At 41.3% G+C, this 144,179-nt stretch overlaps 1 protein-coding gene across 4 annotated transcripts; it reads right to left on the reverse strand.

Annotated features, from left to right (window-relative positions):
- Positions 1 to 13,432: 13,432 nt before the first annotated feature.
- On the reverse strand, positions 13,433 to 113,440 carry HDX (highly divergent homeobox). Of its 4 annotated transcripts, none has more exons than XM_043974278.1 (10): positions 113,074 to 113,439; positions 85,296 to 85,442; positions 79,191 to 80,303; positions 68,448 to 68,501; positions 51,769 to 51,915; positions 44,547 to 44,754; positions 34,666 to 34,745; positions 28,277 to 28,360; positions 18,491 to 18,613; positions 13,433 to 13,948 (listed from the first exon to the last, which is right to left on the reverse strand). In XM_043974278.1, the coding sequence occupies exons 2-10, from the start codon at positions 85,440 to 85,442 to the stop codon at positions 13,823 to 13,825; spliced, it is 2,082 nt and encodes a 693-aa protein (XP_043830213.1). In that variant the 5' UTR covers positions 113,074 to 113,439; the 3' UTR covers positions 13,433 to 13,822. The 4 variants fall into 4 exon arrangements, with proteins under 4 accessions (XP_043830213.1, XP_043830214.1, XP_043830215.1 ...); XM_043974279.1 differs by lacking the exon at positions 113,074 to 113,439 and adding an exon at positions 112,459 to 112,516; XM_043974280.1 differs by lacking the exon at positions 68,448 to 68,501 and having other exon boundaries at positions 113,074 to 113,440.
- Between the last annotated feature and the right edge of the window lie 30,739 nt (positions 113,441 to 144,179).

Consider the following 144,179-nt stretch of genomic DNA (forward strand, 5'->3'; position numbering starts at 1 on the left):
TTATTGTTATTGTTTAAGGTTTGCCAATCCTTTTACCCAGAAGATCTCAGGGCCCTTAGGATCTACCCCACAGCTTTCTAGGAGGAAACCTTGGCAAATCAGAAATATTATAGAGACTTCAGGTTTTGTTTCCTTATTGCAAATGTAGCTTTTTTTTAAACCCCAGAAGGCCTTATCCCAGCTTCCACTTTCACTTGCAAGTTAGGCTCCTAGAACAAGACAATATCTCAGAAATATCCCTGAGGGGTTAGGGGTGTCTTCTTCTTTTTCTTCTTCTTTTTTTTGTTTTTGTTTTTGTTTTTTAAGTGAAGCAATTGGGGTTAAGTGACTTACCCAGGGTCACACAGCTAGTAAGTGTCAAGGGTCTGAGGCTGGATTTGAACTCAGGTCCTCCTGAATCCAGGGCCGGTGCTCTATCCACTGTACCACCTAGCTGCCCCTAGGGATGTCTTCTTAATGCTATCAGCTTGAGCCCCCATTCTAATGTGTTCTTCCCAGATTCAGTATAGCCAAGAGACAATGCATAAATCACTCCTTCTGGCTACCTTTTTTATCTATTACTACACTGGTCAAGCAGGTACCTTGGGACTTCACCATCAGTGGACCTGTACTGACTTGATCTTTTGAACCTTCCAAGCTCAGAGAGTAGCAGCCTACTTTGTTCTATATCCAACACTTCTTCACCTAGGAAGGAAAAAAATAGACACAACAGGGACAGGAGTGACAGTGTTCCCAGGGCTTCATGGGGACCTGGGTACTAGCTTGCTCTCTCCCCACCCAGAAGCTTACAGCAATCTTTGCTTCCTCACTTGAACACAGCCAGGCAGAAAAGAGGGTTGAGTTCCCCCTTTGGAATCTTTTCTATTCACATAAGGTACTTCCAAAACCAGGCTCACCAAATATGCACGTTCCCAGGACTGAGGCAGTTTAAAATTCTACCTTTTTCATGATGGTTTTCACTGGGCATGGGAGGGCCCAGTTTATACCTAGCTTCTCCCAGCCTTGTTGAAAGTCCCAGTATGATTTGAAACTCAATCCAGACATTTCATGAGTTAGAAGGAGCCATATTTAATGCTCCTTATAAAGGACAGGCTTAGATTTGAAATGAATTCAAGAAGTAGAAGGCTTATTTCCTCAGTGATTTGGAGCACTTAATGGGGAGAAATTGATCCCCCTTGAGAGGCTCCTGAACAAGAGAACAGTGGCCCATTTTCATGGGATGAGAAGGAACTGACGTGAAATTTACATATTAGTGACAGCTTGTCTCCAATACACATCTTGGGCTACATGAACAGAAGCTAGTGTCCAGACAGAGAGAGGCATCAGACACACTGTACTCTCCTCTGACCTCGTCACACCTCATCTTGAGTGCTGTGTTTACCTCTGGGTGGGCCATTGACAGGCTAGAGGATGGTGATCAGAAGAAAGACAAGTCTAGACCTCAAAGGTCTCTTCCAATTTGGAGATTCTGATTCTACATCAAAATTGGTTTTTCTCCCCAAATAAATTGGAAGGTCTTTGAAGTGATTTTTTTTGTATAATTCTGTATCCCCTAAAGGGACTTATAGTACTAGCTTCATAACAGACCATCGAGATATACCTGTTTCCTGATGCAACCTGATCTAATCCAACAAGTATTTAGAAGGAACTTGCTCTGTGAAAGGCACTGTGCTAGGTGTTGGAGATACAAATCAGTTCTTCCTGTCAAGGTGCTCACATCAATCATACTGGGGAGACCCAGCCCATAAACAGTTAAATATATGCATCATTTTAGGAGGAGGAAGGTGAAGAAAGGCTTCCTTAGGAGATGGTATAGTAATTGAGCCTTGAAGGAAGGTATGAATTCCAAGAGGCAGGGATGAGAAGGGAGTGCATTCCAGACTGTGCATAGGCATGGAATGGAGGCACTGAGTTTGGGAGAGAGCAGAGCAGTCCCAGAAATTGTTTCCTATCATCTCTGCATGGTGGACAAAGGGGAGGCTGAGGCCAGTGCCAATGTACTCTCCCTGAAATATTTCAGCATACGTCCAATTCAACCAAGTTAGCATTTCATAAGCAATTGCTTCATGCAAAGTCGGGGCCTGGGCAGGAATGAGGCTAGGATTTCTACCAGAGAAAAGGCAAAAAAGAGGATATTCTGAGCCTCTTCCTTGGCTAGTAGCTTTAGTGCATCTCTACTTTCATAGTGTTTGGGTGCTAGGGTCTTCTAAGCCCCCACAGTCCGGTTCATTTTGACCTCACAGCTCTCATTTGTTCCTTCAACCACCAATTCCTCCATTCCCTGTGGAACCACTGTTGTTTTTTCCAATTGAGCTGGTTTTTTGCATTGCTTAAACATAACATAAAATAATCACAAACATCAAATATTAATACAGAAATGAAATCTTTATTTCATTTCTCTTACCAGTGTTATGGAGTTAGGAAAGTAGCCCTGAGTTCAGTAGACTGGTTTAGCAAAGATAAATAAATCATCCTTCCCTCTGATCCAACTGGCTAGCAGATATGTGTAAATGAAGGATTTCCCAGAGTACCCAGGATTAACCAAGGAAAACATCACAGAATAGCAAGGCTGCATAAAAGAATGGACAGGAAGTTACATAAAAAGAGTCTGCAATTTCAAAATGAATTTGGAAAGAGTGCAGAATTTCAAGTCAGAGGTCCTGAGGCTAAGTCTGGCCTCTTCTATTTCCTAACTGTGTGACCTTGGGCAAGTCACTTAACCTCTGCAGGCCTCAGTTTTCTCATTTGCAAAATGAGGGGCTCAGACTCGACTACCTCTGAGGCCATTTCCAGTCTCTAAGCCTGTAATGTACAGCATAAATACAATGAGTTTAGGCCAAAGGGTACCTTTGCTCTCCCAGAACCGATGCTGCTGGCTAGATTTGCCTGGATTGGGAAACAGAGGCACGCCAATGGTTTTCTGCAGACAATCTATGTTCATGAAATAGTTCAGACAGAGACCAACATTTTCCATAAAAGTAGTGGAAGCGTTTTACAGAGAGAGTTATAAAAACGAATGGAGTTCACTTCCAGGTTGGTCACCAGGTATTTTTTTTTTGGCCATAGTAACTCATAAAGATGGTATTCTAAAGTGTGGAGGGGCTGTGACCAGCATCTATGAAGTAGCACCCCCCCCCCCCCCCCGCCATGATCAAATGGGATAATATTTGTAAAAAGCACTTAGTATAGTGCCTGGAACATAGCAGGAGAAGTAGAAATGCTTATTCCCTCCCTCTCTCCCCTCCTCTATGAGGAAATGGGTTTTTAAGGTGTCAAAGTATATTCCTCACGGACTAGCACAGGAAGATAGGCAGTTGTATTGAGAAGGGATTCTTTCTTCCAGAGAAGCTAAGAAGCTCGATTTGCCACGTGTGGTGGACATGGAGCCCATGAGAGGACCAATGGGGAGAAGGCTGATTTGTTGCTCACAGAACGTGATGTGCCGTGGTACTATGCAAAATAGTAAATCAAGGTTCACATCTTGGCCATTCTACTTACTGGTGGGGGTCAACACAGGAAAGGCCCTTTTTCTCTTAGAATCTCAGTATCCTCATGTGTAAAATGGGGTTATCAGTTCCCCTCTTCCTACCTGTCAGGGTTTGATCTCTCCCCCTTTTTCAAGAAAAATCCCATGACTTTAGTGTACATGTCATCACTAACTGTGGGAATCAGCTGCTTATACCAATTCATATTAAGGAATGATGACTTATTGTACCCCCTTATGCCCCATCTTTAAGCCTTCTGAGGATATTTCTCTTTTAAATCTGAGTAACCCAAGGAAGTAGATCTTTCATAGTTGAGTTGGGGACAGATGGTGGGAAGCACACTGGATTTGGCATCAGCTTGAATTTGTGTGACCCTGGGCAAATCATTTCTTGGAAGTTGTCCTGTGGAAGGGCGATCTGCCTTGTTGGGCTCAGCCCTAGAGGTGGAATCAGGAGCAGTTGGTGGAAGTTGTAAAGAGGCAAAATGGGGCTCAATGTCAGGACACAGATCCTAACCATTAGTGTTATTGAGAAGTGGAATGGGCAGCCTCTGGAGGTTTTGGTTCCCCATAATTGAAGGGCTTCCAACAAAGAATGGATGACTTCCTGTTTAGCAAACTGCAGTGGGGATTCTTTTTTAGGTATGGGTTGGACCAGGTTACCACGGAAGATCTCTTTCACCTCCAAAATTCTGCGATTCTACTATACTTCTTGGTACCTCAATTTCCTCATCTATTAAGCCATGTGGACCCAGGCTTAGCTATTGCTACAGTGTCTAAAGCAAATGATCAAAGCTTTAGAGCAAAAAGAGACACTGCAGGCCACTTGGCCCCATGGCCCATATTTTACAGGAGAGGGAACTGAGGCCTAAGAAAGTCAAGTAACTAAGTGGCAGAGTGAGAATTTGAACCCAAATCTTTTGACTCCATATCCAATACTCTTTTCTCTTTTACCACAATGTCCTCTGATAGTGTGATATCATAAGCCTCCCTGAAGACCCAAATTATTATCAAGGAATGATAGAGGTAGTGGGAAAATCAGAGTTCCAAGAGATTCTGTGGATTTGAGATCAGTTAGATGAAACCTTACAGATTATGTAGTGTAACCACATTTTCTAGAGTAGGGTGCTAAATGATAAAGGAATCAATAGGCATTTATTAAGCACCTACTATGTTCTAGGCACTATGGTAAGTGCTGGGAATATAAAGAAAAGTAAAAGACAATCCATGCCCTTAGGGGATCTCACAGTCTAATGGGAGAGAAAACATTAAAACAACTGTGTCTAAACAAGATATATACAGGATAAGCTGGAGGTAATCAGAGGGAAGGCACTGGTATTAAGGCTTCTTACAGGTGGGATTTTAGCTGATACTTGAAGGAAGCCAGGAGATGGAGAAGAGGAAAGAGGGAAGGAAGGAAGGAAGAGGAGGGAGGGAGAAAGGAGGGAGGGAAGTAGGGAGGAAGGAAGGAAGAAAGGAAGAGAATGAGGAAGGAAGGAAGGAGGGAAGTAGGGAGGAAGGAAGGAAGAAGGGAAGAGAAGGAAGGAAGAAAAGAAGGAGGGAGGGAGGGAGGATGGAAGGAAGAAAGGATAAGGAGGGAGGGAGGAAGGAGGGAAGGAGGTAGGATGGAAGGAAGAAAGGAAGAGGAGGAAGGAAGGAAGGAGGGAGGGAGGAAGGAAAGAAGGAAGGAGGGAGGGAGGGAGGAAGGAAAGAAGGAAGGAAGGAAGGAAGGAAGGAAGGAAGGAAGGAAGGAAGGAAGGAAGGAAGGAAGGAAGGAAGGAAAGAAAGAAAGAAACATGCACTTACTAAGTGCCAGCTAAGAGCCAGGAATTGTGCTGAGTGTTTTACAAAAATTGTCTCATTTGATCCTCACAACAACCCTGCTCTTATTATGCCCACTTTAAAGTTGAAGAACTGAAGCTAGATGGCACAGTGAATTGAGTGCTTGGCATGGAGTCGTGAGGACTCATTTTCCTGAGTTCAAATATGGCCTCAAACACTTACTAGCTGTGTGACCCTGAGCAAATCACTTGACCCTGTTTACCTCAGCCTCATCTGTAAAATGAGCTGGAGAAGGAATGGCAAACCACTCCAGGATCTTTGCTGAGAAAACCCCAAATGGGGTCACAAAGAGTTGGACACAACTGAAAAATTCCTGAATCCCCCTGAAAGTTTAGGAAACGGAGGCTGAGAGAGGTGAAGTTACTTGCCCAAGATCACATTGCTAATGTCTGAAACCACACTTGAACACAGGTCTTCCTAACTCCTAGCCCAACTCTCTCTACGTGTAATCTGTCTCTAAGGAGGGAGAGCATGGGGAGCAGGTAGGGAAAAGGTGTGGATTTGGGAGATGAAGTATCATGTGTCACTGGATCATAGAGTACATGGAGGAGAGGTGTAAGAAGACTGTAAAGGTAGCAAGGCGCCAGCTTATGAAGCACTTTGAACGCCAGAGGATTTTCTATTTGATCCTGGAGTTAACGGGGAGCCATTGGCGTTTGCTCTGAGTGGAAGATAGCCTGGAAAGGAGTTCTTAAAAGGTCTTGCTACACATAATATTACATTATTTAAATGATATCGGGTGGATCCAACAATTACATAATATCGTGGTGAACTTTGGGCAGGGTATGGACAAGAGTCACACTGGCTGGGCCAGCAAGGACAGGCTGCTGTCTTCAGAACTGAAAGGAACACTTCAATCTATGAGATGACCGATTCATTTGAATATCTCAGTAAAATGAAAGCTCGGTATCCACGATTCTTTCATAGAATTCAATATTAATACAATTTACAAAACTTGTAAGAGCCAGATCTTCCAAACCAGAGTTCTTCCTGGGCCTAGCTAGTCTGGCTAAGTTCAGAGAGGCTCTTCCCAGGGTTGGCAACTGTCATCACTATGACTTTCTGATTCATCATTGACAGGGTGAGAGAAACCTGGGCTGGTACCCTTGGAGTCAAGAGACCCTGGGTCTTAACTAAGATATTGAGTGACCATGGGTAAGTTGTTGAATCTTGCTATAGTCTAGACAATGCTCTGGGACTATATATTAAACAGTTACTGGTTTGCCTCCTGGATGGAGTTTCTACACTAAGGGTCTCCTACATTGAACAGGTCTGGCCCAACCCCCTCCCTTGTCAAAACATTAATCTATTCATATTCAGAGGGATTATGATTTACGTTTATGGAAGAAGCACTTGAACCCACAAGCTCATGGATCTTTGAGGAATAAACTACTTCTGCCTCTTAGACTTTCAGACTTCCTTTAAGACTCTGCTCAAGTACCATCTTCTGTAGACCTGTTCCCAATTCCCCCACTGATGGAACCTTTCCTTCCAAAGTCTTTGTGTATCTACTTTGTAAGTATCTTGTACTTATATCATGTAAAAATTATCTCCTCCATTAGGATGTAAGCTGTCTGAGGGAAGGGTCTGATTTTCCCTCTTATCCCCAGCACTCAGCACAGTGCCTGACACACAGTAAGACAGCTAAGAAGTGTTTGTTGATTGATTCTCATGGTTCACCTAGGCATGTGACCAACACGGAATGTAGCTCTAAGCATGAAACAAAAGTGTCATGGACTTCCAAGCCACATTATTCTGAACCCTTCATGTAAACCAATAGCCACACACCTTTATGGGAAAACAAAACAAAACAAAGCAAATCCCAAATATTTCTTTAATGTAAGATTTATTCCTGAATTTTCTAGTGTAAGAGTAATAGCTTCCTCAGCAAAGATATCAATTGGCAACATCTTGGATACGTGGCAAGACCTGTCTTTTTCTCAAGTGGAAACACATGAAATGAGCTAAAATGCCTTTGGTGTCCAAGGAAGTAACTTATGTGATACCTGGAAAACATATTGTAGAATTCCATTTTGTGAGCACAATTCACTCCCAAACTTGAAATCTAAGTCAACTTGCTCTGCTACCCCTTGCTTTGAAAACATTTTCCCTGGTTTGCCACCTTAAGCCAAAATGTCTTCAGGTGTATGAGAAAAAGAAGCATGGCATTTCAGAGGTGGAAAGGAGATTTAAGATTACTGGGTCCAAATACTTACACATGAGGAAACTGGCAGTACAGAAGGGAACCTGTGCACACACATTTCTGCTTCTTGTAATATTCTTGACAACCTATCAGCTAAGAAGGGAAAATGTCTGTCTCAGTTTCCTTAACTCTAAGATGGGGATAATAGTACCGCCGCCACCCACCCCGTTGTTGTGAGGATCAAATGAGATAGTATCTGTAAAAGCACTGAGCACACTGCTTGGCACATAGTAGGTGCTTATTCAATGCTTGTTCCCTTCCCCCATTTTTAATTGCCATGAAGTTTTGACAGGGAAGGGATGTGTTTCCTCTGAAATGAAAGGGCACACAACTGGCGGCAGAAGGAGGCAGGAGGATTGGGGTGCTTGGAGAAGGACAACAAACAGTGTTTGAGAAAAACACTTGTCTTTGTTCCCACTGCTGCATTGCACATGGTAGATTTCCTATTTGCATATTCTATCTCGAACAAGAGTCTGTTGTCTGTTAGGGAATATTCCTTTTATTTCCTTGGTACTGGAACAGTTCTCTGCTCAAGTCTATTAAGAGCAACACACACATCTCTGTTTGGAAGTCAACCAAGTCGCAAATCGAATGTTCTGTTTTCCACTTCTCCCCCCCACTCTCAATCCATCACCAGCCCCTGCCTTATTTCCCTTTTTATGAGCGACTTATTTGAGGAGGAATTAAGCTACTGAGAAAGAAAATAAAACTTGCATGAAACACAAAAGCTTAGAAAATGAGCAAAGGAAGAAATAGATGTGTATTTGTTGGAAATCATTTATTGCCTATAAAAGTTTAAATAAAAACCCTTGAAAAGTTCACATTACAGTCGGATGTGGCTTTAAGTGGTAGTGTTTCAGAGGTAGTAAGCATGACCTGGGATGCAGAATTGCAAGAGGAATCATTAACTCAACAAGTTAATGCTAACGAGAACCTTCATATGGCGAAGAAGTTTTGAAATATAGCCTTTGAGAAATCTGCTCTTAAATTTGGTATATTTCAGACAAAGGGATGTTGGCTGTTGGCATGGAAGTTAGTAGGGGCTTTCATTCTAGCATCCCATGGAATTGCCCTGGGATGTGGCTAGTACAGTGCTATCTGCCAAGGATGATACCAATTGCACAATTGTGTCTTGTGACCCTTGCTTTGGGCATTCTGTAATTCATCTGGAGTGTGGGAATGAATATTTGGGTGACAGCACCACAAGGTGGCATCAATAGATCCAAACCTACCAGACCTGTAGCTACAAGACACATTATTGCACAGCCTTAGGATCTAAATAACAATCTGATCTGGCAGAAAAAGAGATTCCCATAAGTCAACTGTCCCAGCACTGACAGGTTAGTGCTCTGAGCATTTTCCCTAAATGTGATCATAGGGCATCCAGCTGGAAAGAGGAAGAGACAACTCAATGGAAGTGGGATGAATCCCAAAGACCCACAAGGCCAAGCTAGGTACAGGAGACTTTAAAATACAGTGCGCCCCCCCCCAGTCCCCACCCCCACAGACATACACATCCTGCTCTGCTACTTTCCATCCAAGTCTCTACTATGACTCCTGAGTATGAGGGGTCCTTAGAATCATACTGCTCAGCTGCCTTGGAGAGTCCTAACAGAAAAGCATACAGAATGGGTAGAGTGAAGTCTCATTGGACCCCTACCAACCTTTCTCCATTGATTTCCACCATTACCACCAAAATGGTTCTGCTAAGGAGAGCTGAGCCTACCAGCAGCCATCTCTAGCTGTCTGGGTCCATTGATTTCGTGCCTTTCTCCCTGTGTACAGTCATTTCCCTGATCCTCACATTCTCATGGCTGTTCAATGGGGACTTGACTGAAATGATGGGGGCACCCATGAGGGCCCTAAGCTCACGGCAGAAATCAAAGTGTAGAAGCACCTCTCATGTTGGCCTTGGTCTTTCCGAGAAGCAGCAGTGATCCTTTCTCTAAGAGTTGGCTGACACGGGGCAGCTAAATGGTACAGTGGAGTCAGGAGGACCTGAGTTCAAATCCAGCCTCAGATACTTCCTAGCTGTGTGACTCTGGGCAAGTCACCTAACCCTGATTGCCTCAAAAAAAAAGTTGACTTGCAGTAAGAAAAGTGATGGGCTAGGAATCCAGAGTCCTGGTTCTAATCCTCATCCTACCACTAACTCACTGTAGGATGCTGGGCAAGTCATTTTCCCTTCTCTGGGTCTCAATTTCCTCCTCAAAAAATGAGGGTCAGACAAAGTCCCCTCCACCTCTCAAATCTGAGGCGCAATGATAACACAGCACCAGTAAAACAGTGACGACATATTACAGAAGAAAAAGTATCCTTTTGAGGAGTGAAATTTGAAGTAAGAAGACTCCCTACACCATTTTAAGCCATGACTTTTTCCTTGCTCTGACTAAACTCAGTCACATCAGTCACAGCATGTTAGAGGTCATCTAGTCCATCCTTGCACTTTACAGATGAGGAGACTGATGTGACTATTGGCACACAGCTCCAAGCTTGGGCCTCCCAGCCTTCTACTGAAATGCCTCCTGGGATCCCATCCTTTTTGGCCTCATAGTTTATGAATAGAATGCTTCACCTTGGCATCCTCTTCCAATTCCAGTGTGCAGAATTACAATCTGCCAACCCTAACCCTTCTTCCTGCCCAGAAACAGCAGTCTAGTGTTGCTGTTTCCGGCTATAGACAGACCATGTCCCAATTTAGAAGCATCTTAATTCCACCGGTGGTGAGTGAAGTCGTTCTGAATGGTGCAAATCCCAGCGCACCAGTGCACTGCACCTTCAGGAGACAGAGAGAATTTATGTAGGCTCCGCTGTGACTGAACATAAATACAGACTGGGCCAATCCCCCCAAAACTGGACCCTACACTTCCACCTGGGAATCACTCCCAGCCCAGGAGACTCCTTAATACTTCATCTCTTCTATTCCAAATGAAATAATTTTTGTGAACGCCACTGAAACAGTTACCAAGAAAGAATTCTTGGCAGTTTTGGGGAATTAGGATGCAAGCACAGAGCATGGGGTCTCGCAAAGAGCAAATGCTCAATAAATATCTGTTGACTGATTGATTATTTAGCCTAGAGAAGCAGAGTCTGAGGAGTGACAATTATGGTCCGAGCATGCAAAAGGTTATTATAGAAAACATAATCAGCCAGTCTTCATTTACAGTGAGAATTAAACAAGAAGAAAAGGGCTTAAGTTAAAATAAGATGTAAGGAAAATTCTTCATTTCACAGGTTGCTGTGGTCAAAGGATTTGTCACCGGCTGGCCAGCCTACTGGTGGTGGGTTTTTATGTGCTTTGGTAGTTGGTCCTTATACAGTATACACACTTTGTCACTGGGCCTGAACTGAAAGCTTTACCACTGTCAGAGTCTTGAATAAGCCAGAGTTACTTCCACACTGGCCTCCTGGAAACACAGGACTGAAAAAGTGGTGGGCCAGTTAGATAATGAGATTAAGGGACAGCAAAAAGCCTGGGGGCTACTGGGATGCCATAAAATGTTCACAGAGCTTGAGGATGGGTTCCAGATCACTGACTGGGCAGGTCCTCTACAGAGGATTTATGGGAGGATATGGACAAGCACAGAATGAGAAACCTAGATGGGCAGCCATGGACACCATTAGAGGGAGACCCAGATGAATGGGTTCATGGATTCATTCACTTATTTTTGTTTGTTTTTTTGTGGGGCACCAAGGGTTAAGTGACTTGCCCAGGGTCACACAGCTAGTAAGTGTCAAGTATCTGAGGCTGGATTTGAACTCAGGTCCTCCTGAATCCAGGGCTGGTGCTTTATCCACTGTGCCACCTAGCTGCCCCGATTCATTCACTTTTACTGAAGGTAAACTCACTGACTGTAAAAGGGATGAGCCCTTAGACACACTGGATGATTTGGGATCTCCTTTCTTAGAGATATCATATGAAACTCCTTACATTTGCTTTATATCATGGGGGCTGTGGCCCACACAGAAATAAATGTGAAATGACCAAGTTTATCCTAATATGTGAGATTTTGTGGCCTCACTCATATTCATGTCTTTTGTTGGAATTTGGATTGTGGGGAGGGAAGGGGGCACAGGGAGGGCCTAATTCTGTGTGTACATGTGTGGTACACACATGTACACACACCCCCCTCCTCAAATAAAGTTTTCCTCTGCTGTCTCCTCATGATGTGGACATGAGCCTCATTTCTTGAAGGCTTTGTCAATGGGGTGCATTCCTTGGTAGGTCCTAACAACCTGGGAAGGCTGCAGGTAGGAGTCCCAGCATCATCTGAGAACCCAAATTTGGAGACAGTTGTTACTGGGTTGGCCACAGGTTGATGAATTTGTTTGCCATACAAGTCTTAAAGACTGCCTACAAAGTAGTGGGGGAGTTGTAAGGATAATGCTGGTGACAGTGTGTGTGTACATATACACATATACATGTATATGCATATACATGTGTACATGCCCATGGAAAATCACCCAACCTCTATGTGCCTCAGACTACTTCTTAGAACTAATTTAAGTCCTAGATGGATTATGATGTGTATCAGTGGAGAAATTTCCCATGAAGGGAATTATCTACATGGACACAGACCCTTCATGAATTTACCCATGCATGTATATACATGTTTATGGGCATTTGGGGATTGATTGAATTTTATAACTTCTGAAGAGTCAGAAGGAGATATCTGTTGAATTTTTTTTTGCAGGGCAATGAGGGTTAAGTGACTTGCCCAGGGTCACACAGCTAGTAAGTGTTAAGTGTCTGAGGCCGGATTTGAACTCAGGTCCTCCTGAATCCAGGGCCGGTGCTTTATCCACTGCGCCACCTAGCTGCCCCAATATCTGTTGAATTTTAAGGGGTCAAACCCGGTTTTGATGAAAACATGCATGAATACTTGTAGTATTTAAATTTTGAAATGACCAAGGTACACTGATCCTTCCTGTATTTAACCATGCAACTCAATTCCACACTGCCAAGTCACAAAGCACTGTGTGCTTGGGGACAAGTTGGCATTTACCTGTATCAGGTCTAGGTAATGCCATCTGGTGCTCAGGAAGCCAAGTCTTTTCGACAGTGAGTTGCCATCTGGTGCCTGCTAGTAGAACAATTGGGTAACATGCCCAACTGGCCTGAATGCTCAGTAAGTGGCATCCAGGAAATTCCAAGGCTCCTGATTAACAAGAGTGGGGCAGCTTTGGGAGGGTGGCAGGCATCCTTGGCTGATGGCACTGTACAGATTCTACATGGAGAGTGTGTGGACTCTCAGAGGAACTGGATACGACAATTGCAGTAGCAATTGTAGTACCTTGACTTTTCCTGTTTCATGGAGCATAATGAATTGAAACACACTGTGAAGGCAGTGATGAGGGAGGGATATTCCTGCAACACTTCATCTAGCCCAATTCCCCAAATTCACCAGTACAGTGTGAATCCTACTGATACTTGCCATTCGCAGGGATCAAGAATTCCCATTAAGAGTCTAATCTTTTACAACAGTTATGCTTTTGTTTCTGGACATTTAATGATTTCTTGGACTTTAAGTTACTGAATTACTCTTCCACAGTGTTCCCTCTGTCCCACCACAGGCATTTTGGTAGGAGGATGGAAGAATAGCAACAATTTACATGACATAATTACATGCTAGTAAGCACTTCTCTAGTTCAATCTCTGACTTAAATGAAATTTTCACAGGGGTCCAAGAATAATTCCACACACTCATCCAGGCTCAAACTGGTTTTTCATGTCCATGTTCAATTCTAAACCTGCTTTCCTGAGTAGAAGTGTGTGTGGATTACAAGGAGAGGACAGGAGAGAAGAGAGATGGAGGGAGGGAAGGAGGCCACAAAAATCAGGCTAGCCAAGCTTGATCGTCTTGACAAGTAGTGTTGAAATACCTTTATTTTTTTTTTTTTTGCATTCTTGGTTCCCTGCTCAAAGCTACTGTTCAAAATAAGACTCTTCTACAAAACAAAAGAAAAACCAAATCTCTCCAAAATTAGACATTTACGTATTTCATGGCTGTACTGCTAAAAATTAAATAAAGCTTTCCCCATAGAGCTTCCTCGGTTTACAAAACCCCCCCAAACCCCAAACACTAAGCTTTTCAATCCCATATTTCTTTTCACTCTAAATTGCAGCCATTCTATCATGTCCATCCTTCACAGAATCTGTCTGCTTCCCTCAATTTGTTTTTCCAACTGAAGGGTATCAGGCAACAAAATGCAGTTATCTTGAAATGCACACCTGTTAAGCAGCCCAAAGACTGCGGCCTAGATTGCCCCCCATCCCCCACCCCCTCCCCGAATCACAAACTGTCAGAGGCATTTTTCTCTGATAAAGAAGACAAACTGAATGAGGTATCATCAGGCTCTGGTGAGGCGTGATGGAAATCCAGCTCTTCTAATTCAGGAGGTAAATCTGACAGCAGGGCCTGGGTCAGAAAAAAAAAAAATCAATTTTTTTTGGATTAGTATATGGACAGATTCTCGTAGGTTTATGTTAAAAGTTGCAAGCGTCTCATTTTGATTTATTCCTAGGGATTTAGAGAAAGAATCCTCTGTCTGCATGGTTCTTTGGTGAGAATATAACAAATTCCTTATCTGAAAGGGAAATTTTCATCAACAATTTAATAATTATAAAGCAGGAGACACTGAGGAGCATGGATTATGCAGGAGAGGTACTCTGGACAAAGGGGAAATCAGGAGGGAAGATGAGTATCCATTCTCAAACAAGTACTTTGGACAGCTTTAGGCATCTCCAGTTTGTCACGACTAGTGCAGCAGGGTCTGATAATCACCATTAAAGAGTCTGAAAATTGTGGGCCTTATTAAACTCTGCCGGTACCAGTTATGCTCTCCATCACTGAGACAATTTCCATTTCATTGCAAACTATTTTGCATGTTGGTGTGAAAATAAGTGCCATCAGCGGATGACTACTCCAAAATGGACTAGGACAGGTATCCTCTCCTTAAGCATTGGCCCAATCCACAGGTGACCCAGCAACCTCCCGAGACATAGCCACACTGGTGAATCCAGATGGCTAAATGATCCATCTATACCGATGTGTGGCAAATGGGCTGCCTGGGCAGACCACCAGGGACTCACCTCTGCCATTGGCCAATTGCTTTGGCAGGATGAGCAGAACTAGTGTCTGCCCACTCCAAACAAATGGTCTTTATTTGGCTGGCTTCTACATGGCCATCTTGCTATTAGGGCTCAGAAATCAAGGCACCATTTGGCCACTCCCTCAACTGAAAACAACACAATGTAGTAGATTGAAGCAATTTTCAGTCCTTAGTTGGGGTCTTGGGTACAAACTAGGGAATGTGGACAAATTAAATAAAGGACAAGTGTGAAGAAGACACAAGATCTTCTGCTGAAATAAGGCAGGGTGCATCGCCTTCTCTGAAAAGGTAAAGTGCATTTTTGCCTGCCCTGCCGAAGGTTAGAAACACACTCCTTGGACATGCTGTGTAACAGAGGGCTAGCCGAGTTACTTTAAGACCTGTGTGGAAATGAGGCTTTCGTTACTGAAGCAGAGCTGCCATTTATTTTGCTCAGTTTAAAAGTCTGAACTTCTGGCTGAAATGGAGATTATTGATACAGAAAGGTCATCTCCAAAGTGCTATGCGGCTTCTCAGATGCCGTATCCCAGTAACGGGATGCAGAAGCTTTCATCTCCGGCATGTTGGTTAACCTCTAACCAAGGTCAGATACAAGGAAGTCATTACTGGCACAGGCTAGACAGAATCTGTGCAAAATAAACGATTGGACTTAGTTCAATTTGTAATTGCCAAGCATCCTCATTAAAGAAGGCAAACCACTGCAACAGACACTAACAAGACCTTTGATTAGGATTTTCGGGAGATATAGCAGGGGCCAAAGGACGTGAGACAACTGCATTATCAAATCTAGGAGTAATCATTTCAAGTCTGGGAAGAGGATTATGTATTTGTTCAACACTGAATTACCCATGGCTGACTAATGTCGATGTCTTGGGAAGTATGAAGACTTGAGTCTCAGAGACAGCATCTCTCTATATTTATGTATGTATGGGTATGGCTATGGGTATGGGTATAGAAAACAAAGAAAACGGAGTGCTGAGGCATAAAGTTGACCAAGAAGTGGTGATTTTCAATGTCTTACTATGACCTTGGCTTTTAATATTAACACCCTGAACACATCTTTGGACAACTGTAACAGCCTGTATTGCAGAGCAAAGAAAGTAAACAGTTGACTTTATTGACTACTGGTCCGCCTTCAATTGCTGTAGGTCTTGGGAGCAGAGACAAGTTGAGTCTGACCAAGCTAGTACGATACCAGTCTCTGTAATGTTAATCTGAGGACAACACAGGTGTGGATGGGGACTGAGGCACGAGGGGATGGCATACTTTGTGATAGCTCTTTACCCTCACTGTAAAGGTGCAGGAATCAAAGTTCAGGGAAGAATGCTGATTGGCCAAGATCTCTCTCTCTCTCTCTCTCTCTCTCTCACACACACACACACACACACACACACACACACACACACACACACACACACACACACACACACACACACACAATGTAAGTTTCCTTGATGTCTTTTGTTTTTCACACAATACACATGTCCTACTATCCATGCCCTCGCCCCCCATGAATTAAGCAAAACAAGGTCACACAGCTGCTGGTGTCTGAGGGAGTATGCAACATTCAGTGCCCATAGGCCCAGACCCCTTTATGAAGAATACAGAAAGAAGTTTCGTCATCTGTAACCAGTTTTTCTCTTTTCTTTTTAGATAAGTTGTAGTGGTGCTTTTTGTTTTTACACCTCACAGTCCTTTCAAAATATCTTTTCCCTCCCCACCAGGAACTGAACCATCCCTTGCAATGAAGAAAACTGGCTAAGTAAAAACAAGCAGTACTGTGGTTGTGGCTGACAATATCTGTAACAGCCTTGGCAATAGGATGGTGCTCATTGTCATACCTGTGGATTTAAAACCTAGGTAACCGGCAATCTCCCCTACACCAAGGGTCCTCCAACTTTTTCGGTCCCTAAACACACCGCTGCAGCAAAAGATTCTGTGGATCACCTATACTTCCTGTTTCTCTTTGTCATGGCAAAGATAAGCAAAACAAGCCATCAGGATTAATAGGAAAGTGATACTGCCTTCATTACACACTAACAAGATTATATTATTAAATGTCAAATTTATCATTCCTTCCAGTAACAAAACTATAGTTATGTCACAATAGGAATGCTAACAAGAGATCAGCCCTTAGGTTGCTGAAGACCATGAAAGACCCCGATTTAAGAACCCGCTACTAGCCACACACTAGCCACCAAAAGATGTAATTGTTCAGGATTCAGGTACTGCTATCATAGTTATGTAGCACTGCCACATTTCTATACCTCCAGCTCCCCTACCAGTGGAGAAGAAAAAAGGGAGAAGGTCCAACTCATTCAATTCATTCTGCTATTGTTGGTAATAAGAATAATAAAAACAATAACAACAATAATAAGTTCACACTGATATGGTATTTTATGGTTTGTAAAACACTTCCATGGACTGGATCCTCACAAAACAGGTATTATTACTCTGTCCACCTTACATAAGAGGAAACTAAGGCACTGAGAAGGTAGGTCACTTACCCAGAGTCACAAAGCTAGTGCCCGACTGAGGCCTAAGCAGTCATTGCAGCACCAAATCTGGGCCACACAAGAATTTTTACTAGCTTCCTTTTTTTCCTTTTTAAACTAAAAAGGAATTTATATGTTCTTCATGGATTTCAAATGCCACTGGTAATTCCAAATTGACTGCCTAATTGAATTCACAGTACTACAGTCTTGGAGTCCAGGATCGCATTCCAAAGGTCAGTCCTAGGATTGGGTCAGATTTTGTTCTTTATAATTATTCAAAATGTATAATGCCTCTGGGTCCACATTCTAAAGCACCACAATTAGCCCTCAGAACCTCTACTTTAGATTTCTGAGAACGAAGGCATTGCAGAATCCCACATCCATGCAATTAAGAACAATGCACTTGAACCAAGTTGGCAGTGGCTATTAAAGCTTGATTGAACTGAGGCCACAGGCAAGTGGAGAAGTGGATGAAGACTGGTTTGAGTCTCATGAGTGAGTTAACTCTTTGGCCTGAAACTTCATAGTTGAGGTTTCCTCTAGAATACAGAGAGAGGAATTTATGAGAGGCGTGGACTGTTAAGACTTCAACAGCTATGGAATCTCCTCCATAGTATAAGAGGGAGGAACACTGGGTCTGAAGTCAGAGAACTGGGTTTGAAGCTTCACTCTGCCCCATACTAGCCATGTGACCTTCCCTTTTCTGAGCCTTGATTTCCTCAAGTGTAAAATGTAGGGGTTGGAGTAGATGGCATCTAAGGGATGTTCTCAACTCTAGGTCTCTGATCATCTGATTCTCTAGTTTCCTGGGATGGGCTAAGTATTGCAAAGGATGAGCTCTTTCAGCCATAGGATTCTGTATACCTTGGAGGACATTCCCTGAGACATGATTCTCTGCTCCTTGAGCTGCTAGCGTATGTTCTATGTTCAATCCCAGATTAGCAACACAAAATATGGTAACAGCGAACTTGATTTCTGGAGTGGCCAATGCTCCCACTTACTGCATCTTAGGAAGTGCCCCAGCCAAGGCTAACATCGTTCTTAAGAACATTCTGGGTGGGCTGCCCTTGGCCCTATATCACTTTGTTTTTAAGGATGTCCCCGTGATTCTCTACCCAAAAGGCAAGGATACAAATTGACCAAGTGCACTGGTCTGTCATCTTATATTTCCACTAACAGATTGCACCCAAAGCCTGAAGATGGAGCAAAGAAAATTATATTCCTGGTGTGGGAGGGGAGGGGGGTGCAGGAAGGAAGGGGGAAAATCACAGCATAATAGAACTAGAAAACTAGTAGGGTGCCCCACTTCTCATTCGGATACATGGCAGCCTCCCAGTCTCCTCTTTGACTTACCTGCTGTTGTTCTTTATCATCAGCTTTCATGGCTAATATCAAGCTTCTCACAAATGCCTGCAGTTTAAAGTACTTTTGTTTCTGAATCTCCAGCTCATTTTCCATGAATCTGACTTCTTCATTCTGCAGGCCAAGATAGAAACAGCCCCAACAACATTAGCATATGTGAAAGGTGGAAATTCTAAAAATCTATCAAAGCAAAAGGACAAGGGAGAAAACCTAGTTTTAACAGGGGAGAATATAATGAAGCGAGCTAAATTATTCCAGTGCTCAAAGGTTGGCCTTTAATAGAATCACCATAGAAAACATCCCTCAGGGTAAAGATGATCAAGTCTGAGTTTGCAAGGTCAAAAATCCTGTCACAAGTGAAATCGGTAAGAGAGGAGGAAAAAAACCCGAACAAAACAAGAAACAGTTTCATTCTTGGAAAATCCCCCAAAGCCTAATCAGCACTTAGATTAGGATTAACAACAGACAGACCGGTATTAAGCAAGAGCAAGGAGGCAGGGGAGAATCTTATCACCTCCTTAATAAAAGTTAGGTGCTGGGAGAAGCTAAATGTTACCTTCTCACAAGGTGGCCTGAAAAGCATTATGGAGATTGTGAGCACTAGTTTAGGGGCTTGTGCACAAGCTTGATGCCTGGATCTTCTCATACAATGAACTGGGGACCCAGCTTCTCCTAAGTACTCATAGCAGTGGGGTAGAATGTGGCCAAAGCTCTCACTGGGAATCAGGAGGCCTCCATTCTAGACTTTGCCTGTGTGATCCTGAGCAAGGCACTTCTTTGGAGCTTCAAATTTTCTCAGCTGTATAATGGGTTCCACACTTTCCCTAGTGGTAGAGTAGAGGACCTTAGTTTTAATCCTGGTTCAACCACATAATCTGTGTGATCTTGGCCAAACCTCTTAATTCAACAAGCATTTATTGATCAAACCCTTCCTATGTACCAGTCAATGAGAATACAAAGACAAAAAGGAAACATTTGACCTTTCTTATTTGTTAAAGAAGGGTGTTAGCCTAGATGGCATCCCAAGGCCATTTCTAACTTTTTGTTTCACATAGCTTTTGAGATAAAATTAAATAATGGACATGAAAGTGTGACATGAAAATTGGTGTTTATTACTCTCCAGTTAAACTGCATCAGGGATACACACTTGGCTTAGGCAACTCAGGCCAAACCACTAGAGAAAGTGAGAACTGGAAGGGGCCTTAGAAATCATCTCTGTCAGCCCTCTCAATATATAGAGGAAGGCTTAGAATGTGATATTTTAGAGGGCAAGGGAGCTAGGATTACAACCAAGAATAACCTACCCAGCAAAACTGTGTATAATTCTTCAGGTTTTAAAAAATGGATATTTAATGAAATAGAGGACTCACAAAGCATTCCTGATGAAAAGACCAGAGCCAAATAGAAAATTTGACTTTTAGATAGAAGACTCAAGAGGAGTATATAAAGGTAAACATGAAAGAGAAATAATAAGGCATTCTATAAGTTTAAATTGTTTATATTCTTACATGGGAAGATGATACTTATAACTCCTAAGAACTTTGTCATTATTAAGGCAAATTAGAAGGAGTATACATAGACAAAGGGCACAGGAATGAGTTGACTTTGAAGTGATGATTTCAAAAAATAAAAGTGATGAGAAACATGCATGGGGAGAAGGGTGAAGTATACTGGGGTAAATTGTGTCATATAAAGGAGGTGTGAAAGGAAGAGTTTTTACAGTGGCTGAGGAAGATGGAGGGGGAGCAACACTTGAACCTTATTCTCATTGGAATTGGCTCAGAGGGAATTATGTACATACTCAGTTGGATATAGAAATCTATCCTGCCCTTCAGGGAAGCAGGAGATAAGAGAAGGGAGGAATGATAAAAGGAAGGGTGGATGGGGGAAGCAGTGGTCATTTTTGAGGAGGGAGAGAGTGAAAGGAGACTGAGAGAAAGGAAAACACTAGAAAAAATAGGAGGAAGAGAAATAAACAGTAATCATAACTGAATGTGAATGGGATGAGCTCATCCATAAGACAGAAGTGGATAGCAGAGTGGATTTAAAAACCAGAACATGACAATATGTTGTTTACAAGAAACATACATGAAGCAGAGAGACACACAGAGTAAAGGTAAGGGGCTAGAGCAGATTTCTATTATGCTTCAGCTGAAGTAAAAAAAAAAAGTAGAGGTAACAATCATGATCTCAGATAAAGCAAAAACGAAAATAGATATAATTAAAAGAGATAAACAAGGAAGCTACATTTTGCTAAAAGGTACCATAGTCAGTGAAGTAATATCAATATTAAACATATATGTATCAAATGGCATAGCATGCAAATTCTTAAAGGAAAAGTTAAATGAGTTACAGGAGGAAATAAGACAATAGAACTATATTAGTGAGGGACTTCAACTTTCCCTTCTTAGAACTAGATAAATCTAACCATAAAATAAGTAAGAAAGAAATTAAGGACATGAATAGAATTTTATAAGAATTAGATAGTGATAGACTTCTGGAGAAAGCCAAATGGGAATAGAAAGTAATATACCTTTTTCTCAGCAGTACATGCCACCTACACAAAAACTGACCATGTATGGGCATAAAAAACTCAGAACCCAGTGTAGACATTTCAAAATATTAAATGCAAACTTTTCAGATCATAATGCAATACAATTATATTCAATAAAGAGCTGTGGAAACAGATTATAAATTAATTAGAAACTAAATAACCTAATCCTAAAGAATGAGTAAGAAAACAAATCATAGAAACAATAATTTCATTAAAAAGAATGAAAACAATGAGACAACATACCAAAATTTATGGGATGCAGCCAAAGCAGTACTTAGGGGAAATTTATAACTCTAAACACTTACATCAATAAAATAGAGAAAGAGCAGATCAATGAATTGGGCATGACACTAAAAAAACGAAAAACAAAAAACAACAACAACGACAAAACTAGAAAAAGAACAAATTAAAAATCCCCAATTAAACACCAAGTTGGAAATCCTGTAAAACAAAGATGGAGATTAATAAAATTAAAAGAAAACCATTTAACTAATAAATAAAACTAAAAATTGGTTTTGGGGGAAAATATAAAATAGGTAAACTATTGGTTAATTTGATTTTTTTAAAAAAGAAGTAAACCAAATTATCAATATCAAAAATGAAAAGGGTGAATTCACTACCATTGAAGAGAAAATTAAAGCTATTTTGCCCAAGTATATTTCAATAAATCTAATAATCTAAGTGAAATGAATGAATATTTATAAAAATATAAATTGCCCAGATTAACAGAAGAGGAAATATAATACCTAGATAACTATTTCAGAAAAAGAAATTGAACAAGCTATTAATGAACTGCCTAAGAAAAAATCCCCAGGGCCAGATGGGTTCATAAGTGAATTCTACCCAACATTTAAAGAACAATGAATTCCAATACTGTATAAACTATTTGGGAAAACAGGCAAAGAAGGAGTCCTATCACATTCCTTTTAAAACACAAATATGGTGCTGATACCTAAACCAGGAAGAGCAAAAACAGAAGAAGAAAACTATAGACCAATTTCCCTAATGAATATTGATGTAAAAATGTTAAATAAGACACTAGCAAAGAGATTATAGCAATACATAACAGAGATCATGCACTATGACCAGCTAGGATTTATACTAGGAATGCAGTGCTAGTTCAATATTAGGAAATCTATCAGCTTAACTGACCATATCAATAACAAAAACAACAAAAACCAAATGACTGTCTCAACCGATGCAGAAAAAGCTTTTGACTAAATATAGCACTCATTCCTATTAAAACACTTGAAAGCATAGAAATAAATAGAGCTTTCTTTAAAATGAGAAGCACTGTCTAAAACCATTAGCAAGCATTATCTCTAATGGGGACAAGCCAGAAGCCTTCCCAATAAGATCAGAGGTGAAGCAGTGTTGCCCATCATCACCATTATTATTCAGTATTATACTAGTAAGAGAAGAAAAATAAATTGAAGGAATTAGAACAGGCAGTAAAGAAACAAAACTATTACTCTTTGCAGATGATATGTTGGTATACTTTAAGAATCCTAGAGTATCTACTAAAAAACTAGTTGAAAAATAAACAACTTCAGCAAGGGTGCAGGATATAAAATAAGCCCACATAAACTATCAGCTTATTACAAAGTCCAGCAGCAATAGATAAAAAGAGAAATTCCATTTAAAATAATGATAGACAATATAAAATAAAAAAGGGGGTCTACTTGTCAAGACGAACCTAGGAACTATATGAACACAATTACAAAACATTTTGTACACAAATCAAGTCAGATCTAAATAACTGGAGAAATATTAATTGCTCATGGGTAGCCAATATAATAAAAATAACAATTCTACCTAAATTAATTGACTTATTTAATGCCATACCAATTAAAGTATCAAAAAATTATTTTATAGAGCTAGAAAAAAAATGACAAAATTCATCTGGAAGAACAAAAAGTCAAAAACATCAAAGGAATCAATGAAGAAAATGTGAACGAAGGTGGCCTAGCAGTACCAGATCTCAAACTGTATTACAAAGTGGTAATCATCAAAAAAATTTGGCACTGGCTAAACCCCCCCCCCCCAACTGGGCAGCTAGGTGGCGCAGTGGATAGAGCACTGGCCTTGGAGTCAGGAGTACCTGAGTTCAAATCTGGCCTCAGACACTTAACACTTACTAGCTGTGTGACCCTGGGCAAGTCATTTAACCCCAACTGCCTCACTAAAAATAAAAAAAACAAAAAACCCCAAACAACCAAAAAAAGAGAATGGTAGATCAGTGGAATAGATTAGGGTTCCAAACCACAGTAGCAAATGACCATAGTAACCTACTGTTTGACAGACCCAAAGATCCAAGCTTTTGGGGCAAGAACTCACTATTTGACAAAAATTTCTGGGAAAGTTTAAAAACAGCTTGACAAAAACTAGGTATAGACCAACATTTCACTGTATACCAAGATAAGGTCAAAACGGGTACATGATTTAGACATAAAGGGTGATACCATAAGCAACTTAGAGGAGCATGGAATATTTTACCAGTGAGATATATGAATAAGAGAAGAATTTATGACCAAACAAGAGATAGAGAACATTATGGAATATAAAATGGACAATTTTGATTCCAGTAAATTAAAAAGGTTTTGCACAAACAAAACCAGTGTAGCCAAGATTAGAAAAAAAAGCAGAAAACCAGGGAAAAGTTTTAGAGTAAGTTTCTCCAATAAAGGTCTAATTTCTCAAATATATAGAGAATTGAATCAAATTTATAAGAATACAAGTCATTCCCCAATTGAGAAATGGTCAAAGGATATGAACAGGCAGTTTTCAGTAGAAGAAATCAAAGCTATTTATAGACATATAAAAATATGTTCTGGGGCAGTTAGGTGGCGCAGTGGATAGAGCACCGGCCCTGGAGTCAGGAGGACCTGAGTTCTAATCCGGCCTCAGACACTTAACACTTACTATCTGTGTGACCCTGGGCAAGTCACTTAACCCCAATTGCCTCACTAAAAAAAAAAGTTCTAAAACACCACTGCTTAGAGAATTGCAAATTAAAACAACTCTGAGGTTCTGCTTTATGCCTATCAGATTGGCTAATATGACAGAAAAGGAATATGAAAAATGTTGAAGGGGTTGTGGAAAAACTGGGACACTAATGCACTGTTTGTAGAGTTGTGAACTGATCCAACCATTCTGGAGAGCAATCTGAAACTATTCCCAAAAGACTATAAAATTGTACATACTCTTTGACCCAGGTCAATATTGACTAGGTCAATATCCCAAAGAGATAAAAAACAAAAATGAAAAGGACTTCTATGTGCAAAAATATTTTATAGAACAAATCAAAGCATACTTTTAAACTTTATTTTATTTTTGTTTTTTGGTCTGTTTTCTTTCACAACATGACTAATATGTTTTGCATGATTACACATGTATGATCTATATCAAATTGCTTACCTTCTTGGGGGAAGGAGGAAAGGGGAGAATTTGGAACTAAAAATTTAAAAAAGGAATGCTAATCATTTTTACATGGAATTGGAAAAATAAATAAAAGATCATTTAAAAAATATAGTGTTTATTAAGAGCTGTATAAAATCATGCTAACGATCGAGAATTCCTTGGCATTTTGGCTCTCTTCAATGAGGTGGCCAAGGGAAAATCACATCTAATGCCTGACACAATTTACCAGACAGCCTCTGGGATCTGCATTTGCAGACAGCTTGATCAGAAATAAATCATCTGTACCAACAGAGTTCCTTATCAAGAGTTGTTTTGTATTGACAAGCAGGGTTGCTACAAGCTTGGCTATAAAATTGCATATGTCCTGCTTCTAGCAGGCTAGCCTCATTTGAGGCCTCTAGCCATTATTAGTAGTAGTTGTCAAGGCAGCAGTATTTGTAAAGTGCTAGCCAGGAAGACTTTTTTCTATAAAGCATCATTATCTCCCATTTGGTCCTCATGCAGTCCTTTCCTAGCTGCACTCACGATCCATTAGAGATCACTTTTCAAAAATTAATTCATGCTCACAAAGGTCACAGAGTTATCTTTGCAGATTCAGGTCCCTTATTTTTCAGACAAATTCTAAGGAGTCATGTAGTGTTTAGAAAACAGAAACAGCTTTGGAATCATCTTCCAGGCCCAGGCTGCTCTTTGCAAATATACTGATCATTTTCTAGATTATTTGTAATTTGTTATGTGTAGCCCAAGTAATTTCCGGAGAGGAGGGGCCTGAGGGAGGCACTGAAACAATAGCACTGACTACTGAGTTGCCCGAACCACAATGAGCTCATTTGTCTTGCTGTTAAATCCACTCAATTAGAAATTCTCATCCAACAGGATGACCTATAGGAAGCATCTGAGGATCCTTGCAGATCAGGCGAGGCAGCCAGTGGCAGAGTGGATAGATTGCTGGGCCTGAAGTCAGGAAGACTGAAGTTCCAATCAGCCTCGGACACTTACTAGCTGTGTGACCCTGGACAAGTCACTTAAATGTGTGTCTGCCTCAGTTTTTTCAACTATAAAATGGGAATAAAAACAGCATCTACCTCCCCAGGGATGTTGTGAGGATCAAATGGAGATAATATTTGGAAAGTACTTAAGCACAGTGCCTGGCACAGAGTAGGCACTTCTAAATGCTTGTTCCCTTCTTTCCTTCATTGCTGACTCCATCATTGAACCTACTTACAGCTGCCAAAGTTGAGGTAGTTTTTCTGACCCAAACAATTGGGTACTCAGGGCCTTTGCCCACCACCCTGCATCACACAAGGACTTGGTCTTAGCTTGGCACTCCTTCACAATATGAGTTTCCAAAGCTATGACCCAGTCGGAAGCTTCCAAATGTCTAAACTCAGTATCGATGGGTAGCAATGAGAGAATACACAAAGAAGGTATTCTTTCCATTTGTAACATGGAATCACAAGAATAACATGTAGATTCAACTCAGTGCTTAGGGGAAAAAAACCCTTCCAACCACTCTGAGTAATTTATAATTAGCACCAAACAGAAAAGCTGAATTGATTTAATAGAGACTAGTGCTTGCATCATAGTACTGCAGGGGTTGGGGGCGGGGGGAGGATCCTTCCCAAGATGACACTCTACTACATAAATCAACATTAAACTAAAAAAAAATTACTTGTCTAGAGGCGCCAAATAACTCTGTGTGTGTGGGCGTTTGCACACACAGTGTAATAATTTCTTTTAAGCAGGGTAAAGGTAAAATACACATTATGATCCAATACAAATTAGGCTGTCAAAAACAAAAACAGGCATTGCAATTTGATTTTCAATGCGGCCTTCCTTGGGAAGCAGGGCAGCAAGGTGCCTAAATGAATGGAATTGGCAAACACGCCAATACCAGTTCTGCAATTCTCTGGCTACACTACATGTACTGGTGTTTGTGAGTTCCAACAAAGTCGTTCATGGGGTTATGGGGGAGGAGGGGAGGACTCAAAAGCCCCTCCTCCCCCAAGCAACAGTGAAACAGCTCGTTGTTCCCAGCAGCACCTGCTACAATGAAAAGGGCCAGGATACTAAATGCCCTTTACAGCCTGGCACAAAAGCTAATTGGCATAACTGGACTATACAACCTCCTCTGGGCCAGACCTTCAAACTTCCTCAAGCAGCTCAGAAGCCTCAGGGAAAGGAGCCTTAGGAACTGAGCTTACTTACTAAATAAGTCCTGGGCCTACTTCCATCTGCATTACTGGGGAACCACTTGAAAGCTGGACAATGTGGCCCTCTGACCTGGAGTCAGAGATTGTGCAGCTACAGAGGACCTTCGATAGTCTCTATTCCAATCCCCTTCCACAGACAGGGGAACTGAGGCTAAGAGAGGAGACTTGTCCAAGTCATTAATAGACTGCCAATGTCTATTAATGACAGATCTAGGGCTGACTCCTGATCCAGTCTACCAGTCCACCTCTGTCAAGTGGTGGCTTGTGGGGCTGTCAGCTTCTACCTAGGGCTGCTGGAACAAACTATATGATGTCCAGGGTTCTACATAGTGGAGGTCCTTGCTCGATGTTTCTTGATTCACTGAATGACATGTAAAACGGATTAGAACGTGCTCCTGTCTCCCAGAAGAGCTCACTGGAATAATTCCTAGTGGGAAAGACAGCTTTAGATAATCACATGATCAGAGTGTCCTCCCTGACCTCCTTTGCAAAGATTTCTTAAAAGACAGTTTCCTTCTGTATTTGTGTTCTGCAGTATTTTAAAACCTGATGTGTTAGGAACATTTGGAAAACAGAATCTGGCCAATGAAAAAACTAGCAAAACTGAAAAGATTTTGTAGAAAATGACAGCTGCTGTCTTTTCCAATTAAATGCTACTCTCAGTTAACATCTCATGATTTCCCAGCTCTGCTTCAAACACGAAAGGTGCTCAAAGGAAAGAACTCTGGGGCATCAAAAGACAGCCACAGAAGGCTGCAAAGTTCTCCCTGGGTTGAGGATTCCAATTCACCAAGGGAGGGCACAAACACCTATGCAGCCAACATCTGGACATAAAGACTGATCGCTTATGTCAAAATTTAATAAAAACAAACAAAGTTATGTATGGCATCCTGTCACAACAAGCCATTCAGTCCAGTGACAAGTGACATTAAGAAAAGGTCACCTCTATTCATATTCATTCTGTAGTCTCCTTAGCCATTAAAAATGCTCTGAAGATTCTTTTTTAAATGTCCATAGAACAGGTAAATTATCATATAAAGAAAATAATTTACTCTTTAGAACAAATCCTATTCCAAGACAAAATTATGAAATGCTTTTTGCTACCCCAAAAGGCAGTGAAACAAAAATATCACGGCTTGAGTGGTTCCTGCAGGACCCCCATTTGGAAAAGATCCATTTTGATACCAACAGATATGATGATTAAAAAGAAAAAAAAAAGTTTGGCACCATGAGTCCCTCCCCCTGCCCCTCACCAGCAGTTCATGACCACTGGTCTCACCAAAGTCTATTTTCCTGGTTCCCTAATTGGTACTGACATGGGTTGAGGGAGTTGATGAGATACCTTGGGGCAGTGAACTTCCCAGGCCTGGGACCAACATGTGCCATTAATGCCTTGGCGTTATGGACATGCTTAGTTGTTTATAGGTTGCCCCCTCACCCCCACTGGGAGATGAGTTCCTTCAAGACAGGGACCATATTTTGTTTTGTCTTATATCCCCAGGGGAGTTGGAAATGCAGAATTCAAAATTATTTTTACTGAGACCAAATGATAGCAATAAAATTAAGATAAAAACCCCAAATTACTTCTACCTTATAATCCAAGAGAGAACTCATCTGCTCCACTTCTGAATTACTTATCATGTCACTTTCTTCATCATCAATTATTTCTATTTTCTGCAATATAAGTAGAAAAATGCTAATAAATGCATAAGGTTATTGCTATTGTACACGCCCCTCCCCAGTGCAAGCACATACAATTGATTTTTGATTATTTGTGTGGGGATGAGCCACTCTCGATAAGCTCTGAATTACAGGCTGGCCTCTTTGCACTATGATGGACCATTTCCTTGTACCTTTCATGGATATGTGCCAAAGACAGGAAATCTTAAGATTAAGAGAATCAACATGAAGAGAATCATAGAATGTCCAGGTTAGTGGGACCCTCGTGGTCATCCAGTTCAATTGTCCATCCAATGCAGTGACTCCTCTGGAGCTTCTTTTCCAGCAGGTTCTGCTTGAACACTTTGAGTGCCAAGAAGCTCTCTACTTTGGGCCTCCATTTGGAAGTCTATTAACATAGGGAGGCTGGCCAAATGATCTCTCAGGTCCCTGCTAGCTCTATCATATTCTGATCCTACAGTTGCCATCTTCCAAGGCAAGCCATTCATTTTTGGACAGCTCTTGCTGTTACAACACTCTTCATAACACTGTGTCAAAATCTCTCTCCCTCTAACTTGTGCTTTAAAACAGCAACGATAACAAGTCCAAGCCAGCCAGAGGACACTCCAAAGCCAAATATACAGGATGGTTATTATCTGTTATTTTCGACGATTCAGGCCACTGCTTCTTTCCATTAGGCTAGATAATTGAGAGCTGACTGTACAATTGAAAGGGGCTTTTAGGATACAATGCTGAAAAAATGCCTGATAATTTGTTTCCTTCAGTGGCCAATAACCACCAAACAAAGAGAGGAATAAAAACTAGAAAATACCACGCTCTGGCATTAAGATATTTGAACCAAAGCACTGCACGCACAGTAACGCACTTGATAAATATTTGTTGAATGATCAAATGGGCCTCTTGCCAGAAATCCAAACCGCTGACAAAAACCTCTAGCCAAAGAGGCAAGTTTGCTAAGAACCAACATTTCTGGCTTTGGGTTAAACCAAAAAGATGAATCCTACAGAAATTCAGAGCTGGATCTCTCTCCCTTCAGCAGATGAAAAACAAGTCAACCAACCCAACAGCCTCCAATTCTCTCGACCCAAACAGAGGACCAAATTAAAGCAAAGCCAGGTCTGGTCACTAGGCAGCCTTTAAAAAAGAGTACATTAACAGCAATATGTCATAGGCAGAAGCCGAGATGAGGCTTCCCACCCAGCAATATATATGGTGATGAAAAGTCATAGGCAAAGTTCGAAAGATCATATTTGATATATTGCCTATGAGGATACAATACTATTATGGGGCTTGTGACCTGAAGGCTTCGGAGTCAATAGGATGGCTGCAGTGAAATTGCTTTCTACTGCTGCCTGGAGATGAATGGAATGTTTTGTTTTCTGTTCTAATCACAATAAACTTGGAGCTTAATCACGGAGGCTCTCATTGGACTTTGGAGCTGGCCCTTTTTGTTCCCATCTGGATTGGGCTCTGGGAAAAGCAATTGGGAAATTTTACTGTTGCCTAACCTGTAGGGAGTAGGCATGGGCCACCCTAGAGATTTCAGCCCACAAATAGACATTCTAAGCCCGGGTAATTTGTCATCCATAAATAATTGGGGGCACTAAAAGGGTACGGGCAGAGGCGAGCAACCTTTGAAAGTTTGGAGTTTGGTCTTTGAAAATCAATTGTTCTTGAAAAATTAGGTGCCTAAGTGACTGTGAGTCATCCCATGCCATGACTTCATTCATTATCTTCAAATGTCTGCTGCAGAGGAGACAGAGTGAAGAGAGAGGCAGGCTACAGAACAAGCATTTCTTTAAGGGGGAAGAGTTTTCTATCTGTACAGCCTCAGATTGGCATCTTGCAATGTAACGGAAATCTATAGCATGGCTCTGCTGTTTATGCTGGGGGGAGATTACCCGGTGGAGTTTAAGAATGTTATTAACACAATTCATAACAGGGGAAAATCATTACTACCTACCTGAGGAAAAAAATGAGACTTTCCCTAGAACAAAGCAAAAACATCTTCCCTTTTGTTGCCCCATTACGGATTGGTGGATGCAGTGTGCAAGTGGAAAACAGCTAGTGCTAGCCCCCACCGGCATCGACACCAGTGAAATCCAATCTGCAACTCTACTCCTTGTCTAGAAATTGGAGTGTGGTAAGTGTGGAAGTCATAATAAAAATATTAACGAGGTTGTCCTTTGCATAATGCTTTCCCTTCAGTTTACAAAATGCTCCAACACGCTTCCTCAGTCAATCCACATCATCTTATAAGATGAACAGGGCAAGAATTTCTGGTCCTCATTTTCTGGGGGAGAAAATGGAAGCTCAAAGATGACAGATTTAGAATCATAAAGGACTCCAGACATCAACGGATCCCAACCCTTTCATTTTGAAGATGAAGAAACTAATGGCTGAAGAAGTCAGGTGGACTGCCCAAGTTCACACAGCTAGGAAATGGCCAAGGAGGGATTTGTACCCAGATTCTGACTCCACTGTCCAATGCTGCTTCCCTAATAGAAACTGAATGATGTGCTCAAGGTGAGCCAGCTAGTAATGGCAGTCAGAATGCAAATGAAGATCTCTGACTCTAATCCAGTGTTTGTTCATCTTAGGAAGGGGGAATAACATAGATACTACACTCTGCCTCATGGGCTATCACAGAATCCCAAGATGTGAGAACTGGAATGCGCCCATACTCCAAATGGGCCCATACTATGCTTCACTGCCATGAGGTCACTCCCTTCCACCAGGGGCAGGTCACTCGACTTAGCATTTGCAGCATGTTTACAAATATTATCTTCTTTTGTCCTCACGAGAACCCTGGGAGCTAGGTGCTGTTGTTATTCCCATTTGACAGTTGAGAAACTGAGGCAGTCAGAGGTTCAGTGACTTGAGCAGGGCTATACAAGCTAGTAAGTATCTGAGGCACAACTGAACTCCAGGCTTCTGACTCTAGGCCTAGCGTACTCTCCATTGCACCCACCACCTAGGGCCCACTCCCACTTCTAGACAGCTCTTGTTGCCCAAGTTTTTTCTGACATTTACTGCTTTGTAGCATCCAAACCCCGCTCCTGGTTCTGCTTCCTGGGGCCAAACAGAACAAGCCTAATAGTCTTTCTGGTGTGACAGCTGCCTTTCAAACACTTCAAGAAAGCTATAATTTTCTCAGTCTTCTTTTTTTCCAGAGGAAATGGCCCAAGTCCTTTCGATCTCTTTTTATAGGGATGATACGGACTCAAGGCCTTCTGCCATCCTGGTTACCTCTTCTTGGGGCTAACTTAGCCAGGTCCTTCTTAAACTGGGGCACCCAGAAGTCAGTACAATACTACCAAAGTGGTCAAAGTGGGCCAGAGTAGAGAGGAACCATCACCTCCTTATTCCTGTAAGCTTGGCCTCTTGTGGTGTAGTCCCAAGTTACATGAGCTTTTGGTGTTGCCTCATCACATACTGCTGACTGCTATCAAGTCTGCAGTCCACTCAAACCCCTGGATCTTTTCCCAAACAAACTGCCATTCAACCATGCCTTCCACAGGGATGCCAATTTACTGAACTCAAGTGTAAGACTTGCCATGTACCCTTTCCGAAGCTCATGTTATACTTAGCTCCGGATCTTGACTTCTCCCTCCCCACCTGCTCCTCCTTTGGGTATCTGCAAATGTGATGAGCAAACCAAAATGCCTCTACCCAAGTCATTGATTAAAGAGATTAAACCCCACAGATCCTTGGGGGCATACCACGGGATACCTGCCAAGCTGGCATTGAACCATCAACGACTATTCTGTGACTCTAGCCATTCCAAGATTTCCAAATCCATCGAATTGTATTACAGTCTAGTTCATATCTCTTCATCTTTTCCAGAAGAATAACAACGGATACTTTGTTAAATGCTCTGCTAAAATCTAAGCAAACTAGATACTATGTAAATGTGAGCTGTTACTACTAATAAAATCAGGGTGAAGAGGGACTTTTCAGCAAGGAGGAAAACAACAGAGACAATTCATTTACACATAGTCTTGCTCAGTGTGAAGTCCCTTTGTGATTTAAAAGCAGAAACTTGGAGAAGATAATGTACTCCCCCGATATAACCCAGGTATAGGGGTAGCTAGGTGGCACAGTGGATAGACCACTGGGCTTAGAATCAGGAAGATTCATCTTCCTAAATTTAAATCTGGTCTCAGACACTGACTAGCTGTGAGACCCTGGGCAAGTCACTTCACTCTGTTTGCCTCAGTTTCCCCATCTGTCGAATGGGCTGGAGAAGGAAATGGACATGACCAAAGAGTTGGACATGACTGAACACCAACAAAACAACAACAGCAGGTACTGGGGAAAGCATTTAGGAGATTGTATAAGCTGTGGGAATTAACACATAACTCATTCTCAAAATTGGGGCTACAGGACAATGGGAGTGAAGTAATTTACAGGTACTGAAAATTCTTAAATGGGGGAAGGGGGATGTAGAGGGAAGATAACTTAGTAAGCATGATCCAGGAGAAACTGCTTGACTCTCTAGCAATTTCAAGCATATGTGCATGTGTATGTGTATAAGTTTATGTGTGTGAGAATGAACTTGTCCCATCCAGGGTAACACTATAAGTCAGGAGGACTATTTAGGTCTCTTGGTAAAGCGGAGGTCAACCAGCAAGGGAAAGGAAGTAGGCTTGACTGTTTATGGACTAAAGTATGAGTTCTTTACTTTTTTCTGTTAGGTTAAATAAAATGTGTTCCATGTATGATGTTTTGCTAGCCTGAGCACTTGACTGGGAGCTAAAGACCATTTTTCTTTTTTTGCAAAGACCAAGACTAGAGACAAATTCTGACATTCCCAAGGGAAAGTGGGGAAATACATGACTTTTTATTAAATAGAGGTCACCAGGACTGAACCCAGTCCATTTTAGCCTTGAGCTGTGGAAATGAGGAACATATTATCATTACCCATTGTAATAGTGAAAATCCTCAAATGGGGATCAGGGTGAGTCTAGGGAGCAATGTCATGTACATTAGCAAATCAGCCTCAGGAGCCATATTTTTAAAGGGTGAGCACAAACACCAAATGCTGATTTAATGGATGGAACCAAAGCACAGGGCTCTTTTCCAATGAGCCTTAGTTTAAAGTTGGTCCTAGGTGTGAATGAACCAATCAACATTTATTAAGTGCCAGATGTCTCCATAGCATCTAGAGGGGAACAGATATCATTAAAACAATGTTAACACTCTTGCCTAAGACAGAGTTTGGGCAAACTATGCCCCATGACCCTGCCATTTATTGGATGTCAAACTGACAAATCACTTAACTTTTCTGAGCCTTGGTTTCTTCACCTCTAAAGTGGGAATACTAATATTTAAATGACTTGTTAGGATCCTTGTGACAACTGAATTAGATAATGTATGCACTGTGCTTTGTAGCTAGAAAGCACTAATGCAAATGACTTATTCCTATTCTCTCTTCAGGGTATGGTCTAGCATAGTGGATAGAGGGCTGGTCTTGGAGCTTGCAAAACTTAGGTTAAAGTTCTTTCTTCCTCTGACATATGCTGGCTGTGTGACTCTGGGCAAATCACTTAAACTCTCAGTGCCCTCTAAAGCCATATAAGGTGTGGATGGATCTAAAAGCTTCAGTGGTAGGAAGATTCCCACACCAGCAAGTCTCCATCAAAATGAAATCACAGCTCTGGACCCACCTCTCCTTCTTACCCCCTTTCCCCCAATGACAACAACAACCAAGACTCTTATTTATATTTTCAAAAGCTGGTTCAATTCATACGTACATACATGTACAGACTCCCTCTTTTTCATTGGCCTCCAATGCTTTCTTTTTTCATAATTTCAAACTTTACTAGGTTGTTAAAGGGGTCCCACTTCCCCTAGAAAGACGAGAAAGTTCCAAATACACCAAATGCCGAAGCTCCCCTAAGAACTGATATGATTCAAAGAGGCAGAGGTGTGGTCTGCAAGGGAGAACTCCAAGCCAGGAAGGCCCGAATCTGAGTGCAAGCACTAACAATGGCTTCCTTCATGTTCTTGGGCTTAATTCCCTTTGAATCCTACCATCTGTCCAAAGAGGAGAATTCTGCTGCTTTCCAAGGGTGCTGAAGAAAAAACGATTTCTTAGGTGTAAAATGCTGTATGAATACCAAGCATTCATTAGCTATTTACATTTGTGACTCTCTGAAAAGAATAATTTCCGGGACAGAAATGACAACATAAAAAAACTTCCCTTTCTAACAATGCTGACATTGTCACTGACTGGAAATGTCTGTCCTTTTATGAGCCTGTCACTTGGTGCCAAGGGCATTTCAAAGCGTACATACCACGTTGTCTGTGGACACTGCGCTGGGGTCTTCTCCCTTGTGCCTACTTGCTTCATTTGGAACTGCTTCACTGGGTTCTTCTATGGAAATAAAAAACCCCACCATTGGTTATATTCTCAAAGTTTCATTCATGATACTCCTCCAAGGTGACAGACATTACCTGCATTCTTAGAAAAGCACTTTGAGAGACATGGTCAGTGAGCAACACAAAGAACCTAAATCAGGCATTAGAGTGCTAACCCACAGGGAATTTCACATAGACACTGCTTGGGCTCCCATTTTCTCCTCTACCAAAAAAAGGTAAGTCACATGGATATCACTTGGGCCTCCATGTCCCCCTCTATGAAAAAGGGCAGCAAAACTACTAGAGTGTTTCAGGAGCACCACGGCTTGAGGATCTGGTCAACATTTTCAAGGTCCTTGGTTGGGTTAGCCTTCCTCTGGCCATTTGTTCTCTATTCATCTACTGATATTCATCTATGGTTTCTTTCTTTTTTTTTTTTTTAGTGAGGCAATTGGGGTCAAGTGACTTGCCCAGGGTCACACAGCTAGCAAGTGTGTGTTAAGTGTCTGAGGCGGGATCCGAACTCAGGTACTCCTGACTCCAGGGCCGGTGCTCTATCCACTGTGCCACCTAGCTGCCCCTCATCTATGGTTTCTTAAGGCTAGGAGGTAGAACTAAATCTTGGGTACTTGTATAGAGTATTAGATAAACATTTTCCATTTTTGGAAGGACTTGACCCAGGGTTTCATCAAGATGGAGAATTCTGAGAGTAGAAAAATCACTCCATCAACAGAGCTCAGCAACTTGTCTGTAAATTACAATCTTGGAGAGTTGCCTAGAGAAAAGAAAGGATAAGTGACTTAGCCAGGGTTATACACCTAGTATATGACAGAGATGAGACTTAAATCCAAGCCTTTCAGTCTCAAAGGATGACTCCCTATCCAAAATACCATATTCTTTCTCTCAGGAGTGTTAAACAATGCAACTTTTCGGATGAGTTGTCTCCGTTGTACAAATGTACAAACCTGGACAAAGAAAGCCTAATTACATTGACTGAGCACTGTTCTTCTAAGGAGGTTAAAAGGCCTCTTCCAAATAAGGGCGGCAGATCAGGCATTTTCACCCAGAGGTGAAGCTGCGTGGGAAAGGTCCTTGGTGGGGGCAAGTGGTACTAATTTGAAAACTGAGAGGGTTTCTTCATTGGATGGAGTGCCCCCATTAAGGAAGCCCTGATCTCCCCAACACACACATAGCGCTCTTTCTGTACATGCTTGTGCCAAAACTTCCAGGAACCCAGATGTTATCACGGTAGGTATTCCCTGGCCAGTGTGGCTCAAAGATCTTCCATACCTGAGCAACGGATCTCTGTGAATCACAGGAGCTGAAAAAATGTCTCACCTCTTTTTTTTGTTTGTTTGTTTTTTAATGTCTCACCTCTTAATCAAACTTCTGGTGAGAAATCCTTCCACACTCTGCAAAGCTAGTTCTTTTTTTTTTTTTTTGCATGGGGTGATGAGGGTTAAGTGACTTGCCCAGGGTCACACAGCTAGTTAGTGTCATGTGTTCGAAGCCAGATTTGAACTCAGGTCCTCCTGAATCCGGGGCCAGTGCTTTAGCTACTGTTACATCTAGCTGCCCCCGTGCAAAGCTAGTTCTTGGACAATATATGCACCATCCATGTCCTTGACCCACAGCCCAGGCAGAGCTAGTGCTCCATCCATATAATCTTCAAATCCAACAGTCACTTCCATGGCAAGGCCTTAGAACAGTGGTTCTCAACATTATTGACTCAGTACTCTTAATAATTGCTGAGGACCCCCCAACCAAGAACTTTTATTCATGTTGGTTATCTAGGTATTATTATGAAAAGAAATTTTGGCTTTGTGGACCCACTGAAAGGGTCTTGGGGACCCTAAGGGTCTCTAAACCACACTTTGAGAACTATTACCTTATAATAAACCTTGAATTGAGGTCATAGGGATTACTGGGATGACTATAAAGGTACTTTGATTTCTTCAGTGTTAGATATTACATTAGATTTATCCATCAGCAGTTGCTTTTTTCCCTAAGACCATGAGCCCCTAGTAATGGGGAGATGGGTGAAAGACTAATCCCAAGATTTAGAGGATGGGAGTACAATATATTTAGAGATTTTTTTAATCAAGCCAACATAGGTAAAAGTAAGATAGTTTTTGAGGAAGAAGAAACTTGTTAATAATTTTAACATTTCAAAGCATATTTAATCAGCAACACTATAAGAAATAGGGGTGGGCAAAGTGTTGTCAGGCTTAGCAGTCAGTATCTACTTGTGGTGGCCTCTCCTCATTGGTGACTTCATGTGTCTTATTTCTGGAGATCTGTGTTGAGTCTCTGCTTTCGCTTTCTCATAACTTTGTACATCAACATGCTTTCACTGAAAACTTTTCTGGCCCAGTTCTTCACATTCTGGAAGTGGTATATAAAAGCTACTGGGGGCTTTCAAAATTAAAAGGGTATATGAGGAGAAGAGATGCATCTCAAAAAGTGATGGTGCTGTTTGGAGACAGCTCAGTACAACCAAAAGCATCACAAAACAACATTCCTCACATCTTGGTTTTTGGAAATAAAGGAAGTTTGCTAAATGGAAAATAAACACATACATAGCTATTGGTTACTCAGATTCCAGAGAGTCCACTAGACAAAGGCACCATGCTCCAACTTGGGAACCGGCTGGAGAACTCTTTCATGAGCATAACCGATAGAGCTCCAAAGGGGCAGTCCGGCAGAATTTAACATTAGAGGTGCTCACTGGGACAGTTCTCCAAGCACTTTATGTATGGTAGTTGAAGGGCTTTGAAAGCTCTCTTGACACCCATACACATTTTTCTCTCTATGAACCTAAAGTCTTTGAGGCTTGTCTCTCCATGAAACAAGACTAAGCAGCTTGACCAACCAACTGCAAGCATGGTGTAGTGAAAAGAACACAGGATGTGGAATCCAAAGACCCAGATTAGAATCTGAGTTCTGCTATGAAAGTCATTTAATCTCGTTGAGCCTCAGTTTCCTCATCTGTAAACTGACCAGATGGGACTAGATGATCTCAAAGGACCCTTTTAGCATGAAATTATATGAACCTGGGCCAGGGCTTAAGGTTGGGGAGACAGAGTGATCATAGTGGGTTCCCCATCACTTCTCACCAAGCCTCCTCTACACATTTCTGAGGAGGGAAAGAAAAAGAAGAAGGGGAGAGGAAAAAATTGGCAAAGAGAAGGGATGAGATGTGGAAAGTACAGTATTCCTTAGCCAGGATATAAGGAGCTAAAGCTATGGAAAGAACCATCACTGTTTTAACAGAAAGTTAAGGTGATTCTAAAAGGTTTTCTTTTTCTCCTTCAATTTTTGGCATGATTTTGCTAGATAAAGAGATCATTTCTTGGCCCCAGGAGAACTTGCCTTCTCTTTTCAAGGAGAAGTCAAGAGAACATTAGGATTCACTTTATAGAATTCCATCAAACAATGAACCTGCCTGAAGGATACCTGCAGAGATCAGAAACTGGCTGGGTTTGCTGGCTTGGGAATGGGAAGAGCAAAAGACTGCACCACCTCTTCTGATTTTCAAAACTTTTTGAGTATGAGGTGTGTTAATATGTGAGGCAGATCCCTGAAGAGAAGAGTCATGATAGTGAACCAGGTGGATAATTAGAGAAATCACAGCTTCAAGACCCAAGGACATTCACTAATTATTCCTTCAGGGTAAGAAGTGGAACCAAATCTTATTAATTATTTACCTAGAACTTTAGATGGTCGTTATTTGGGGGTATTACTGGAAGCAATTATTTGATGAAATGCTATCCCCATTGTAGAGATGGGAAAACTGGGACACAGAGAGACTAATTAGGCAGCACCTCTGCCCTGAGGTGGTTAAAGTGGAAAAATTCGGTGTCTTTGGTGGCGCTGAAGTGAAAACGATGAGATTATTTTTTTCCTAAAGACAATATCTAGTCCCTTGATGCTCAGATTCTTACCTAACAAATTAGAAAAACCTTAAAAGCCATAAACCCATATTTTTTTAATCCCAGAGAGAACAGAAAAGTATAGCTGAAGAAATCTCAGGCTACTGTTGTTGTCTCCTGCAGTGAAACAACTTTTTTTGATTAGCCCCAGTCCCTGCCACTTTGAGGCAGCAAGGTGGTGCAGTGGATAGAGTCAGGAAGGCCTCAGCCTCAGCTCAAATCTGGCTTCAGATACTTGCTAACCTGATTGCCTTGGTTTCCTTGACTATAAAATGGGGGTCATCATAGCACCCATCTCCCAGGGTTGTTGTGAAGATCAAGTGAGATGCTATCTGTGTGAGAAAATAATTATTAATAATGAATTTCTTGGAACCTGGAGGGTCTTACGTGAGCTGATGATGAGTGAGATGAGCAGAACCAGAAGAACATTGTACACAGTATCATCAACATTGAGTGTTGACCTACTGTGATGGACTATATTCTTCTCACCAATGCAATGGTACAGAAGAGTTCCAGGGAACTCGTGATAGAAGAGGATCTCCAAATCCAAGAAAAAAAAAAAAGAAAGAAAGAACTGTAGAGTATAGATGCTGATTGAACCACATTATTTCTTTTGTTTTGGGTGCTGTTGGGTTTTTTTTTTTCTATTTTGAGGTTTTGCATCACTGCTCTGATTCTTTCTCTTGTAACAGGATTAATTCAGAAATAGGATTAATGTTATTATGTGTGTGTATATATATATATATATGTGTGTGTATATATATATATCTATATGTATATGTATAGAGATATATAGATATAACCTATATCAGATTACCTGCTGTCTAGGGGAGGGGGGAGGGAGGGGAGGGAGGGAGAAAAATCTGAAATTGTAAAGCATGTATAAACAAAAGTTGAGAACTATCTTTACATGTAACGGAAAAAATAAAATACCTCATACATTAAAAAAAATAATAATAATGAATTTCTTGGGAGGACCCAGAGATCAGTTTGTCCTTTTCCCCCAAAACACACACACACACACACACACACACACACACACACACACACACACACTCTCTCTCTCTCTCTCTCTCTCTCTCTCTCTCTCTCTCTCTCTCTCTCTCTCTCTCTCCAGAAAGTTCAGCTCTTTTCTGGGACTAGCCCAAGGGAACAAAAGAAATGGAGATTGATTCATTTGTCTAGCTCAGTGAATTGATGGGATTAAACCACACCTAGATACTGGACTTCACCTTTGCCCTTCAGAAGGGTCTCTTCCCTTAAGTCAGCAATAGAGTTCATTTTAATTTGGACCACCCTCAAGTCATGTCAACCAATCGAACTGAATGATGCTAATTAGCTTTGATCAATGGATAATGACCTGTCTCTATCAAAAGAGCATAAAACCCTTGACCACGTGAGGGCTGCCCTCTTGGCCTCCTCTTGACCATTTCCCTAGGCTTGGAATGCTGTCTCTTGGTGCGTGCTCTTTCTCTTAGGACAATATAGGTATGAAGGCCTGAGACCATGAGCGGTTAGAGACACTTGCTCAATTCTTTACTGATATTAATTAATAATAAATGCTTACTGTCAGACTGGTGCAATAGTAATTAATATATAAATAGCAACCAACTTCTACAGAGTACAGTATTAACAAATCATTACAAAGCACACATCTGTAAAGAATTTAGCACAGTGCCTGGCACATAGTAGGTGTTTCATAAATTCTTGTTTCCTTCTAATCTTCCTTCCTTAGCTGGCAATCAGGAGACTGAGGTTCTGCCCCCTAAGATTGTTTCTGTCACTTCCCCTCTCAGGGCTTAGATCTAGGTGATCTCTGAAGGTCCCTTCCAGCTTCCCCCAAACCCCCCTCCCACCCCGGCCACGAACCAAGGAAGCGGCTTGGGTGAATTTCTAATTTGACCTCTGGCTTTCTCCTGCTCAGACTTTCCTAGACTCCTACACAGGGAGCTTGTTTTCTGCTCTCCCCAGTGGCATCCACTTGGTCCAATGCCCACAACTCTGGATTCCTTTCAGAAATCAGAAAGGGCAGCAGATCGGATCATAAACTTGGTATCTAGAGGAAAAGACTAATAACCTCCAAGAAAGACTTGCTAATGAACCTCAAGAGGCAGAGTGATAGAATGGGAAGCATCGGGAGAGACCTGCTTCTGAATCCTGCCTCCTAGCTATGTGGCCATGGTCTGTGAGCCGAGATTTTCTCAGCTGGAAAATTCAGCTAATAATACTTAATACAGGGGAAGGGGAGGAGGAGGGGGAGGGTCTAACGAGCTAGATAGAGTGTGGCCAGAACTCTGGAAGCCTTAAAACATGTTCTAAATGTCACCTAATGTTATTTGCTTATTGAAATGTTCAGGCTGTGAGAATGGGATCTGGTTAGCTTGGGAGGGCTCCATTTCTTTGGAGGTGAGATAATATTAGGCCAGGCCAGATGCCACAATCGCACTTAATCGCGACATTCAAACCAATCAGATTAGCATTCTCTCTGAACAAAATGAGCAAGAGAATAGGCTGGAACCAGGGGTCAGCTCTCCGCACAAGGCTCCTTTCAGCCTGGGAAATGCTTTTATGCTTTTCTGTTGCAATTTCTGAGGAGAATAAAAAGGTTTCCATGCAGCTGTGAAAAATAAGCCACTGAGAGGAATTGGAGGCAATCTCACTTTTCATCAAGTGTTCTCTGCGGCGGGCATTAAATCCTCTCTCCCCTTTCTCTCATTAGGTCTTGATTACCATGCCAGCTGTCTAAGAGAACACACTATTCAGTGATAAAGGATGCCAATGGAGAAGCTGTGGTCCACTGGCAACTTAAAAACGAACTTTCACTTTTTTTTCTGTTACAATTTTTCTCTTGGGATCTGGAGAGGGGTAAGGGAGCAGAGAGAATGACAACCTATGTTTCTTGGTCCTCCTGCTCTTTCTCTTTGTTTTCTTTCTCCCTTGTAACAGAGAGCTGTCAGACCTAAGCCCAATGACTGATGCCTACTGGCTTCCCAGCACTCCCTCTGATACTACTGGATGTTATCCCAAACACCAGGAAAATGATCAAGGGACCCAAGTCACAAATTGGTTCCAAATTTCATTTGACAGATCAAGACCTAGACTGCAAATGAGATGTCATATAATAGGAGTTCTGTTTCTTGGTCAGCCACCGTCACTAACTCTGTGCCTCAGTTTCTCTGTTTAGTTCTTTCTTTAGTTTCATTAGTTCTTGAGTCTATTACTGAACAGCTGATACAAAAGAATGGTGCTTTATTATCTAATGCATTTCAAAAATAAAGGTGACTTTGGAAGGAATGGTCTTTGCATTTCAGCAAATGTGAGTGGAATTTCAGAATCACAAAATGTTCAAGCTGAAAACAACCTCAGAGAGATAGGAGGAGAATCATGGAAGTACAATGTCATGGAGGACAAGGAGGGATAGAGGAGGACAGAAAAATCAACCTCCCTGTTCTCCACCCCCCAAACCCAAACCCCAAACAACCAAATATGGGATCTGGTAATTACCTTGCAGAGGAAGGGTCAGAAACTAGAAGGCAAGTGGTTGTGGGGATGGAAGGGGTGGAAGCAGTTTGGCTTGTTCTTTCTGGGAGTTTGGCAGTGAAAGGGAGGAGAGAGAGAGATGATAACTTGAAGGGGTGCCAGGATCAAAGGCAGATGAGTTAGCTGGTTGTTTTTATTGTCATTTTTAAAGGATAATGAAAGGTCTAGGCTCCAGGGTCTTAGTACTGGGGTTCCTTTTACTGAGAAGGCCACCCCTTCTTCTGAGACAACAGAAAAGGAAGAAAGCAGGAGAAGCCACTGAGAGGATTAGATGGGTGTCTATCTGTCTATCAGTCTCAATAGTTTCAGTAGAGTAGGAGGCAAGGTTATGTGAAGGGATAGGTGGGGAAAGAGGATTTAGAGATAAGAGGAGGACTCTCTACAATATTGCCTCAGGGCTCTCAAGTCATCCTTGGGAGTCAAGTAAGGGATTTCTGCATAGCAGGGAGGGGCCATGGAGCAGAAATCTGTATTGAATCAGTTCTGGAAATCTCTGTATTTTTTTCCAGCAGCCTTTGACACCTCAGGAAATAGGAGCAAATAAGCCAAATGGAAGAATCCCAGGGCTAAGGGGTAGCAGGGCACAAATATTAATTTTTTTAAATTAATTAATTATTTATTTATTTTGCGGGGCAATGAGGGTTAAGTGATTTGCCCAGCGTCACACAGCTAGTGTCAAGTGTCTGAGGCCAGATTTGAACTCAGGTTCTCCTGAATCCAGGGCCGGTGTTTTATCCACTGTGCCACCTAGCTGCCCCTGGGCACAAATATTAATAAAGGTCCAGGGGACAAAGAATTTAGGTCTGGAGGAGGAAGCATGTACATAAGGTCTCAAGACTGGTTAGAAAGGAAAGTAAGGCAGACCAGGTTTGATAGACAAGGAGATCAGGAAAGAATCAAAAGGCTGAAGGTCACTATGTGGGCAAGGAAAAGACATGGAAGGAGTAAAGGAGTGGGAAATGTTGAAGAAGAAGAGATTGTGGTCAGGGCCCAGAATTTCAGAACTCATGATCTGGAAGAGAACCAAGAGACCATCAAATCCAATCTCTTCATTTTATAGATGAATAAACTGAGACAAGAAGAAGTTAAATGACTTGCCCAGGATGACCCAGCTAGTAAGTGTCTGACAGAGGATTTGAACCCAAGTCTTCTTCACTCCAAGTCCAACACATCCTACTCCATGGTACCTTGAAGGTGCAGTTTCAAGGGAGAGTGAGGCAATCCTACTGGGGGGTGGGGGTGGGGTGGGGTGGGGTGTTGAAGTCAGGTGGAAAGAGAGGTCATGGGAATTGAGAGTTCGAGAAAGTATGAAGACAGGATATTGGAGGGGCCATGAGTGTCGCTGGCTAAATCTCTGAGGGGGATGGCCAGCAAGACTGTGAACCAGATGCCAAAATCATAGCAAAAGGTTGGATAGTAACTAGGCAAATGACAGAAACAAAGATCAGGAGAGGCCTAGAAAATCAGATGACGTGGACTTTAAAAGTGGGGCTGGAAGGTACCAGTAGCAAGTGGGGAATAGTAGATGAGAAAGTGCTAGAAGTAAGAAAGCAGTATGTATGTAGGAGAAAATACAGGGTGTCTCAAAATTGTCAGGGTAATAATATTGTTTTTTGTTTTTTTCTTGGTTTTTTGCAGGGCAATGAGGGTTAAGTGACTTGCCCAGGGTCACACAGCTAGTAAGTGTCTGAGGCTGGATTTGAACTCAAGTCTTCCTGAATCCAGGGCCTGTACTTTATCCACTATGCCACCTAGCTGTCCCCTCAAGGTAATAATATTAAGCTTTAATGGTTTAACATTGTATTAGGACTTTTGGGTATCATTTTTGGGAGCTCTTTATGCCTTGAAAAGTTATCAGAAAAGAGCTTTTTTTTTCTGTTTGAAGTCAGATGAAACACAGTGTTCCCAAACAAATATTCCAGGGATATTTAAAATATTTGCCTCTGGATTCAGTGGTCCTGCTGGTCATGGGATCAGGAACCCAGGGCAGGGCTGTTTCCATGACACCATTACTAGTTTTCCAGATGGTGGGGTTTTGATGTCATATACCTGATCACATTTCTAAAAAGAACCAAAAGAAATATTGTCTTAGTTTTGGTATAAGGCCTGTGGCTAGAAGCAGAAATTCTGAATTTGGGCTAAGTTCAGATGAAAATATATTCCTTCTTGTGGCCTGATGTAGAAGGATGTTTGAGAAGAGACATTTAAAAAAAAATCAATTTCTGTTTAAACGCTTAACAAAATGTATGGACCTTAAGTGCAAAGGCTGAAAACCAAGTCAAATAACCACTGAAAACCAGCCCTTTGTCAAGGCTATCTATTAGGAGGTGCAGCAAGTAGAGTACCTTGAGAGCTTCCTTCAGATAAACAGATGGATACTTCATCATTTCTGTCGTTATCCTCCACTACCTCAGGCCCAGCTTCCTCTCCTGATGCTAGTGCAGACAAAGGGCCCGACTCGGGCTGCTCTGAGAAGTCAGCAGGGCCGCCTCTGGGAGGTGGAACTTCAATCCCCATTAAACGATATTTTCTTCTTCGATTCCCAATCCAAGTCTTTATAAGGGAGATACAATGGAAACTTTTGAACACATAGAAAACTCATTAGTTCTGAGCATGAAGAGAAAGGAAAGGCTCTGAGTAAAACAGGGTTTTTGCTTTAAATGAGAAACATAAAAAAATCAAAATACATTGAATAATGACCAGCTCTATTTGCCTTTAAATAACACCTGGCAGTTCACAAAGAACTTTCCTCACAACCATCCTGAGAAGGCTTTTGGTGGCAGTTGTTTTACTGTGAGTCAATGAAGTATAAGCAAAATGACGATATGCTCACTTCAAAATAGCTTAGCTGCAAGATCATATTTATTTAAAACACCCACAATGCCAAGCAACATGGAGTTCATTACTTTTTTTTCCCAGGGAAAATAATCTGCCACATCTTTCAAGAGAAAAACAGATTGGTTGGGTTCCCAAAGGAACTGGGCATGTAGCTATAACTAAGGCTTATGTCCCATTTCCAATCTTCCTTTTCGTAGGTGAAAATCTGCCTTATTGACTTTCGTCCTTCCCTATCAGTTCAGTGCTTCAAGCAGCTTCAAAGCTGGGTTTATTGGATTGGTGACTAATCTGTATCTCAAGTTCTTCACATAATTTACATGATGCTCATTTTCATGACTATAATTTGTGGCCTGATCAGTATGGCCAACATCATTCCAGAAAATTCAAGTCAAATTATTGTCTTTTTTCCCCCCTTCTCTGAAATAATACAGAGAACTAATCAATGCAATGCAATTTCCTGCCTGATTTGAATACAGTTAAACACTTTATATCAAGTAGGTTTACTTTCGTACTGGAAGGCCACTGCTGTGGAGGAAATAACCTCCAGAATTAGAATTGGATATCTCTCCCAGCTCAAGGATTCTCTGAGGTCATCTAAGACCATCCTCTACAATTTTAGAGATGCAGAAAGGGTCTAGACAGCAGAAGTGCCAGTCCCTACGCTCCCCACCACGTCAGGGTCCTTGCCATTGTGTCATACTATTCCCCATTCTCAATATGCCTCTTCTATTTGTACCATTCTGGGAACAAAACTAATGCAACGTAAGAAGAAAAATCATATTCATTTTCATTTTTGCTTGAGTGTTTTCCCTTCAAATTCAGGAAATGTAGTCTCTCGAATGTATTCAGTATTCAATACTAAATATATACTCCGAAACACATGGATTGTTTTTGTGAAGTCCCAAGTGAAAATTACCCCGCAGGAAAGAAAAATATTTCTGTATATTAATTTTCCTGGCTTTGCTAACTTCTCCCCTAGGAGAAATACTCATTGAAACAGTAGAATTCCATTTAAATTCCCCATTACATTGTCTCTGTGAAAAAGTACTGTTACACTTCAGAAAACTTAGAAGCTGGAACTTCTTACCACAACCCCATTAAATTGTCACGCACTTCCTATATTTCCTAACTGAATATTGATGTTTATCAAGTAATAACAAAAACCAAATTTTCTTTTCTTTTATGATACCTAGGAAAAACCATGGCAGGGACAAACGAGGGAAGATGTGGTTTCTCGAAGAGATTCCTCAGCTTGCTTGGGTCCTACTGGATGGGAAGGAGTTAAGAGGTAGGAAAGTACACAGGTCCTGAGGCCCACAAGCCCAAGATGATCCCCAACTCAATTTTTCTGGGGGTTGTTTATGCATCAGCTGCATATGGATAAAAGGCAAAATGTTCCTTGGAATGAATAGTAGGCTTACATGCAGAAGCTAAGTTTTCTTCAAATTATAATAGAAGGCACTGGGAAAATAGGATTCCATGAAGAGATATAATCCAAGTTGTCTTGTGCAGCATTACAGGATCACACAGTCATTGAGCTGGAAGGGACCCTACAGGACATCTAGTTTCCCATCCCACTCAAAGTCAGAATGTCTTCTCTATCTATCTACATGGAAAAGATCATCTTCCTTTCTCTGCTCAAATACTTCTAGTGACGGAGGGCTCCTTATTTTGTGAGGAAGCCTATTCCATTGTTGAACGGCTCTGGCAGACATTTCTCTTATCATGGGCCAAGCCAGACTCTTCCATATCCCTTAGTCTTAGCTTTGCCTTCTGGAGCAATAGAAAATAAGCTCACTCTCTTTTCTATGTGGGTCCTTCAAGTTTTTGAAGAAGGCAAATATGTCTTCCTTAACTTGTCTCTTGTCTAGGACAGACACTCCTAGTTCCTTAAAGTGTTCTCAGACAAGATGGTTCCCAGATCCCTTGCCATCCCATATAATCCACAAATCGTGCAGGCTGATTAACTTAGTGAGTGGTATTGCAGCCCATTGACCCCACCCTCTGTCATCTGAAACTGGTGGGCAAGCTGCTCTATCTTTGGTGCTCTTTTCCTGAGCAGTAGAAAGGACTGTGGCCTGGGATTCAAGCTATTCAAGCCTTAGTCCCAGCTCTGCCCCCAGCCAGTTGTGTGTCTTTCCCTGGGCCTTGGTTTCCTTGTCTGTAACAGGCCAGTCGCTAAGGCCAGATTAAAGAGATTGCTGTATGCACTTTTCAGGAATATATCTAACTTAAAGCCCAAGTAAAGCTGCATTACGAGCAAAAAGCCACTCTTCTTTTTAAAGAGATTGCAAATAAATCCTGCTACTCTGAAAGTAAACACCATGTAAAACGCTGAAAAACAAATCTGCTTTCCAAGAAGTTTATTTCAATCCGGAAAAAATCACTTTGACAGTGCTTTGCCAACATACAAACATATGCCCATCATTCAAGTGCTTGGGTGCACGAGGGTGTATTTGGATAGCGATCCACTCTGACCCTGGCCCACATGGGAGAGCTCTTGCAGTAAACTCCACATGCCACGAGAGACCTTTGGGTCCCTGGCATATCACCCAGCACCCTATTGTATACAGTAGGTGCTCACTATGGACCTGCTGATGAGAATTAAGCTGTACATTAAAGGGCCCATCAAAGAACCAAATAAAAATAACCCACAAAGCCAGGAGAGAAAGGTCCTGAGACTGCCACCTTATACCCTTTAGAAAGACAAAGGTCAAGAGGCAAAATAGAAAACTAAGCTCTGCTAATTCTTCCTCCTTCCCCACCAACTGCAAGCCAAAGACCCCAGAGTGAGGTACAAGTGGGTTCATTTCACTTAGCCACAGCTGGAAAAAAATCAGCTCAAGGCTTATATGGACATCTTAAAATCGATCAATCAAAGAGCATGTATTAAGTACCTACTATGAGCTTGGCAGTGTGAAGAGCTCAAAGGGCATTTTGGGGGGAACGAAGCTATTTAGTTTTACAGAGCAGATCCTCTTTGTCTCTAGTTCTCTTTAAGAGATCCCATTTGCTACCAAAGTCCACTAGCTATTCTATATTGTCATGAACATATTGTTTGTTAGCATAAGGTATTATATTCTGTTATTTTTGGCTGTTTCATCAAGCAAACCATACGTGTTTTTCGAAGAAACAAAGTAGGGGAATGTGGTAAAAATTATTTGTGGTAAAAAATTATTGGAGTTTTAGCTGACTCATTTGGGAGGGGCCACACCTGGCTCACCCTGAGCTACTGAGGTCAGAAGGAGAACTCTCCATAGGCAGTTTTGAGAGACCTCCCCTTTTGGGGGAGGGAAATTGAACGCTCTCTGAAGGGAGGAGAGCCTCTTCCAGAATGCTCTCACACTCGCCGGCTGACTCCTTGGTCTTCTCAGTGATGGGAGAAAGTTAGCAAACTTTCCAGTTGTGGTGAGTTAAGAGAATTTATCAGTATTTCTTTTTCCTACTTCCTTATCTTTGATTTTTTATTAATTTCACCTTTGTTGTTTAATTAATTCCCAAGTAATAAAATCTGATCCTTTTGTGGAAAAGAAGCTGTAAGGCTCCTTTCATATTGGCCTGGGAGAAATATCTAAAAGGGCAGTTCAGAGAGGAGGGAGCTTTGAACCTAAAAGTCCCTCATTATTTCTGGGACCCCAATATTTCGACAATTAACACTCCATATATTATATTTCGGCCTTCACACCCTGATTTCTCCTTCTTTAAATTCCTCATGCACCAAGTATCTGTATCTCTCAATTGGTTACACACATACTCCCTTCTACTGCCACTCCACCATTTCAAGAGCTTTGCCCTATCTCCTCATCTAGATCATAAGCTCCTAGGGGGCGGGGAACTCTATGTTCTGTGTTCTTCTATATCATCTGTACCTCAGTACCAGGCTAGGCACAGAGCAAATCCATCGAATGAACTGGTTCCTAGTATTCCAAATAGCAGATAATCCACTGAGTTTAGCTACAAGGAAGTGTGTTGTGGCCTTGAGCCAGCTTTCTGTAGGGGGTGAGGGTAAACTAGGCAAAGGGCTGCCCCTAGCGGATGCATCACAGGCAATGCCAACCTCACTTCTGCTGCCAGTCCAATAAAAGGGAAGAGGATGAGCCTTCAAACCAATTCAAAGCAATCAAATGCCAAGGCCACTCTCCCTTCCTGGTTCCTTCCTTGCCACTTCTCTGATCCTGCTCTTCCTGATGCAGCAGCACAGAGTTGGAAGGGACCTCAGTGGACCTCTAGTTCCCCCTGGACCCAAAGCCCCCTACAACAATACCTGACAAATGGTGTACAACATTTCTCACATACAAGTACTTCTCCCTACTCACCTGGCCCCCTCGTTTGTTCAAGCCTTGAGTACCACAATGCCTCCAGATTGTCTCCCTGCCTTAACCCTCTCCCTTCCCCACTCCTACCCCTATATCAACTTCAGTGGCTCCCTATTACCTCTAGAATCCAAAGGCTTGTACTCCAGTAGAAGGTAGGATTTTAGTTGAGACTTAAGAGAAGCCAAGGTTCCTCCTTGAGAGCTGGGATTATTTAATTCTTTCTGTGTCCTCAGCATCTAGTACAGTGCAGGCCACACAGCAGGAGGTTAATAAATGCTTAGTGATCAATTGGTCATCCAGTCTTTCCTCAAAGACCTACATCAAGGGGAAAGCTGCTGCTTCCTGAGGCAGTATGTGACAAAGGAGGCAGAGGAGGTGACTCAAAAGAGCACTGGATTGGAAATCAATGGAGCCTAGCTTCAATCCTGCCTCTGTGAAGGACCAAATGCTTTGGGAAAGTGGGTCTCAGTTTTTTCCTCTGCTAAATGGAGGAATTAGCCCAAATGTTCCCTTGGTCCCTACTTTCCACAGTCCACTTGAGCTGAGGAGAAGGATTTTAAGCTAGCCAGGTGACCGGAGCTGGGAGGCCTTGGGAAATGCAGAATTGGCTAGATTCCTTTCCTTTCTTGACCCTAGCACCTATCAACTGCTTTCAGGAGGGTATGACCTGCTCAAGTTAGCTGTTGACACGACTCATTACTTTGCTCTTTTCTGCTGTGGTCCTCTCAAGTGGCTTTCTGGGACTGGCCGTGTTGCCCATAGTACCTTGGATGTTGTGCCACCATGTTCTACCAAGGGGAGCTGGCATCGGACAAGTACATGAGGGGACACCTTCTGGTCCATGAAGACCCTCAAAGCACTCCACTCCACCAAGACTGGAAAAAGGTTTGTTCTCCTAACAACACGCTTCCCCTTTCACCCTCTGGTTCAGCATCTTTGCCCTTACTGTTTCCTGTGCCTGGAGGATCGATGGAATTCCTACCCTAACTTGGTCATTTCCTACCCTAACTTGGTCATTTCCTACCTGAACTGCCCATGGGCAATTTACTTCTTCCTGGACTTTCATATCTGTCTATCTAAAGTCCCTTCCAGCTCTGATCTCTGATCTCATGATCTATAGAAAAGGCTTCCTTCATACTCTTTTGCACTTTCTTTAATTTTTTTTCTTTTATTCAAGTTTTCTTGTACAAAATTACTAATATGGTAATGTTTTACATAATTGCACACGTATAACCCACATCTGACTGCTTACCACCTCAGGGAGGGGGAAAGGGGAAGGAGAGAGAGGGAAGGAAGGAGGGATAAAATTTGAAACTCAAAACCATAAATAAAAATGTTTATTACTAAAAGAAGAAAAGAAAAAGACAAAGACAAAGACAAGCCTTCCTTTCTCCCCTCGACCTCACATAGCACTTTGCTTTTCAATTCCAAATGCATTTAGGGTATTATATAGGGTAGGACAGTCATGTGCCATGGGTACCTCATCCTTCTACTAGGCTATAAAGGCCATGGGGAGAGGGACTCTGTCTTGCCTAAATTTTGCTTTATTCCTGTGCCTAGCACAGTGCTCTGCACATAGTAGGTGACCGACACCAGGTGCTCAGCTAGACTTGATTTCATTGTCTGTTCTATTTCATGTTGTACACACTCCAAATTCTGGCGCTTCTCCCACCCCCCACCCCCCCACCCCCCAGTGACAGAGGTCGCCCTTATTGCTCACGATCTTGCTTCACTGACATGCGAGCACACAGCTTGATCATAAATCCTCCTGCTCTGGAGCTGTCCTCTTATTGGTAATTCTCATCTGGATGCCAAGGAATAGAAACAACTGAGCCTTCTGCAGGCATGAGACAAGACAGAGGGGGCTTGGAGGACTCAGCTCGGCAACTTCCTGTCTTGGAGCCTCAGTTCCCTAATCTACAAAGTGACTAGGTTGGACTAGATGCTCTTCAAGGTCCCTGCTAACTCAAAATCCCATAGCCCTGTGACCTTTCCCCTCATGGTTATACTGTGTGTGTGTGTGTGTGTGTGTGTGTGTCTGTGTGTCTGTGTGTGTGTGTGTCTGTGTCTCTGTCTCTTTCTGCCTGACTCTGTTTCTCTCCCCAGGGGGTTTATGAGAAAATGCTTCTTCCAACAACTTCCTCTTGGTCTTTTGGGATCATTGTCACCACTGAAATTTTATGTAAATGCCTTGCAAATGGAATGTCAAATGTGGTCTCCATGGCTGATCAATATAATCTTCAGGTGGAGGCTTTTCTCCCCATCCAATGGGGGAACAAGCCCGAGAGTGCTTTGGAACATGTTTATTCATTACCTACCACGTGCCATCTATGTCAGGTGGCCTCAGGCAACTTTAAAAGCACCCTTCCACACTCCCCTTCCACCTCCATCAGAGAAGGCTCCCAAGTCTTACCCGGACTATTTCACAGTCAACATTTAATTCTGTGGCAACTGCTTCAATTTTCTCTCTGCAAACAGAGCCCAAGCTTGTCATGCCATTGTCCCAGTATTTCTTGAGGGTGGCTAAATCTCGATCGCTGAACTGGGTGCGGTCCTGGAGCTGCAAGACAGAATGTTCTCATTAGAAACGTGGAATGAAAGGATTGTACCAAGTGGCTGCCCAGGATGAGATGTGCTAGATTATTTGTGCCTGGCTGACCAGGTCAGAGCATCTCTTTGATGTTTAATGGGATCAGCTAGCCTTCCTGAGCACATGTGGTGATGGGCTTTGAGCTTCACAGGATTCAGAACTGGAGAGGACCTTAGCTGGCCCTCTCTTCCAGCCCCCCTCATTTTATAGCTGACGAAACTGACGCCAACAGGGGTTAAGGGATAGGCCACACAGGTAGTATGTAACCTGGCTCAAACCTGGGGCCTCTGACTTCCCAGCCACAGTTCTTTTCAGGACACCCCACCACTCTGAGAAATAACAATGGAGATCATTTTTTGTATTGGAGATTTTCCACAACATTTAACACCATGTGGCTAGGGTGGCATCAGTAAAACCTTTCTAAGGGGAGGGCTTGTAAACTAAGCTCATCTCGATCTGCCTTCCATGGGCTTCCTTTCAGTGCCCTCATTAAGGACAATAGGAAAAGCGTGGAAAGAGAATGCCAATGCTGCCCTGCCAGGAGAACTCTAATGCTGCAGCAGAGAGAACTTAATGATAAACCCAGCTTAGAGTGGCTAAATTCTTTTCCATCCCATTCCTTGTCATAATCCAAATGCCTCTTAGTTAGAGCGTGGCTTTTGGGAATAGCCAAGGGCTTGAGCAATTGTTTTAATTAGATCAATCTGTGAGGGCCCCTTGCAAATTGAGGAATGAGACAGAGGCAGGGGGATACAATAGAAAGAAAGGAAGGAAGGACCCGGGTTCAAGTGCTGCCTTCTTACTCTCCCATATACAACCTGTGTGAACAAGGGTAAGGCATTTACTCTGCCTGGGCCTTAAGTTTCCTCAAATGAGAGGTTTGCAGCAGATAGCTTCTCAGGGCCCTTTCAACTCTATAGTGATGATTTTGTGACCTGGGTTCAAATCCTGACTTTTCCACTTACTACTTGTGCAACTTCAGGGGAATCACTTCCCCTTCCAAGACTAATATCATCACCCTCCATTTCACAGAGAGGGAACTGGGAAAAGGAGTAAAATGACCTGTCCAGCGTTACACTGCAGGCTGGAGGCGGGGGCACATGTGCTAACGCTCAGGACAAGGCAGGACTTGTAATTGTTTGTCCAGTGACCTACTAGTTAGGCCACCAATTCCCAATCATGCTTTTGCAATAGCCCAGGATGACTCCAATCAGCAAGGGGCAGGGCAGTCATCCTGAAAACCTCTGAAGGAGAAGGTACTCCTTCAAGGAAAAAGACACACTGCAGTGGCAACCACTGGGCTTCCCTAGAGCCTGCTGACCATTCAAAGGGGATGAGTTCTTGGGCCCCATCCAGGATCTGAAAAGCCCTTCTTCTGCACACAGACAGTGTAGGGAAATGATCCTGACAGCTAGAACATCTCAACAGGCAAAGGCCAGGTAGAGGAGGGGAGACCGCATGCAGTAGCAGGTTTTTGAAAGTCTTATGGAAAGTCAATCTTGTCATTTTCTGTGAATTCCAGAGTTGCTACTCAGAGAATGAACTTAGAGCAAATAGTAATTAATCATTTATCTAGTGCTTAAAAAATTCATTCTCTCAATTGATTTTCCTAATTACCCTGTGAGGTCAGCACTACGTAAATTACCCTCATTTTACAGAGGAAGAAAGTGAGGTCTAGAGAGGTTAAGTGACTTGCCCAGGGTCCCACAACCAGAAAGTGTTAGAAGTAGGATTCAAACCCATGTTTCTCACGTTCCAAGGCTAGCACTCTCTCACTGGACCACTCTGTCTCTTCAATGAAAGTCAATCTCTTCGTAAGAAATGTACTGCTACAGTTGTTCATATTAGTCAATATTATCTGCTAAATCTGTTTTCTTCCTGTCCTTGAAAAAAACCTAATGATTAGTAACATTCATTACAAGTACTAGTACTAAATTACATCTTCCCAATAAGTGAATCAAAATATCCTATCCAACTTTTTTCTAATCAAGAGGAGAAACTCTTGAAGTGATTTATAACATAAAAATCTCATTAGGTACTTGGGCCAGACTGATTGCAAAATAGATGGGGAGCTGAGATGTCTCAAAAGCAAAGAGAATGCAAAGAAATTGTAGCAAGGTCCTGGGTAGATGCAGATAACCCAGCAAAATGACCAGACTAAATACTCATATAATTTTCCATTGTCCCAAATGCCCCGATGCAAGCTAATATGCATTCCTGCCAGTCTGAAAGGAATAATAAACAGAACGCTGAGCATACTCAGCCAATTAATTTGTAATTCATTTAGAGGGCATCCAAAGCCGCCTAGTCCCCTAAATTGAACTAAATAAAAACTGATTTGATTTGCTGGAAATGTGCTGGGGTCTCAACATTAGCAGCACTGAAAGCGACCTATTTTGACAATGCCTCTTAAGTAGAAGCTTATTGGGAAAGAGCAATTATTTTTAAGGCTCCTAAGAGCATATTTTAACTAAGAAAATAAATAAGGTAATAAAAATCAATTAGCATTAAAACTTCAAATGCCCCTTTGGAAGAGGAAAAGGGGCTGGGGTTTAAGGGAGAAGGGGAATTTCTCAGAGAATACTCAGAAAAAAATCAGTGACCTCTTTCACTCCTTGTATTGGATTTGAAAGCGCAAGGATTCATGTAAGCATATACTGTTCAAGGTCTAACCACACAGTCCAATGCAACAAATTCAACACTGATCAAGCACCTACTACGTGTGAGTGCCAGCCTAAACTTTGCTGGCTAAAGCGGAGACAAGACAAGTAATTATCTTCTGAATTTGGTGAAAAGAGCTGTTTGAAGAGCATATCTGAGAAAAAGAAGGGGTTTGGCCCAAGTGCCCAGATAACTCTTTTGACATCATTTTGCCCCTGCAGACCTGGCCCAATTGCAAGGCAAGGGAGGCTGAGGCAATGAAACGTTTTTGGCCTCTGTACAGGCCATGGAGGCATGTCCAGCAATTGAATTTCTGCTTCTATTTTCTTAATAAAGATAGAGTTGACTGAGCTCTGAATCAGGGCTGATGTTCTAAGTGACAGGCAATCTCCCTGTCCTTTGTTTGTTGTTTTCTTAAGAGTTTCTCTTAAAGTTATCATTTATTCACATAAGGAAACTATGGCAATTGGAGCACAGAAAACCAAAAGCTGTACGTAACCACAAAGGATGATGGGGGAGAGGAGTGGGTAAGGAAAGAAGCCCTTCTGGGCACCAGTCAAAACTCTGGGGCCCAACCTTTTAGAACATGAGCCCAAATCAAGTCCACTAGGGCATGGATAGAGTAGAAAGATCATTGGACTTGGCTAAAGTCTCCCTGGGGCCTCAGCATCCTGATCTGGAAAATAGAAGCTAGACTAGATGACCACCAAGGTCCTCTCTAGCTCTCCATGGTCTATGACAGCCCAGAGCCCAACAGTTTATTCTATTAGGCTTAGGAGCAGATGAAACCCTTTAGCAAATTGGGGAAAATTGGGAGATAATTCTAAGATGCATCACTGGATTAAATTACATTGGAATTGAACTGTCTTATCTTTATTTATAAATAACCTTGACATGGGGAGCAGTGGTGGAGAGGTGTCAAGACAGGTTTCAGAAATCTGATCATCAAGAGAGGATGGAAGAGGGAGGAAGAAGGAAAAACTGACTGGTAATTGGATTCTGCTGGATACCCTGTCACAAACAGCTGCAGGCAGCTTGTTTGAATTGGGCCATTGACAGGAAGCTGCTAATTGCCAATCAAAGGCAGCTGAACAAACTAGCATCATCTCTCCAGAAAAGACAGGAGGCCCATTATAAATAAGGCCTGGCTTGAGACCCCTCAAGCCTCCTCCCCCCCCTCACCCCACCCCAAATTTGAAGCTACCAATAATAACGACAGAGAACTAAGGATCTCACTTCCAGGCAGTGTGGAGGGCAAGGGGTGTTTTGCAATAACCTGCAGATTGTGTACTATGTCTGTGTTTATTCCCACAACAACTAACAGCCATGTATGTACACAACACAGTTTGTTCTCCTTCCTAGAGGAGAAGGCAAAAGGACTGAGACAATCTATTCTCTGGGCAATCAGGGAGAATGAAATCTTTTATGGAACAATTTAAAAAAGGCTTTAAAGATAAAACAAAGAAAGAAAGGAAGCCGAGGAGGCAGAGAGTATAAAAATTGGACAATTTGACAAAATGAAAAAAGCAAGTAAGAGAAGTCAATGAACATTAGCAACCCACTTTTGACAGAGCCACTAGCCCGGTAGATCAAGGGAATGCTTAGGTAGCAGCATATCATTTGACAAATTCTTGCGGGGGGAAAATGGAGAGATGTGGGTTAGATCACAGTCTACTTAGGTGGTTGAGTGACTAAACCCAAAGAGTGGTCAGTAACATTGGCCAATGTAAGTAAGCATGGAGGGAGGTCTATAGTAGAATGGCCCAGGGGTCTGCACTTGGCCTGGTACCATTCAACATTTCGGTGAGTGATTTGTATAGAGGCATAGATGGCATGCATATGCAATCTGCAGATGACAGCATTCAGTTGACTATGTTTGTCACTGTTTTCTAAAAACTTTCCTGGTTTTATGGTCATACCATGTGTACACATGATCTATAGACACTGTATATATAGACCCCCCTAAGCAGTCTGGTGAAATAAGAGGCCTCAAAGTGTAAGGAGTGCTCTCAAGTTATCTCTGACAGTTATGCACGGGTCAAAATAATCCCATGGACCAAAACCTTTGCTTGATATGGTATCAGTCATGGGAAAGATGGGGGGGGTGGAGAGAGATGGAGGGAGGGAGAGAGAGAGAGAGAATACAGTCCATAATACCCTTGATTAAAAGACTCAATAAATCAAAATAGTAATCCTGCTTGAATACAACAATCTATTTGCTAATATCCCCCGATATTCTCTAGGGTTCTTCTTCAAATAGAGAAATCCAGCTTTTATCAGTCTCTTTGATTAAGCACAATCCCCAGATTTGTGAGTAAAACACATCCACTTTCCTTGACAGAAGAAAGATGAACCTTTCCTGGAGGGCATCCCCCGACCCCACAGGCTTGGGATGCTGGGATGCAGCAGGCCCTTAGACTTGCATTCAACAAGACTTCTGTGGGGGGATAGAGTGTGTGTGTGTGTGTGTGTGTGTGTGTGTGTGTGTGTGAGAGAGAGAGAGAGAGAGAGAGAGAGAGAGAGAGAGAGAGAGAGAGAGAGAGAGAAACAAAACGCAAGTGGTCGATGAGCTGTCCTTGCCAAACAGTGGTGTAGCTGAGCCAGTTGAAGGTGTGGCTGCAGCAGAGGACAAATGGCTATGTTCTGTAACTGGCAGCCCAGGCTGCCTTCGTATTTGCTGTTACTGCCCAATTCCAGGAATTCCTTTGTGAAATCCATTTTTCTTTTTCAGAAATGGAAAATGCCACCTGACACAATATCTATTTCATGCCCTTTAAGACAATTAAAAGCAAGTCTTTGGCTAGAGGGAAACAGATGCATCATCATCATTAGAAAAATCATTTCAAAGGCTTTGTCCCTCCTAACAAATGGTTGAAGTGCCTTGCACATAGTAGGTAGGCATGTGTGCATTAGCACATGCACATGCGCACACGTGCCAAATAAAACCATCAAAGTATTTTAACAGGGCCTTACCTAAGCTTAGATCCACAAGTGAATGGAGCAATAGATGTAAAAAATAGTAATAATATACACAAAATTCATTCTTCTCAAACTATTGGTCCTGAGTAATAGTACAAATAGTGTAACAATATAATGAAGTTAATTGGGTGTATGGCCACTAAAATAAAACTAGACAGATGCAAAATAAATGGACCTTATTAATATCAGAAACAATTCTTAGCTACGTTATTACACACAGGAGATCTAGTCGTCCCTGTAAACCTCCAGGTCTCTCCATTTCCTATTAAATTTTAAAGCATCTGATGGGGGGCAATCCATCTAGCTGAGAGAGGCTGAAGAAGCAGGGTTCATTACATTATCTATGACACTCACAGATAGATAAACTTGGGCCGTCATTTTTTACAATGATTTTTATAAGCGAGCCATAACTTTTCCTTGTTTTCGTTCCTTCCAAAGTACTTTGTACTTATGAAACATAATGCACCTCCAATATCCTGGTCGGTACAAACCTCTCTCGCCGGGCTGGCTTATTAGAACTAATATAGTCCTCTGGTGATTCTCCTAAAGGAGCATCATAAATCTTCACAATGTAGCCATGCAGGCAAGGCTTCTGGAAGGCTCCATCCTGCTTTCTTTCTTTCTTTTAATCAGCAATAAACTCCAGTGCTGAAACGGATATTGCCGAGCTAACATTTCAATGTTTTGGCTAGTCACTCAAGCCCTTTCGATGACTGCTACCTAGCTGCAGAGGACTTTCCCAAAGAATGATGGTAGAAAGAGGCCGGGGCAAAAATCCCTTTAACTGACAACAGAAGCCGGTGGTGGTGAGGGGAAATCCAATACTATCATTTCCAGGAATAAAAGTACTGAACACAGAACACTAGACTCGTTAAGGAAGTCCCTAGAGTAATCTCATCTTCTTTGGACAGGAACATCAAAGTTTCTTTTCCAAACCTAGTGGGCAACAATCGAAAAACATATTCCAAGAATTGTTGCTCAGCCCTAAGGAAGCAATCTCACAAGTAAGAATGGTAAGTGCCCCCCCCCCACAAGCTTGATCACCCAATTCTTAATGTTCCCTAGAAGCCAGAGGTGGAACAAGTCAGATATACAGAAAGCCTGGAGCTGGTGGCAAGTTGCAGGCTACCCTATCCTCTATCATAGCCTGTAACTAGGTTCAGATCATCTCAGAGGACAATCTAAACCGCCACCCCCCCCCCCCCCACACACCAAGTGATTCACTAATCTGTGTGGAGTAAACTGCACTTTTAAATGGGATGGACTCTAGGGCATGCTGGGAATTTTCAAGCAAGTTTTGTGAAGGTAGGGCTATATGGAGATTCCAGAACTGGGAGAGACCTTAGAAGTTGTCTAGTTCAACCTCCCTCAATCCCAAACCATCGGTTCTCTTGCACCCCGGTAGTATGGATTTGCATATTTGCCAAACAGAGAATATGCCATTGCTCTGAGCTATTTCCACCAGAGGATTAAACAGTCCCCAGAATGGGATCAATGGAATGAACAGTTGCAGTTGATTTTCTAGCCACGGGAAGGGAATATGATTAGCACTGCTAGATGGGCAGTTCTTTTCAGGAGGTGGTTGGGGGATCCAGTGATTCCATGCAGCATTTCCTTATGTGAAGGTTGGGGTTCTGGGCCCCTAAATTAGAGAGCCAGCAAACTGTTATTGTTTCAGGCTCTTTTGCATATGGGACCTGGTCCGCTACACCCTGCTCCCCCCTTCCCCCCGCCCCCGTAACAATCTATGAAATGTAAGACAAGAAGCATTAAATATCCAATAGAGGATATAGACACACTATAATTAAAAAAAACAAAAACACCACACGTATATATTGTTGTTGAAAGAGAGCAATTCTCTGCATGCATGCATTGTACCTCTAAACATCTCCAAAAGATACCAGGCACACTATTTGGGATGAGAAATAAGGGAAATTCAGTACTAATAAGACCATGCACCACTTTATGTTAAAATACTTCTCTAAATCTTAATGTTACTGTAGGAAAAGCACAGATAGATTTCCCACGTTAGGTTAGCTTGTTTTTGTTTATTTGTGCAGTGTTATATCAGGTCGCCAATATGCTCTGCTTAATATGTGATATAAAGAAATGCTTAATGAAAAGAACTTTCTGCATAACTTTAAATGTGGCAAGAAATCGATGGCCAGCCTTTTGCTGGAAAAGATGTTTTGTCAGCCAGCCAATTAACATTTATTGACTGTCCACTGGGTGCATGGTACGAGATTGTATGGCAGCATTGTTTCTAGAGGTCTGCAGTAGAAAACAACTAAATAACTAAAAAACAACCCACTAGTCAGTCTGCTTTGGGTGTCTCAGAAATTTGCTGCAAGACTGAGCATCTGCAACCTAAGTTCCTTCCCAATCAAACTTGCTTCTCAATGTTTTTTCCTTTAGCTAAAGCTTTGTTGTAAACCATTCCTTTCAGGACTGTCTCTTTAAAATTTCTTCATCTTCTTGTGCTAAAGTCTAAGCAATATTTTAAATTGTTTTTGTAAGTTATTAAAATTGGAAAGGCTCAACAGTTTGAATCACTGCCTAGACTTGATGGGATGAGGGGGCAGAAGGGCCCCTACCTGGGAATGGGCAAATATACTCATGAAAATTAGAAATTTGATTTGCAGCAGCTGCGAGTCAAGACTAATTTAATTTAATAAAAACTCTATTTAACAGGAAATTACCCTGCCACCCCCACCCCCAACCTGCAGGTGAAAGGGAAAAAACCAGATATAATTATTCAGACGATTCTGTATTAACAATATTCATACTTTTGCAAGTGGCTGTGTTAAGGTAACCTATGTCTCATTACCATTCCCCAGCTTTGATTTGCTTTTTCTTTATTGAAAAGATGTCAACTTTAATAACTATGGCTCATCCACAAATATATTTTTAATAACATTTCCAGAATGGATAGGAGAAATAAGATCACAAGGCTGTGCCAAAGAGTTGGGCTTATTTCATGCAAGCATATTCCAAGCCTCTTCTTTTCAGAAAGCACTGCAGAGAGACCTTGGTGAGGAATGGGAGGAAGGCCTCAGCACCCGAATACTGGGTACACCAAGGCAGTGGCCAACATTAGATCTTTCAGGGGGTGGGGAGGGATGGCCAGGTTAGAACCGCTTCTGAAAACAGTGGCTCCTTAAGCTTGACCTTAGAAAGGTGAAGGGCATGATGAAAAGATTATTGCCCCCATCTGACAGGTGGGGAAATAGAAGATCAGAGAAGCTAAGTGACTTTCCCAAGGTCTCATGGCTTCTAAGTGGCAGGGTCAGGATCTCATAGCTAACACTAATCTTCAGACTTCCAAGCTGTTGTTTTATGTGGAGCTCTAAACCTTATGCTGGCATTAGGCTGTGAAGAGTGGGTTTGAATTTCCTGGATTTCTAAGTAACTGTAAGTTGAGTGTTATAGGATTACACAGAAGAAATACAACCGAGTCACTCGGTGTGTTCTGGCCATAGTTGTATGAAAATAGAATCTGGCTAAATGATTTGAAAAACAGAGATTTTGTGGCACCTAAAGACCCAAAGTAAAAGCTGCCTGAAATAATTTTGCCAAGGGGAGGGCTTGTGATTTCATGATGGGGGGCGGGGACCTCCTAGTGTGGAACTATCTTCTTATGGGTAAAGATGGGTGATTTCTATGTACAAAAGCGGTAGAAAATGACCGGAGTCAGGGTGGGGGCACCCTGAGACGTTAAGCAACTTGCCCACATATGAGGGAGGTGAGCCTAGGCCTCACCTGATTCTGAGTCTGGCTCTTGAACCACTATATCAAGCTCCATCCATCTCAGTTTTAACAATAATTCCCTTAAAAGGAGAATTTGTACAGCCACAAGACCTGCATCCGAAATGCTCACTTTTCTAGCTCCCAGTCACTCACTGGAGTAAACAAATCCAAGGTCTGAGAACTTCTCTCCCTCCTTCAATTCCCAGAAGCAGCATTTTGAAAATTCAAGATCTGCTGCAGAATCCCATTGCAGGGACTATTCGTATCTGTATAGCTATCGATCACAGAATCATGGCATCTCAGAGTTGGAAAGGACCTCAGAGGCCAGCTAGTCCAACTTATAACTAAACAAGGATTCCCTCTACATCATACTTGACAAGTGGTCATTAAACCTTCATTTGAAAAGCTTCTAGTGAGGGTGAACTCACTACCTCCTGAGGCAGCCCATTCCACTTTCGGCCAGCTCTAATTGCTACCAAGTTTTTCTTGACATCGAGCCAAAATTTCAGTCTTTGTATCTGCTCCCCATTACTCGTACTTCTGCCCTCTGAGGCCAGACAGTACAAATCAATTCCTACTTTCACTTGACTTGAAGACAGAAATCAGGTCTCCCCTAAATCTTTTTTTTTCCTCTCCAGGCTAAACATCCCTTAGTTCCTTCCATCAATCCCCACGGCATCGTCCCAAAGCCATTTGCCATCCTGGTTGCTCTCCAGCTTCCGGTGCTCCCGATTTTCCAGATGTGGTCTGTCCAGGGCCAAGCACAGCAGGACTGGAACTTCCCTTTCCCTGGGCACTGTGCCTCCATTAATTGCCACCTAACACTGCATTTGCTCTTTTGGCCACCATATTAGTTTGCAGTCCATTGAAGCTTCCATGTCTTCTTCAAATGCATTGCTATCCAGCCACACCTCCCCATCATGGAGTTGGGACATCGATTTTTTTTAAACTGAAAATAAAACTGTAATATTCAGTCCTATCAAATCCATACAACTGTACCATCACCTAACCTATATGTCTTCATTTCCCCCATCAGAATATCATGAATGACTTGGGTAAAATGCTTTGCTAAAATATGTTTAAATTATATCTACAGTATCTTAATGAAGAGCTGATCTACAATTGGAAAACTGCTCCCAAAATCCTGCCTCTTTCCTTCTCACGTCTTCAATAAGGATATCCTCAAATACATACACAGACCATTTTCAAGTACTTTATCAACAGACATCAGAAAACAAGCACAGGAGTCAGTAATTACAGATGGCTTCTCAGTCACTGTCTTTGCTAATTTTACTGTCTGTCCTTTTCTATTCTCTTCGAGCCTTCCCCTCTTTGCTTTTTTGTTTGTTTGGGTTTTTGTTTGTTTTTGTGGGGCAATGAGGGTTAAGTGACTTGCCTAGGGTCACACAGCTAGTAAGTGTCAAGTGTGTGAGGCTGGATTTAAACTCAGGTCCTCCTGAATCCAGGGCCAGTGCTTTTTCCACTTTGCCACCTAGCTGCCCCCCCCACACACACACCTTTGAGATAAAATCTGAGTGCTAGCTGCAAGGGGCTAGAGAAAGCAAGGGTCCAGCATCTCATCTTACAAGCAAGGAGCCCAAGGCACAGAGAATTCAAGTGACAAGGCTATAGACCCAATGAGTAGCAGAGCTAGGTCTAGAACCCATGTCTCCCCAATGCTTCTCACCCTAGGTGCTTTCATTCTGTCCCACACAGACTCCGTAACACACCCAACTGTGCCACAGGACAAAATTTAACAATAGATGAGGGCTTTGAGCCAATGTCTAATCAGGCAGAGCTATATAATGTCAAAGGTCAAATCCAACTAGTAGCTAGGTAGAGACCATGTCTCCATCTCTAACAAGTGGTCACTGAACCTCCACTTGAAGAAGTTCAGGGATCTGAAACTCATCTCCTGAAGCACTTTGCTTCACAGTGGGGCAGCTCTAATTCTTAGCACATTCTCTCTTCTAATTTAGCTGAAATTTTTCTGTCTCAGCAGCTTCCACCTGTTCTGCCCCCTGGAGCCAAGAAGAACAAGTCTGATCTTGTTTCCACCTAAGAGCCCTTCCTATATCTGAGGACCACTGTCAAGTCTCCACTTAAGTCCTATTGAGGAGGTCTTAACAGTTCCACTTCTTTCCAGTGCTTATCCTATGGCTGCTGGTTATTCTCCCTCTGTACATGTTCTAGCCTGTCTTGGCCCTTCCTCTCTAAAACAAGATGCCCAGAACTCAACACAGCACGCTAACCAATGAGCAAGTCAGAGCAGAAAGAAGGGAAACTACCATACCTCCCTAGCATCTGGCCACTAGGCCTGTCTCTTGGTGCAGCCCAAGATCATGGCAGCTTCTTTTGGGGCTGCCATGTCACACTGTCGACTTGTATGGAGCTGCTTGTCCACTAAATTCCAGGATTTTTTCATAGGTGCTGTCATTTAGCTATCCCTCCTCCATCCTGGCTTGGATTTTAAAAATCAGCTCTACAGTTTAGGACTTTACATTAATCTCTATCAAATGTCATCTAATTAGATTCATTTTAGCTTGTCAAGATATTTTAGGATCTCAATTCTGTTACTTAACCTAGGTTGGCCATTCCTTCTAGTTTCAAGTCATTCACAAATTTGATACGTCATCCATCTATGACCTTATCCAAGGCACTGATAAAAATGTTGAAAAACATGGCCAGGTCATGTCGTCCTCAATTCATCTTCCAACTACTGGTAAACGGGAAAAAATAATAAAATCAACACCAAGAAGGCAGAAAACTTTAAAAACAAAGTCTTTTAGAGACAGTTTGTGCTCGCTTCATATTCCTCAAAGCACTGAATGAAGTAAGTCTATTCATCTCACATTCTCTTACACAAACATTTCAAAAATCAATCTCATCTAACCATATTTGCTCTTTGGTTGCTGATGTCATCACATAAAGAACAGTTAGCATGTACTGGGGTTATATCTCTATTTGGCCAATAATTCTGTTCTGGGCTCTTGAAGCCGCTTGTTTGGCTCTAGAGAATTGAAGGAAGGAAGTTATTCAAAAGAGCTTCTGAGGAGGGCCAGATATCAACAGACCCACATACTATGGCCCAGTCTAGGGGAACTCGCTTTGTTATAGGGAACCTTTGTTCTACTGGTATTCATTTGAATTGAATTTCCTCTTTACCTATTCTAAGATAGTAACATGGGTGAAGAAGATGCAAAGTCAACTGTACAACTTTCCAATATTGTTTGCGGCAAAAATCATTGTACAAAGGAAAAAAAGAGCTTGTAAAGCCCCAAGAGTTATGAGATCATGAAACATCAGAGCTGCAATGGACCTTGGAATTCAGTGAGGCCATCTCTCTCATTTTTCCAGTTATGTGAATAGCCTGAAGTCACCCAGAAGGTGACAGAGCTGGGTCTAGAACCCATGTCTCCTGACCAGCAATCCCCTCTATGCTACCTCCTTTTGATTTTAGCTCAAAAACAGCTTTTCTTGTCAAAGGCAATTGAATGTAATATATTACAGTGTTCCAGAACAACTAGACTCCCATGTCAAGAAAGACTAGACCAAATCAGGCCAATTTGATTTCTGAGATGGGAATGTATATACCTAGTCTCCTTTCTATCTTCCTTCCCCAAAGTCCCAAATGGTCCATTGAAGATAAATTTTAAAAAATTATCCAGGGTAAATAAGCAAAATTCTTGTAAACTAGACCAGGTACCCTTTTTTGAATTTTCTCAATTAAAAAAAAATCTTAAAATGGACTCCATCTTTTTTCTTCTTATCTACAAAAGCTAATACGAGGAAGAAGAAAGTACTTTACAAAAAGTAATAATCCTGAAGCAAAGTTCAAATATACCTACAGTACATTTCTTTTTGTAAAAGAAAAATATCTCATGGGCAGCTCTTTGCTCTCTGTGCTGCTCAGTTCTTTCCTTGGCACCTCAATCTTATGCCTACCTTGGCTAGAATGGAATGTACTTTGACCTTTGACAGCTCTTTTATTTGCAACTGTAAATGGAGAACCATGTATTCTTCATATTAAAAAAATAAATCAAAAGAAAATTCATTGATTTTATAAGTCACATATCTCAAATGTCCATTTTCTTCTGTTTTCAAGGCAGTCTGTTGAAATATTATTGAAAAAGATGAGCTTTGAGAAACAATCACCAAACTGCAATACCTAATAAATTTCTTACCTAAAGTAGAGGAAAAAAAACATGGACATGCAGCCAAATACCATGTCCAAGCTGCACCTATAAATATAAGCTTCTGTTTTCTTTGCCCATGCAGCTCACTTTGAAACCAATTTCAGATTATTCATAAGCAAGTATGCACCATCAAAATAGGTCAACCTGTTGCAGAGGGTCATTCCAAGAGTAATAAATGTGAAACTTGGGTAGTGGTAAATGTTGTTCTCCTTATACCCACCAAAATTGCCCTAGTCACTGGTTTACCCTGGTCTGGCCAAGCAGGAATTAGGCTCATTTCAAGGTGACAAGCACAAAGATGAACATTTCTCTGGTATTTTTTAGTTTGCAAAGTGTTTTAAATCCCTGATCTCACTTGAACCTCACAACTCCCCTATGAGCTGGGCACTATAGCTATTACCACCATGTGACAAATGAAGAAACTGAGGCTCAGAAGGGGGAACTGTGTTGCTCAGTGGTAGAAGGGAGATGCAAAGCCCTGTCTTCTTGCAACGCTCTATCCACCCCAACAAACTGCCTCTACTTTTGGCTTTGCTTTTTAAACTAATAAGATTTCAATTTAACATGTAATTTAATAATCACCCCAAAATTAATATCAAGTAGAGTGAACAAAGGGCTCCTAAATAATCCTTTCTCGCATCCTCATATTTTCATAGGAGATTTACAGTATTATTGCAGCCTGGAGATTTACAGTCCCAACTCAGCATGGGTTCCTTTCTGTATTTGCCAAATTGTACTAATGCCCATAACACTGAGTGCAAATGAAACTAAGGAAGAATAAACACTCAAAGAGACTTTGAAGGGTATTTAACAGCTTATTTCCCAAAAATATTTTTATCATTATTTTTAAAGGAAAGTAAACTAGAGGTTCAAAGGGTTAGCTTAATGATGCACTAATATGCCTCCCCGTTTCCACTCTTTCCTTGAACAGAACTCCTTATATTTTCTTTGTTTGAAAATTGTTTTCCATCCCAACAGTGGTTATGACCACTTTCCTAGGATTCTTAGACACCCTAAGATGACTTAGGCCTCTTATTAGTGGAATTAGAGGTATGTGGTGATGAAGCATGGCCAACAGTTTGTCAAGTTTGCCTTTAAATTAGGCAAGCTTTACTTTCAATAGAAAGGTTCTCTCAAGATTTAAACAATACAAAATACAATTTTAATGGCCCTAAGAAGTTGATGTATTCAGAGGAGGGCAAAAGGAAATTAAGGAGGATTCCAATCAAAGGAGAAATACATTTGGCTGGCTTTCAAAAGGGGTGGCTTAAGAGAAAAGGAGTTCATTTGGGCAAGGCTCGCCTTCATGGTATAAAGCCAACTGCTGACTTTCTGAAGTAGAGCTCCCACTGCGCACACTGAGCTCTGCTGGTGGGTCCTGTGGGCCTTCCCAAGCCAATAGATCTCTAAGCCAGGATCTGCTGCCATGTACCCATATGGACCTTGCTCTCAGAACTTCCTGCATTGTCCAACTCTCCTCCCTCTATTCAATTGATTTCAATGATATTCCATCAAGTGAATTAGATAAACAATAATTAAGTACTCACAAAAAAGAAATAAAGTTTAGGGATACAAATACGAAAGACAACCAGTCCGGAGGAGAAGCGAAAGCAGGTCCTCTTTCTCTGATAGTGCTCAATGAGAAACAGTTCAGGTAAATATAATAAGGGCACCCCAACCTACTGCCATCTTTTGCCCAAATCAGGCAGGTAGAAGCCAGTTGGAACGGCTGCCACACTGAAGCTCAGTTTTCTGTAATGAGCCTATTTCCACGCCACAGCCAACGTTCTCCTGCTGCTTTGATGATATGGGTGTAACAAATGTGATTAAATAAGAAATCTTCATTGCCAGATGTGCTCACAAGTCACTGGCCATTTAGCAGTCAATCTATTGAACAAAGGCTTCCTTTTGGTATGGTGCTCATGTACAGAAAGTATATAAAAATACAACACATAATACCACCTTCTTAATAAAGCTTGACATGTTCTTCGAGATCTGTTGGGGTGTTGGGGGGGGGTGTTTACAGTGCTTTCATTAAAAACTGGAGAGCTACGGCATGCAAGTGAGCAGTTTGTCTGGTGCTCTCATCCTCAAGACTCAATCCTCAGTGCAAACTGGAACTGAGTATCCAGGCCTTGGAAAGATGCCAGACAGAAGGATACAGAGGGAATGAAGTGGTTAGCAGAGAGGGTCAGAATAAAGAGAGGTAGAGAGACAGGGATGTTAGTTAAGACAGAGATCATTCAGTGAACAGGAGTTATTGGGATTAGAAAGGTGGAGAGAAGAGGTTGAGGGTAATTAGAATTGGAAGAATTTGAGCCAAATAAGGGCTGGAGAGAACAGAGCATCAAGGTTTATTGTCTACAGAACTGGTGGGGAGAGAGGCCAGTCACCCAATCAACCATTCCCATTCTCTGCAATAATTGCAAATCTTTCTAGAACCTGATTGCTGAAAAGCAAAGTAGAAAAAAAAGATGGGCATAACATGAAGGTTTATTAGGCCCCTCTGAACATTCAAATATAAAGTGATAAGAGAAACTATTTAACAAAGATTAAAAATTCTGTCTAATTTTGGTTCCAATCAAGATTCAATTGTTAAGCCAAATTAGCTGGTACCAATCAGACCCAGGAAAAGTTACCAATTATACTTTTTGAAAATGATTTTCCAGCTGTAACAACCTGTTGCAAGACTTTCTTAGGTATGCTGATTGCAGTATTTTTGTAAAGGTTACCTTTACTTGGTGCTATTTGTAAACATTGTGTAAATATTACTTTAAAATATAGCCTCTGAGATAAAACAGTCTTAATGAGGTTCTATATTCCCAGCATTCCAAAACCAGGACAGTTTTCTACATGGCATGCCTAACAACAATAAGGAAGGTATGACCCGCTTGCTGCTTTATATAAAAATTTACTTACTGCTCTTTTTCTAGAACACCCTGTAATCCAAGGCACAGTAAGGTTTCCTGAAATCTGTGGAAACAACAAATGGAGTCTCGGTCAGGTAGACATTGACATGGGTGGGAGGTAGATCAACATGAAAGAGATGGGTCTATTTCCAGAGCACATCCCCTATGCCAACCAAAGTGATTCCTTTGTTTACCCCAACAGATCTAAAGGGCCTTCTTCATCTTAAAAGGGGTAACAGGGTCCCACTAGAAATTTAGAAATGTTTTTAGGACATTGTGGAATTATTTGGGCAACTGAGGAAACAGTCTGGTTTTGTTTTCAATCTATACACAATCAAATTATTAAAAATAAAATAAAAAATATGGCATAAATCATAGACATGTGCTCCATGGTATTGAGAGAGATGACCTCAGTTTACCTTTCAGAATCATCACTGGACTAACTCTACACAAGTATTTTTTCCAAGTATTCTTGGAAATGAAATTTTGCTTAAACAGTAAAAATATCCAAAAGTCCCCACTCCCACCCTTCTACCAAAAAAAAAAAGGCAGAAAAAGATTATTATCCAAGTGGTTATAGTTGGTAGACATTAACTCCTCTTCTAGGGAATGATACAGTCCCTATTTTCAGAGTTTCATTAACTTCAAGAAAGTTTCAACTACAGAAAAGACCTATGAATAGAGAGAAGGGGGAAGGGAAATATGAGTCTGAGGCATAACTCTTCAGTGTCAAATTTCTGCAGAGAAGAACACTTCTCTAAAAAGACCTGTCCCATTTGGGTGCTCAGTGCTGATAAAGAGGTTTTAGATAATACCATCACCTTACTCTTACATAGGGCTTTCAGAGAGCTCAGACCACTTCAAATCTCTGCAAATGAATTGCAATCATTTCCCATGAATGTAAAGAGACTCTGAGCTTTAATTACAGTTGGGAGGGTGGGGGTGGGTGAAGAGGATTCATTTGACCCATTATGGCTGCTGAGGACGAATTTCTCAACCCACTCTCAACTGCCCCCATCAACCTACAGAAAAGATATTGAATGCAAGCTGCAGAATCCCATTAGATAGGATAATAGTCCAACTCTGAATAGAATTTACCAATGCATCCCACCATTGTCACCTGGAAAGTGGGGGAAGGGGGAGAATATAGCACTCAAAAGCTGGCCCCGGGGAATGTAGGCAAGTGAGTAAACTAGAACTTATTGAGGACCTACCCAGAGCTAGGCAGTGCAGGGCTAGGTACTGAGATACAAAGAAAGGCAAAACAAAGAAACAATCAAGAAAAGGTAAGGCTAAATGGGCTCCACTCTGGAATAGGCCCAAGTCTATAACTCATCTCCAGGATAAGCTACCACTTGAACCACCTTAGGGTCCCTAGGGTACACCATCAAAGGCTGAACCCAAACTGGACTGGATTTTTCTTACCCAGGCAGAGCCAGAACCAAACTTTTCTCTGCAGGTGAAAGAGCTGTCTATCAGGAAAAGCCATTCTTTTTGATAAATGATACTCAGGGCTGTTCCATTATATCTACCGACAAGAAAACTGCCTCTCAGAGATGTGAGAGAGTGGCTGTATACAATAATTCAAACTTTGGGAAAAAACCATTACTGTGCCTGTGCTACTAGGAATGTGATTTGTCTTTAAGATAATAATAGGCAAATCACATTAGGCTACTCAGCAGCCATTTATTCCACAAAGAGTGAAGTGCTTGCCATGGCAAAATACTGGGCTGACACTAAGGGAGATACTCAGTTTAGTTAAGACATGCTCACTTATATGGAGTTTACAGTACATTAGGATAGGATGACACGAGCCCAAAACATCATTCTAACACAAAATGTTACATGCTTAGTACATTAGAGAGTTACAGACCAGAGTACCTACCACATGATGTGTAAGGTGCAAGGTCATTACCAACTGGGAACATGGATAAAAGCTTCATGGAAGAGGTGGCCTGAATTGCATTGTAAAGCATGGCTAGGAGCTCAAAAGAAGAGGGGAGGAAGAGGACACATTCCAGCCATAGAGAAAACTATGAGCAAAGTGAGTGAGCTTGGAGAGCTCAGGGCACTGTGAGGTGGTGGGGTGCAGTGGAGGTGGGAAAGAGTTGTTCAGTCAGTTCAGCTGGAATGTAGAATACATATAGAGGAGTAATTTGAGATAAGACTGGAAAGGGAGGTGGAAAACCTATCGTATAATGTCTTGAATGTCAGGCAAAGAAGTCTGAACTTGATTCAGTAGGCAACCGGGAGTCAATGAATATTTGGGGAAAGAGCCATATGAGCAGATCTACATATAAACAAGATTATTTTGGTGGCATATGAAGGATGGGTTGAAGAGGAAAGAAAGTAGAATCTATGTAAAAAGGCTATGGGAAGCTAGGTGGCGCTCTAGCGGATGGAGTGCCAGCCCTGAACTCAGGAAGACTTCTCTTCCTGAGTTCAAATGTGGTCTCAGACACTTACTAGCTGTGTGACCCTGGGCAAGTCACTTCACCCTGTTTGCCTCAGTTTCCTCATCTATTAAATGAGCTGGAGAAGGAAATAGGTAAACCACTCTAGTATCTTTGCCAAGAAAACTCCAAATGGGGTCATGAAGAATTGGACACTGAAACAAGAGGACAACAAAGAGGCTATTCCAATAACTCAAGCCAGTGGAAATAGAGGAAGAGATGGATGGGAGATCTTCAGGTGTAGAATCAACAGAACTTGATAAATCAACTTAACAGAAGAGGTGAAGGTGAGTTTTGAAAACCTTCCTACATGTACTTTATCCCAAAGCTTCTTAAACGGTGGGTCACTACCTCATATAGGGTCATGTAACTGAATGTGGGGGTCACAAAAAATCTGGCAACAGTAAAAGGTTACGTATACCTATTTGATATACTTATATACCCAGGTCATGTGAAAATTTCTCCAGTGAAAAGGGGTCATAAGGGGACAAAATTTAAGAAGCCCCGTTCTATCCTACCCTGCCATGTGATGTCCAATTCTTATACAGTTTGTATATGTACTCAGTAAAGCAAGGTAACTAAAACATAAGGAAAAAGTAATAATCAATCAATCAATAAACATTTACTAAGTATCTACTATGTGCCAGGAACTGTGCAAAGCAATGGAAAGTAGAAAGGAAAAAAATCATATCCAGAATTTTCAAGCTAAATAAAAATTATTTGGGTTTTCAACAATTTAGGATTATCTGTACAATTGCTCCCTTCTCTTGGTGAGGCTAATTGAGAGTTTGCTATACATAATTGCTACTTAAAATACGTAAAACTAAATGAACTGCAGAAAACAATAACTACTGCAAGATTATACTTGAAATAATCAAAGGCACGTATATAATAAACTTAGTAATTGAATTTATATAAACAGTGACAGAGCCCATCTGTGGCTATAAAATGTGTTTCGGTGTTAAAAATCAATTACGTGTAGCCAAGAAAACGGGCTACTCCCTTAAGCACTGGTCACTTACAATGTCCTACGATTTAAAAAAAATGCAGGGGGCAGCTAGGTGGTGCAGTGGATAAAGCACCGGTCCTGGATTCAGAAGTACCTGAGTTTAAATCCAGCCTCAGACATTTGACACTTACTAGCTGTGTGACCCTGGGCAAGTCACTTAACCCCCACTGCCCCGCAAAAAAAATGCAAATAAATGCATGTGATGAAGTTTGGGCAGAATTAAGATCCCCTCTTTAAAGCAGTAACAAACAGTTACCACATAACCAACTGTCAAATGCAATTAAGCTTGACTTCAGTTAGCCAACAAGTATTTTATTATGCACTTACTATGTGTTAAGCACTGTGATGAGTGCTGGGGATACAAAAAAAGGCAAAAATTACTTGTCCTCAAGGAGCTCATCCTCAAGGATCTAGTGGGGGAAATAACATTCAAACACTATGTATATACAAGATATATACAGGGAAAATAGAAGGTAACTGCAGAAGAAAAAGAATGTGGTGGTGGTGGTAGCAGGGTGTGTGTGTGGGGGGGGGTTGTAGAAGAAGTATGAAAAAGGACTCTTAAAGAAAGTAGAATATGAACTGAGTCTTAAAGGAGGCCAAGAAAGTCAGGAGGCAAGGGTAAGAAGGTAGAATATTCCAGGCATGGGGGGACAACCAGTGAAAGGCATTGAGTCATGTGCAAGGAAGAGCAAGAAGATCAATATTGCTTGATGCCTGGCACATAGTAAGTGGTATATAAAAGTTAGCTATAATCATCATCATCGTCATGGAAGGAAGCAAAGTGTAAGAAGACTAGGAAGATAAGAAAGAACCAGGTTTGGTTAAGAAACCAAAGAGATCCTAGAGGTAACGGGGAGGCACTGGCGCTTATGGAGTAGGGTGATGATGGGGTCAGATCTGCAATTTAGGGAGATCACTTTGGCAGGTGAATGGAAGATACACTGGAGTCGGGGGGAGACTTGAGGCAGGGAGACCAACTAGAAGGCTACTGCAATAGTTCAGGCATAAGGTGACATGGGCCCATGACAGGGTATTGGCTATCTGAATGGAAAAAGGGGAAAATCTACAAGAGACAGTGCGAAGGTAGAAATGACAGAACTTAGCAATAGATTGGATATGTGGGGTGACAGTAAGGAGTCAAGGACTCACACTTTGGTCATGAATCTGGCTGACTAGGAGGATGGTGAAGCCTTCAATAGTTACAGGAAAGTTTGGGGAGAAAGACAATGAGTTCTGTTTTAGACATCCAGTTCATGATGGGGATGCAAGTCTGGAAGTCAAGATAGTCTGGATAAAGAGATGTGAAACATCTACAAAGAGTTGAAATTGGAGCCTATAAGTCCTAATGAGATCACCAAGTAAGATAGTATAAAGGGAGAGGAAAAGAAGACCATGGGAAGAGCCTTAGGGGACACCCAAGTCATGTCTGTCTTTCCATAAATTTGGGGTACAAATAAGATGGTAGTCAAGCAGAGGGGTCAAGTTTTCAAAGTGCTCTGAAACAAATTACCTCTTAATTCCATACCCCACCCCAAACTCTGGAAGTTATGTTTTTCCCTTCTCCACAGGGAGGCTATACACTTATTCCAACAAGGGTGCTATTAGTTGAAATTTTGGGGGCCATCCCCTTCTGGAATGGTAAAACCACATGCACACACAGAAATCAGTGTAACTATTTTATAGTCACGCGGCATCTTGGTGTTAAACTGTGTTACCTTGCTTGGTCGCATTATTCACCCAATTTGACTACAAATGGTTTTTTGGCCATTTCCAAAAACCAAACTGACCCTCGAAGGACAAGAAAGCATCCAAAGGACTTAGAGTATTCAACGGAATAGGTCATCAACTCATGCCAGTTTCGATGAGATACTCTAATAATTTGCCATTCTAGTGAAATATAAATTCCCTGAGGGCAGGGACTATGTAATTTAAAAATCTCTGTATACACATCTTCTAGCAGAGTTCCTAGTATGGTGTAGGTGTGTGATAAATGTTTGTTGAATGAATGGCTATATAAGATGTGTATTACCTCCCCAAATTGGCTACTTTGAATGGGATAGTGCCTAATCTGGATATCTACAATTTCATCCTGGTACCTTGACAGGCACATGTCAGAGAACACTCCTTTGATCTCGACGATCACCCAGTTGAAAAGACAATTCTGCAGCTGGGTTGACTACCCCATTTTTAATTTTCGGGTCCATTTATAGAAGGGAGGGGAAAGATGCTACCTGAAATACCCTTTGCATTCTATGAAGTATAAAAGTGGATATTTGATTAAGTTCCTTTTCATTAAAATGAATTTGATGAACTAAAGCAATCAGCAAGATTCACCTAACATCCACCCAGGTAGCTGCTCACTGACTTTGTGCAATAAGAGATTCATAAATCAAAGTTTCACCTCTGTCAGCCACAGCTTTGGCATGAGCCGGGTATTAAAACAGATCAATTGCTCAGGTTCAATCTGCAGGGTTTCCTGAGTTTTTCAGAAGTACCCTTAGGTTAATGAAAGAAAAGGTTAACGTCTTGTATGTCTGAGTATGCAGTAGGGATTCGATAAATGGGGAACTGACTGACTGAATCCATGGGATGGTCTTGTAGTATTCATTAACCATCCAAGAGAAGACATCATGCAAGAGATTAGGATCCCAGGGAAGGGAAAAGGACCTGCTTCTGACTGGGAACCATGAGTACAAGTGGACAGAGGAGAAAGTTCCTTTGGGACATTTAAAAACTGTAGTTGTCCCTCTTCTACCCCCCCCCTTCAGTCTTTTGGAAATCAGACTTAAAGAAAACCCCAACAACAACTAGTACTTTCAACATCACAGCCTCTGGCTAAACAACTCACGGTTTTAAAGCACATTAATTTTTCTTCTGTTCAGTGATCTGAAACTACTGCCTGGGAAAGTTTAGCATCCCTGAAAGCTCTGGCAACTGACAACTAAGCTGCTTTGCAGTTTTTTTGCACATGATTTTCACAGCTGACCTTTTACAAACCACAAGAGATAGAGATCAGGTAAATTGGAATTCCATGCTGTTTCCAATGGGATTCTAAAAGAACAATACACAATATACAAACCTCATTTTAGCAGCAGCTGCTAAAAATAATGGCAAAATTAAAGGGGAACTCAACAATGCTCCATTCAAAGGGACTTTATCTCCCATTGGTTTGAGGGGTGAAAAAAACAAGGATCTAAGCATTCTGAAAAGCAGCTCTTCCTTTAATGCATACTATTTGATCAAATCCTCTGGTAGCATCAAATATGGCTATATTCCGTTTTCATTTTCAAAAATGTACTGATCACATCATTAACTGCTGAATTCCGCAGAACCATAGAGAGCTGTGAATAAGAAGTGAAGTGATAACTTTTACCCATCTCGCATCTTGACATAGCTGCTGCTCCCCCCTGGAAGGACATTCCCCATTTGTTTTACCTAGCTTCCTCTCTTTTACCCAAAGCTGGAATTTAATCAGATTTTTTTAAAAAAGACCTAACAACAACAAAACAAAACATGCCTGGCTGCTGTCCTAAACCTAAACGGCCTGGCAAATTCACACTGTGATTTCCTCTTTAGAGGAATAAAAACAAATAAGGATCTAAAATAGGTTTGTTTTAAGGCTGAAATATCTTGGCAAATTTGAAAACAATCCTCTTTTAGCAGGGAGTTTCCCATTAAAAGGGGGAGAAGAGGGAGGGTTATGCTAGGCACTGTAGGCATAACCTACCACCCCTTTCTCCATCACCAAGCCCCAAGATTCTGAAGGCTGGTCCAAACCGTGAACCTCCACCTGGACCGCTTTGAGGTCTCTTCCTTTAATTTTCATCAAATAACCTCTTCTTCAAGTGGGTTCTGATCATGCCTTCAGAAGTGGGCAGCCAGCTAATGGAAGCAGCCAGGGGCAAAGCTGAAACAATGAAAGGGAAGGAAAAAAAAGACACATATCTCCTCTTGCAAATGGGTACGGGAATATATTTCAATAAATATGATATACAGAGTGTCCCCAAAGTCAGCACAGTTTTAAGCTCAAAATGATTAAAGTTTAAAGCTGTGCTGACTTTGGGGGCACCCTGTATGGCTGCCATATTTGCACAAAGGTTATGGAAACTGAACTGGCAAGTACAAGCAAATTGTGGTATGTTCTCAATGACAGTTTCTGTGTTGGTGACGTGCATGGCCAGATGTGTGATCTAGGTGCACATCTAGGTAAATGTGATCAGAAATGGAGGTGGGCTTGTGCTTGGAATGAGAAACAGAAGGGCAGCTGAACTGGTGCACTGCTGCCCAGGCAACACTGGAAGAACAAGAGCAGAGGGGTTGGTCCCTGATTAAAATGGAATTGGGAAATATTTAACAGTAATAACAGCTAATGCTTCTATAGCACCTACTATGTGTCAGACACTGTGCTAGGCACTTTACAAATATTATCTCATTTGATCTTCACAAAATCTCTGGGAGATAGGGGCTATTATTATCCCCATTTTACAGATGAGGAAACTGAGGCAAACAGAGGTTAGATGACTTGCCCAGAGTCACGCAGCTAGGAAGTATCTGAAATCAGATTTCAACTCACAAAGATGAGTCGTACTGACTCCAGACTCAGTACTCTACACACTATGCCACCTAGCTGCCCTAAAACAAAATACATAAAAATCCAATGGAACATAGATAATGTTAATATGTAGTTTTCTGAGTCATGCACCCTGCAGGGATCTGTTTCTCTTTGAGTTTGACACCACTACTTCAGAATGTTGGGGGATGTAGGGGAAAACCCGCATGAGAATCACACTGGACAAAAAGGTATGGAAGAGGGAGGGTAGGAGCTGAGATTTGGGCCAGTGGTGGCAATCCACCCATGGATGAGAAAGAAGCCCCTTCAAAGGACCAAAGTACGGTAAGAAGCAGCTTTTCTGTGTGTCTTCGACCATGTGAAATAAAGGAAGATGTAATAACAAGATGTACTTAAGTCCACAAATATTAAAGAGAGTAGGAACAGGCTACTAAGACCCTGTCACTAATGAGGATGCTTTGTGTTTATAAAGTGCCTTTTAGAGGGACTCGGAGTGCTTTCCTTCCATTAGCTCATAAGGTCTAATGAAACCCCCGAGATGGGAATTCAGTGAGTACAGAGCCAAAATAAGAATAGCAGTGATAAATCTGGAATTTATATAGCACCTTGCTTCCCAGAGCTCTGCACTCTTTGCATAGTTGGTCATTCATTATTCATCCTTAATCAGCACAGTGAGCCTATCTATGATATACAGACGACTGGATGTTGAGGAAAGCTACACAGGGACTGATGGCATTGCAGGCCTCCCCCAAAGGAGTGAAGCCCAGCTAGGGAAAGCCTAAGGCATCTCCAGCATAGAACACCCCTAACTAAGGCCAGGTACCCTGTCACGACAGGTTGGTTCTGAGGCCTGCTGGGGATTACTGTTTCTGAAGCTGACCCAGGAAGATCTGTTAGCACCCTCTCTGGTCTCCTTGGATGCCTTACAATCTGCACCCTGCAAGGTGCACTGGAAAGAGTGATAGACCTGGAAGCAGGAAGGACTTGGGACCAAATCCCATCATGAACAGTGACTGTCTCTGGGAACCTGGGCAACCGAGGGGCTCTTCATTTGTAAAATGGAGGTAATAATGACTGGAGTACCTACTTCAGGGTTGCTTAGAGACTCAAATGAGATAATGTACGTCTCCCAAGAAGGGTTGAGTGTTGTGCTCAAATATGATTAAATATTTTTAAGGGGGAGGGGGTTAGGAAGAAAGGTGTGGTTCTGGGTGCTTCTAACTACACAGTTGATGGAACCAACTTGGAATTGACATGCAACCATCTACCCATAAAGCAGCCATCTACCCATTCACACATTCTACAGACATTTATAACTGTTGTCTATGTGCGAAGCATTGTGGTCTGGGAAAAATGGCAGAGTCAGGAGATACATCTATGGCTTTTGGAAGTGCCCTGCATTCGTAAGCACTCATCTATTCACAATTATATTAGCTGTTATGGAGCAAAAAGGTATTTGGCACCTTCCTTGTCAGATTTCATAGAACTTAGAACTAGAAAGCTATTTAGAGATCATTCAGCTCAACCATCTCATTCCCAATAGAGCTAAGCTCTCCTGGGGGTCAGGGCAGAATACCTGGTGATATACTGGGCTATGAGTTTTAACTTCTCTGATATAAACACCAAAGAAGAAGAGAGATGGAGCAGCTCTTCCTCACTAGGGCTTAGGAAGACAAACTGACTTCATAACATAGGTGTGAATGGCCTGGCGTCACCTTCTGTACAGATAGGCATCATGGCTACAGAAGGAAGAAGCAATTCCACAGCAGCTTCAGGGCAGCTATAGCAGGAAGTCATAGAATGAGGAAGTCCATGACTTAGTCTCTGGACACTGGAGATGTAGCTAATTAGGAAATGAACTAACGAAGTAGCAGGGGGAAAAGAGACCTATTTGGGCCTAGGTATTTCTTTAATTTGTATAATTTCCTATAGATTTCTTTTTTTATTTAAACTAGTCTGATTAACATTCATCATGGTGGCCCTCTAGAAGAGATATCACTAGCTTCATCAGCCCTTGGGGGCTAGAGGGAAGACCAAAATCCCCTTTGTATTGCATTGGAACAAAGCACCCATCCACCTGGTGGTAACTATCTAAATTGCAGACATAGGCCTTGTTAGAACAGGGTTTTTCATCTTTTTTGTGTTCTGGACATTTTTGGTGAAGCCTTTGGATTCCTTTTCAGAATTTTAAAATTTTTCAATGAATAAAATAAAATACATAGCATTACAAAAGAAACCAGTTCTAGTTCTACTGAAATACGATTATCAAAATATTTTTTTTCCTCAAAAGTTCACGGCCCCAGGCTAAGAACCCTTGCCTTAAAGGAACAATCCAAGCTAGAGAGGATGTAGCTAGCTAATTCAATCCAATTTTAGTGACAGAAAGCATTGTACTTCCTATAAGGCTGCCACCATTTCCTGACAAATCAACCTCATTTCAAACCTTATGGGAAACCTGCCAAGGTGTTAAAATTACTATCTTCAATGGAAAAAAGTCAGCATTTCTAAAAAGGGCAAAGGAAATACAAGATTCTCTAGGATATGACACCAAAATACCAAGCCTTAACGGAAAAAAACACACCAATCCTCAAGATTTCTCCAAGCTATGAGATACTTGACCCAAGCCTCAATCTGAGGAATGATCAAAAGTAAAGAGACTTAGATACTTAAATGTAGACTTTGGCCAGAAAACCCAAACAAACAAAACTTGCAAATTACCTGGTAGTTATTTTGGTTTTGTGATAGCCTCAATTGGTTTGATGATACAAAATGTGGAGAAAAATGACTTCGTGATGGATTAGCACTGCTGTAGAGTGTACTGGATGGTGTATGCAATGAGGTCCGTGGTGCCAAGTGGTAGTCTCTATGATAGAGTACATTGTCAGGCAAGTCTCTGGCATTCACCAATTGTGAATTTGCCATATTTCTCCCTGGTCCAGGCAAAGTTGCACTTTGGTTCTCAGCTCGAAGGGAACTGCTTTCATAAAACCTTGAGTAGTTTGGGATCTGGGCTCCCATCAAGGCCAACTCTTCTTCTCTGGCATATTCATCATCAACATCCCCCGTCTCCATTGCAATGGACAGGTAATTCCCTTCTGCTGAGCTAGGCTTGTGTGTGGTGTGCCCTCCAAGCATTTTTTGTGGATAGTCACTAACGGCCAATGAAAATACTTCCCGGATTTCAAGATTTTGGGCGCTACAGTAAGGGTCTCTGACAGCTGCCCTTTGTCCAGATGAGCTGTGTGGTATGAGACTCGAATGCTCGGGCTTATATGACCTTTGACCCCCTACGGGTTCTGTTTTGCAAGGTCGGTGGCACGCTGTTGACTTTTGAGGTAATGGCATTTCAGCAGCTTGCACTGAGGCACCTCCATAGTTTTTCTTGGCCTGGCTATATACAGGATTTCCAGCATTCAGCACACTGGTCTGTCTTGACAAAATGATTGTTTTTTCACCCAGGAGCAGTGAGGCGTTTTTACAGTGTGCCATTTGCCTTTGCACAGGAACATGCAACTGAAATTCAGGCTCATTTTTCCCCAAGGATCTCTGAATGGGCATCTTATGAGTTTCTGCCATTTGGACACTTGTCTGTTTGGTGGCTCCTTGCCTACTGGAAGAACTAGCTGGGCTATAGATACCAGTCACTATGACATCATTGTTAGAGGCCCAAGATGACTGTTGGCTTGGTGGCCGAGCAACATTGACATTGACAATGTTCCTGACAGCCATGTCTGGAGATGCTTGAGGGGCTCCAGGTATAGTTCCTGGGGTTGAGGATCCAGACTCTACATTCTTGCTGCTCATTTTTCTTCTCTTGTTGCCAACCCAAGTCTGGAAAGACAAAAAAGTTCATGTGAAAAATCCCAAACTCTAAGAGCTCATCAGCTAGCCTCAGTCTTTCAATAACAAATGGTTTTCACATTTCCCATCAGACCACTTTTAGCTAAAAGATCAGAGGAGCCAAGTAAAAGACCTCTCCGAAAATTAATTATGATCAAAATATAGACAGACACTTGGTAGACACTTGAAACCCTTCTCCAAAGTGTACTGTACCACTGCCCTTCCCTGATCACACAGCACCTAACCTTTACACAAAGATAGTGAAGATCTTTTCTAGTGGTCAACCCTCAACCGCATTGTGCTTGGATTCTTTGTAAGATTTACTCAATTTCAAATGTTAATTTACACTAGATAGAAAAACCAACGATACTCAAAAAAGGAGGGCGAGGAAGTGGAATGACCACTAGGCCCGGAGTCAGGAGAGACCTACATTTGATATCTGACAGTCCCGCTTACTGGACGAGTAACACTAAAATTTTTTTTTAAACTTTTTCTAGCTGTAATTTCCTCATGTGTATAACGGAGATAATAATACTACACAAGAGGGATAATATGATGTAGTGGACCAACTTTGGCATCAGGAAGACCTGGTTTCAAATCCTGCCCTTGACACCTACAAACAGTGTGATGCTGGGCAAATCATTTAACCTCTCAGGCCCCCAGGGAACTCCCTAAAACTAAGTTACAGAGAATTCCTGGGTCGTTATCAGGGAGAGGGAGTTGCTACACATGGGACTCCTAAGCAAAGAAATTCAGGCCCTAAATGATTATTCCCTGCCTCCCATGGGTGTAGCATAAAGCTTAAAGTGCTAGATAACTGTGATTTTGTATTAGCACCACCTGAAGCATCGTTGTTATTATTGTGACTGTTGAGAAATTCTAGGCGCCTGTGCTTTGATGACTAGCTTATGTCCAAATGAGGACAATGCCAAGGCAGCTATGCTGGCTTCAAACTCTTTCTGATTGAGCTCAAGGAAAGAGCAGGAGAAAAGCCCCTGGAATTTCATAGCTGAATACTAACAGCTATGAAAGGTCCTCATCTGAAAGCTGAGGGATTGGGGATGAGGGGATGAGATCAGCTCAAAAATCTTGAAAATTCCCATATCCTATAAGCCTTGCAAGGGCTGAGATAGAGCTGTCTAGCAAAACCATTGTAAGAAAGATATATGGGAAAGCATGGTCCAAAGAAAATAATGTACACGTTCTGTGTCTTTGGCCTAGTAATGAAGCAAACAAAGCTTCTGTTTTCATCCTGACCCCAAAGAAAACTGTGTTAAATTGGATAGGTATTTAGCAACTGCTTGGTGATTTCTCAAATTTAAGAAATTAAGGATGGGCACCATGCTGCATCTATACATTCATTTGACAAACAAATGATAAGTACTTCTCAGGGTCTTTATCTGTAAAATGGAGGCCTTGAACTAGATTATCTCTATGGTTCCTTCGAGCTACAAATCTTAGTATTTTAATACAGAGGGGGAAAATGTAAACATTATAACAGGAAAGTCTCCTTCCTGAAGCATTCTCTGATCTTCCCTGGCTTAAAGTGTCCTCTTCCTCTCTAAATAGTCCTGGAGCATTTTGTCTGGGCTCTCTTCCCCATCATATCCTATCTTGTAGAATCCTTATTTAAGGTCCATGTTGCATTCCCAACCTCCTCACCCTGCCCCCCTCCTCACCCCCCCCCAAGTTCCTTAAGGGCAAAGACTGTGTGATTTCTCTCTCATATATATATATCTGTCTCTCCCTCCCTCTCTCTGTCTCTGTCTCTCTAGGTATCTCCAAAGCCTATCATAGCGTCTTATACTAAGCAGGCACTGAATATTTATTAGAAGAATGAAAGCTATATAATACTCTAAGAAATTTCGAAATGGTTTAGCTCCAGCTTCTTGGAGGGAAGTTTTGGAATAAATATGTTCCTCCTATCCCCCCCCCACCTACACCCCCAAACCACCATGTTCTCACCCTGCAAACTTGAACTGGGGACGTGCAGAATAACCTGAATACACTGTAAACTTAAGGGTTATTGTATATTATGTTACACTGGAGATTTGAATGAGGCACATGACAAAAGCTAAATTATAGAAATACCCCAAAGAGTTAGAAAACTTGCTCATCTAGGATAAAGCTGAGCATCGAAAAGTAGGCAAAAGAAAAAAAATAAAAGGGATTTCCAAGCAGCCAAAAGACATATCACAAAAGCCCGTGCACTAAAACTTATGCATGTGCTCACAGGGAATTCTCTCAGGTCCTCACTCAGAGCCTCTTTCCTACTATTTTACACACAATTCTAATGAGCTTGGTTTTTTGGTTTAACAAACCCACAGCAGATTAGAGGTGACATTTCAGAAGGCTGGGGAGATGGGCCGCTATAGACAAAGTGAGAAGTGATATCTGACAGTCTGACAAAGGAGGAAACAGGGGGGAAAACCAACTATCAGAAGCAGACAAAAGAATTCAAAAAGGACTGCAGTCCATGGGGGCCATGCAGTTTGGAGGCAAAGGGCCCTAACACAGTAATTGGCCCTGAGGGCGTCACTGTTCCACAGCAGTGTACCGTGATTGATGTTCATGGTGATGGCTCTGAGTCATCAAGGAAAGGTTAAACGATGGTCAATATCCTCTGTTTGAGAATGGAAGGAAATGGGAAATACAGTTTAGGAAGATCTCTTTCCAAAATGGTTGACATAAAAAAGCAAACAATTCATGTGTGAAGGAGTAAACCCTCAGCAATCCAGAATGACTCATTCCCCAAGGGTTCTGTATAAGCCAAGGTCTAACAGTTATTACTAAAGGAAAAAAAAAAGTTTAGGAGTCTCGGAAAGAAGTCAACAACTCAAACATGTATGTTTTATGTACGCTGTTCTACTATACAAATGTTCTATTGTTCTGAGATGAACAAAAGGGTCAAGTGATAATATTAGAATCTTGGTTAAGAGCTGACAAAGGAACACTACGCAAAACACAAAAGCAAGATTTATCTGATGCTGACCCTTCATTTCCATATAGATCTCCTTAAATTCAACTTGATGCTTAGCAACTTCCTCTCAGCGACCCTCTTCCCCTTCTCTCTTCCAGTCTCACACTAGATTTACTCTCATTTACTGGCCTAATATTTGGAAGTCTTCTTTCTATATGAAATATTGTTTACAAGTTCTCTGACCCAGAGATCTGGAGTTCTTTGGAGAAAGGGTACTGTGAATCAAATGTATAACAACCCAAAGAAAGGAAACAAAACTCTCTCTCAACTGGGACATAGAGAACTAGCAAAGGTTGGGTGGCAGCTTGACATAGCTCCATTCACCCAGGGCTGGAAAAATTGTCCAAATTTTGTCAGAGTTTGGATAAGAAAGTAGGAATTCCCATGTTCTTTACACTTGCCTGGAATGGTGAGCATGCGAAAACTTTACAAATTTTCTAATGCTTTGGTTCAAATCTTATTTGTAATCTTATGTTTTTTATTCCTATGAAGTCCACTCCCTGTTTTGGCATCGGCAACAGCACAATTCCACATCTTTGTATTTCAACACACTTTCAATTTTCAAGCACAAAACCCCAAGTTATTAGAGGAAGATTGCAATGAGCAATTGGAAATATGAAAGCTAAGAGTCTGCCATACAACTGCCTGAGAACACTTTTTTACATCAAAGTAACAGGAATATAAAAGGGGGAAAAACAAAAGGAAGTCACACTTCAAAAATGAGAATTTGATCTGACCAAATGGGATCTCATCAACCTGAGCTACTATTACTCATTCTTTTTTTATTAAATCCCCTAAACACAACCAAGAGGAGGCTTGTATAATAGCCACTTTCCCCAAAATGATTTCTTTTTTATTTTATTTTATTTTTTAAACAACGATGAGGTTAAGTCAAGGTATTCTTTGTGATACAACACTGAGCTACCCAGGGGATGCATTTCTGCTCCTCACATAAATCTATTTTGGTTGAAGGTTGAGCTCAGCAAACAGGAAAGCTAGGTTCTCAATTTGTTTTTCCTATGATTAGTGATACAAGTCCCTATTTGAAAGGAACATGTCCTCTCAAGGAAATGTACTCTCCAAAGTATTCTGCTTGACAAGAGATTTCTATCTTTAAGTTTCTTTGAAGAGGTTCCACAGAAAAGAACATCAGAAAACAAGGCCTATATCCTCTCTTCCAAATTACTCCAAAAGAATGCCAAGGGTTGGGAAATCTGCTACTCTTTGGTGTCAGGAGGAAGGTGAGCATGTACCAACAACTATGAAAGGATCAATGAATTCCAGATATCTCCCCAAGTAAACCATTGGATTGAGGCTTGTTAGCATGTGCATTGCTTCAGTCTCTCCCAAATGGCTAACGACCACCATTTATATAACTGGATACAAAAGGATCATTCATGTTGGAATGCCATGTCTTTTTGGGGGTGCCCCACTCATTCAACCAACCTGATGAAATGAATATATTTTTATAAAACTAACCTCCTCCCAAAAAGACCTTTTCCCTAAAACAGGTCAGTAAGTATCCACTTCATGAGTGCCTAGTGGCCATTCAGTTCTATCAGGCACACCTACTTCTTGGGAGGTCTACATCCAAAGAACAGGTAGCGCTGTGTCAAGCACATCTGGGCCTCCTCAGATAACTGAGATCAACCTCTAGGAAAAGGTCAAATTTCATTAAAGACTTAATGATGGCTGAAAAGGAAGAAGCAACCCTCAAGAAGTTCATTTATTCAGTGGAGGGGGGGGGCGCCTCCTTCAAGATCTGTCCATCCCCCAACCCCCCGAAAGGAAGGTTTTCATGCTCCCAAGACATTCACAGGAACAGCAATAGAGACTACAGACCCAGTGCTCTCTCACTACAAAAATTAGCATTAAGCTATACAAAGGAAACGGAGTTGTTGAGAAAGTGAGTGCCTTCATGCCCAGCAGTTGTTTCCACGTTAAACAAATATCATTTGTTATGAAATGATGTCAATTCAAGGGTGGAAGACCTCTGTACTTACCCTGACTACACTGAAGTCCAGCTTAGTTTCTTGCGCACACTGTAATATGAGCTGAAAGCAATTTTTACTTTGATTTGTCATTCCATTTTCATAATAACGCTGCAAAATCCTTTGTTGCTCTACAGTAAATACCGAACGCAGATTCATCTAAAAATAAAAGAAGATACTCTGAACATTGGAAGCAATCGTTTGAGACGGACGAATTTGTAGGCTCTCATTTATCTGGACAAGTTCAAGCTACCAAGCTAAAAGGCTTTTCTCAGTGAATTAATCCCCACTAAAGGGCAATAAGTTACTGGGGCTATGGGGAGACAGCTCTTGCTGATAAAATGCACATCAGGTGAAGACTTATTGTATTTGTTCAGAGAAAGTATCAACTTAAAAGACTGCCAAATAAATGGAAAGCCCTTATCTGGTTAGTTTCATGTATAAAAAACAACACATAAGGCTTCTTTCACTGAAAGCCATATATATGCATGGCTGGTAAAGCTTGGCATGGTTATGGCCATCCTTGGTCAATTCTCGACAAGGCCAGGCAAGAACAAGTATTGTGGCTGACGGATAGATATCTGTCTTACAACCAGAAACAAACCGGTGTTTTTATTTTCCCTTCTTTCTGGGAGTAAAGTGGTCCTTTGGGGAAAAAACAAAATGCCTTCCTTTAAAGGTATAATGTTTATGGAAATATTGTCAAAGAATCTGGCAGGTGTGAGTGGGAAGCTCCCTGTTCTTTCCGTGGTTCTAACCAATGTGGTGATTTTGATACCTATATAGCTTAGAAATCAAAACCCCAAACCATGCACATTCAACTGAAAAGAAGTCATATCCAATCTATGCCCCTTCAGGTTAAATTAACACTGGAAAGAATAAACAAAGCATGCTTTCCTCCTTCTAGCACAACAGGCTAGATGCTTTAATCCTAAGGGGAAAACAACTGTGGGCTTGCCACTGAGAGATGGCAGGTCCATCGTTTAGAACAGGTGCATTCTACTTGTACATTTCAGAAAAGATAACAATTCCTAGCTCTGGCTAAGGCAACCTCCTGATCTTTCTTAGTGTCGTCACTGAAATTAAATATTCCTAAAAGCAGGCAAGCCTTTCTTAAGCAGAATGGATCATAAAAACCAGAAGAAAGAGGGCAGGTGAAAACAAGCCAAACAGTCTCACAAAGAAACAACAAAATATATAGCCAAACCCAAAGGAAGTCTTTTCTGGCAACTGTAGATAGAGACCACCCACTGCGCAAGTGCGTGAACTGAAATCAATTTCCCCTTCTCTGAAGGTTTCCAACAATAAACCAGTCCAGTGAAGAAATGAGAAAGGACCCACACAGCCTGCTATCTCAGAAACCAAGAGTGTACTGGCCTTCCTTCTTTGCCCATGCAGGCATCTCCCTACCTCTAGGAGGGGCACAGCAGGAGGAAAGTGGAGGGGTGCAGCTACAGAAGAGAGAGCACAGTTGGTTCCCTGCCATGTATTGGCCTGGTGAGTTCAGAAATCCAAGTGTCCGTGGCTTTCATGAAGGGGATCTCCTTAAGGTCCTCTGTTGGCCACATAACTGTATTTTCCAAGGCACTGGGGACAGTTGACAGTGGCAGTACCCACAAAAACAGCTGCTAAACACCACTACTGCCACCTCCGAAAACCCTAACTTGGTCCCATCCCCAGCAGGAAAGAAGCTGGGAGATAAGAGATATGGTGTGCCAACGTGGTGGCCTACCTCTCCAGATCTCACCAAATTCCAGGATCCCCCCCCCCCCACACACACACACATATTGTGACACTGATTGGTCTGTTTAAGCAAAAGCCTTTTTGTTTGTTTTTATAAAATTGATTCATTTCAGGAGGTTGTTTCGTGGTTTTTCCAATGGAAATGCCCTAGTCACATGATGAGCAGTGTAGTCATGTTCCTTTGGGGGCTAGCCAGAGCCAGTTCAATTTGACATACATTTATTATGCACCAGAAGTGAGCAGAGCACTTTATGAGACACTGGTGGGCTACACTCCATTTAAATCATAGTGGCCAATTTTGATTCATGGCAGGCATTTACTGCTTCAGCTCTGCCTCTCCCTAAGGGGACAGTAATGACAGACAGCACGAAGCCCAGGAGTGGAAGGGGATGGATGACACCTAGGTGGGATGGCACCTGACTGAATTGGGGGGGATATCTTCCTATTGGCATGACTCCAGGAAAATAATGGGCACTTTCTCAATTCTGAGGCCAGTCTCACAAATCCCAGCAGGTTCTCCATTACTGACACTATTAGCTAAATACAGCGGCCCCAGCTCTGGTAAAAGACAACACCGTGACCTTTTCCATTTTCTCCATAAATTCAGTAGCATCAGCAGGAAGGCCACTTTGCTCAGGAGATCTATTATTTATCTTCCAAATTAAAGGAAGCTAATTCTTTCCCACAACAACTAGATAACCCTGCAAGAACAAGATAAGTTGTCATTATCTCCACCCACCCCAGTTATCTTGGGCAGTGAGGTAGCCAGATACCCAACCGTTCGGCTGAAGCTCTTAATTGGTAGCAAGAAAAGTTTTCACAATCTTACTCTTACAGATGAGATTCTTATTTATTAGTGGCAGAAGCAAAAAGTAGGTTGGGGATTCCATAGGCATTAGAGCACGTGGGTAAAGGAAAGGAAAAAAAATTAGTAACTAAATAATGAAAACTGTGTTATGTCTTTTTTTCCCCTTCTCTTTTTTTTGAAGGATAATGAGGGTTAAGTGACTTGCCCAGGGTCACACAGCTAGTAAGAGTCAAGTCTCTGAGGCCACATTTGAACTCAGGTCTTCCTGAATCCAGGGCTGGTGCTTTATCCACTGCGCCACCTAGCGGCCCCTAAACAGTGTTATGTCAAGAGGTGGACCATGTCCTCAGTCTATCTGAGGATCCTGCCGATAGAATTCCCTGGAGCTTGATTCTAAGGATGAGGGCAAAGAGCATGCTGTTTCAAGGCTACAGAAACAACAATCACTTCCCCTCTCGTAGAGTTAGTTTCCTCACTGGTAAAATGGGGGCAGAACCATCTCTCCAACCTACCTCACAAGACTATTCTGAGTATCGAAGAAAATGATGGATCCATTAGGCAAATATTTATTTAGTGCCTACTGGGTACATAGCATTGTGTTGGGTTCTGGGGAAAGAGACAAAGTTTAGATAAAATGTGGTCCCTGTCCTCATGAAATTTATAGTCTGGGAAAGGGATAAGCCCAAAACCAGACTGTGCTAATATAGGGCAACTGTGTTATTGATATGCAGAAGCATTTGGCAAATTATAGTTTGTATCTTACTGGTATTATTATTATTATTATTATTATTATGACAACTAGGTCTTTTCCTTGCTGTACTGCCGTCTTGTAATATTCTTGAGTTAACAGACAAAAGCTAAGAAAAAGTTAGGCATGGTAAATGAATGGAAATAGCACTAAACTGGGTATAAATTCATAATAATTAACTAACTCAGGGCTTAGCCCAGTGCCTGACACATAGCAGATACTAAATGAATATTAGCTGACTGACTAATTGATATAAAACTTGGAATACATTACCTCATTGGGGCCTCACAATGCCATTAGGGGGAAAAAATAAAAATAAAATAAAATAAAAACCCAGTGTCATTAGGGAGGTACTATGACAATTATCATCCCCATTTTACAGATGAAGAAACTGAGGCTGAGAGTCAGTGACTCGCTCACAGCTAGTAACTGAGGGGGGATCCAAGTCCACATCCTTTCTAATTCCAAATCCAGTTTAATATCCATTACATGAATCAGAACCAAATCCTAACCCTGGTCTTACTGACACATAGTGACTTGGGGTATTAAACCACTGCTTTGCACCTTAGTTTCCCCTTGAAATGAAAAAAAAAGAAGGTAATTCCTCCCTACTCCTTACACAGGTCTACATGATATAATGGGTCAAGTTATTTTACCTTCTTAGGAGAGAATGACTAAAAGAAATCAAGACAAATTATACAAGGAGCCTCTCTATAAAGCCATTCTTGAGGTACAGGTCACTTACTACCTTTCGAACCTCGAGGAAGCCATTTAACCTCATCCATAAGGTCAGGGGCCTGGATTAGATGACCTCTCATGTGCCTTTCAATTGCTAAATCTGTGAGCCTGTGAATACACCGTGGAATTTCTTTGAAACTACCTGATATTTATGCCCTTTGGAGACTCCAGCTACTTATGCCAAGACAGATGCACTGTGTACATAATCTCACTCTAGATCAAATAGTGTTACAATTCTAGTCTAAGCAGAGACAGTCCAGCACCCATAATCTTCTCCCTCTTTATGGGGAGAGCCAAAATCAGTACTTAGCAGAGACTCGTCAAGTATGACCATTTTTTAAAACGTGGGCAGCTAGGTGGCGCCGTAGTGGATAGAGTGATGGGCCAGAAAGCAGGAAGACTGACTCATTTACATGAGTTTAAATCTGACTTCAGGCATTTAGTAGCTGACCCTGGGCAAGTCACTTAACCCTGTTTGCCTCAGTTTCCTCATTTGTAAAATGAGCTGGAGAAGGAAATGGTAAACCACTCTAGCACCTTTGCCAAGAAAACCTTAAAAGGGGTCATGAAGAGTCAGACACAGCTAAAACGACTGATCAACAACAAGCACATCACTAGGGGCAGTGTTTTGCATATGACAAGGAATTTTCCTGGGACACTCCAAGAATCCAGTTATTTTCACAGTTCTGTCCTGAAAGGCAGACACTTACCCTGCTGGCAAATGAATCCCAAGCTTTAAGCCATGGATTTCAAGTCCTGACAGTACAAGGTCACTGAAGAGCTAGGGCCATTCTTCATCAGAGCTAATACGGCTACCAAAACAAGTTTCTACCACCGTAAATTCTCCATGTAGCTTGGATCGAAAGTAAACACTGTTCATCTCCTGCCCCAAACTGTCATTATCTTGGACTTAAACTGCTGGGGAAATTCACCCTGAAGCTAAATGCAATGAAGAAATAACTGCTCTAATAATTCCCAGGGATAGTTGGCACAATATCTGCACTTTATGAATGAAAGGTGGCATAGAAATATAAAAGCAATATACTACCAAGAAGAGTATTAACGCCTCCCCTATCCAGAAACTATAATTAATGTTCATAAGGATAAGTGAGTCATCAAGAAAAAGATTCAATTATGTTCATTAGCCCCTGTTTAAGAAAGCTAAAAGTATGTGTAATAAATCCAGTCAATCAACCATCAAGCATTTATTAAAGTGCCTACTGTGTGCCAGGCACTGTGCCACATGTGGGGGATACATAGAAAAAAGCAAGAACAGTCCCTGCCCTCAAGGAGCTTACATTCTAAGGAGGGAGAGAACATGAACATGTAAATAACCAGGTACATACAAGATACATGCAGAGTAAAGGGGATTTGATCTTAGAGGGTGGAGCACTAGCAGCTAGGAAATAGGAAAAGTTTCCTGCAGAAGGTGGCCCATGAATTGTGTCTTAATGGAAGTCAGGGACTCAAGGGAGAGGTGAGGAGAAAGAGTATTTCAGACATGGGGAATAACTTCCTCTCAAAATGGCCAAAATGTTTTCAAGTTTTGTGTTTAAAGGGCAGAACGGATAGAAAACACATTATAAGCTATCCTGAAAATTTGCCTCTCCAGAATGACTTAATCCCCAAAGGATCAAGATAATACAGCCTTGACTGTACTTGGGTAAAGTGATGGTAAAGGGCAGAGGATTTCGAGCTAAATCACTGAGGCTGGTAGCCTTGATAGACAGCACCCATGAGCAAACGTCATTTCCTGACGCCAAGGAAAAGCCACAATGCCTCTGAGGCATTTTCCTCATGGTGGAGCTTTCTCACAGAAAGTCTCCAGTAGGTGGCGTCATTCCAATCATTACACCCCTCCCCTTCCTTCTACAACTTAAGTAATGAAGACTAGAGAGGTTAAAAGGATAAGGTTATCCAGTTGGTCCGAATTATGCAGAATTATACAGGGTTCAAATAACACATCCTTCATGTAAGTAGCACGGTTCAGAGGCTTGGAGAATACTAATGTCAGCAAATGAAATATTATTCAGTTCAGCTAAACATTTTCTTTAATCAAGTTTTTGTTTGAAAGGCTCCTATTCATAAGAAAAAGAGAAACAGGACGGATAATGTGTGCTATAGCAGATTCCCAACCCATAATAGCAACACCAATAAACTGTTCCTTCCCAAAGGTTAGATAAACTTTAGTTGTATTTGGCTTTGTGTACCATTCCTTAGAGAAGAGTGTGATCTCAACTTCAAAAAGGTAATATCAATGTATTTTGATGTAGGCTAGGACAAAAATGGGCATGATATTCTGTGAATCTGAAGTTCTCTCTGTAAACAAAATCTGAACATTTTATCCTCATTGCTGTTGGCATGGTGAAAAGAATCTGAGTTAGATTCATATCCTACTTACTGACCGAGGACCTGGAGAAGCTCCTTAGACCTCAGTTTCCTCGTTTGTAAAATGAAGGGGTTGGATTAGAGGGACTCTAAAATTCCTTCTATTTCTGGATCTATGATCCTATTATCCACAATCAGATATGGGACATTTGAAAAAATGATGGCACAGTTTAAATTTGTGATTACTAGGTGTCCATGCTCATGTAAGGAGAAGAGGTGAAAAGGGGCTCTACTACTCAAACTTCATCTCTTTGAAGATCATTTCTGGCTGTTATGACCACCATGCTCCTGTTCTTCTGTCACCCTTCTCCAGGGGCCCGCCTTCCCCCCCCAACCCCAATGGATCAGGGTTCTCTAGGGAACAGGCTACATGCCTCTGGTGCAACTAGACCCACAGTGATACTATTATCTTGGGCTACCATTCCTCACCTCTTTCCAGTTACGGCTCCATCCGTGTTGCTATTTCCTTCAAAAAGGCAACAAAGGGCCAAAAAGACTTTCTGGTGGTATTTTGTTACAATTTAACCTTTTAAGGCATCATGAAGGCAATAAATCAATGTTAAGTCTCATTGAGGGGCAGTGTAGGATGATGACTGGAGTGCTGGACTGGGAGACAGGAAGACTTGGGTTCAAATCTTGCCTCTGTTTCTAGCTGCAAGACTCTAAGCAACTTAACCTCTCTGAGCCTTGGTTTCCTCATCTGTAAAATGGGGATACCTATAATACCTATTTCACAGGGTTGTCAGGAGGGTCAGATAAGAGAATTATGTAAAACTCTGCAAGATTTAGAGCACTATACCTGAGGTTCAGCTGGCATAAAGCAGACATATAATGCCAGTGTTCTTTAAGAATCTTTGGGAGGGGCAGCTGGATAAAGCACTGGCCCTGGATTCTGGAGGACCTGAGTTCAAATCTGATCTCAGACACTTGACACTTACTAGCTGTGTGACCCTGGGCAAGTCACTTAATCCTAACTGCCCCACAAAAAAAAAAAAGAATCTTTGGGAAAGATCTTTTGTGTGTGTGTGAAAACATACTGATCAAAGCTTCCTTTCCTCAGAACCCCAAGTGAATGAGTCGTTCTGGACAGCCAAGATTTCCAGGTAGCAGAAGGGTCACCTCTGTGAGCACCCAAGCTTTTTTCTTTCATCCATTTGGCATAGAAATCTTTCTGAAATGCAGTCTATACTTCCCTGTCTTCTTTGATGGAAGAAACTGAACATATTTCAATATTTTCTTGAGGACCCATAATTCTAATGACAGAATTACAAACTGTAAAAGCTTAATTAAACCCTCTCACTTGACAGATAAGAAAAGGGGTAAAATAACCTACCCAGAGTCATACATCTTGGAATTAGGGTAAGAAATGAGTCAAGATAAGGATCCAGGTATCCTGGCTAGGTGCTTTTCCAATTATTAGACAGAACTATATATAATACAGTCACTGGCTCAGGATCTACTGAGGATGTGAACAACTATTTGCCCTGCAAATACTCTGAATAGGCACAGTTTCATTTCATGCCTACAGACATAAACTCTAGAAACATATATATATGCACATATACATATATACACATACACACATGCATAACATACATTTTCAATCTCTTCCCTTACTTCAAGCAATTACTTTTCAGTGGCTTCATCCCTAACTCCATTCCTTCCATTTTTTCCCCTCATTAATCTAAGAAGCCAGCTAATGCAGCTCATTAGAAGTATACAAAAAGTAAGAGCAAAGAGATTATAAATTGGGGCCTGAAGGTCCTGCCTCTGAGGAGAGCCCAGCATTTCCCAAGACTTGATGGCTCTCCTCTTGGCTATTCAGACCCCTCCTTCTACTTTGCCTTTGTTTTTTCATTATGTTCCTAAAAGGTCAGAATGCTCAGTGTCTGAGTCTGGTGAGATATTATGGTCCCCTTCTTTTCTTCTCAAAGGCCTTTGGAGGGTTAAAAAAGGGACTTCATTTTACTGCCCTCAATTCACACTGAGAAAGAGTTGGAAATAAAGTTTGATTAAAATCAGCATATTTGAAGATCCTGCCAGTAGGGGTTTTGGCAAAGTGATACAATTTATTCCATTAATAGCTTAATGAACCAAATGTCAGAGACATTACTCTAGTTTTCATTCTGCTTAATGCTGATTAAACAAGTCAAACAGAAACATTAGATTAAATATTTAAATTGTTATTAGTAATATTCCTTTATCAAGTAAGCAGTAACACCGAGGAGAAATCAGACTCTGAATTGGTTCTAGAGGCTCCTGGTGCTAAGTAAACTTGGGTGCTTACTTCCTAAGTCTTCCCACCAACTACAGTGTTCCCAAGGTCAATGACTAGTCAGGGTCCATTGGTCAAGTATTCCTGTGCTGAATGCTACAAAGGATAACAGGATCATAGATTGAGAGCTGGAAGGAACCTTAGAAGAGGTCATTCAATCTAATCCTTCATTTTACAGATGAGGCAACTGAGGCCCAGGAAATGAAGGGCCTTGCCCAAGGCCACTTGCCTATTGAATGTCTGAGGCAGGATTTGAATTCAAGTCTTCTTGACTCCAAAGGTCAGTGCTCTATCCACTTCACTATTTTGGGTGAAGTGGGTTGGAATGTTCAATGAATGCCCTACCCGACATGGAACTCACCTGCCTCTATCTCAGTCATTTACCTCAAACAAAGGGGAGCAAAGAAGATTGGCAAAGAGAAGAAGAATCACTTTCCTCTTGGTGTGACTGCGCATTTTTCTGATTGCAAAGAAGGCTAATGGCTCTTAGTACAGTCAGAGGTAGAAACAAACTGAACCAGACCCAGAAAAGCCTATAAGAGGCAATGTATACAGAGACATACAGACAGATGGAGTAGGAGGGTTACCTACCCCCCTTTTGGGAAGGAGGAAACAGGGGGAACCATGTCATTATCTTATCTTTACTCTGATGAAGAAACAGAATTATCTGCTAACTCTAGGGGTAAAAAAAAAAAAGAAAAATCAATTCATCATCTGCAAAATGAGGGATTTGGGACTAAATGTTCCCTCTGGTCCCTTCCAGCTCTAATAATCTATGAGTCTGTGATTTCTAGCCTATGAGAAGATAAATTTCATTATAACAACACTACAGACTGGAATAACAATGTCTGCTCCCAAATGACCACACTGGAAATCTCCATGTGTGCTAAGAAAAGTCTTATTTGGGAGATGATGCACAGGCAATAGGGTTAACAAGAAAGGGCATCCTCTTTCCCCCCAATGCCACATTTCCCAGCCCTTTCTCCTTTGGCCCACCAAAAAGGGTTAACCAGATCTCCAAGGCTATGAAATCCCATGCAATTTAAGCCTTGGTCTCTTTTCACAGACAGTGAAGTTATAAAATAAATGAATGGAGATAAAAAATAAACAGATGGATCTGGAATAGCTATTCCCTAGAAAAGCCAATCGATGGCAGAGCATTCAACTGATAACTCATCAGAAGCCCACTTGCAATTTCACGGGTTTCCTAATATGAAGAAACATACCTAATGTAGTTTGTCTTGGAAGTCAATAGCTGCCCTAAAGAAAAAAAATCAGCTCCGAGCCAAATGAGAAGTTCAAATTAATACCTGTAAATGAAAAGCTGAGCCACAAACAAGATTTGCTGATGTCAAGCTCCCCTCAGAATTATACTAAATAATCACTGCCTTTCACATACAGGGGTCTCCTACCGCCAGCAGTCTTCAACATCCACTCAAGCATCTGGGTGCAAATACTCTGAATTATGGATTCCATGCACGCTCTGGGGCTTAGCAGCCCCATCATCAATCAATTCTTCTCAAAGTAGGCTTAGTTTAAAAAACATAACAAGAAGCCCAAGTCTGTTCTGACCGGAGGTTTTTCACAGTTGGTGATTGCCAAACATCTTTTTTTTTTTGCACTTTCCTTCCTCTTGCCAATGCCCCAGGAACAGTGCACTGGGAAAAGTACATCTGGTCAAAACCAGGTGACCTCCTCTCCTGAGTGGCAGTATCGTTCTATGCCCTGAGATCCTCACCACAGATGGACAAATCGGAGGCAAGAGAAGCAGATGGCAGCTATTCTCAAAGTAATGCCAGCAAAGCCAGTCTACATCCTGCTTTGGGAGAATTTGAAAGTCAAGGGCCTTGAGAAAGTTGCTGCTGGGCCTCAGTTCTTTGTCTGTCAAATGGAGATAAGAATACTTGTCCTACCTGCCTCCTAGGGCAGGTGGAAGGAATGAAGGAGATAAGATGTGGGAAAGGACTTTGTACCTGTGGAAAGGAGCACACGAACATAAATGCAATCTGTGATGGCCATGCTGTCCACACATATGGTGCCCCTGCACAGCTCCTCAATGGTTAGTTCCAGAACTAAGCACGGTGTGGCCGGACAGAGGGCATCGTGCAAAGAAAGGGTCTCTCTTTTTCGCTATTAAGCACCCATCACAAACTGGGAAATCATGAAACAACACAATCTCAGAAGAACTAAATCTGCAGGTAACCAGAAAGGAAATGGAGAAATGTAGACATGGGAGGTATAGGCAGGCAAGCAGTCAATTATCAGTGATGATTTTTGCATAAGAAGTAGAATGGGGATGGAAAGGGAGACTGGCTGGTCATGTAGCAAGAGTGAGGAAGAAGAAAAAGGAATCCCAAATGCTACAAGGTTAGCCAAGAAATAGTTCAAGGTCCATAGTAACATCCCCAGGGCACTAGGGTGGCAAAGAATCCTCTATGATGGCTTCAGGGAAAGGACAAGAATCCCCCAAAATGAGAGGGCAAGAGGGACTAGCCACATCCAGCGGGTCAGAGTTTTTCCAAAGAATTTTCTCTTAGAAGTAGTTTATACACAGTAACGAATTTGATACTTATAGCCTAATGGCATTTTGCCATTTCTATATCACCTGGTACTGTGAACTTGCTTTCATCAACCATTATTTTGGTCTGTGATTTATAATGAACAGTTCTCTTCTTTTCAAAAAGCATTTTCCACCATTTACTTTTTGGTTTTTTTCTTTACTTTTAAATTAACTTGTCAGAAGTTGCAGAAACAGTTAAAATAAATTTAAATAACTTCTAATGATAGTTCTAGCAACTGATACAATGTGTGCTCTAGTAGTATAAAAGGCTGCTAGTTATCTGTTTGCTGGGCCAAAGGCAGTGATTATACTTTGTGCACATCCTTTCCTCTTCCCTTTTAAAGAAATAATTGGTCTCCATTGCTTCACTGGAAATATGAAACCTAGGGAACTTTTAGAACGCCCTAGCTTACAACTTTGTCAAGGAACAAAGAAATTGTACGTTGACTTCAAAGAAACCCTATTTTTAAGAAATCCTGTAGAGTTAATATACATTGTTATACAATTGTTCATCTACAACTGTCACCAATTACATACAGCTTGGTAAGTTTTCATAGGAAACTAAAGGGAGATGATGTTAGAGGCAGGAGCTCTATCTCCACCAAAAAGGCTCAAGGCCATAGAAGTTAATATTTGCAGCAGAAAAAGACAATTAGCTAGTTGATGAATTCGCGCTGTTTATAATTATATTGTGAATGTTAATAATTTCTTTAGTTTCATTAGACCCTTATGCCTTGATTACAAGTGCCAATATATGAAAATACTTAGAAAATTCAAGCACATTCTCAATCACTAGAAGACACTGAAATTATTCTGCCTTTGTTGAAATGACTAAAACACATACACATAACTAGAGTTGAAGATTGACATGTAAACAGAGACCCAATGAATGGATTTGCTGGCTGGTCATCTGCTTTGGTTTTCGGTTATAGGATCCCAGGGACTAGACATGACTTCATTGGTATAAGCAATTCTCCAGTGTGGCACCTTCTTTGCAACTTAGAGTCTTGAAAATTTCCTAGAACACTGAAAGGTCATGCGATTTGCCCAAGGTCATACAGACATTATGTCTCAGAGATCAGAGGTGGTGCTTGAACCCAGGTTCGAAGAAAATGTATTACAATGAAAAGGCCAACAGTATCTTGCACATAGTAGGCAGGCCACAGACAATTATTCAACGAATGGGTTGTTTTTGTTTACATTACCATGCCCTCAGCTAATGAAGCAAAAAACTTCCTCCATTATTACAGCCACTAGTTAATGAAAGTGCTCTTATTTTCACAAGCACAGTATGTTCAAATCTGACAAGTTTTCCATTTCACACTAGGGAGCACTAAGTTTAAAGTGTTTCTTTTCATTTGTTAATTCCATTCTGAGAGAAGCTAGAGCATCTCTAGTCCTATACAATGAGAATGTGATTTCCAACTATTCATTATACCAGAATAATCTGGATGTCCTAAGGAGTCCATTACAATGGGATTTTGCCTTTATTACCTCTCCCTGCCTTCATTTTCCCAGCCCCTATGCTAAATCGCTCAGCCAAAGTTCGGTCAAGTAGTTAGAATCTGGTTTGGAAAGGCTATAATTGTATTTCTTAACTTGGGTTTCACTGGGCCTAGATTTTGCTGTAGTTTTCCAAATCAGGTTTACACAGCGCATTTTCCCAGAACAGAGAAATACACCTATGCTTAGAATGTCACCTAGAGGGGAAAAGAAAGGGCCCTTTGTAGTCCGAATTCCATACTAGCCTATTAAAAGGGGGGGGGCAGACGGGACTTCCAGACACCTGAGAGAATTTTTCTTGTAAGTAGGTGTCTGCTTCCTGAGGGGCTAGTAAGATTTCTCAAACCTCAACGTTCAGATGTTGGTAAGTCAATGGTATCATATATATTTTAATTCATCAAATCAGAGTCATAATGATAGTCCTGAAAAGAGATTCTAAAGCTGGGAAGGACCTAAACAACCGAGTCCAATCCCCTCATTTAATTTTTTGTCTGGTCATCAATTCAGGAAACTCTTAGCATGAAAAATTCCTCTGTGGAGGCAAATCAGTAACTCCTGTTTCTAATCTTGGAGAATTGCCTGGAGACACTGAGAGGTAAAACTTCTTGCCTTATCAAAAGGTGTCCACCAAACTGCAAAGCTGGCCCTCGAACCAAGAAATCAAATAAGATCGACTGAGATAATATTTATCAAGTGCTTAGCACACTGCCTGGCACACAGTAGGCATTTGATACATGCTTGTTCCCTTCCCCTTCCCCCTTCTAACCATTCTACCATGATGCCTCTCATCCCATCATTTTGTAGATGAGGAAACTGGGGCCTAGCTAGGTGAAGTGACTTGCTTAATGTCACAGCTAATTAGAAACAATCTTCTAATTCCCAGTCCAGTGCTCTTGCCCAAAATTAGCTGATTGTCTTTAGACTAAGAGGCTGAACTCTGTGATTAAAGAGTCTACATAATACAGCCCAAAGACAAATCTAATGGCAAGAGAAATAAAATAACTACCTTTTCCTAAACCTGTAGAATTAACACTATAATTTCACATCACTACCATACGTGGATAGATGACTTGAAAGGTAGATTTAGGCATAAGGCCACAACAGCTAAAGTGGGGTTTCTGGGAACACGGCCATTGCCACCAGCCAGGGCAAGGGGAGAGAGCTCAGGTCCTTCCAACAGAAGTGGAACCAATTTTGATACTATATAGAACATGTTACTTTCCAAGGTCTAACAGAACAATATAATACACCAGTTATAACAGATATGTATTCAAGGGTGCTGACATATGAGGGATACAATATTTCCATAAGCCATGGTCCCTCAGCCTCAAGAAAGGGGAGAAGGGGAAGACACAAACACAGACTGTTACAAAATACACAGATCTAAGTCCATTAGAGGGTTACAAAACAAAGGGCCTTGAGAGGTCTGAGTTGGGGGGTGGGTCATAATAAGCCAGGGGAGAACACAAAAAGACTTTGAAGAGGTACCATTTGAGTTGGAAGTGAAAAGAAGCAAAGGGATTCAATAGGCAAGGAGGAGGGAGTACATTCCAAGCCCAGAGAACAGTCTGAACAAAAGCATGACAAGCACACTCGGTCGTTCGGATTCTGTTGACATCATTCAATTCAGGTAGCTTGACAGCCATTTGCAAGGAAAGACCACCATGGCTGCTTGGAAGGTATTACATTCACTGGTGTTTTTCCTACACATCTTGCTTCAATATAACTGTCAGGCCTGAGAGATTGGAATAGAAACTTGCAAAGCAATTCCCTCTACTCCAGTCACTAGTGTCAAAGGCTGCTGAGAGATACAAAAGAGGTGACCATTTTTTGTCATCACTCGGAGATCATTTGCCCTTCATTTAACAAGCATTTATTAAGCATCTATTGTGGACAAGCACCATTAATGGAGGGTGCGCCCATACAAGTCTTCAACCAATTTCAAAGGGGTCAAGAGAATCAGGAGAATAAAGAGATATCACTTCCTTTGAAAAACAAGGTGGGAGAGTAGGTATTCAACTTCAGCGATGGCAATCATTATGGTGCTGCTTCATGAAGAAGGTCCCCAAATTGTTTTGTGGGGTTTGCTTGCACATGATAGATTTTATTAACTTTCTGAGTTTAGTCAGTTCTTTTGGGGTACTCATTAATGTCTGTCATTTCTGCCTTAGATTATAAACTCCCAGAGGGCAATGACCAGTCAATATAATACAACAAGCATATCTTAAATTTTGATTAAGTACAGTATAAGGCTCTGGGTTATAATCTGAGGATATGAAACCCAAAATGACAAACAGCCCATGTCCCCAAGGAATTTATGTTACACTAGGGGAATACTAGAAGAAAACCCAGGCACATATGTGATTATCTGAAGAGGAACCAAAGACACACACACTGTTCCTTTGTATAGCACCCAGCATAGTGCTTCACACAAAATTTTATTCATCAAATGCTTCTGACAATGATAATGAGTAGATCTCAACTAAGGGGGCAGTACTGACAACCTGTTTCACTAATAAGACCTAAGTCACCTGGCTGGCTTTTATCAGTCCAAGGGACTGATAATCAGGCAGGTTTTTTTTGGTATTCTTAATGAATACAGCATCTCCTTTGCCATGTTAAAAGCCAAATTGTTAAAACAACACAAGTGTCCCCCAAAGGGTCCTGCTGCCACATAAGAAGACAATTTCCCTGACTGGAAAATTTTCCTCTCCAAGTAGATGGAGCCCTGCTCCCAGGGAGAGGTTCATGCTGAAACAGATCACAGCTAAGCTCAGAAGATCCAAAGCTAGCAAGGACCAGAAAGGACACTTAGTCCAACCTCCTCATTGGACAGAGGAGGAAACTGAGGCCCACACAATCTGGATAAGCCAGGTTCCGTGCCATGAAAATCAATTCCATTGTACAGATCTTCACCGTTGCAATGCTGGAGGGAAACAGCCATATTTTTTTTTCTTGACTGTTCCCCCAGTGCCAACCCTTGAAACATTCTAAGCTGCAGGCAGTCAAATTTCAATTGAGATGACAGCCCATTTCATCCCAGCCTCCTCTCTAATCCTGCCACATAAGTCTCTAAGTATTGGAATCTCACAGCAGCCTTAAAGGATATAAGAACTTTTAAGGGGCCACTGTATCAAGAATAGTTTTCAATAGATATAGATGCACCAGGGCACTAATTGGTCCCTTAGAAAGCTGTGGAATCCACTCTAACAAGTGCCCAGCTGGAGAAAATCGGACTAAAACTGACCCTCTCCATCATCTAAACGATGAATCACTGATACAAGAAGAGTTGAGGGCTCATCCAAAATAGATCACAGGTATGTTTGGAGAAGGAGGAGGAATTTTTTGATAACTGACTGCCTGATATTCAAAGGTGGCTTTCTGTTGCCACTATGTCTTCATAAAAGAGCAGGCTAGCCAAAAATCAAAGATACTTGTAGTTTCTGTAATCTCTTCAAACCTGCTGGTAAAACTGATTCTGCCGTACTTTACAGAAGTCCTTCTGGACTCACCCCAATTCCCCTTCTGTTCAGCCTCACTGTTCTTTTTAGCCTCTGTTCAGCTTGGCCAAGAAGAGGGCCAAGTTATTTAAGAGAGACTTTTAAAGAATGCCCCCTGCCCATGTTGATGCGAGATCCTGACTATTACCCACAGACAGTGGCAACAAGTATCCCTAACCAACCAAACAACAGAAAAACCAAAGCAATACCCGAACACACAAAACTTATTCAGAACCATAAGTTATCCTTAACTAGAACCCAACTAAGAAATCCTCTCATTGTCTCTTACTTAATTACTCACTTATTGCAATCTCTCATTGTCCCTTCCCTAACTGCCTTCACTGATCTTACCATTCAGCCTAGTCTCAGTTGGTTTGGAAGGGGTAGCATCGGATAGAGCACTGGCCCTGGAGTCAGGAGAACCTGAGTTCAAATCCAGCCTCGGACACTTGACGCTTACTAGACACTTACAGGACAAGTCACTTAACCCCGATTGCTTAAAAAACAACAACAAACAAACATCTGGTTCCATCTCTAGTCATCCTAATGTATATCTTGCCACTAGACCCGGATGGCTCCAGAGGAGAGAGAGGCTGGTGACTTTGCACAGCCTTCCCCCACTTAAATCCAAGTCACTGCAAGGCATGACACCACAATGTCCTGGTCTTCTTCAATGACGAAGGACATAACAACAACTTTGTTTGAAGGTAAGCGCCCTAACAATCTCTCAAGGACTTCTCTTTCCAGGTACAGGTTTTCATCTCTGCTGAGAGGAAGAGGAATTATGCTAAAACCTCTCCCTCCTCTGACACTGGGAAAAGTTCGAGGTCAGGAAGAAAAATGAAATATGAATGAGTGTATCCTCAGCCTATCCTTCCAAACTAAATACTACTAATGGTCTAAGCCAACCCCTCTCCCCACCGCACTTAAGTCAGGTCCTTGCTATCACCCAGGCTCATCCTTTCTCTCATCTGAAATACCCTTAAAATACCCACTGTACCAGTTGTGAGGGAAGTGCTGGAGATACTAGATATCGTAGATGTTCAATTACTACTTGGTAAGTAAAGGAAAAGCAATCCAGCCCCACTCTACTCATCCATGGTATCAGAGTGCCTTTTCCAAATGGGTAGACCTGAAGAGCCATAAGGCTTTCTGTTCCACCTCCCTGGAAATGGGTCACCTGGGCTAAGATGGTCCAAATTATTCTCTTACTCTCTGTAACCCCAGGGAAGGAAGCAGTCAGTGGCTTGAGCTGTTGCTAGAACAACAGTTGGAGTGCCTCACAAATGAGGGGAGAAGCTACCCTGGGCACACAGGTGAGCATGGCTGTTGGATGACCCTTAAAAGGGTCTTCACTACTGTTTGCATTGCAAGAGAGCATGAGGGGGCAATTTGCCTGAATATTTGCTACTTTGCCACCTGTCACTTGGAAAGCTTTTATGAGGACAGTCGAACACCAGGAATATCCCCAGAAAGGGCAGTTGTCATGGCAGATAGTCACACAGCACAGCCTTAGTTCTCTGTCTTCTATATCAGAACCTCTGGTTTTACCCAGCCCCCTTTGTGGTGCTGGGAAGTCTATATACAAGGGGACTTCTCTATCAGAGCAAAGGGCTGACTTTCGTAACTTGGAAATAGCTGCACACTCAAGGGAGCTAAGGGTATTGTCAGTGGCTCCTTATTGCACTGCTGACCTTTTTCTTTTTCCTAATACAAAGATACTCTCTGGTCCCAAACAATCCACACAGAGTTAGACTTTATTGCAGTGCAAATGTGCAAAGGAGATGATCATTACCATCTTTCCATTCAGTGGTCTTCCAATATCTCTATGTGGTTGACAGGACAAGTAAGTGCCCAGCATCTTTTCTTTGAGTACCACCTGTGCTTCTACCTGGTTGGAAGCTGCCCTTGGCACATGTTAGCAGACAGTTTTATGAATTGTTATGATTGACTGGGCCTGAAAACCAAGTAACTCTCATTTCAAAGCCAAGTCCCAAGCAAAGATGAGAGCATGTCTTAATTGTGTTTTATGAATGAGTAGATTATAAAGATTGGGTAAGTTTTCTCTATATTAATGTATTGATTTAATGTTCATTCATTCAATAAAGACTTACTAAGTACCTACTATGCATCAGGAATTTTGCAAGGTACAAAAGACATAAAGACAAAAATTATATAGTTCCTGCTCTCGAGGAGTGTAATTATATTCAATTAGGAAAAACATCATGAACAAAGAGCAGTAAATAAGAAGTAAATGGAAATTCTGTGAGGCTCTAGTAACTAGAGGGATCTGGATAAGCCTGACAGAAGACATGGTCCTTAATTTGAGCCTTGAAGAAAAGGAGTGAGGAGAGAGTACATCAGGGACAAGTATCAGGGACAGCCTGTGCCAATACACAGAGGTGGGAAATGGATGGATGGATATCACATGGGCCAGTCTGGTTAGAAGACATAATGCAAAATTCTTTGCCCTCTTTCCCTAGAGCTTAACTATAGACTCAGGACTGGGAAAGCAGGAAAATAAAGTCAGAGCAAGACTTGAGCCTGGGAGATAATTAAGGGTCAGAGGGTCTGAAAGTCATGGTGAGATGGAAGAATACGTTGAGGAGATGGGAAGCATAGGGAGAAATGAAAGTACAGGAGCCTGTAGTAAAATCAAGGAATTTCAGAGTTCTTGGCCACAGAAGTGGAACACCTGGGTGGTGGTGAGTTAAGGGTATGATCCTTGGCAAAGCTGAGGTGGAGTGGAAGAATAGGTCATAAGAGATATGGAGGAGGATCAACTGGGAGGCCATGGTGTGGGAGGGGTCATCAACAGGTATATTGGAGTCCTAAATATAAGGGCATGGGTTAGAATCAAACAGAATGCTCTCTGTTGGCACAATACTCCTTGTGGCAGAGCTAGCTAGCTAACATCCAAGTATGTGAGCCTCTATTCCTATAGAACATAAGCTTCTTGAGGACAGGGACTATTTTCCTTTTTATTCTTTGTATCATTTAACAAATGCTTCCTGAATGAAACAGGATTTCTATTTTACTATGTTGCACTCTTGAAATCAATGTCAAGAATTCATATTGTGATCCTATTCTGAGCTATTGTAAATGAAATGATAACATAGCATAGGCATAATTAACACATTAATTTCCTGTAATTTGATTAAGAGGCACAGAAGCAGAGTGATTCCAATGTAGTCTCTATCTTTTCGATGAAATTCCATTCTACAAACTTAAACCAGAACTTCCTGACAGAATGCATTTTAATGATACAGTGGGATACAGTGGCAAGAGTATTGGATTTCAAGTCAAAGAACCTTGCCTCTCCCACTTGGGGCTTGAATGACCTTGGACAGGTCACTTGCCTGCCCTGGGCCTCAGTTTCCTCATCTTTAAAATGATGGGGTTGGACTAGATGGCTTCTGAGATCCTTTGTAGCTCTAAATCTGTGACCGTATGACTTTGAAGTAGAGTTGTTTAGTAGATCTAAGGACCGGCATTAATTTGGGCTCCACGAACACCCAAGGAGTCTGTGGATCAATTTTAGGGGTTCATGAACTTGGATGGGAAAAAACCCATAAATCATTATTTTTAATAACTTCAAATTGATACTTAACATTTCTCTCAATAATTTAAACACACTATTCTAAGAAGGGGTCTAGAGGTTTTACCAGATCGCCAAAGGAACTCATGACACAAACAGGTTAAGAACTTCTGACTTAGAAAAATCACTGAGGCATTTTTTAAATCACTGAATTTGTAGGAAAGAGAATGGGATGAAGGAGAGAAACTGTGTGGCATAGTAGGGCAGAGCCCTGGACTTGTAGCCCTGGTGTTTCAGTCTGCTACTAAAGAACTGTGCAAATTGGATCAAATCACTTAGCACCATTGGACTTCAGCCTCCTCACCTTGAAGAGGAGAGGACTGGACCAGATAAGCTTGAAGGTAGGTACCTTCCAACTCCAAAACTTGATCTCACCCTTTCTTCATAAACTAAACACAAGATCACCTTCTGACTTCCCTACTTCTGTCAGTGGTTCGTTCCGTCATTCACTCAGCCACCCATGTTTAAAACCTTGGTGTAATCTTGGATTCTTCCCTCAATCCTGCCAGCCAATCGGTTATCAAGTCCCATCAATGCCACCTTCCTTTCCATTCTATCACCACAATTGTTGTTCAGTTGTTTTTGTTTTGTCCAACTCTTCCTGACCCCATTTGAGGCTCGCTTGGCAGAGATACTGGAGTGGTTTGCCATTTCCCTCCCCAGTTCATTTTACCAATGAGGAAACTGAGACAAATGGGGTTGAATGACTTGTCCAAGGTTACACAGCTAGTGTCTGAGGCCAGATTCAAACTCATGAAGATGAGTCTTCCTGACTCTATCCACATCCTGGAGCTCTATCCACTGCAGCACCTAGCTGCATTGCTACCACTTTTAACTCATGCCTTCATTAGGACCTCCCTGGACTATCAGAATAGCTTCCCGGCCAATCTCTACATCAGTCCCATTGCTGCTGGACTACTCTTTCTTATGCACAGATCTGACCATGTCACTCCACTGCTCCAAACTCCTTTCTGTTTTAGTAATGTCTTCTAAATAAAGTTCAGACTCCTTAACTGGGCTTTCAGGGCCTGACAGAGTCTGGTGGTACTCCCCTCCCTTTCCAGCCCTCTCTCGTCTTATTCTCATCTGTCTGCATTAAGCTCTAGCTAACTTAGACTACTTGTCAGCCCCAGTGCACCTTCCATTCAGTCTCACTTCTGTGTCTTTGTATATTCGATGCCCTACATTATGAATGCCATCTCTCCAATTTCTCCCTGTTAAAATCATACCCCCTCGAAAAGCTCTCCACATCCAGAAAAAGAACTGTGGAATATGAATGTAGATTGAACCATGCTACTTTTCTTTTCTTTCTTGAGGCTTTTTCCCTTTTGTTCTGATTCTTCTTTCACAATATGACTAATGTGGAAATAAGTTTAATGTGATTGCACATATCTAACCTATATCACATTGCTTGCTGTCTTGGGGAGGGGAGGCAAGGGAGGGAGGGAGAAAAATTTGCAACTAGAAATCTTATAAAAACGAATGCTTAAAACTATCTTTACATGTAACTGGAAAATAATAAAATACTATTAAGATTGAAAAAAAAATCATACCTGTCCTTTAAAGCAGTGGTGTCAAAGTCAAATAGAAATAGGGGCCACTAATCTGGATTGCTGTGAGCCACATACTGACTTAACTTTAAAATGTAATATTATCTATGTTTTATTATATTCTTATTAATTGTATTAAATATTTCCCAGTTACATTTTAATCTGGTTCAGGCTGTACTCTTTCTTACTTTTTTTCTTTTTTTTTTTTTGGCTGGGCAATGGGGGTTGAGAGACTTCCCCAGGGTCCCACAGCTAGTACGTGTCAAGTGTCTGAGGCCAGATTTGAACTCAGGTACTCCTGAATCCAGGGCCAGTGCTTTATCCACTGCACCACCTAGCTGCCCCCCAGGCTGTACTCTTTCTGAAGGAGTTACCATAGCCGAAAGAAAAGTATCACCTGCTGGTTGAAGGTCTTGGTGATAAGAGCCTTTTTACATTTAATTAGACTGATTCTCACCCAATAAATACATAATCCAGCCCTGAGCCACACTTTTCCACTTGGTTAGACCTGCCAGTGTGGTCATTGCTAGCACAGCCTTCGAGAACCTAGGGTTACCTCCATACCACAATGAGGCATCCAAGTAAGACTTTAGTTGAGGACTCTGTATATTACTATGTGCAAGGTAAAGGACCCTAGTAATTTGTGTTGATCAAACCTCTCCTCTAACCAAGGAAGCATGGTGATACAGAGGAAAGAACACTTGACTTGGCATCAGAGGAACTGCATTCAAATCTTGTGTGAAACACTGGGCAAATCAATTTACTTCAATTTTGCCAACTGTAAAATGGAGGTGACAACATGTATAGTACCTTCCTCAAGGGCTGTGAGAACCAAATGAGAAAAAAGATGTATGACACTTTGAAAACCTTAAAATGCTGTATAAATGTCAATTCTATAGATCCTTTATATATCACCATAAAGAAAAAGTGCATTATTATATTCTTATGGTACATTAACAAAGCTCTAAGCTCACACACACCAGGTTTGATCTTGAAGGCTTTTTAATCATTCTATGGTTCAAACTCCTACCCAGGTCTCCCCAGGGGAACATCAGAATTTTGGCTCATGTTTAGGTCTCCACAAACAAGGGAAGAAAACCATCAGTCTCCATGAAAGCACTCAGGCTAACAAAACATTAAATATAGAATGAGTTTTATTTAATCCAACAGAAAACTCAAAGGACTCATACCTGAGACCATAAACTCTCTCCTCTGGTGTGCCCTACCTTTTCCATGAACCTATGCAATCCTCTAGACCAGAGATGTCAAACACATGGGCAGCCCCCAACACTTCCTAGTGCACTAGAACCAGATTAAAATGTAATTGGGAAATAGTTAACAAAGTAAAAATACAATAAGCAAAGATAATGCTAATATATAGTTTCTAAGTCGAGATGCACTTGCAGGGATCCTTATGTATGGATTAATGCCCCCTATTTCTATTTGAGTTTGACACTACTGCTCAAGACTTACAGTACTACTCTAAAGTGCCTTTCCCAAACAGTAAAGAATCCAGGATTGCTAGAGTCAAGCAACCTTCCCCTCTGGCAATCCTCCACCTCCACAGGTACCTGCATAGCCTACCTGACTTATAGTATTACCCTGAATGGAGCTTGGTATGGTACATTCTTCATGGCTCTCTAGAAATGTATCTCATCTCCTTCCAAATTTCCAGCTAACACTGGTTCCTCTCCTATGGCTCCCCATCAGTCTGGATCTCTGCAGCAGTCTACATCTCCATCTGGTGCTAATTCTTCCACTCCCTGGGGGGCCACACTGGTCTTCATTCTTCAGGTCATAGAGGATGTATCTGTCTCTTGACTTCCTAATGGTTTACACCATCTCGCTCTGTCTGCTTCCTGGGTGTACAAAGGTAAGCCATACAGGTGTGGCCCTGGAGGCCTTTCTCAAAGGAATCGTCTGTGTCTAAGTATAACTGCCCTCTTTTTGGTCCTTCCCCTCAGGTGGACCTCTCTGAACTTTCAGACTTTTTCTTCAGTTCTGTCTTCATCTGTTGATGATCTTCCTTAAGCATGAATCTGACCATGTCACCTCCTCTTCCTCATTCAACAAACTCCAAGAATCAAGTACAAAAGCTTCTGTTTGGCTTTCTAAGCCCGTCACTCCCGCCGTTGTAGTCTTCTTCTACCTTACTCTTCTCCCTTCCCCATGGCTTTTCACTAGCATTGCCCTCCTTGCTGTTCTTCAAACAAACAAGACCCTCTGTCTCTTGACCCCATGCATTTAGCGACTATCTCTGGTTCCTAGAATGCTCTCCCTCCTTGTCCCTGCCTGTCAGCTTTCCTACCTTCCTTCAAGATTCAACTAAAAGCCTACTTTCTACAAGATGCCTTTCCTTACCCCCCCCCTTTTTTGTGGGGCAATGAGGGTTAAGTGACTTGCTCAGGGTCACAGAGCTAGTAAGTGTCAAGTGCCTGAGGCCGCATTTGAACTCAGGTCCTCCTGAATCCAGGGCCGGTGCTTTATCCACTGCAGTGCCACCTAGCTGCCCCTCTTCATCCCCCTTAATGCTAGCATCTTCCCTCTGGGATTATCTCCAATTGATCTTGGATATGTTTCATTTAGACATAGTTGCTTATATTTGGTTCCCCCATTAGATTGCCCTTTAAGGCAGGAATTGTCTTTGCCTTTCTTTGTATCCCCGGTGCTTAGTATAGTTTCTGGAACGCAGGAAGCACTTCATAAATACTTCTGGACTTCACTTCCTGATGCTTTTGCTGTTATGGAAACGCATGGTTGTGTCGTCCTCCCTTTGAGTCCTCAGTGTGCATCTGCCTCTCATTCTCTACCATAGTGATGCACATGGTTTTAATTCCAGCTCTGCCACTTACTGTTCACCTTGGTAAAGTCAACTAACCCATGTGAGCCTCAATTTCATAATGTACCCAATGAAGGGGTTGGACTATCTGGTCATGATGCTCTCTTCCAGCTCTAAATCTATGGTCTTATGAAGATCACAGGCTGTGTGGCTGTGAAGGCTTCTATCCAGTCTCTTTGGCACCCACCTCTCCTACCTCTGTTCAGCCTCTCTCTCCAGCTGTCTGTGTTCCTTTTAAAGACCAAATCAAAGAGCAGTGCTCAGGTGAAATTTAATCAAAACAGGAGGAAGGCCTCATCAGTGGGAAAATGAGGTCTTAGAGCCAGGGCAATTCACACCTTGTTAAGGAACCACAAGATGGGGGAAAAGCAGTGAATGCCTGAGAACATGTCAATTCTCATCAAGGTAGGAATTATAATACTCCAAAGATTTGGGAGGAGGGAGGAGAATAAACATACCACATGTTCATACTTTATGTTAGCCAAACCCACCCCACCCCACCCCAAACACAGGAAGCATCAATTCAGCTCGTTCTATTTCATTTTCAGATCTCCAGCTTGGAGATCTGAAAGACTAATTTGTCAGTGTCTAGTAAAAAACGACCCCAGGAATACCATGATAAATGGACACACAGGCTTAAAAAAAGCATGGGTAAACTGCATAAATTAGAGAAAGAGGAAAAAATTAATTAGTGGCAGAGAAAGGATTTTCTCTTAATTAGGCTCAACATACATGGTTTACTTCTGATGGTCTACAGCAGTGATTCTTCAAATTTTTCAAATGCTGATTTACAATTCTTCTGAGTTGATCCACCATGTCCCAGAACCCCAAATCTTACTGAGGTGTTGGGGCAGGGCTGGGAGGTAAGGGAACAGACAGAAGTAAAACATATCCATGAAGGAGGGAATTGTGTGAGAGCATCCAAAAAGGATGAAACCTAAAACAAGGGAGACAAATGATGTCATTAAGAAATGGGAAAGAAGAGAAATCCTAACAGTAGTTCTCCTTCCCTCTCACCCCAAAAAGGAGAACTGGAGAAAGAGCAGACAGCATCACTATGGGATAATAGTCTGTGGGGGAAATGCCATATGGTTGGTACCTTTACATAAGAATATTTCCTGAGTATGCCATAATGCTTTTCTTTGACATTCATCTTTGTTTGATGACACCTGAATTATCAAATGTTTCCATTGTTCGAGCTGGCCACACTTAGTAGCCTGGGGCCTAAGAAGTAAGAAATTGGTGGCAGATTGCCCAAGTAGGGAACTGTTTTGTCTGTCTATGGGCAGACTGTATCTCCAACAGATATAGCTCTTACTCTAAAAATATTATTTGCTTTTCCAGGCAGCCCTCTACTAGGAAAAGAAAGCCCTGTGGAGATATACTATTTCTTTTTTTTTGGTTTGTTTTTGTTTTTGCGGGGCAATGAGGGTTAAGTGACTTGCCCAGAGTCACACGGCTAGTAAGTGTCAAGTGTCTGAGGCCAGATTTGAACTCAGGAAATCCTGAATCCAAGGCCAGTGCTTTATCCACTGTGCCACCTAGCCGCCCCCAAGGAGAAGGGAGAAGATCAATGAGGGCTAGTAGTACAATGGAAAGAACACTAGATATGAGGTTAGAGGATATCTGAGTTAAAATCCCAGATTGTGTGTGTGTGTGTGTGTGTGTGTGTGTTCGTTCAGAAGGTGTGATTTGGGGCAAGCTTCTGAACCTGAACCTCCCTAGGCCTCAGTTTCCTCCTCTGTCTCTAAATCTGTGATCCTATGTTTAGTCAGTCAAGCCTTGAGTTGAACCTTGAAAGATGGTGATGTGGTAAGATTATTGGAATTTGGCCTTGAAAGCATGTTGATTATAAGATTGACAATGTGGAGCAGCCCGAGCAGATTCAAGATGCTGTGTTAGTCACACCTGGTGCTATCCAGAAGGAAAGGTGTTCCAGATGTGTGTGTAGGTGGGGTGGAGGTGGTGAGATTTGGAGAGGGAGAGCATAGGGTAACAACCCAAGTGAAGGGATAGAGCTGGGAATGAGTGGGGTATATGTGTTCCGGGAACAGTGAGGAAACAGGCAATGGGGAATAGTGAGAAATAAGAGTGGACAGGTAACGTGGGGCTCAAAGGGCAGTAGGCAGTCAGAAGTGTACAGTTAGTTGCCTGCTACGCTGCAACAGAGAGAGACACTAAAGGTTTCTGAGCAGGAAAATAACATCTTGAAAGTGGTATTTGAGGAAGATTATTCTGGCAGAAGTTTCCAGGATGGATTGGGAAAGGAGAAAGGGGGAGAGCTAAGAGTTTTTAATCAGTTTAAGATGATGACAGTCTGAACTAGGGTGAAAGCAGTGGAAACGAAGAAGGAAGAAAAACCCCCAGAATTTGAAGACTGCTTTGATATAGAGAAAAGAAACGAATAATTTGGTCGTTTGGATTCATCGGTGAGTCAAAGCCCAGAATGGACACCCAGCTTCTTCAGTCAAGAGCTCTTGGTTCCTGTGACTGCATGGTGGGGCATAGAAAGGTAAGTGCCCTGCAATACAACTTATCCTGATGACTATAAATAAGTACCACAGGCCTGAGAGCTTGTTCACAATTAGTCTCAGCCTTTGAGTAACACCACCCCAGTGGATGTGAGGTCACTCCAAATTGGAAGGTGCTTATGTGGTTTGGGGAGAATTAGGGAGATGGGGGAGTGGGGTGTGAGAGAGGAAACTCAGCAACAGGGATTTTCTGCCCTTGAGGGCCCCACAAAGGCCAATTCAGGTTGTGACTCAGTGCTTAGCATTAGAGGATGGGGTTGGAACAGCCGAGGAACGGGCTAGGTGGGCTCAAGAGAGTGGTGGCCAAGGGAAGCAACCCGAAAGAACCTCACAGTGATGTTGGCCATCGGAAGAGTCGGTGTTATTACCCCGGCCACACAAATCCCATCCCTACCAGCTTCAGTTTTCCTCTTAGGGTTCTTTCCAACTTCTCAAATCTCCTCCTCCTCCTCCTCCAGTCTCCGGGGCAGAGGGCAGCCCCAAGCCCCGTGGAGAAATGCGCTTGCGCACGCCCGCCCGCCCCTCACCGCGCGCCCCACCCTCGCGCAGGTGGGATTGCGCAGGCGCAGCGCCCTCCGCGCGTAAGAGTCGGGCTGTGGGAAAGCTACTGTCCAGTACAATCTAGAAGCGGCAGAATTCGCCCCCCTCTTGTGAGAGGAAAAGGCGCCACCTCCTCCTTCTTCTCCTCCTCCTCCTCCTCCGGCGAGGCCAGGCCAGGCGAGGCGAGGGGCGAGCCCCGAGTTCGGCTGCTCCGGGGCCCCAGGCCCCGGGCCCTCTGGGCTGTGCCCGCGGCAGCCCCCTCCCCAGCTCCGCCCCGCCGCCGCCGCCGCCGGCCGGGCCCTGTGAGGAGCGACGCTGGGCTCCCAGGGACCCACGCAGTTGCTCGGCCGCCCTGGCTCCGCAGGCCTCGGCCCCTGAGGGCCCCCCACTAGGCGGACCAGTAGCTCAGTGCCCTGCCCCCCCCCCTTGCCCTTCACCCCCAGCCCACTTCACTAGGTGCGGGGCTTACCTCGGGCGTTATGGGAAAGCGGCCGTAATCCGAAGCTCCCCGGGGCGGGCTAGCGCCGGGCAGGGCGGATTCAGCGAGATTTTTCCTGGGTCTCCACCGCCGCCTCAGACAATGAAATCAGCGTGTCCGATCATCAATTCTCATCATGATCGTGACGTCACGGCAGACAGCGGCCAATGGGAGCCCGAGATCAGCTCCGGACAGTCCCCGGCCTCAGCCCAGAACCCACGAGAGGGGGGAAGGGGAGATGGCCGCCTGCAGCGGGGGAGCCTCCTCCCCTCCCAGACCTGGCTCTGGCCATAGCTAGGTCTCTTGGTGTCTGCCACTCCCTCTGTGAACAGCACCGATCACCAAGCATCCCTGCCGCTGCAGGAGCTAGAGATAAGCTTGTTGGGCCAGTACTGCCAGGTCTTCCAACTTGACAATCGCCTACAGGAGCAGCCTAATTCTTGCACGCTGCCAAGAGCACGTGATTGTGTGTAGCTGTGGGGTTCTTTATGTTATTAATACAGTGTTAGAGGGGGAAACAGGCATCGGGAGCTAATAAAATACATAGGCACACATTAAGTCCCATTAAAGACTCCCATCGAAATGATTTTCTATTTACTGGAACTGTGACAAAGTTGAGCTCCTTTGCCCGGAATTGATATTCTAATTCCAAGAAGAAGACCCCAGAACTGGAAGGGACATTGGAGAGACTGTCTAGCCTAAACCCTCTGTTTAATAGGTGAGGAAACTGAGACCTGGGCCCAAGGTCCAAGAATAACCCCTAGTTCAAATTCCAAGTGCAGAGTTCTTTCCATACCAACTCCCCAAGTTTTCTGGTTTATGTGGGAGTTCCCTGTGAGTAGTGGTTAATGTACTATTTGTCTGTGAGCACAAGGGAACTGATGTCGAAGTTTGGGGTTTCAAGGTCCTAAGTCCAAATCTGCCTTCTTACAGATGTGAGGAGAGACTGAACCAATATGTTCCCAAAACCTTACTGGCAAAACAATCCACAAGCACTTACTGAAGTGTTCTGTGTCCTACCCTGTGCTAGATGTTGGGGAAAGGAGAAAAGGAGAAACTCCTTTTTATTCCAGAAAAAGAGGTCCTTATGCTCAAGAAGCTTACAGTATTGTTGGAGCAGGGATAACAGGAATAAGGCACTGAAACAGAGAAAAACTAGACATTAAATATTTGAGCTCCAGCAAAGTCTGCAGATGCTTCGTGACTGCATGGAGGTAATCCTGGGTTTTTGAAGGCTATCCCAGCAGCCTATAAACCCTGTCAGATCTCCTTGATCCTGTTGAACTGCAAAGATTTTTGAGTACAGATCCAGGAAGAGACTGTATGTCTTGTCTTTTGAAGACCAGTCTAAGTAAGGGCAGAGAAGCTTATTAACAAGTTGATCAGTTTTCAGACCAGGCAACTATCAAAGAGACCAACTAATGTGGAGGGACCAGTCACACAGATGAAAGAAATCACAGGTATTAAAGTGATGATTTGTATTCTAAATCATAAGGCATAGATAAACCATACCAAAATGGATCAGTGTAGTCAAGGAAGGTTTCATGAAGAAGGCGGGACTTGAGATAGGCTGGAGTGAAGGACAAGTGAAAATAAAAAGGTGAAATAAAGAAGGTATGATGGCTATGGTGATATCACTATTATTAGAGCCGAAAGTCCTATGGTTTAATACACAAAAAATAAGACAGTATATAATTAAGGGGGGGGGGCAGCTAGATGGCGCAGTGGATAGAGCACCGGCCCTGGAGTCAGGAGTACCTGAGTTCAAATTCGGCCTCAAACACTTGACACTTACTAGCTGTGTGACCCTGGGCAAGTCACTTAACCCCAATTGCCTCACCAAAAAAAAAAAATAATAATTAAGTGAGGGGGTGGATGTAGGATATAGTGGATAAAATATCACATGTATTATGTTTTTGTGTGTGTGTGTGCGTGTGTGTGTGCGCACATACATCCATGCACACACATGCATTCTCAAGTGTTATGTAGTGTAGCCACACAGGACAGGACTAGAACCAATGGGTGGATGTTAGGGGTGCAGGGCAGGGTGAGAGGAGGCAAGTTTCAACTCAAAGTAATACAGTCTCTTGTCAGTGAAATTTTAGAAGTTGGATGTCTATCCATTAGGGGATCCTTGAATTATGTGGGAGATGGGACTGGATTAGCTCTAAAATAGATTACAAGTCAGAAATAATTTGGGTCTGGTACCTAAGAAAGATAGGGAAGACTTCATGGGGAAAGAACTTGGAGTCTTAATGAGCTTGGTCTTGAAGGAGGTATAGAATGTTGATGGGTGGTAAGGGGTGGAAGAAATTCTAGATGGAAACAGCTTGAATAAAGGAGAGGATGCTGTCTGGTGCTATATTCAGCACCTGAACCTGAAAATGGAATTTGTTGCAGAGTTTTTTCGTACAGCCCAGGCCTGAATATTTCTCGCCTCCCCTCCCAAACAAAACAAGACAAATTGAAGTCTAAAGACTTAATTTTGCCAAATGATACTTTCCCCACTGATTGTGAGCTATTTTAGAGTTTCCTGACAATCGGGGCAACTCTTGATATGAATGTCAATAGAATGCTAAGAATATATATTGCTAGGTTTAAAAAATGAACCTCAAAATTATTTACCTTTTGTGGATGATTGAGGCCCTTTATTTCTCCCCCTTCATGCTGCCCTCTTTTTAATTGTCGTTCTGCTTATTGACATCTCCACCAGAGGGAGCTCAGGAGCATGGAGAGGAATTGAAAAGACAAGCCAGTTTTGTTTATTTCTCTGCCCATTCAACTTAAAAATGTTGTAGGAAAGGTTAAACAGATCAAGACTAGGAGTTGGCCATGGATTTCAATTATCCATGATCATTTTTTTCCCCATCAAACCTCAGATAGCAAAAATGACAAGAATTTGCCCTTAGGAAGGTTGCTTTTTTCTTAGGAAAGCAACTGTGGGAGGTAAGGTATTTAAGGACACCCTTTTTGTGAAAAAGCTTTCTGAGTCATCAACATTTTCTCTCTGAGTAATCCATCGTGGATTGTAGATAACCCACTTTTGGTGCCTTCAACAATCAGGAAGTTGTTGTTTTTGCAATCTGCTTGTAGGTAAACTTCATTTTACAAAACATAGATTCCTGAAAGCTTCCCATTAAGTAAACTCCTATGAAGTGACCCTACCCTGTCCCATGATGATATTGGAGCTATATTTCCACATGTCCTGCTATAGTGCAAGGGAAGAATGGAAGCCTTTCTGAACATCAGCTGAATACCTCAAGCTAGGGTTACAAGTAATTAGCTTCTGTTCTCCTTGACCTGTACTTAATGTCAACCCTTGGAATTGGTGGAAGACAAACTTTCGATGCACCACTTTCTTGCTTTCCCACCAATAATAGGCTTAGTAAGGAAGAAAAGGAGAATAGAACATATGAGGACTACTTTTTTATATATTTTTTATTTAGAATTTTCCCCAAGTTACATGTAAAAAACAAATTTTTTTCACATTGATATTTTAAAACTTTGCATAGGACTACTTTTTTATGCTTCAAACTCTAGATATTTCCAAAGGTTTTTTCCACCTTCTTCCATCAATGACAGAGCAGAAGGAAAAAGTGGGCAATGAATATCAGCTCTTCATCAGGCAGGTGATATATAAAGTACAAAAAACTAGAGAACCAAATCTTTATATATATTCTATACAGCATATATCTATATGTATATATATATACACACATATGTGTGTATATGTATATATATAATGTAGTGTGTATAATATATGTGTGTATATTCAGTAAAAATTCCATTAATTCCTTTCTTCCTTGAGCTTGTATTGAATTCTTTCCTTGATTTTCTGATTTCATTATAGCAATTTGTAAGTAATGAATCAGCATAAAGGGGAACACCTATATTTATAGATTCTGTCTTCTAAAAACAGCTTAAACCCTGATGCTAAAGTATCCTTACAGCAGGGACGAGGGATCCCTTACTTGCCAGTCACTGAAGGGTTTGAGGTGATCAATGAACATGTTTCTTAGGCTAGGAGGATGAAAGGGTTTCTACTTAAGAAGTCATAGTCATTCTGAACACTGCACTGCATTCACTGGACTATCTCTCAGAATGTTTGACAGGATCATAGGCTAGAATGGAGAATGTTAGACCTGGACAGAATCTTGGAACGGTGTTAGAGTTGGAAAGGGTCTTAAAGAACACTAGATCTTGTTTTTCTTAATCATAAAAGTATTTTATTATTTTTCAGTTACATTTAAAGACCGTTTTCAACATTTGTTTTCATAAGATTTTTTAGTTCCAAATTTTTCTCCCTTTCTTCCTTCCCTCCCCCCTCCCCAAGACAGAAAGCAATCTGATATAGGTTATATATATATATGTACAATCACATTAAACATGTTTCTGCATTAGTCATGTTATGAAAGAAGAATTAAAAGGGAAAAACCTCAAAAAAGAAAAAAAAAACAAAAGTAGCAACAGTGTGGTTCAATCTGCATTCAGAATCCATAGTTCTTTTTTTCTGGATGTGGAGAACATTTCCATCATGAGTTCTTTGGAATTGTCTTGGATCACTGCACTGCAGAGAAGAGCTAAGTCTATCACAGTTGATCATTACACAGTGTCGCTGTTACTATATACAGTGTTCTCCTGGTTTTGTTCACTTCACTCAGCATCAGTCCACTTAAGTCTTCCCAAGTTTTTCTGAAATCTGCCTGCTCATCATTTCTTAGAGCACAATAGTATTACATCACATTCATATACCACAACTTGTTCAGCCATTCCCCAATTGTTGGGCATTCCCTCAATTTCTAATTCTTTGCCACCACAAAGAGAGCTGCTATAAATATTTTTTGTACATGTGGGTCCTTTCCTTCTTTTTCTGATCTCTTTGGGATACAAAGAACACTAGCTCTTGAAGGGACTTTAGAAGCCAGACCTTAGACTTACCTAATCTGACCCCCACATTTTACAGATAGATGAAGAGACTGAGTCCCCTAGAGAGGAAGTGACTCATTCAAGGCCATATATTTAGTGGCAGAACTGGAGTCCTCCAAATTCAAATCCACTGCTCTTTCCATGACACCACAATACCTTAGCACTACTTGTATCCTTTCTCACTTTTGCACCCCCTCCCCCATACATGCTATTAAGAGCTAGGGATAGAAAAATCTCCTTGAAGTCCTGCTGAAAAACCAAGGCAAACAGATTCTGTGCTTCAGTACACAAAAAGGTTTTTGAAGAGGTACACAAAAGAAGTCCTGGACCAGCTGTGTAGTTTTAGGAGAAGTTGGCAAAAGGCAAGTTTTATAAAATCATTATTTGGGGTTTGGGGAAAATGGGGGAAAAGAATAAGTTTGGATGACTCATAGATTGAGGTTGTCAACCTCAAATGAAAATAAGTATCTCTAGCTATAGACATAGCATCTATGTTCCAGGAAGGAATGTAGGCAGTTTCCGTTACAGATAAGCCTAGCACGTTTTTCTTACTTAGAACATGTTTTTGATAGCTGGAGAAAGTGAAATACAAAGAGGCTAAGTGACTTGGCTAAGGTCAATGGATCAGTAATTTAGTAAATGGCACCCTTATGGTCAGCTAGAGTTAATGTACCTTGGAATGCGCCTGGCAGCTTACAATCAGTTCAATGTCAGCTCTGGGAGTATGGGCAGCAGGAGGTGAGTAGTGTGGGAACTGGATGAAAAAGGAGTAGGCTGGGAGCACAAGATTTATTTGTTCAGGGCAGGGAGGGAGGGAGGGTAAGCACAGGAGTGGCTTGGACTCAGGGATAGGCCCAGAAACTGACAGAAAAGGTAGAGGCAAAGGGTACCAGGTGAGCAGTTAATAGTTTGAACACATACAATCAGATAACAGTGTCAGAAATACACCTAGCCAGGCAAGACATGGAAAGAACAGGCAAGTGTTGTAAAGGGCCAAAGGGAAGAGGTAATAGGTCCAGAATCAAGGGGACATAAGGTCGCTATTAGGAGTTGAGAAATGTCAAGAAGCCTGAGCAAAAGGGTCAAGAAGCCTGACCTGGAGAAGCAGGCAGAAAACAGGTGTACCACCGGGCAGACCAAACCAGGGGTCAGAATCCAAACAGATAAAAGGAGAGCCAGCCAAAGGTTGTATCACAGGGGTAAGGAAGTGAGTGGCCAGGAATCCTGGGAGGAAGTCAAGAAAGAAATGACCGACCAGAATCTGAAAGGGGAAGACAACAAACACCATCTAGTCGAGTAGGGGCAAAGCCTATTAAAAATAAGTTTAATAACTGAAGCAGTTCTTCTGTCTTGGGCCCATAACTTTTATAACCCCAGTGTGGCTAATCTGGGCCCAGAAGGTGGGAGCAGGTAATTGGAAGCACCAGGCTGAGGTATAATGTGTGGGTGGCAGAAGCAATAGCTTCTGGCTGGCTTATCCTGACAATAAGACCCAAAGGAAAATATGAAATATTTTGAAACCTTTGGGGAGGGGGGAAAAACGTTAGAGTTGCCTTCTAAGTTTAAACTAGCATTATTGTTTCAATTAGTATATGTTTTCAAAGTGACATATAGCAAATGATTTGGTATGAAAAATGGTTTCTTTTCAGAAAATAATGCAACTAGCTACTGTTACTGAGGGTGTGGAAATGCCACGTCATCAATAAAATTGGCCTTATAAAGGTTTTATTTTTAATTCCTGTTATTTTTCCTTCAATAAAACCCTCAGTCAGCTTCAGAGGATCGATCAGTGTTGTGTTGCCTAGATTCAAATCCCTTTGCTGATCACTATAATTTAAGTTAATTTTGTCGTCCCAAATGTATTTGATGGCACAATACATAGGAAAGGGACAGTAATGAGCTGGTTTAAATTGTACTGCAATGTAGTCCATTCTCCCAGTTGGTTGTGATACTTGAGTGCTTTCTATGGGCTCTAAAACCCTAAATCTACACACTGTTAGTAGTATAGATTTCCAATTAGGATTCTGCAATTAGAATGATAAGAGCAGTTTCTTAACATTTAACATAAGCAATTGGCAGTCTAGCCTGCAGTTACTCAGTCAGTGCTTAGGGTAGTTGCCCTAAAATTTATCCTTCAGAGTTGTAGCTGTGGCTTTAGTTTTAAAACCCTAAATATACTCTGCATTCACCATATCTTGAAAACTTGGTCAGTCGGCCAATGGAATGACAAGAGCCAATGCATGGGGCTTTTATCCCATGGGATAAAATAATGTTATCTATACTTGTCTTCTCCATTCCCCACCAAATCATAATCTTAAATGAAGCGATGAGGTGGAGCAAGTTGGGGATGGAGGTTTCATTTAAGAACCTTTTCCCTATGGATAAGTGAGTGGGAAGATGAGTTTATGGAAGGTAATGCACCTACAGTGAAACTCTGAGATCAAGCTTAGGAAAGGCACAAGTGAGAATGACTCCTGGGAGGTAAAAAGAAAGGAACGGTTGTTTTGTAGTTGTTATAAAGACTAAAATACTGAGTATATCAGGGATATTATAGAAATGACAGGAGCGATTTACCATATATCTGTGCCATCCAAATAAAATTTCTTCACTTAAGTATAAAATGTTGTATTTATCAAGTGCTTAGGATCCATTTCACTTTGTGGTGCACTGCTGTGCTGCTAAGTAACAAGGCTATTTGGTTCTTCTAATGTTCACCTTTATCCTAAGTTTCATCTCTGAATTTTAAAAAAGAGACTAAGAACCTTTGATTCTTGGAAGAAATTGTCAAATGCCATTTATTTTTTTAAAAACAATAATTTGTATTGACATATTTTGTTTTTATATCAGCTACATTTCCCAATTTACTTCTTTCCCTCTGTCTCCCAGAGAGCCATCCTCAACAATAGAGAATTTTTTAAAGGGGGGAAAGCAATTTAGCAAAACTAACTAGTGTGACAAAAAAGTCTGATGTTATAAGTAATATTCCATATCCACGACCCCCATCTCTGCAAAGAAGTAAAAGAGGAGGTGTCTTCTCAAGCACATATCTTTTTGGGATCTAGCTATTTTATTATAATTTTGTAGCACTCAGATTTTATTATTTTGTTGATCTTTCCATTTCCATTGTTGTAGTCATTATATGTATTATTTTCCTAGTTCTGTTTACTTTACTTTGCATCAGTTCATAAGTCTGTTGTTGTTCAGTCGTGTCTGACTATTCATGACCTCTTACAGAGTTTTCTTGGCAAAAATACTAAAGTGGTTTGCCATTTTCTTTTCAATTTATATGTCTATCAGTGCTTTAATATATTCATCATATTCATAATTTCATACAGCATGGTAATATTCCATCCTGTTCATGTACCCAAACTTGTTTAGTCATCCTCCAGTAGTTGTACATCTACATTTCAAGCTCTTTGCTGCCACAAGTATTACTATAAATGTTTTTTAATATTTATTAGATCTTTCTTTTTGTCACTGACCTTCTTGGGATTTATGCCTACCAATCGAATATTTGGGCCAAAAGGTATTATCTAATGCCATTTAAAATTATAAGACTGAGAAAGTATTTCCTTTTCACATCTGTGAGTCAGTAGCGTTAAAATTAGAATTATTTTCTCTGATAAAGGCCTCATATCCAAGATATATAAGTAAGGGGGCAGCTAGGTGGCACAGTAGATAAAACACTGGCCCTGGATTCAGGAGGACCTGAGTTCAAATCTGTCCTCAGACACTTGATACTTACTAGCTGTGTGACCTTGGGCAAGTCACTTAACCCTCACTGCCTCACCAAAACAAACAAACAAAAAAAATATGTGTGTGTGTGTGTGTGTGTGTATATAATTCATTCAAATTTATGAGAAAAATAACTATTTCTCAATAGATAAATAGGCAAATGATCCAGATTTCAAAGGAAGAAATCCAACCTATAATAGTGGTAAGAAAAAAAAATTCCAAATCAATTATACTTAGAAAAATGCAAAGTAAAACAACTCTGAGGGGGGCAGCTAGGTGGCACAGTGGATAGAGCACCGGCCCTGAAGTCAGGAGGACCTGAGTTCAAATCCAGCATCAGACACTTAACACTTACTAGCTGTGTGACCCTAGGCAAGTCACTTAACCCCAATTGCCTCACCAAAAAAACCCACAAAAAAACAAATTCTGAGGTTCCACATCTTACCCATCAGACTGGCAAAAATGGGAAAAAAAGAAAATTACAAATATTGGAGAGGGTTTGAAAGGAATATAATGGTATATTACTACTCTATAAGAAATGACTTAAGGTACAGTTTCAGAGAAACCTAGGAAGACTTTATGAGCTAACAGAGAGTAAAGTGAACAGAACCAGGAAAACAATGTATACAATAAAAATATTATAAAGAAAAACATCTTTGATAGACTTAAGTACTCTGATGAAATGATCTACCATGATTCCAGATCATCAATATCGCTTTCTACTCACCTCCTGTTAGAGAGGTGAAGGATTCAAGGTATAGAATGAGACATATTTTGGACATATCCAATGTGGGCATTTGTTTTGCTTGACTAGCTAGGCATAGTTATCACAAGGGTTTTGTTTGTTTATTTTGGGGGTGTTTTTATCCCCCTCCCAAAAAAAGGAAAGAAGGAAGAGGGTCATTGAAGCATTTTTTAATTGTTTCTTTTTAACATTCATTATTTTAAAATTTTGAGTTCTGAATCTTCTCCCTCCTCCTAGCCCCTCCCCAACCCTTTGAGAAGTTAAGAAGGATGATATCAATTGTACTCGGGGAGCATGTTTCCATATTGGCCATGTTATTTTTTAAAAAGCAGCAAGAAAAATAAAGAAAGTAGAAATTTTGCTCTTTGAAGCATTTTTAAAGAATGGGACTGGGGCAGCTAGGTGGCGCAGTGGATAGAGCACTGGCCCTGGATTCAGGAGGACCTGAGTTCAAATCCAGCCTCAGACACTTGACACTTACTAGCTGTGTGACCCTGGGCAAGTCACTTAACCCCAATTGCCTCACCAAAAAAAAAAAGAAAAGAAAAGAAAAAAAAAGAATGCATAGGACTGAAGAGAAAGTGAGAAGGAAATACACATAAGCAGGACAGCGTTGAAAGCATTGAATTCATATATACTTAAAAGGAAAAGTAAGCTGTATATTGAGATTCAGTTTCATGTACAGTCCTCTTTCTGTTCTAATTTGTACATAGAAATACTAATTTTATTTGACACTTGTTAAGTTCAATATAACAACATAAAAATGAATAAAAAGATATTGCATGAATTAAAACAACTCTGAGGTACCACCTGACACCTATCAGATTGGCTAAAATGACAAAAAAGGAAGATAATAAATGTTGGAGAGGCTGTGGGAAAATTGGAACACTAATGCATTGTTGGTGGAGCTGTGAGCTGATCCAACCATTCTGGAGAGCAATTTGGAATTATGCCCAAAGGGCAATAAAGCTGTGCATACCCTTTGACCCAGCAATCCCACTTTTAGGTCTTTTGCCCAAAGAAATCATGGAAGGGGGAAAGGGACCCACATGTACAAAAATATTTATAGTTGCTCTTTACGTGGTAGCAAGGAATTGGAAGTTGAGGGGGTGCCCATCAATTGGGGAATGGCTGGACAAGTTGTGGTATATGAATACAATGGAATACTATTGTGCTGTAAGAAATGATGAGCAGGAAGAGTTCAGAGAAACCTGGAGGGTCTTACGTGAGCTGATGATGAGTGAGATGAGCAGAACCAGAAGAACATTGTACACAGTATCATCAACATTGAGTGTTGACCTACTGTGATGGACTATATTCTTCTCACCAATGCAATGGTACAGAAGAGTTCCAGGGAACTCATGATAGAAGAGGATCTCCAAATCCAAGAAAAAAAAAGAAAGAAAGAACTGTGGAGTATAGATGCTGATTGAACCATATTATTTCTTTTGTTTTGGGTGCTGTTGTTTTTTTTTTCTATTTTGAGGTTTTGCATCACTGCTCTGATTCTTTCTCTTGTAACAGGATTAATGCAGAAATAGGATTAATGTTATTATGTGTATATATATGTGTGTGTATATATATATCTATATGTATATGTATAGATATATATAGATATAACCTATATCAGATTACCTGCTGTCTAGGGGAGGGGGGAGGGAGGGGAGGGAGGGAGGGAGAAAAATCTGAAATTGTAAAGCATGTATAAACAAAAGTTGAGAACTATCTTTACATGTAACGGAAAAAATAAAATATCTCAAAAAAAAAAAGATATTGCATGGCAAAATAAAATTATAGCATTGTAAAGAATCTCAGGAGTTCATCAAGTTCATTTACGAGCATCCAAATAGACCTATTCAACTACAAAGATTTAAAATATATGAACAAAGTTTAATGTTGTAATGAAATTATACAACAAATTTCATGTGACATTTAATGATATACCACTTTTACTCATATGACCCAAGGCTGATGTTTCCTGTTAAATCTCTCAAACACTGGGTTTGGAGACAGGGGTCCTGGGTTGAATACAAATTCTGCCACTTAGTTCCTATATACTCTTGGGCAAGTCACTTCAATCCTGTGGGCATTGGGTTCCTCATCTGAAAAAGGAAGATTAAAAGGCCTCTAAGGTCCCTTCTAGCAATAAATCTTTGATTCTGTCATCTTCCTACTCCAGTCCTTCCACATAGCTGTTCATGAGCAATAGATCTAGCTTTTCTCTCATCCTTGTCACCTGTTAGGAAAGGTTAGCCTTAGGTGGCCTAGGTTCCAAAGGGCTTAAGGCAGAAGACTAAACTTAGTGTCATATACCATTCATGGTCACTAATTGGGCTGATTAAAAAAGGAGGACATTCTCAGGACCCAACATCAGTACTCCATAGGAGATCCATGTCTTTGGGGTTTGCAGAAACTTGATAGAGATCCTTAAGCCCATCCAATACAAGCCTGGAAGATTTTTTTTTTTGTGGGGCAATGAAGGTTAAGTGACTTGCCCAGGGTCACACAGCTAGTAAGTGTCAAGTGTCTGACACTGGATTTGAACTCAGGTCCTCCTGAATCCAGGGCCAGTACTTTATCCATTGCGCCACCTAGCTGCCCCTGGAAGATGTATTATTTCCCCCATTTGATCCTGAGGATTTAGGTTTTAGAACTTTTTCTGAAAATTTTACAGCAAGTTTCTCTGATAAAAGCCTCATTTCTCAAATATATAGAGAACTGAGTAAAATTTATAAGAATACAAGTCATCTCTTAATTAATAAATGGTCAAAGGATATGAACAGGCAGTTTTCAGACAAGGAGATCAAAGTTCTCTATAGTCATATGAAAAAATGCTCTAAATCATTATTGATTGGAGAAATGCAAATTAAAAAACACTGAGGTACCACCTCACACCTATCAGATTGGCTGATATGACAGAAAAAGAAAATGGCAAATGTTGGAGGGGGTATGGAAAAATTGAGACACTAATGGAATATTGGTAGAGTTATGAATTGATCCGACCATTCTGGAGAGCAATCTGGAACTATTCCCAAAATACTATAAAACCGCAAAGACTTTGGCCCAGCAATAGTACTACTAGGTTGGTATCCCAAAGAGATTTTTTAAAAAGGAAAAGGAACTCTATGTATAAACATTTATAGCAGCTTTTTTGTGGTGGCTAAGAATTAGAAATTAAGAGGATACCCATCAATTGTGGAATAACTGAGAGAGTTGTGATATATGATTGTGATGGAATATTATTGTGCTATAAGAAATGACAAGAAGGATGCTTTTGGAGAAACCTAGAAAGATTTACATGAATTGATACAAAGTGAAGTGAGTTGAACCAGGAGAACATTGTATATAGTAATGGCGGTATTGTACTATGATCAATTGAGAATGACTTAGCTATTCTCAGAAATACAATGATCAAAGAAAATTCCAAAGGACTCATGATGAAAAATGCTGTCTACCTCCAGAGGAAGAACTGATGGAGTCTGAATGCAGATCAAATACTTTTTTTACTTTATTTTTCTTTAAAAAAATTTTTTGGTCTGTGTTTTCATTCACAACATGACTATTATGGAAATATGCTTTGTATGACTTCACATGTATAACCTATATCAAACTGCTTGCTTTCTCAAAGAGGGGAGGAAGGGAGAAAATTTGGAACTCAAAATTTAAAAAAATACAAATGTTAGAAAATCTTAGATGTAATTGGGAAAAAATATTTAAACTTTTTCTGATTCCACTATGAGCTCTCAGCCCTGTACCCCTTGGAGTTATCTGGTATTTTTGACCCAGATCTCCTTCGTTTCTTTATCTTCTATTTCTTGATCCCAACAACCTAGGGCCTTGTCCTACTAGTAAGAAGTAAGACCCCAGTCTTTTTTGCAGGGCAATGGGGGTTAAGTGACTTTCTTAGGGTCACACAGCTAGTAACTGCCAAGTGTCTGAGGCCAGATTTGAACTCGCGTCCTCCTGAATCCAGGGCCAGTGCTTTATCCACTGTGCCAGCTAGTTGCCCCCTAATACCCCAGTCTTGCCCACAAATAAAACAGTATCTGAATCTCCCCTCTCCTCATGAGTTCCTTGTTATCTAAAATAAAATGTTTTGTGTATCTAATGTTTTCAGCACCCCAAAACTGACTTGCAGGCTAGACCTACATTTGAGTACTCCTCCATTCAAATTTCTCATGCAAATCAGTTTGAATGACTAAGAAATAAATAAATAAATCAGGAGGGCAAAATTAGTGGTCAGGTGACAGGTCAATTTGGAATAACTACTTCTGGAAACTAGACTACTTGCCACAGCTGGCAGGCAGTGTCAGGGGATCTGGCAGCAGGTAGTAGGTTCACTGAGAGGACTGGCAAGAGCAAGGTAAGGTTCTAGGCTCAGAAATACTTGGTTCAGGGAACAGGGCAAAGTAGCAAGAGAGAGAGAGAGATGTGGCCACTAGGAAATGAGATTGGGCCCTAATACAGGAATAGAGTGCAAGGTAGGAACTTGATCACAGTGGACAAAGCGAGAGCCAGATTGCTACAGTCAGGGACAAGGGCAGGGCAGAGAGAGCCAGCTGAATCACCTGAGCTGCCTTCTATAGATTCTTCTATCTTCCATGCCTAAGGACTAGATTTATCCCCAAGGCCTGGGGTATGGCTAAGCCTTCTAATAAGGGCTAATTGACTCTTGTCATTTAGGTATCTATATAGTAGGTAGGAAGCTAGGTTAATAATCACAAAAGATGATTTTTGAATCCTTCCCAAAAGTTCCCAAGTCTTTTTTTCTTTATGGCCAGAATGCAGACCTGAGACTTCATCTCCCAATTAGACAATGGTCTAGAAGCAAAAGTGGTAGAAGCATGGATCTGCAATTTTGATCCAGAGGATAAAGTCAGAAGACTGAGATTTGGGGAGCTGAAGTATGGGAGGGCTAAAGTCTAGGGGAATCATCTGTCTAGGAAAGCCAGAAGTCTAGAGCAGAGGTGTCATTTATGCAGCATTACAGCCTGCAGCTTAACTAAGCCAGATCAAAATGTAATTGGGAAGTATTTAGCAAAATAAAAATATGACAGAACATAGGTAATATTAATGTATGGTTTTCTAAGTCAATATGTGGCCTGGCAGGTATCCTTATGTATGGTTTAGTGGCCCCTGTTTCCATTTGAGTTTGATACCACTGGTTTAGAGAGCTGATATCCAAGGGAACTAGAGAAGATTAGGGACTGAAAGTTCCAAGAGTGGGGGGGCTGAATGTTTCCTTAAGACGGGACTGCGTCCAAATAAGACTTTTGTTGTCCTATTCTGAGGCTAGGATTCATTCATCCAGGAAGTATTTTTATGCTGAGGGTTACAAAGTTATATGACCACTGTCTCAGGCCTCCAGTAGCCTTCAGATAAGGCTGTGGCAACAAAGCCTTGGTCCACAGAATCAGATGGGGAAAGGAAAGGGCAAGTAGTTGGTATTGGTCAGTGCATGGAGACTGGGCAGGGCTTTGGACACCCTGGGAGATTCACTTCAATTTCATTCAGCAAATATTTATTAGGCATAGAGTAGTACTAGGAATGGTGATAGGCTCTAGGAATACAAGGTTGAAAAAACCCCTCAAATTTACATTCTTTTGGGTGTGGGTTTAAGCCTTAGTTTGTCCTTTGTCACTTCCACGTGAGAGCCTTCTAATAGGACTCCCTCAACTCAAGTCTTTCGTCATTCCATTCCATCTCAATACAGCTGTTATAGTGACTTTCCCAAAGTGCTGCTGTGACCATGTCATCCCCTTCCTACTCAATAAACTCTATGATCAAATATAAAGTCTTCTGTTTGATATCAAGGACTTCACAACTGAGCCCCATCCTATATTTCCAGCCCTTTTGCCAAACTGGCCACCTTACTGTTCCTCACATGAAACTCCATCTCACAATTCTGTGCCTTTTGCACAAGCTGTCCCCCATGCTTTGGGGCAGCTAGGTGATGCAGCAGATAGAGCACTGGCCCTGGAGTCCAGAGGCCCTGACTTCAAATCTGACCTCAGACACCAAAAAACCCCTCAAACATCTGGGGCCATCTCCAGTCATCCTGATCTTGTCACTAGATCCAGATAGCTCTAGAGGAGAGAGTGAGGCTGGTAACTTTGCATAGCCCTTCTTCACTTAAAATCCAGTTCACCCGGGGGCAGCTAGATGGTGCAGTGGTAAAGCACTGGCCCTGGATTCAGGAGTACCTGAGTTCAAATCTGGCCTCAGACACTTGACACTTACTAGCTGTGTGACCCTGGGCAAGTCACTTAACCCTCATTGCCCTGCAAAAAACAAAACAAAACAAAACAAAAAAACCCAAAAATCCAGTTCACCACAAGTCATGACATCACCTCCCAATATCATGGTCCTCTTTGAGAACGAAGGACAAACAACAACCTCCATGCCTGAAATATATTCCCTCCTCACTTGCAGCATGTATAGTCCCTGGCCTCTATGACTGAACTAAACCTCTTATCCTCTGTATGAGTCTGGTCCTCTTAGCTGCTAATGCCACAACCTCTCCCCTCAACCAAAGTTACCTCTTATCTGTTTCATATGTGTTCTGTACATACACAGATTGTATATGTGCATGTTGTTTTCCCCATTAGAATGTCAGCTCCTTGAAGGTAGGCACTGTTTTGCTTCTGTCTTTATATATTTAGGGCCTAGCATAGAACCTGATGTATAATAGGTGCTTATTAAATGCTTGTTGATTGATTAATTGATTGACATAACCAAATACAGATAAGTAAATACAAGATAACTTGATCAAGGAGAGGACTATAACAACTTAAGGGAATTAGGAAAGACTTCCTATAGGAGGAGGCACTTCATTTGAGTGTTGAGAGAAACTAGGGAATCTAGGATGTAGAAGTGAAGTAGATATGCATTCCAAACATGGGAGACAGTCTGTGAAAAGACTTGGAAATGGGGTATAATATGTCAAGTTCAAGGAATAGCTAGTAACTGGTTTGGCTAGAATGTAGAGTATGTGAAGGAGAATAATAGGAAATGTCTGGAAAAGTAGGTGGGAGACAGAATATGGAGAACTTCAAATGGCTAAGCTGTGAAGCTTGTCTTTTCTCTTATAAGCAATAGAGAGCCACTGATGATTTTTGAGTAGGGAGTATTATAATCAGACCTTTGTCTTGGGAATATTTAGCAACCACGTGGAGAGCAAATTGAAGATAGGAGAGATGGGCAATTCAAGCCTAATTAGGAGTCTGTTAAAATAGTACAAGTGAAAAGTGAGAAGATCTTGAACAAGGGTAGTGTCTGTGTAATTGGAGAAATGAGTAGGCAGATGGATATGAAAAATGTTGTAGACATAAAATCACCAAGACTTGGTTGCCAATTGTGTGGGAGTGGGATGAAAGAAAAGGAAGAGTCAAGGATAAATCTGAGATTGGAAATCTGAGCAACTCGAAGGGTGGTGGTGTCCTTACTGGGAATGGAGCAATTTGTAGGAGGATCAGGTATGGGGAAGGGAAGAGAGTGAGTTCTGTGGTAGATATGTTGAGATGTCCACAGGGAATTCAGGTAGAGATGTCCAGCAGGCACCTGGAAATACAGTACTGGTGCTCAGGAGAGAGGTTTGGTCTGGATATATAGATGTGGGAGTCCTCTAAGAGGAACATTGAACCCATGGTTGCTGATCTGTGGTTGCCTGGGATCTTCTGCAAAGTTGATGATGGGTCTTCAAGATCATCTCCTATTTGGATAGCCCCTAACAAAACTAGATTCCAATTCAGTACCTTGTGTTCATATATTATGGGGAAGTTTTAGGTTCTAGCTCTGGGCCAGCCACTGTGTGTTACCTTTGTTGAAACTTTTCCCCTAACTGGGCCTTAGTACCTCAATTTCCTCATATGTAAAATGTGGGGGTTATACTATATGACTTCAAAAGCTCCTTCCAGCTCTAACATTCTTTGTTCTTGACTTTCTTAAATAATTAGGTAATATTAGCATTCGTTTCGAATTCAGACAGAACATGCCCTATATTGTTGAAGCTTCTCAAGGCTTTATACTAAGACCATGTTCTTATGACACAAACATTATATGTGTAACATGACAATTTATTGGAAAATAGAGATGATAACTGGTAGTGGTAAGGACCACATTGAGTTACTTCAATGGTATTTGAAAAGGATGTTGTCTTTGCATTATATCATTCAAATTGTATTTTGTTCACATTCGTTGTATTTTACAAACAGCCCTTGATTACACTGCCCAAGCCTAGAGGGGAAATACCACCACCCATTTAATTCTAACACCCTGACTTGACAACATTGTGTTGATTTTCCAGTTTGGAATCTAGTGAGACTTTCTTACTGTGTTAAGTAATGAGGTGATGTGCCATCTGCTGGCAAGCTTTCCAGTATCTCATTTGTACACATTTAAACAACTCTTGGCTTGGCAAATCTAATCCTGAAAGAAGATACTTTGTGGTTATACGTTATGCATTTTTATGGCACCTGAAACTCTCTCAGGCATTTGGCAGCTCTGGATATAATTCAAAAGGTGAAGTGAGTGTCTCAGGGTACAAATAAAAGAAAGGCTTTACCTAGAGTAGCTAGCACATAAAGGAATGGCACTTTCTTCTACCCTGCCCCTCCCACCCCAAGAAGATGTCCAAGGCTGGGGGCTAAGGAGAAGTCTCTGGCTCCACCTTTGCAGGCACAATTTTTCAAGGCTGGCTCCCAATGAGATTGCTGCTGCCACAGGACTTATTACAGTGGTCAATGCAGAGCAAAGGTCTGCAGAAGGAAATTCAATTTCCAATCTTTCCCTACTCTCACAGCAGCATGCCACGTTTTCTCACATTCTCACTCTCACATGGTGCCAGTAGACTCAGACTTAAATTCCTATATAAAAGATAGAGTGTTTATCAGTTACTGACTCTAATACCATTTTTAACCCCCTTCACTAACCAGAGAAGCTTTTCATTTATACCCATGACGAGCAACACTATTTTGCTAGCAATTTCAGTCACCCTGTGCTCTCTTGAGGGGCTTAGATTTCAGCCTTAAAAAATTTCCTCCCACTTTGCTTCCAAGTCGGGCCTCCGGATTTGAAAAAAGGCCATTTGTAAGGTAAAAAGCATAGCTATATATGTATATGTAACATGAGTTTGAGCTATATAGCAATACTTTTTATTCAGTTCAATTCAACAAACATTTAGTAAGCCCCTACTCTACATAAGGCACTGTACTTGGTGCTAGGGGTTCAAAAACCAAACCAAACCAATCTCTGCCCTCAAAGAGTTGCCTTTCTTTGTTTCTAGCTTCCATTCTACTGAGAATGAAACTGGTTGGAAGGCAGGTCAATGGACTAGTTTAGAGGATCATACGATTTAGAGCTAGAATCAGCCCTCCATGAGTGCCCCCTCATTATTTTACAGATGAGAGAAATGAGACCCACAGAGGTGAAATCACTTGCCCAAGAACATAAGGATAGTAAAACAGCAATACCTGAACTCAAACCCAGGTCTTTTCACTCCAAATCCTGTGGCTTTTCTGACTATTTCAGTTTAATCTCAGTATTATGTTACTTAGTATCTTGCCCTTTTATGAAGCCTAATCAAACAACTAAGTTACTTCTAGGAAATTCAACATTGTGCTTCAGACATACAGCTTTCCTTTTCTTTCTCATCCTGGAACTAAGACAGATTGTTAATTGACCTGGGGTTTTTAACAAATGGAAATCATAGGATCATAGCTTCAGATCTGAAAAGGATCTAAGAAACCATCTACTTCCATCTTTCTCCTCCATCTTATAGTTGATCTTATAGTTGAAGAAATGTAAGTCTGGAGTACTTGACCAAGGGTTACCCAAGTGTTAAGTGTCAGAGACAGATTTAAACCCAGGTCTTCTGACATCAGAGCCAATGGTTTTGCACCATGCTTCCTCTCAGACCTATCCTAGAGAAGTTTTTCTATAGACATGAACTATAATCATGTTGCCTGCCTCAGAGGAAGAAACTCCAGGATTTAGTTGTAAAATTATGATTTTTAAAATTTTGGCCAAAATACTCTTTACAAATGATCTATGAGCTAAAATTACAAGTGCCCTCAGAAATCTTGAATATTGTAGTAAAAAGTACACTGGATTTGGAGTGAGAGGACTTGATTTTGAACCTAAACTCTGCTACTAACTGCCTGTGTGACCTTTGGCAGGTCACTGAATAATAAATCTTGAGAGTTGGAGGAGACCCCAGAAGTTACCCATTCCATCTAACCTGACCAAGAAAACTTACTATAAACCCCCAACAAGTGGCTATTTAGCCTCCTCTTGAGGGCCTCCAATAAGGAGGAACAACCCACTACCTCCTGAGGCGGGCTACTCTACTTTTAAATAGCACTTGTTAGAACGTCTCTTCATACAGGGAACAGAATTCTGTCTCTTTTCAACTTCAACCCATTGTCCCTACTTTTTCCTTCTTCTACCAAGCAAAACAAATCCAATCCCTCTTTGTCATGACAGCCTTTCACAAACTTGAATATAACTATATCATGTCTCTTCTAAGTTTCCTCTTTACCAAATCCTTGTGTGTTACAGTCTTTGGGTTTCTCACCATCCCTCTTGTTCTCTTACAGATGCTCTTTAGCTTGTTTATATCTTTCCCAAAATGTGGTGCCCAGACCTGAGAAAAGCCTTTTAAACAAGGCCTGACCATGACAGACTGTAGTAAAGCTATTATCCCCGCCCCTTTTTTCTGGGCCTCCCCTGTTCTTTTTTTTTAGTGAGGCAATTGGGGTTAAGTGACTTGCCCAGGGTCACACAGCTAGTAACTGTTAAGTGTCTGAGGCCGGATTTGAATTTAGGTACTCCTGACTCCAGGACCAGTGCTCTATCCACTATGCCATCTAGCTGCCCCACCTCCCCTGTTCTTAATGTGATCTAGGCTAGTATTTGCTATTTCAGTTGCCATGTCACACTACCAACTTATATTGAGCTTGCAGTGCCCTGAAACCCTAGTCTAGTCATTCCTCTCCCAGCCTGTATTTGTAAAGTTAATTTTTGGAACCTGAGGGTAGAATTTTAAATTTATGTCTTTTAAATTTTATTCAATTTATTTAATAGTACATTTAATTATTTTAGCATGTGGTAACCAAATTTTGGATGTGTACTCTATCATCCAATGTATTAACTATCCCTTCAAGCTTAATGACATCTGCTATTTGATAAGCGTGTCATCTCTGCCTTCATTGAAGTCATTGATACTAATTTGGAACAGCTCTGATCCAATGACAGATCCATGGGACACTCCACTTGAGACCTCCCTCCAAGATGAGATCAAATTGCCTCTTTGAGCCCCAATGCCTTTTGAAAAGAGGAGATTGAAAGACCTTACTTTTCAAGACTTATTTCATATTATTCCCCTTCACATTGTATGCTCCAGCCAATTAGGCTTACTCTTTATTTTTTGAACTTAACATGGTATCTCTTTTCTATCCATCATCCTTGCAATACACTCCTGCTTCTTGGCATTTATAGCTTCCTTAAAGACTCAGCCCAAGTATAAACTCCTATCTGAAGCCTTCCCTGCCTCAAATCTCAGTTGCTAGTGCTCTCTCTTTCCTCAAACTATCTTATACCTATTTGCCTAAGTACATGTATTCCTCAGTAGAATGTAAGCTTCTTAAGAGTCAGTCAGGATTATTTGGTTTTTATCTTTCCATCTCCAGCACCTAGCATCGTACTTTACAATATAAGTAGGCATTTAAGAAATATTTGATAAATTACTAGATGATGCTAAGATTCCTTCCAGTTTTAAATTCCATGATCCTTTAAAATTATATGTATATACATATGTATATATATATATATATATTGCTAGCACAGAAATAATATGAGCATACTACATATTCCCCCAGCAAATATCTATTTTTGTAGGAATTTTTTCTTTGCAAATATAAATGTTACATTTCTAATGTCCCTGGTCAGACCACTGATATATTAACCTTTGTTTTTCACACCTGCGTATCATGTTTGAATATGCATCATGTTTGGTGGTTGCTGTTAAGTTTGGTCCTCTGCTGTTGAGTTCAATTCTATTTTCAGTTCAGTAAGCTTTTATTAAGCCTGCTATGTGCAAAGCAATCGGCAAATTATTGAAACATTTTTCAAAACATTCTTTTCTGACATATTAGTATTTCTCTTATCTATTTTTAAAGGGATTTAAGTTTTTTTTAATAGCAAAAATACTGTTAGAGATGCAGCAGCATAAAATACCACTATATAATTTACCAAGGATACCTTCCATTCAAGAGGAGGACAGAGTTAAAGGTGGTATTGCAGTATTTTGTCTCAAAGATCTAAGCAGGGCAGCTAGGTGGTGCAGTGGATAAAGCACCGGCCCTGGATTCAGGAGGAACTGAGTTCAAATCTGGCTTCAGACACTTGACACTTACTAGCTGTGTGACCCTGGGCAAATCACTTAACCCCCACTGCCCCACAAAACAAAACAAAACAAAACAAAAAAATACTATCTAATCTGATCCTCACAGTAACCATTAGGAGGTAAAAAAGCTAGTATATCCATTAAGGGGCAGCTAGATGGCGCAGTGGATAGAGTACCGGCCCTGGAGTCAGGAGTACCTGAGTTCAAATCCGGCCTCAGACACTTAATACTTACTAGCTGTGTGACCCTGGGCAAGTCACTTAACCCCAATTGCCTCACTAAAAAAAAAAAAAAAAAAAAGATCTAAGCAGCTATACTGGAAGACTGTCCAACTGGAATCATACTCTGAAATGCAACATGGGTGACAGTTTTTAAAATGTTGAACATACTTTGACCCCATTGGGCCCACAAGAGAGAAGGTAAGCTTGTGTGTAGGAAAAACTGAAGTAGAAAAGTTTTGAAAAACCAGAAAAAGTTGCAATAAGCCAGACTTTATAAATTGATTTCTATTATGTATTCTATTTGAAGAAAACATTTTTCCTTGAACCTGAAATGTAGGTCTGCAATTTAATCTTTTCCATGGAACACACATTTAGTACAAATTGTCCTACTATTGGATAACCCAGTATTTAATGAGCAATATATTTGCAAGCCATGTCTTAAGAAACAGCAACTAATATCAAATTGAATAGTGAAGCGTTTATAAGGGGATTGCTTTATATTAATACTGAATAGCATTTTATCTTTTCACTTGGTGAGTTAGAAACACTATATTAATGGGTTTCATGGGAAGGGTGGGATCATAGCTCAACTAGAAACAAATGTTTTAAATGTTTCATTTTACAAAGTATTGGGAAGCAAAATGAGGGACCCAGTCAAAAACTCTAAGTTTAAAAAAAAGCTTTACTTTTTATATATTTTTCTTTAAGCCTGAAAAGTCACCTCTTCATTTGAAGCCTGAAATGAATTGCCTTCCTTGATGACTCCGGCCCACACTGAGCTCTCTCTTCCCTACCACTTATTGCACTGAGTCAGAACCATGCAATTTAGCACTTAATTCTCTAGCCTTTTAATGCGTGTGTCAGTCAGCCTTGTCTCCCCAACCAGGCGGTAAAGTCCTTTAAGTATGAAAATATCAACGCTATGTGCTTCTCTTTTATCCCCCTCAGTACCTAGACTCAAACTGGCCTGTAACAGAGAAGCTTAATACTTGGGGGCTGATATAAGCAGACTTTACTTTCCCCACCTCTGCTCCCTTATGCTGCCTAATAAAGGTCTATATACTTCACTTTCTTGCTGCTGTTGCCTGTTCACTTGATCATTTCTGCTGACATCTAGATGGACAAAAATCTGCAGCAAATATGAACACACACACACAGAGTCAGGATAGCACCTTATGGTCAATTGCCTGGACATGGGCTCCAGGAAAGTATTGCATATGTCAGGAAGGTATTGCATCTTTACACAGGGTATCTTATATTTGAGATGACTATAACTCACATTTATTTTTATTTTTATTATTATTTTAAAACCCTCTCTCATCCCCTCCCTCCCTACCCTCCCCCCTCCCTGAGGTGGTATGCAATCAGATATAGGTTATACATGTGCAATTATGTAAAACATTACCATATTAGTCATTTTATATAAAAAGACTCAAGTAAAATTAAAAAAAGAAGAAAATGCAAAGTAGCATGCTTCAGTCTGTGTTCATTCAATATCGATTCTTTCTCTGGAGGTGGATAGCATGCTTTATCATTAGTCCTTTGGGATTGTCTTGGATCATTGTATTGCTGAGAGTAGTTAAGTCATTCACAATTGCTCATAGAACACTAATGCTGTCACTGTGCACAATGTTCTCCTGGTTCTTCTCGCTTCACTATACATCAGTTCATATAAGTCTTTCCAGGTTTTTCTGAAATCATCCTGCTCATCATTTCCCACAGCACAATAATATTCCATCCTAATCACACACCACAGCTTTTTCAGTCATTCCCTAACTGATGGGCATTAACCTCTATCTCCAATTCTTAGCCACCACAAAGAGTTGCCATAAATATTTTTTATACATTTTTTCCCTTCCCCATGATATTTACTCTATTATCTATCTTCTTTCACCCTATCTCACCTCAAAAGGGATTTGCTTCTGACTGCCCCCTCCCCCACTCTGCCCTCCTTTCTTTCACCCCTCCCTCCTTATCTCCTTCCCCTCCTACTTTCCTACAGGGTTAGATAGATTACTCCACTCAATTGAGCGTGTGTGTTAATCCCTCCTTGAGCCATCTCTGATGAGATTAAGTATAATTTCCCGTTTCTTTATTGTGATTGATGTTGGGTCAGCTAGGTGGCATAATGATTAGTGCTGGGCCTGGTGTCAGGAAGACACCTCTTTGTGAGTTAAAATCTTGCCTCAGACACTTACTAGCTGTGTGACCCTGGCCAAGTCACTTCACCCTTTTTGCCTCTGAGCTGGAGAAGGAAATGGCAAACCACTGCAGTGGTTTTCTTTGCCCAGAAAACTCCATAAAGGGTCATGAATAGTCAGACACAACTGAAAATATCTCACATTTCTTTAGCATTTTCCAAAACATTTTCCTACAATAACACTGTGAGCTAGGTGGTATAAGTTTTATTATCAAGCCTATTTCAAATATAATGAAACTGAGGCCCCCAAAAGGTGAAGTGAGTGGCCCAAGGTCACACAGGTAATAAATAATAGAGCTGTGACTCTAACCCAAACTCTGTCCTTTGCCTCCAAATCTTCTACTATACCATGTTTATTGAGGATGCTCTGTATCCAAAATCCAAACCCATTTGAAAACATGATTGAGGAAAGGTTCATAAAAAAACTAGCAGGTTTGAACTACAGGAGGTTTTATATATGTATCTGTTTACCAGGATGTAACAATGCCCAAAGAGAGAGCGGGAAGCAGTCCCTTCTCTGCGATTAATAATAATTCATATTTATACAGTGTTTCAAAGTTTACAAAGCACTACTGCAACGGCCCTCTGAGTAATATGATTCCAATTTTCCAGCTGAGGAAATCAAGGCTCTGAGAGATTATGTGAGTGGCTGGTCACGCAGCTAGTAAATGTCAGTAAGTTTCAAACTCTGAAAGCTTTCCCCTATACCATGCAGTTTCCCAAAGGGTCTAGCTCCCTTGCTATAATCACTAGCTCTCATAGAGTAGACCATACCTTGGAAGTGTCCATCCTCATTTAAAATGCTATTTAAAACCAGGCAGTGTCCTGGAATCAATCATCAAATCCCACTTATTGCTGTTGTGTGAACCTATTTACCTGTTTCAAGTCTGAAGATGTTATTCCCAGTCTGAACTCCATTTGATCTGGCTTTAATGCTGAATCCTGACTTGTTCCTGAACACTCAACTCCACTCTTGTGTGTACTGCCTTGCCCTATTTGGACCTTTGGATGCTGATTGTTCTTACCACACTGCTGCCTTGTCCTTTCTGTGCAGGTTGGTCCTCTGAATGCCAACCTTGATTGACCACTGTAGCTAGATATTAGAATTTGCACATTACATTCCAGCTTTGACTGGATGCTCCAGACTCTGACCCCAGCATCACTAGTCAAAAGCCTAGCTTCCAGGTCTGGCCCTTCCTGACCTGTTCTGTCCCTCAGTCACACATTCAGTAATGATACCAGTCAAGCAAAGGTAATAGCTAGGTAATTGAAGTTTTCCCATAACATCGGGTATTTCTTTCCCTTTAAAACTCATCTATGCCTAAGAATCTTTAAGGTCAGCTGGAATTTCTATGAAAAATTCAAGATATTCCAGTTATTTTTTTTAACATCACAACATCTGTTCAAAATGAGACGGTGCTCCTGCTTCTCTACCTATTAAAATTCTTTTAACAGGAGATAAATGTCTTCATTCAGTAAATAGAGATAAGGCTTAAATACAAATACCTCTGGGTTAGGCAATGGTCATTTAAATTCAAAATAAGTTATAAATGAATAGTATCAAATCTTTTCTCAACAGCAGGTTTTGATAGAAGCAGGGAAAGGAGCATGAGGGTACTGGCTTCTCAGAGGATCATACTGTGGTGAAGGGGGCAGGGTTACTGTCTGCAAGTAGCACAGAAAAGAAGATGGGAGCACTTTATGATTCCCAATTCAGCTTTAACTTTGCGGTGATCTTATGAAGAACAAACCTGTGTATGAAGATACTTCAAAGAACGGTACCTTTATATGTTCCTGTCTTGGGCTGCAGGAACCAAGAGGCCAGGAACTACATGCTTTTTAAGTTCCTTATGTATAGCTGCAAGCACAGAACTCCACAATTAGATGCTTGATAAATGTTTTTGATAAGGATACCTAGTTTCCTAAGAAGAAGAAACTAGAAACATACTCCCAACTCAAGGCAGTCATTTAGAAGATATCTCAAGAGATGGCCTTATTTCATCTCACCTGATCGGTCAAAATGTTACACAGAAGCCCTAGGTTGAAAATTTTCCTTTTAATAATAATTTTTAGTGATTCTTCAGCTGAGTGTACCAAACTACCCTCAAGTACTATTATTTTTCATTATGCAAATTAAAAATGATTTGGGCAATTCAATTTTTTTTCCTTAGAATATTCCCAGTACTGATGCCTATTAAAAGGGATAGAGAAATCCAATTAAGAAATTTAATAAAGTAGACTTCAATGAGTCCAGAATGATATCTTGTGACCTTGCCTACTGGCACTACCTAGCCCTCTTAAGATCATATCTGTAAGAGGGAATATCCAAGTAAACATTGGTCTCTGTTAGAGTACCTACCTTTCTTTCCCACCCCACTACCAACCTCATCATTTAAATAAACCATTTAAAGACTATAGTCTACTCACTTCCTAGGGTTAGTTGTCTATACACATATGAGACTTGGGTAGTGAACAGTGTGAGCTTGTTAAGACGCAGGCCATCAGTCATATCAACTTTGTTCTAACCTGGCTGCTTACAGGTACACAGAGGGCCAACTGATAAGAAGCCCAAAGTTTCTATACTTCCCATGACTTTGATTCTGTCTCCATATGAAGATCTCCTCAAGAGACAAAGCATTTTAGATTTTTCATGGTGGGTCCTTTCTCTCAGAATATATAAGTTCAAAGAATTTCAAAAAGTTCTGTAAATCCTAACAAATAATTTCATGAGGAAGCTGGTGAAATAGGATCTACCATTTAAGAATTGTCACATACATCATGTCTCAAAGTCCAACTGAAGAAAGGAGTCTGCAATGGGGATGAGATGGTGCATCAGGAACTTATCCTCGCAGGGGATCTTTGAGGATTGTCTCTGAAAGAAAGAGCAAAAGAAGAATTGTGAAGAAAAGGCCAAAGGGAAGGAAGGAGAGCCCAAGGTTGCCGTATTCTAAACCAAGCCAATCTAATCAGCATTTTCTAAAGTGGGAATTAGGGGATGTTACAGCTCAGTTATAGCTCATCTTTTGACACAACATTAACCTTTAGATATTGGCATGTACTTATTACATCTCAGTTGCAATATTTGGAAAGGAAAGACAAGTCATCAGCTAGTAGTTCTTAATTTAATTATGGAATTGGGGTGATCATTTCTGTTTCTCCTGCATAACTCTGGTTGGTCTTTTATAGCACAAATTTTGGATTAAATGATGAAATCATCTTGACCAGTAGAGGGATAAAATATCTTGTAAAGAATAATACAATCTAGTGTTGTGAAAAGGATCCAGACAAATTGAGAGTCAGAGAGACCTGGGATCAAGTTCTGAGAGATACTTCCTAGCTGTGTGACCCTGAGCAAGTCACTTTACCTCTCTGAGACTCAGTTTCCTCAACTGTAGACCTTCATCACTGAGTCTACAATTCATGCTATAAAGGACTAGCCAAAGTTATACAGGAGAAACAGAAATGAGGAAAGTGCTCTCACGGATGTAAGTCCTTCTCTGATGCATTAGTGTAGTGTGGAAGTGACTCTGGGTTCTTGAAAGCTATGTCAGCAGTATGCAAGCTCTGGCAGGTCTTCACTCTGGGCTCCACTCCTAGCTCTCTAGACATTTTCACCTCCTTCCCAACAACCTTATCACCATGTAGATGCTTCTAGCCTATGGCCCTCTCTTCTGATTGATGAGTGTCTAGCCCAGAGCACAATTTCATGGGGTACCCACTCTTGACTCTCTATACTTTTTACGTCCCCAGCAGCCTTGCCCTCTGGTATTCTCTCTCCTCCATCCTTCCAGTTCCTTTTTGTATGTTGACTCCCCCTATTATTAGAATATGAACTCTTTGTGGGTAGGAACTGTCTTTTTTTGCTTGGATTTGTATCCCTAGCACTTCACACAGTGCCTGGCATATATTAAGAACTTAATGCTTTCTCTATCTACCAAATTGGAAAAGTTCTTAGAGATGAACTGTGTGTCTTCAGTCTGTGGGCCAGCTTAGTTAATTTTGGAGACACTCAGCACAAGAAGATTGGATAAATGATGATGATTTTTTTAGCTGCAGTAACTCCTGAGGCAGTTCCATGGAACCTTGCCCCTCTAGTCAGAAAAGCCCTAGGTAAGTCACTTTACCTTTGAGAGTCCATATACTTATGTGTGAAAGGGGGCTAAAAGAGGGTTGTTTCAAGGATGAAATGAGATCCTCTATCTAAAGGGGTTTGCAAACTTTAAGCACTATATAAATGCTAGCTTTTATTATTAATTGTTATCGTATAGACCAAATATGGTGTCGAGGAGTTGTGATATGAATTCTAACATGGGTCCTTGAAGAAGTTGTATTATTGTCACTTTTAAGGGGCCTTTCTAGAGCTCATTGGTCCAACTTCTGATTGTACTTTTCACAAGTCTAATGAAGCAATCAATACATCCAGGCATATGATTTATATGCATTTAGATGATCCAAATAGGAAATATACAAAAAAGTGATCTTCAGGCCACATGATCAAAGCTCTGTGTGTGTGTATGTGTGTGTGTGTACGTGTGTATATGTGCATTTTTAGCGGGTTTGTGATTTCATCAATATAGGGAGCTCCCAATGAGGAACACTGTATAACAATGCAAACCATCACTCTGCCCTTTGCAGTTTTAGAGTTGCATGGGGTACTGAGGTTAAGTGATTTACCTGGGCTCCCACAGCCACAATGTTTGTGACACAGACAGAATATGAACCCATCTATCTCTATCTGATGCCAAGGCCAGCTCTGACTACTACTACTCTGTATTCCCTCTCAGCAATGCATTTTGAGGGCACAAAGCTCTTATCTTCCCTCCACATTAGGCACTGTTTGGAGTCTAGGGGCGGCCAGGTAGTGCAGTGGGTAGAATGCTGGGCCTGGAGTCAGAAAGTCTCCTCTTTGTGAGTTCAAATCCAATCTCAGACATTACTGACTGTGTGACCTTGGGCAAGTCACTTCACCCTGTTTGCCTCAGTTTTCTCGTCAGTAAAATGTGCCGAAGAAGGACATGGCAAACCACTATAGTATCCTTGCCAAGAAAACCCCAAATGGGGTCTCAAAGAGTTGGACATGACTGAAAAACAACTAAATAACAAATTATTTGGAATCACAGCATTATGTTCATTAGTGGTACATTGAAAGGCATGGAGGAATGTGGCTTCAAAAAAATTCAGGTGGGAAGTGCTTCTGAGATCTGCTTCTCACCTTTTTGTTTTCACAAATCTTTGTTAGCCCCATTGTAAAGAGTTGCAGCAAACATGAATTCCTGACTCACATACAGAAAACCTGTGATTTTTTTTCTCAGACTAGATGTAGGACAAGAGCATGAAGAGGACAGCATCATAGTTTATAAACTCCATGTCAGCCATATTAATTTCAATTTGTGCACCCAGAAAGTGATGATTTCTAAAAATACCAACAAACATTTACTAAGCCATTACTGTGTGTAGCACAGGGACATACAAAGAAGGAGGCATGCTTCCTAGCCTCATGGAGCCTATAAAAGCTTCCTTGGGTATCATCCCCCTAAATTAAAATAGAGGCAGTAGCTAGAAAGAGAATTGATTTATTTATACTCACAAATAAATCTGACCTTTTCTGTTGTTAATCTTGCCACAAATATTAAAATAGAGGCAACATGCTGAACATAGATATCTATATGTGTCAAAGTATCATATTCTCACTGCCTATCTAAGAGGGCTGTTTTAAGGATCAAATGAGATGATGCACATAAAAGCACTTGGCAACCATGGAGTGTTAGATGAATATGAACTGCTATTATTAATAACAAGGATGGCAGTTATATTTCTACAAAAGAATATTTTTAATATATGTATTTTTCCAGAGACTATTTAAACAGGTACACATTTGGGTCAAATACAGAGAATACAAATATGGGAGCCAACAATAGAAGCAGAATGAGCAAATACAGTAGTTGCTACCCAAATGCAATTGATAAATAAAATGTATTTATACATGGAATGTTTATATTTAAAATGCTCAACTGTTTATTCTCTTAGGAATTTTGATGTTCCATGTGCCTAGATGTGCACAATGAGCTTTTATATTTCAAATCTGATAGCGTATGATTAGATTATATGAAACCCAAATGTGGCTTTGTATGATACAATTAATTAGCAAGCATTTCTGTCCGTATGCTATCGACTTGTGGAGGACTCTTTAGGGAGGGAAATGGAAGAGAAGAAATATAACAATAAGAAGATAGAATCCCTGCATTTAAGATGCTTGCAGTCTTTGTATTGCAAGTCTGGAACATAGTAGGTGCTTAAAAAATGTTTGTTGAATTGAATCTAGTCAGGTGACATGGAACAAGCACTTTACTAGAAGTTGGAAGACCTCTGGTTCTATTACTGACTTACTAGCAGTATGAGCTATGTGGCCTCTGAGTTTTACTGTCCTAATCTATAAAATGGCAATGGGAATTATTGTACCCTGCTTATCTCATAGGGCATAATAGCTGAAAGTATTTTGTATATCACTTTATAGTTTTACAATGGTGAGGTGTTATTAGTAGGAGGTGAGGATGTTTAGTTTAGAAAAGAGATATGAGGGGTATATTATGTTTCATCCATGTAGCGAAACAACTGGAAAACACAGGCAAAGGAACGTGTTGCCAAATTTAATGTTGATCACACCAGAAAATTCCAACAGATTTGGCATAATCCCTTGACTTTGGTGGTAGATTGACAGGTAAGGGTTGTTTGGTCTTAGGAATTTTCAGTTCACTGTATCCCAATTCAGACGAGTAAATGTTACTAATAAGAAACAATGGATAAGTTGTCTTTGTTCCATACATGCTTTGAAAACAATCTCTTAATGTACTTCATATCAAAGAATTT

Source organism: Dromiciops gliroides, chromosome X, assembly GCF_019393635.1.
Source record: "Dromiciops gliroides isolate mDroGli1 chromosome X, mDroGli1.pri, whole genome shotgun sequence".
Classification (NCBI taxonomy): domain Eukaryota; kingdom Metazoa; phylum Chordata; class Mammalia; order Microbiotheria; family Microbiotheriidae; genus Dromiciops; species Dromiciops gliroides.

Bases quoted from the DNA above. Each gene is read 5' to 3' on its own strand.
- HDX (XM_043974278.1), bottom strand. From the start codon at position 85,442: ATGAATCTGCGTTCGGTATTTACTGTAGAGCAACAAAGGATTTTGCAG. The intron at 51,916-68,447 runs GTAAGTAAATTT...TCTGTCTTGCAG, and splicing joins GGTGTTCTAGAAAAAGAGCA to CTCCAGGACCGCACCCAGTT. The intron at 44,755-51,768 runs GTAAGACTTGGG...TCCCTTATAAAG, and splicing joins TTGACTGTGAAATAGTCCGG to ACTTGGATTGGGAATCGAAG.